Source organism: Cinclus cinclus, chromosome Z (assembly GCF_963662255.1).
Source record: "Cinclus cinclus chromosome Z, bCinCin1.1, whole genome shotgun sequence".
In the NCBI taxonomy this organism is placed as follows: domain Eukaryota; kingdom Metazoa; phylum Chordata; class Aves; order Passeriformes; family Cinclidae; genus Cinclus; species Cinclus cinclus.
In genome coordinates this window covers 18,601,134-18,738,330 of record NC_085084.1, presented here as the reverse complement: position 1 = coordinate 18,738,330, position 137,197 = coordinate 18,601,134, and positions in this window count along the sequence as shown.

The window sequence follows — 137,197 nt, the reverse complement described above, 5'->3', positions numbered from 1 at the left end:
TTCTGCCGCTGACCGGCGCTTTCTGGCTTCTCTCCCCAGAGTGCAAACATCTGATCCGCTGGTGTTTGTCCAAGCACCCCGCGGACAGGCCGTATCTGGAGCAGATCTTCAGGCACCCTTGGGTGCGGGGCGGGCGTTTCTGATGCCTTGCCGGAGCCTCTGCAGCACCCAGCGACCACGTCCCAGGCAGGAGCCAAACAATAAAACACCCACCAACCCACTGCGGGCTGTCCAGTCTGGTCCTTGTCAGCAGCTTCAGCTGAAGGGAGCTCATGGGAAAAGGGGGAGTCCCGGTGCTCCCTTCAGCCTTCTTTCTTTAGGCTTTCCAGCCTTTCCTTCGGCACAGTAACTTTGTGTCTTCCAGCACAGGCCCTCCTACATGGGAGGAGGGGCTTGAAGGGGCCAAGAAAGGCAACACTGAAACAACAGCTCTCCTTTCAAGGGCATGGGGCTGCTTGGTGACTCCCGAAGTGAGACAAGGCAGGGCTCTGTGTGCATCCCAAGGGCCAGCGGGTGGCAGGGGCCCACACCTTGCTCTGCTCCCAAAGCTGGGAGAAGGACCAGAAGCACCCAAACGTCAATTCCCCTTGGGCCCTGCTGAACTCTTCCTCTTTCTTTCCCTCCAATGGCCAGCAGGCAAATGCCAGGGGCCAGGGGCCTCGTGGCAGACCCTTCCTCCTCCTCCCCGGGGAGCCTCCTGACAGGAAGGGGGCGGCCCCCCAGAGCCCAGCACTCACCAGCTCAGCCCCCCCTAGAGCCAGGCCGCCGCCTGAGCCCCACGTGCCCTGGGCCAAGTGGGCTTCGGCGGCCGTCCCGGCCACAGCGACAACCGAAGCATCGAGCTTCACCCCTCTGACCGGAGGAAAAGGGCCAGCCAAACCTCAGCGCGGGGCACCAGGAGAGCAGACTTCAGGCTGCAAGTTCCCCCGGGGAAAATGGTTTTCAAGGTGCTGGGCTCCATCTGCGCTGCTCACTCTTTATTGCCTTCGTGTGTAACTCTGAACTTCGGATGAAGTTCTCTTCACAGTTTGGTTAGACAAAACATTCAGTCCTTTTCCAGCCTGACAAGCAAGGACGTCGTTGCAGCTTCAGGCCCAAAAGCGTAAACAAGGGCCAACTGAAGAAAGCAATGTGGCAGGAAGGAACTTCAGAACCTAAAGCTGAAATTGGACAATTCACCCCAATACTGAAAACGGACCCAAATTCATGAGAGTGAGAAAACCTGTGACCGGTCGTCCATCTTGCGTCCATCTAGGGTAGAGCCACGGCCGCACCCTTGTAGTGCCCAAGGTGGATCCTTTGAAGGCCTTTTAGTAAACACCTCCTTGATTCCTTGAACACTGGCCGGCCTCTGTTCCAGGCGGCCTCTCCTAAGCATCGCCTTCCCGCTGGAAACCATTGCATTGTAGCGAGGGACACTGCAAAGTCCTTGAAGAGGGCAAGCCCTGCTCAGCAGAAAGCAAACCACCCCTGTCTGATCCACAGCATTCCCATCCGACACGCGCAACACGTGCCAGCTCGTGGGAAGAAAGAAACCTTATCGCAGTCAAAACCACAGCGGTGGGGGCGCCATGTGCGCCCCTTGGCAAATGCTGGTTTATTTAGAGCAGAGGCACTGCAGAAGTCAGTGAGCTGCTAAGAAGAAACTCTTTGTGGCCTCGACAGCCAGCGCAGGAGAGCTGCCCAGAGAAAGAGGAACTTCAGCTCCCTCTGTCTCTGGAGGATGTGCTCAGGCACAGAGCGGCGGGTGTTTCCAGTTGGGGATGCTGCAGCGTCCTGCGAGCCGTGGCCTTGACGCTGCTGGCACCAGCACTCCTCCTGATGTGCCGCTTGCTCCAGGGAGGGACTCCTTGCAACGGGCTGAGCTGCCCTTCTTACTTGCAGGCTTCTTACTCGCCGCCTTTCTCCGGCCACCACGTGCATCTTCAGCCATGAGCCGGTTCTGCTGATCCCTGCGGCGGGTGGGGCTGTGACGGCACAAAGGGGGCGTGAGGCAGGGCTGTGATGTCCTGGCCCCAGCACTGTGACATCATCGTGCCGGCGCTATATAAGAGGGGCCGGCCCCCGCAGCTGCCAGTGCAGTCGCGATGGGACGTGCCGGAGCCATGGGTGACGGTGACGTGCTGATGATTGCACTTGTCCTGCTGCTGGCCGCTGTGGCTGCCTGCTGGGCCGTTGCCCACTGGCAACCACGTAGGCCTCGGTCCCGGACAGCAAAGAGGAGCAAGCGCCCCGGGGTCCGGCCCAGAGGCTCACGGAGGAAGCTGGGAGCCCCTGCGGCTCCCGGGTCCCGCAGGCCTCGGCCGACCCCCCGCAAGCGGCCATGTGCTCCCACGAGCCCCCCGGGCAGCCCCTGCAGCTGCGGCCCCTTGGTGGCAGTGGCCCAGGAGCTGCAGGTTCTCATGCGGCAGCTCTGGGGTCGCAGGGGGACCCGTGCGCCGCTCTACTCTGGGATGTGGCAGGCATTGTGGAAGGAGCTGGCGGAGCTGGTGAAGCGAGGCCACCTGCCCTGCTGTGGCTCCTTCGGCTCCTCAGGAAGCCTCCATCCCTTCCAGAGGCTTCTCTCCATCCCTGGCAGAGCCTCCAGCCCTGCAAGGGTGGCACACCAGCGGACACCCTCCACGCACGCAGGGACCTCAGGCTGTCAGAGACCCTCCATCTCCCAGCCAGGAGCCTCTGCTCTCTCTGACAGCCTCCATCCCTCGCAGAGGCTCAGGGAGACCTGTCAGCCTGCGGAAGGTGCAGAGCCAGTGGACAGGTCTCCAAGCTCCCTTGGACTGACGGGCACCAGCAACACGGGCCCAACCCTGACCGCTGACGTGGCCAGGGAAAGCCCAGGAGTCCTGATGGGAGCCCAGTCCGAGCCAGGGGAGCCTTCCCAGGAGCAGCTGGCCGAGCAGCAAGCGTCCTGGAGGCAAGAGTTGCCGGCCCACAGCAGCCGGGACGCTGTGCCGGTCGGGGCAGCCGGCAACAGCCCGAGCCTGGTGGTGGAGACGACCCTCGACACACCAAGGGGGTTCCTCCATCTCCAGGAAGCTGCCCCAGGACAGCCCTCGACCACCACCAAGGCCTCTCTAAGAGCAGGTGAGATTTGCCTGGGAGCTGTCTGAGGCTCCCGCGTGGCTCTTGAGGGGCATCCCCCGGCCAGGCCACGGCCCCTGATGCCAAAGGCTTCAGAGGCTTCAAAAACCCTTGTCTGCTTTGCAGCTGCCCCTGGGACGGCCCTGTGCAAAGCCTCGGGCTGTAGCCCCAGCCGCCCTGGGCAGCAGAGTGCCGCCCACGCCGCCGGGGACCGCGACTGTGCCGGCCTGCCCCGCTGCACGGCGGCTCCTGCAGCCGCCTCTGCGCACTGCTCTGCCCCAGCCGTGCCACTGCCCGGTGCGCAGCATGAAGCAGGTGAGAGCAAGGTGGCCCGCGGTGGTGCCGGCCCGCCTGACTCGCGGGTGTTTGTGGGGGGCCCTGGGCGCAAGGCTGACGGCTCTCTCTTGGACGCAGGCCAAAAGAAGCGGCTGCAGGATCTGTACCAGCTGGGCCCGCCGCTGGGGAGCGGCGGCTTCGGCACCGTTTTCTCGGGCATCTGCCTCTCGGATGGCAGCCGGGTGAGTGGCCGTGACGGCCGGGCGTGGGAGCAGGGGCAGAGCTGGGGAGGGCCAGGGCTTGAGCTCAGGCCCCCTCTCTCGATGCTTTGCAGGTGGCCATCAAACACGTGGCCCGGGAGAGCGTCCTGCAGTGGGATGTGCTGGTGCGTGAGCGGGGCCAGTGGGACGGGGCGGGGTTGCCAGGGGGGAGCCCGGAGCCCCGACACAGGCAGGCGGGGGATGGCGCGGGGGAGCGGGCGTGGGCTCAGCGTGCGGTCCGGGGCACGGTGGGCCTGGGCGTGCCAGAGACCGGTGGTGGGGCCGGCCAGCAGGCACCTCCCCAGCATGCCCTGGGGCTCGGCAGGAAGCCCAAGCACCAGGGAGGCTGCCCGGGGTGGGGGGCCCTGGGGCATCCCAGGCAGGGTCAGCGCAACCCTGTGCAGGGCAGCATCCGGCCTGCTGGAGACATTGTCTCCTCCTCACAGCCCGACGGCAGGCTTGTTCCAATGGAGATCGTGCTGATGGAGAAGGTGGGCTCTGGCTGCTGCTGCATCATCCAGCTCCTCGACTGGTTTGAGCTGCCTGACAGCTTCCTGCTGGTGATGGAGCGTCCGGAGCCATCGCAGGATCTCCTGCAGTTCCTGCGGGAGCAGGAGTTCCTGTGCGAGGAGATGGCGCGCTGGCTTTTCTGCCAGGTGCTGGAGGCCGTGCGGCACTGCACCGCCTGCGGCGTCCTGCACCGCGACATCAAGCCGGAGAACCTCCTCGTGGACCCAGAGAGCGGCGACCTGAAGCTCATCGACTTCGGTTGCGGCACCTTCCTCCAGGAGCGGGCCTTCACACGATTTGCCGGTGAGCCCGCAGCCCGAGCCCCGCTCCCGGTGCCGGGCACCGCACGGCCCCATTCCCTCCTGGGTCTTTGGCACGGGGCAGATGCTGTGCCCCAGGAGCCGGCTGCCGGCCCTGCCGACGGGGCGGAGGGGGGGGGGCACACTGCAAAAGCCGGGCCCCAGCCCCTCGGCTGGCCCGGCCCGCAAGGGGGTGGGCTGCTCCGCTGGCCTTCTTTGCCTTGCAGAAGGGTTTCTTGGCTTTGGCCAGTCGCTTGGGGGACGTGGGGTGGCCCCAGGGGGAGGTCGGGGCTGGCGGCGCAGCCCCTGCCCTCAGCCAGGAGGCTGGCGCCAGGCTCTGCAAGGCAGCGGCCTGCGCCTGGACAGTGCCGCCTTTCTCCCCTAGGAACACGAGCGTACAGCCCGCCCGAGTGGATCGCCCTCGGCTGCTACCAGGGCCGTTCGGCGACCATCTGGTCCCTGGGCGTGCTGCTGTACGAAATGGTCTGCGGGTGCCTCCCCTTCTGGGAAGACTTTGATATCGTGTCGGGGCAGCTCTTCTTCAAACACCCGATCTCTCCAGGTTGGTATCCGGCCTGGAGAAGGCAGGCCGCGGCAGGCTTCCCGGCATAGCCCTCGCGCAGCTGGGCGCAACGTCCACGCGCCCCGCAGGGCCGGCCGCAGGAGGCGGCCCGTGCCGACGGGGTCGGCGCGGCACGCGTGGCCCAAGGAGGCGGCGTTGTCCCGCCGTGCCGACGGGGTCGGCGCGGCACGCGTGGCCCAAGGAGGCGGCGTTGTCCCGCCGTGCCGCTCTCCCGCACGGGGCAGAGCGGGTCGGGTCCCGCGGGTGCCGGGGGCAGCCGGGCAGGGCCCTTCTGCCGCTGACCGGCGCTTTCTGGCTTCTCTCCCCAGAGTGCAAACATCTGATCCGCTGGTGTTTGTCCAAGCACCCCGCGGACAGGCCGCACCTGGAGCAGATCTTCAGGCACCCTTGGGTGCGGGGCGGGCGTTTCTGATGCCTTGCCGGAGCCTCTGCAGCACCCAGCGACCACGTCCCACGCAGGAGCCAAACAATAAAACACCCACCAACCCACTGCGGGCTGTCCAGTCTGGTCCTTGTCAGCAGCTTCAGCTGAAGGGAGCTCATGGGAAAAGGGGGAGTCCCGGTGCTCCCTTCAGCCTTCTTTCTTCAAGCTTTCCAGCCTTTCCTTCGGCACAGTAACTTTGTGTCTTCCAGCACAGGCCCTCCTACATGGGAGGAGGGGCTTGAAGGGGCCAAGAAAGGCAACACTGAAACAACAGCTCTCCTTTCAAGGGCATGGGGCTGCTTGGTGACTCCTGAAGTGAGACAAGGCAGGGCTCTGTGTGCATCCCAAGGGCCAGCGGGTGGCAGGGGCCCACACCTTGCTCTGCTCCCAAAGCTGGGAGAAGGACCAGAAGCACCCACACGTCAATTCCCCTTGGGCCCTGCTGAACTCTTCCTCTTTCTTTCCCTCCAATGGCCAGCAGGCAAATGCCAGGGGCCAGGGGCCTCGTGGCAGACCCTTCCTCCTCCTCCCCGGGGAGCCTCCTGACAGGAAGGGGGCGGCCCCCCAGAGCCCAGCACTCACCAGCTCAGCCCCCCCTAGAGCCAGGCCGCCGCCTGAGCCCCACGTGCCCTGGGCCAAGTGGGCTTCGGCGGCCGTCCCGGCCACAGCGACAACCGAAGCATCGAGCTTCACCCCTCTGACCGGAGGAAAAGGGCCAGCCAAACCTCAGCGCGGGGCACCAGGAGAGCAGACTTCAGGCTGCAAGTTCCCCCGGGGAAAATGGTTTTCAAGGTGCTGGGCTCCATCTGCGCTGCTCACTCTTTATTGCCTTCGTGTGTAACTCTGAACTTCGGATGAAGTTCTCTTCACAGTTTGGTTAGACAAAACATTCAGTCCTTTTCCAGCCTGACAAGCAAGGACGTCGTTGCAGCTTCAGGCCCAAAAGCGTAAACAAGGGCCAACTGAAGAAAGCAATGTGGCAGGAAGGAACTTCAGAACCTAAAGCTGAAATTGGACAATTCACCCCAATACTGAAAACGGACCCAAATTCATGAGAGTGAGAAAACCTGTGACCGGTCGTCCATCTTGCGTCCATCTAGGGTAGAGCCACGGCCGCACCCTTGTAGTGCCCAAGGTGGATCCTTTGAAGGCCTTTTAGTAAACACCTCCTTGATTCCTTGAACACTGGCCGGCCTCTGTTCCAGGCGGCCTCTCCTAAGCATCGCCTTCCCGCTGGAAACCATTGCATTGTAGCGAGGGACACTGCAAAGTCCTTGAAGAGGGCAAGCCCTGCTCAGCAGAAAGCAAACCACCCCTGTCTGATCCACAGCATTCCCATCCGACACGCGCAACACGTGCCAGCTCGTGGGAAGAAAGAAACCTTATCGCAGTCAAAACCACAGCGGTGGGGGCGCCATGTGCGCCCCTTGGCAAATGCTGGTTTATTTAGAGCAGAGGCACTGCAGAAGTCAGTGAGCTGCTAAGAAGAAACTCTTTGTGGCCTCGACAGCCAGCGCAGGAGAGCTGCCCAGAGAAAGAGGAACTTCAGCTCCCTCTGTCTCTGGAGGATGTGCTCAGGCACAGAGCGGCGGGTGTTTCCACTTGGGGATGCTGCAGCGTCCTGCGAGCCGTGGCCTTGACGCTGCTGGCACCAGCACTCCTCCTGATGTGCCGCTTGCTCCAGGGAGGGACTCCTTGCAACGGGCTGAGCTGCCCTTCTTACTTGCAGGCTTCTTACTCGCCGCCTTTCTCCGGCCACCACGTGCATCTTCAGCCATGAGCCGGTTCTGCTGATCCCTGCGGCGGGCGGGGCTGTGACGGCACAAAGGGGGCGTGAGGCAGGGCTGTGATGTCCTGGCCCCAGCACTGTGACATCACCGCGCCGGCGCTATATAAGAGGGGCCGGCCCCCGCAGCTGCCAGTGCAGTCGCGATGGGACGTGCCGGAGCCATGGGTGACGGTGACGTGCTGATGATTGCACTTGTCCTGCTGCTGGCCGCTGTGGCTGCCTGCTGGGCCGTTGCCCACTGGCAACCACGTAGGCCTCGGTCCCGGACAGCAAAGAGGAGCAAGCGCCCCGGGGTCCGGCCCAGAGGCTCACGGAGGAAGCTGGGAGCCCCTGCGGCTCCCGGGTCCCGCAGGCCTCGGCCGACCCCCCGCAAGCGGCCATGTGCTCCCGCAAGCCCCCCGGGCAGCCCCTGCAGCTGCGGCCCCTTGGTGGCAGTGGCCCAGGAGCTGCAGGTTCTCATGCGGCAGCTCTGGGGTCGCAGGGGGACCCGTGCGCCGCTCTACTCTGGGATGTGGCAGGCATTGTGGAAGGAGCTGGCGGAGCTGGTGAAGCGAGGCCACCTGCCCTGCTGTGGCTCCTTCGGCTCCTCAGGAAGCCTCCATCCCTTCCAGAGGCTTCTCTCCATCCCTGGCAGAGCCTCCAGCCCTGCAAGGGTGGCACACCAGCGGACACCCTCCACGCACGCAGGGACCTCAGGCTGTCAGAGACCCTCCATCTCCCAGCCAGGAGCCTCTGCTCTCTCTGACAGCCTCCATCCCTCGCAGAGGCTCAGGGAGACCTGTCAGCCTGCGGAAGGTGCAGAGCCAGTGGACAGGTCTCCAAGCTCCCTTGGACTGACGGGCATCAGCAACACGGGCCCAACCCTGACCGCTGACGTGGCCAGGGAAAGCCCAGCAGTCCTGATGGGAGCCCAGTCCGAGCCAGGGGAGCCTTCCCAGGAGCAGCTGGCCGAGCAGCAAGCCTCCTGGAGGCAAGAGTTGCCGGCCCACAGCAGCCGGGACGCTGTGCCGGTCGGGGCAGCCGGCAACAGCCCGAGCCTGGTGGTGGAGACGACCCTCGACACACCAAGGGGGTTCCTCCATCTCCAGGAAGCTGCCCCAGGACAGCCCTCGACCACCACCAAGGCCTCTCTAAGAGCAGGTGAGATTTGCCTGGGAGCTGTCTGAGGCTCCCGCGTGGCTCTTGAGGGGCATCCCCCGGCCAGGCCACGGCCCCTGATGCCAAAGGCTTCAGAGGCTTCAAAAACCCTTGTCTGCTTTGCAGCTGCTCCTGGGACGGCCCTGTGCAAAGCCTCGGGCTGTAGCCCCAGCCGCCCTGGGCAGCAGAGTGCCGCCCACGCCGCCGGGGACCGCGACGGTGCCGGCCTGCCCCGCTGCACGGCGGCTCCTGCAGCCGCCTCTGCGCACTGCTCTGCCCCAGCCGTGCCACTGCCCGGTGCGCAGCATGAAGCAGGTGAGAGCGAGGTGGCCCGCGGTGGTGCCGGCCCGCCTGACTCGCGGGTGTTTGTGGGGGGCCCTGGGCGCAAGGCTGACGGCTCTCTCTTGGACGCAGGCCAAAAGAAGCGGCTGCAGGATCTGTACCAGCTGGGCCCGCCGCTGGGGAGCGGCGGCTTCGGCACCGTTTTCTCGGGCATCTGCCTCTCGGATGGCAGCCGGGTGAGTGGCCGTGACGGCCGGGCGTGGGAGCAGGGGCAGAGCTGGGGAGGGCCAGGGCTTGAGCTCAGGCCCCCTCTCTCGATGCTTTGCAGGTGGCCATCAAACACGTGGCCCGGGAGAGCGTCCTGCAGTGGGATGTGCTGGTGCGTGAGCGGGGCCAGTGGGACGGGGCGGGGTGGGCAGGGGGGAGCCCGGAGCCCCGACACAGGCAGGCGGGGGATGGCGCGGGGGAGCGGGCGTGGGCTCAGCGTGCGGTCCGGGGCATGGTGGGCCTGGGCGTGCCAGAGACCGGTGGTGGGGCCGGCCAGCGGGCACCTCCCCAGCATGCCCTGGGGCTCGGCAGGAAGCCCAAGCACCAGGGAGGCTGCCCGGGGTGGGGGGCACTGGGGCATCCCAGGCAGGGTCAGCGCAGCCCTGTGCAGGGCAGCATCCGGCCTGCTGGAGACATTGTCTCCTCCTCACAGCCCGACGGCAGGCTTGTTCCAATGGAGATCGTGCTGATGGAGAAGGTGGGCTCTGGCTGCTGCTGCATCATCCAGCTCCTCGACTGGTTTGAGCTGCCTGACAGCTTCCTGCTGGTGATGGAGCGTCCGGAGCCATCGCAGGATCTCCTGCAGTTCCTGCGGGAGCAGGAGTTCCTGTGCGAGGAGATGGCGCGCTGGCTTTTCTGCCAGGTGCTGGAGGCCGTGCGGCACTGCACCGCCTGCGGCGTCCTGCACCGCGACATCAAGCCGGAGAACCTCCTCGTGGACCCAGAGAGCGGCGACCTGAAGCTCATCGACTTCGGTTGCGGCACCTTCCTCCAGGAGCGGGCCTTCACACGATTTGCCGGTGAGCCCGCAGCCCGAGCCCCGCTCCCGGTGCCGGGCACCGCACGGCCCCATTCCCTCCTGGGTCTTTGGCACGGGGCAGATGCTGTGCCCCAGGAGCCGGCTGCCGGCCCTGCCGACGGGGCGGAGGGGGGGGGGCACACTGCAAAAGCCGGGCCCCAGCCCCTCGGCTGGCCCGGCCCGCAAGGGGGTGGGCTGCTCCGCTGGCCTTCTTTGCCTTGCAGAAGGGTTTCTTGGCTTTGGCCAGTCGCTTGGGGGACGTGGGGTGGCCCCAGGGGGAGGTGGGGGCTGGCGGCGCAGCCCCTGCCCTCAGCCAGGAGGCTGGCGCCAGGCTCTGCAAGGCAGCGGCCTGCGCCTGGACAGCGCCGCCTTTCTCCCCTAGGAACACGAGCGTACAGCCCGCCCGAGTGGATCGCCCTCGGCTGCTACCAGGGCCGTTCGGCGACCATCTGGTCCCTGGGCGTGCTGCTGTACGAAATGGTCTGCGGGTGCCTCCCCTTCTGGGACGACTTTGATATCGTGTCGGGGCAGCTCTTCTTCAAACACCCGATCTCTCCAGGTTGGTATCCGGCCTGGAGAAGGCATGCCGCGGCAGGCGGCCCGCCGTGGCCCTCGCGCAGCTGGGCGTGACATCCACGCGCCCCGCAGGGCCGGCCGCAGGAGGCGGCCCGTGCCGACGGGGTCGGCGCGGCACGCGTGGCCCAAGGAGGCGGCGTTGTCCCGCCGTGCCGCTCTCCCGCACGGGGCAGAGCGGGTCGGGTCCCGCGGGTGCCGGGGGCAGCCGGGCAGGGCCCTTCTGCCACTGACCGGCGCTTTCTGGCTTCTCTCCCCAGAGTGCAAACATCTGATCCGCTGGTGTTTGTCCAAGCACCCCGCGGACAGGCCGCACCTGGAGCAGATCTTCAGGCACCCTTGGGTGCGGGGCGGGCGTTTCTGATGCCTTGCTGGAGCCTCTGCAGCACCCAGCGACCACGCCCCCGCAGGAGCCAAACAATAAAACACCCACCAACCCACTGCGGGCTGTCCAGTCTGGTCCTTGTCAGCAGCTTCAGCTGAAGGGAGCTCATGGGAAAAGGGGGAGTCCCGGTGCTCCCTTCAGCCTTCTTTCTTCAAGCTTTCCAGCCTTTCCTTCGGCACAGTAACTTTGTGTCTTCCAGCACAGGCCCTCCTACATGGGAGGAGGGGCTTGAAGGGGCCAAGAAAGGCAACACTGAAACAACAGCTCTCCTTTCAAGGGCATGGGGCTGCTTGGTGACTCCCGAAGTGAGACAAGGCAGGGCTCTGTGTGCATCCCAAGGGCCAGCGGGTGGCAGGGGCCCACACCTTGCTCTGCTCCCAAAGCTGGGAGAAGGACCAGAAGCACCCAAACGTCAATTCCCCTTGGGCCCTGCTGAACTCTTCCTCTTTCTTTCCCTCCAATGGCCAGCAGGCAAATGCCAGGGGCCAGGGGCCTCGTGGCAGACCCTTCCTCCTCCTCCCCGGGGAGCCTCCTGACAGGAAGGGGGCGGCCCCCCAGAGCCCAGCACTCACCAGCTCAGCCCCCCCTAGAGCCAGGCCGCCGCCTGAGCCCCACGTGCCCTGGGCCAAGTGGGCTTCGGCGGCCGTCCCGGCCACAGCGACAACCGAAGCATCGAGCTTCACCCCTCTGACCGGAGGAAAAGGGCCAGCCAAACCTCAGCGCGGGGCACCAGGAGAGCAGACTTCAGGCTGCAAGTTCCCCCGGGGAAAATGGTTTTCAAGGTGCTGGGCTCCATCTGCGCTGCTCACTCTTTATTGCCTTCGTGTGTAACTCTGAACTTCGGATGAAGTTCTCTTCACAGTTTGGTTAGACAAAACATTCAGTCCTTTTCCAGCCTGACAAGCAAGGACGTCGTTGCAGCTTCAGGCCCAAAAGCGTAAACAAGGGCCAACTGAAGAAAGCAATGTGGCAGGAAGGAACTTCAGAACCTAAAGCTGAAATTGGACAATTCACCCCAATACTGAAAACGGACCCAAATTCATGAGAGTGAGAAAACCTGTGACCGGTCGTCCATCTTGCGTCCATCTAGGGTAGAGCCACGGCCGCACCCTTGTAGTGCCCAAGGTGGATCCTTTGAAGGCCTTTTAGTAAACACCTCCTTGATTCCTTGAACACTGGCCGGCCTCTGTTCCAGACGGCCTCTCCTAAGCATCGCCTTCCCGCTGGAAACCATTGCATTGTAGCGAGGGACACTGCAAAGTCCTTGAAGAGGGCAAGCCCTGCTCAGCAGAAAGCAAACCACCCCTGTCTGATCCACAGCATTCCCATCCGACACGCGCAACACGTGCCAGCTCGTGGGAAGAAAGAAACCTTATCGCAGTCAAAACCACAGCGGTGGGGGCGCCATGTGCGCCCCTTGGCAAATGCTGGTTTATTTAGAGCAGAGGCACTGCAGAAGTCAGTGAGCTGCTAAGAAGAAACTCTTTGTGGCCTCGACAGCCAGCGCAGGAGAGCTGCCCAGAGAAAGAGGAACTTCAGCTCCCTCTGTCTCTGGAGGATGTGCTCAGGCACAGAGCGGCGGGTGTTTCCACTTGGGGATGCTGCAGCGTCCTGCGAGCCGTGGCCTTGACGCTGCTGGCACCAGCACTCCTCCTGATGTGCCGCTTGCTCCAGGGAGGGACTCCTTGCAACGGGCTGAGCTGCCCTTCTTACTTGCAGGCTTCTTACTCGCCGCCTTTCTCCGGCCACCACGTGCATCTTCAGCCATGAGCCGGTTCTGCTGATCCCTGCGGCGGGCGGGGCTGTGACGGCACAAAGGGGGCGTGAGGCAGGGCTGTGATGTCCTGGCCCCAGCACTGTGACATCACCGCGCCGGCGCTATATAAGAGGGGCCGGCCCCCGCAGCTGCCAGTGCAGTCGCGATGGGACGTGCCGGAGCCATGGGTGACGGTGACGTGCTGATGATTGCACTTGTCCTGCTGCTGGCCGCTGTGGCTGCCTGCTGGGCCGTTGCCCACTGGCAACCACGTAGGCCTCGGTCCCGGACAGCAAAGAGGAGCAAGCGCCCCGGGGTCCGGCCCAGAGGCTCACGGAGGAAGCTGGGAGCCCCTGCGGCTCCCGGGTCCCGCAGGCCTCGGCCGACCCCCCGCAAGCGGCCATGTGCTCCCGCGAGCCCCCCGGGCAGCCCCTGCAGCTGCGGCCCCTTGGTGGCAGTGGCCCAGGAGCTGCAGGTTCTCATGCGGCAGCTCTGGGGTCGCAGGGGGACCCGTGCGCCGCTCTACTCTGGGATGTGGCAGGCATTGTGGAAGGAGCTGGCGGAGCTGGTGAAGCGAGGCCACCTGCCCTGCTGTGGCTCCTTCGGCTCCTCAGGAAGCCTCCATCCCTTCCAGAGGCTTCTCTCCATCCCTGGCAGAGCCTCCAGCCCTGCAAGGGTGGCACACCAGCGGACACCCTCCACGCACGCAGGGACCTCAGGCTGTCAGAGACCCTCCATCTCCCAGCCAGGAGCCTCTGCTCTCTCTGACAGCCTCCATCCCTCGCAGAGGCTCAGGGAGACCTGTCAGCCTGCGGAAGGTGCAGAGCCAGTGGACAGGTCTCCAAGCTCCCTTGGACTGACGGGCATCAGCAACACGGGCCCAACCCTGACCGCTGACGTGGCCAGGGAAAGCCCAGCAGTCCTGATGGGAGCCCAGTCCGAGCCAGGGGAGCCTTCCCAGGAGCAGCTGGCCGAGCAGCAAGCGTCCTGGAGGCAAGAGTTGCCGGCCCACAGCAGCCGGGACGCTGTGCCGGTCGGGGCAGCCGGCAACAGCCCGAGCCTGGTGGTGGAGACGACCCTCGACACACCAAGGGGGTTCCTCCATCTCCAGGAAGCTGCCCCAGGACAGCCCTCGACCACCACCAAGGCCTCTCTAAGAGCAGGTGAGATTTGCCTGGGAGCTGTCTGAGGCTCCCGCGTGGCTCTTGAGGGGCATCCCCCGGCCAGGCCACGGCCCCTGATGCCAAAGGCTTCAGAGGCTTCAAAAACCCTTGTCTGCTTTGCAGCTGCTCCTGGGACGGCCCTGTGCAAAGCCTCGGGCTGTAGCCCCAGCCGCCCTGGGCAGCAGAGTGCCGCCCACGCCGCCGGGGACCGCGACGGTGCCGGCCTGCCCCGCTGCACGGCGGCTCCTGCAGCCGCCTCTGCGCACTGCTCTGCCCCAGCCGTGCCACTGCCCGGTGCGCAGCATGAAGCAGGTGAGAGCGAGGTGGCCCGCGGTGGTGCCGGCCCGCCTGACTCGCGGGTGTTTGTGGGGGGCCCTGGGCGCAAGGCTGACGGCTCTCTCTTGGACGCAGGCCAAAAGAAGCGGCTGCAGGATCTGTACCAGCTGGGCCCGCCGCTGGGGAGCGGCGGCTTCGGCACCGTTTTCTCGGGCATCTGCCTCTCGGATGGCAGCCGGGTGAGTGGCCGTGACGGCCGGGCGTGGGAGCAGGGGCAGAGCTGGGGAGGGCCAGGGCTTGAGCTCAGGCCCCCTCTCTCGATGCTTTGCAGGTGGCCATCAAACACGTGGCCCGGGAGAGCGTCCTGCAGTGGGATGTGCTGGTGCGTGAGCGGGGCCAGTGGGACGGGGCGGGGTGGGCAGGGGGGAGCCCGGAGCCCCGACACAGGCAGGCGGGGGATGGCGCGGGGGAGCGGGCGTGGGCTCAGCGTGCGGTCCGGGGCACGGTGGGCCTGGGCGTGCCAGAGACCGGTGGTGGGGCCGGCCAGCGGGCACCTCCCCAGCATGCCCTGGGGCTCGGCAGGAAGCCCAAGCACCAGGGAGGCTGCCCGGGGTGGGGGGCACTGGGGCATCCCAGGCAGGGTCAGCGCAGCCCTGTGCAGGGCAGCATCCGGCCTGCTGGAGACATTGTCTCCTCCTCACAGCCCGACGGCAGGCTTGTTCCAATGGAGATCGTGCTGATGGAGAAGGTGGGCTCTGGCTGCTGCTGCATCATCCAGCTCCTCGACTGGTTTGAGCTGCCTCACAGCTTCCTGCTGGTGATGGAGCGTCCGGAGCCATCGCAGGATCTCCTGCAGTTCCTGCGGGAGCAGGAGTTCCTGTGCGAGGAGATGGCGCGCTGGCTTTTCTGCCAGGTGCTGGAGGCCGTGCGGCACTGCACCGCCTGCGGCGTCCTGCACCGCGACATCAAGCCGGAGAACCTCCTCGTGGACCCAGAGAGCGGCGACCTGAAGCTCATCGACTTCGGTTGCGGCACCTTCCTCCAGGAGCGGGCCTTCACACGATTTGCCGGTGAGCCCGCAGCCCGAGCCCCGCTCCCGGTGCCGGGCACCGCACGGCCCCATTCCCTCCTGGGTCTTTGGCACGGGGCAGATGCTGTGCCCCAGGAGCCGGCTGCCGGCCCTGCCGACGGGGCGGGGGGGGGGGGGGGCACGCTGCAAAAGCCGGGCCCCAGCCCCTCGGCTGGCCCGGCCCGCAAGGGGGTGGGCTGCTCCGCTGGCCTTCTTTGCCTTGCAGAAGGGTTTCTTGGCTTTGGCCAGTCGCTTGGGGGACGTGGGGTGGCCCCAGGGGGAGGTCGGGGCTGGCGGCACAGCCCCTGCCCTCAGTCAGGAGGCTGGCGCCAGGCTCTGCAAGGCAGCGGCCTGCGCCTGGACAGCGCCGCCTTTCTCCCCTAGGAACACGAGCGTACAGCCCGCCCGAGTGGATCGCCCTCGGCTGCTACCAGGGCCGTTCGGCGACCATCTGGTCCCTGGGCGTGCTGCTGTACGAAATGGTCTGCGGGTGCCTCCCCTTCTGGGACGACTTTGATATCGTGTCGGGGCAGCTCTTCTTCAAACACCCGATCTCTCCAGGTTGGTATCCGGCCTGGAGAAGGCAGGCCGCGGCAGGCGGCCCAGCGTGGCCCTCGCGCAGCTGGGCGCAACGTCCACGCGCCCCGCAGGGCCGGCCGCAGGAGGCGGCCCGTGCCGACGGGGTCGGCGCGGCACGCGTGGCCCAAGGAGGCGGCGTTGTCCCGCCGTGCCGCTCTCCCGCACGGGGCAGAGCGGGTCGGGTCCCGCGGGTGCCGGGGGCAGCCGGGCAGGGCCCTTCTGCCGCTGACCGGCGCTTTCTGGCTTCTCTCCCCAGAGTGCAAACATCTGATCCGCTGGTGTTTGTCCAAGCACCCCGCGGACAGGCCGCACCTGGAGCAGATCTTCAGGCACCCTTGGGTGCGGGGCGGGCGTTTCTGATGCCTTGCCGGAGCCTCTGCAGCACCCAGCGACCACGTCCCACGCAGGAGCCAAACAATAAAACACCCACCAACCCACTGCGGGCTGTCCAGTCTGGTCCTTGTCAGCAGCTTCAGCTGAAGGGAGCTCATGGGAAAAGGGGGAGTCCCGGTGCTCCCTTCAGCCTTCTTTCTTCAAGCTTTCCAGCCTTTCCTTCGGCACAGTAACTTTGTGTCTTCCAGCACAGGCCCTCCTACATGGGAGGAGGGGCTTGAAGGGGCCAAGAAAGGCAACACTGAAACAACAGCTCTCCTTTCAAGGGCATGGGGCTGCTTGGTGACTCCCGAAGTGAGACAAGGCAGGGCTCTGTGTGCATCCCAAGGGCCAGCGGGTGGCAGGGGCCCACACCTTGCTCTGCTCCCAAAGCTGGGAGAAGGACCAGAAGCACCCAAACGTCAATTCCCCTTGGGCCCTGCTGAACTCTTCCTCTTTCTTTCCCTCCAATGGCCAGCAGGCAAATGCCAGGGGCCAGGGGCCTCGTGGCAGACCCTTCCTCCTCCTCCCCGGGGAGCCTCCTGACAGGAAGGGGGCGGCCCCCCAGAGCCCAGCACTCACCAGCTCAGCCCCCCCTAGAGCCAGGCCGCCGCCTGAGCCCCACGTGCCCTGGGCCAAGTGGGCTTCGGCGGCCGTCCCGGCCACAGCGACAACCGAAGCATCGAGCTTCACCCCTCTGACCGGAGGAAAAGGGCCAGCCAAACCTCAGCGCGGGGCACCAGGAGAGCAGACTTCAGGCTGCAAGTTCCCCCGGGGAAAATGGTTTTCAAGGTGCTGGGCTCCATCTGCGCTGCTCACTCTTTATTGCCTTCGTGTGTAACTCTGAACTTCGGATGAAGTTCTCTTCACAGTTTGGTTAGACAAAACATTCAGTCCTTTTCCAGCCTGACAAGCAAGGACGTCGTTGCAGCTTCAGGCCCAAAAGCGTAAACAAGGGCCAACTGAAGAAAGCAATGTGGCAGGAAGGAACTTCAGAACCTAAAGCTGAAATTGGACAATTCACCCCAATACTGAAAACGGACCCAAATTCATGAGAGTGAGAAAACCTGTGACCGGTCGTCCATCTTGCGTCCATCTAGGGTAGAGCCACGGCCGCACCCTTGTAGTGCCCAAGGTGGATCCTTTGAAGGCCTTTTAGTAAACACCTCCTTGATTCCTTGAACACTGGCCGGCCTCTGTTCCAGGCGGCCTCTCCTAAGCATCGCCTTCCCGCTGGAAACCATTGCATTGTAGCGAGGGACACTGCAAAGTCCTTGAAGAGGGCAAGCCCTGCTCAGCAGAAAGCAAACCACCCCTGTCTGATCCACAGCATTCCCATCCGACACGCGCAACACGTGCCAGCTCGTGGGAAGAAAGAAACCTTATCGCAGTCAAAACCACAGCGGTGGGGGCGCCATGTGCGCCCCTTGGCAAATGCTGGTTTATTTAGAGCAGAGGCACTGCAGAAGTCAGTGAGCTGCTAAGAAGAAACTCTTTGTGGCCTCGACAGCCAGCGCAGGAGAGCTGCCCAGAGAAAGAGGAACTTCAGCTCCCTCTGTCTCTGGAGGATGTGCTCAGGCACAGAGCGGCGGGTGTTTCCAGTTGGGGATGCTGCAGCGTCCTGCGAGCCGTGGCCTTGACGCTGCTGGCACCAGCACTCCTCCTGATGTGCCGCTTGCTCCAGGGAGGGACTCCTTGCAACGGGCTGAGCTGCCCTTCTTACTTGCAGGCTTCTTACTCGCCGCCTTTCTCCGGCCACCACGTGCATCTTCAGCCATGAGCCGGTTCTGCTGATCCCTGCGGCGGGCGGGGCTGTGACGGCACAAAGGGGGCGTGAGGCAGGGCTGTGATGTCCTGGCCCCAGCACTGTGACATCACCGCGCCGGCGCTATATAAGAGGGGCCGGCCCCCGCAGCTGCCAGTGCAGTCGCGATGGGACGTGCCGGAGCCATGGGTGACGGTGACGTGCTGATGATTGCACTTGTCCTGCTGCTGGCCGCTGTGGCTGCCTGCTGGGCCGTTGCCCACTGGCAACCACGTAGGCCTCGGTCCCGGACAGCAAAGAGGAGCAAGCGCCCCGGGGTCCGGCCCAGAGGCTCACGGAGGAAGCTGGGAGCCCCTGCGGCTCCCGGGTCCCGCAGGCCTCGGCCGACCCCCCGCAAGCGGCCATGTGCTCCCGCGAGCCCCCCGGGCAGCCCCTGCAGCTGCGGCCCCTTGGTGGCAGTGGCCCAGGAGCTGCAGGTTCTCATGCGGCAGCTCTGGGGTCGCAGGGGGACCCGTGCGCCGCTCTACTCTGGGATGTGGCAGGCATTGTGGAAGGAGCTGGCGGAGCTGGTGAAGCGAGGCCACCTGCCCTGCTGTGGCTCCTTCGGCTCCTCAGGAAGCCTCCATCCCTTCCAGAGGCTTCTCTCCATCCCTGGCAGAGCCTCCAGCCCTGCAAGGGTGGCACACCAGCGGACACCCTCCACGCACGCAGGGACCTCAGGCTGTCAGAGACCCTCCATCTCCCAGCCAGGAGCCTCTGCTCTCTCTGACAGCCTCCATCCCTCGCAGAGGCTCAGGGAGACCTGTCAGCCTGCGGAAGGTGCAGAGCCAGTGGACAGGTCTCCAAGCTCCCTTGGACTGACGGGCATCAGCAACACGGGCCCAACCCTGACCGCTGACGTGGCCAGGGAAAGCCCAGGAGTCCTGATGGGAGCCCAGTCCGAGCCAGGGGAGCCTTCCCAGGAGCAGCTGGCCGAGCAGCAAGCGTCCTGGAGGCAAGAGTTGCCGGCCCACAGCAGCCGGGACGCTGTGCCGGTCGGGGCAGCCGGCAACAGCCCGAGCCTGGTGGTGGAGACGACCCTCGACACACCAAGGGGGTTCCTCCATCTCCAGGAAGCTGCCCCAGGACAGCCCTCGACCACCACCAAGGCCTCTCTAAGAGCAGGTGAGATTTGCCTGGGAGCTGTCTGAGGCTCCCGCGTGGCTCTTGAGGGGCATCCCCCGGCCAGGCCACGGCCCCTGATGCCAAAGGCTTCAGAGGCTTCAAAAACCCTTGTCTGCTTTGCAGCTGCTCCTGGGACGGCCCTGTGCAAAGCCTCGGGCTGTAGCCCCAGCCGCCCTGGGCAGCAGAGTGCCGCCCACGCCGCCGGGGACCGCGACGGTGCCGGCCTGCCCCGCTGCACGGCGGCTCCTGCAGCCGCCTCTGCGCACTGCTCTGCCCCAGCCGTGCCACTGCCCGGTGCGCAGCATGAAGCAGGTGAGAGCGAGGTGGCCCGCGGTGGTGCCGGCCCGCCTGACTCGCGGGTGTTTGTGGGGGGCCCTGGGCGCAAGGCTGACGGCTCTCTCTTGGACGCAGGCCAAAAGAAGCGGCTGCAGGATCTCTACCAGCTGGGCCCGCCGCTGGGGAGCGGCGGCTTCGGCACCGTTTTCTCGGGCATCTGCCTCTCGGATGGCAGCCGGGTGAGTGGCCGTGACGGCCGGGCGTGGGAGCAGGGGCAGAGCTGGGGAGGGCCAGGGCTTGAGCTCAGGCCCCCTCTCTCGATGCTTTGCAGGTGGCCATCAAACACGTGGCCCGGGAGAGCGTCCTGCAGTGGGATGTGCTGGTGCGTGAGCGGGGCCAGTGGGACGGGGCGGGGTGGGCAGGGGGGAGCCCGGAGCCCCGACACAGGCAGGCGGGGGATGGCGCGGGGGAGCGGGCGTGGGCTCAGCGTGCGGTCCGGGGCACGGTGGGCCTGGGCGTGCCAGAGACCGGTGGTGGGGCCGGCCAGCGGGCACCTCCCCAGCATGCCCTGGGGCTCGGCAGGAAGCCCAAGCACCAGGGAGGCTGCCCGGGGTGGGGGGCCCTGGGGCATCCCAGGCAGGGTCAGCGCAGCCCTGTGCAGGGCAGCATCCGGCCTGCTGGAGACATTGTCTCCTCCTCACAGCCCGACGGCAGGCTTGTTCCAATGGAGATCGTGCTGATGGAGAAGGTGGGCTCTGGCTGCTGCTGCATCATCCAGCTCCTCGACTGGTTTGAGCTGCCTCACAGCTTCCTGCTGGTGATGGAGCGTCCGGAGCCATCGCAGGATCTCCTGCAGTTCCTGCGGGAGCAGGAGTTCCTGTGCGAGGAGATGGCGCGCTGGCTTTTCTGCCAGGTGCTGGAGGCCGTGCGGCACTGCACCGCCTGCGGCGTCCTGCACCGCGACATCAAGCCGGAGAACCTCCTCGTGGACCCAGAGAGCGGCGACCTGAAGCTCATCGACTTCGGTTGCGGCACCTTCCTCCAGGAGCGGGCCTTCACACGATTTGCCGGTGAGCCCGCAGCCCGAGCCCCGCTCCCGGTGCCGGGCACCGCACGGCCCCATTCCCTCCTGGGTCTTTGGCACGGGGCAGATGCTGTGCCCCAGGAGCCGGCTGCCGGCCCTGCCGACGGGGCGGGGGGGGGGGGGGGCACGCTGCAAAAGCCGGGCCCCAGCCCCTCGGCTGGCCCGGCCCGCAAGGGGGTGGGCTGCTCCGCTGGCCTTCTTTGCCTTGCAGAAGGGTTTCTTGGCTTTGGCCAGTCGCTTGGGGGACGTGGGGTGGCCCCAGGGGGAGGTCGGGGCTGGCGGCACAGCCCCTGCCCTCAGTCAGGAGGCTGGCGCCAGGCTCTGCAAGGCAGCGGCCTGCGCCTGGACAGCGCCGCCTTTCTCCCCTAGGAACACGAGCGTACAGCCCGCCCGAGTGGATCGCCCTCGGCTGCTACCAGGGCCGTTCGGCGACCATCTGGTCCCTGGGCGTGCTGCTGTACGAAATGGTCTGCGGGTGCCTCCCCTTCTGGGACGACTTTGATATCGTGTCGGGGCAGCTCTTCTTCAAACACCCGATCTCTCCAGGTTGGTATCCGGCCTGGAGAAGGCATGCCGCGGCAGGCGGCCCAGCGTGGCCCTCGCGCAGCTGGGCGCAACGTCCACGCGCCCCGCAGGGCCGGCCGCAGGAGGCGGCCCGTGCCGACGGGGTCGGCGCGGCACGCGTGGCCCAAGGAGGCGGCGTTGTCCCGCCGTGCCGCTCTCCCGCACGGGGCAGAGCGGGTCGGGTCCCGCGGGTGCCGGGGGCAGCCGGGCAGGGCCCTTCTGCCGCTGACCGGCGCTTTCTGGCTTCTCTCCCCAGAGTGCAAACATCTGATCCGCTGGTGTTTGTCCAAGCACCCCGCGGACAGGCCGCACCTGGAGCAGATCTTCAGGCACCCTTGGGTGCGGGGCGGGCGTTTCTGATGCCTTGCCGGAGCCTCTGCAGCACCCAGCGACCACGTCCCACGCAGGAGCCAAACAATAAAACACCCACCAACCCACTGCGGGCTGTCCAGTCTGGTCCTTGTCAGCAGCTTCAGCTGAAGGGAGCTCATGGGAAAAGGGGGAGTCCCGGTGCTCCCTTCAGCCTTCTTTCTTCAAGCTTTCCAGCCTTTCCTTCGGCACAGTAACTTTGTGTCTTCCAGCACAGGCCCTCCTACATGGGAGGAGGGGCTTGAAGGGGCCAAGAAAGGCAACACTGAAACAACAGCTTTCCTTTCAAGGGCATGGGGCTGCTTGGTGACTCCCGAAGTGAGACAAGGCAGGGCTCTGTGTGCATCCCAAGGGCCAGCGGGTGGCAGGGGCCCACACCTTGCTCTGCTCCCAAAGCTGGGAGAAGGACCAGAAGCACCCAAACGTCAATTCCCCTTGGGCCCTGCTGAACTCTTCCTCTTTCTTTCCCTCCAATGGCCAGCAGGCAAATGCCAGGGGCCAGGGGCCTCGTGGCAGACCCTTCCTCCTCCTCCCCGGGGAGCCTCCTGACAGGAAGGGGGCGGCCCCCCAGAGCCCAGCACTCACCAGCTCAGCCCCCCCTAGAGCCAGGCCGCCGCCTGAGCCCCACGTGCCCTGGGCCAAGTGGGCTTCGGCGGCCGTCCCGGCCACAGCGACAACCGAAGCATCGAGCTTCACCCCTCTGACCGGAGGAAAAGGGCCAGCCAAACCTCAGCGCGGGGCACCAGGAGAGCAGACTTCAGGCTGCAAGTTCCCCCGGGGAAAATGGTTTTCAAGGTGCTGGGCTCCATCTGCGCTGCTCACTCTTTATTGCCTTCGTGTGTAACTCTGAACTTCGGATGAAGTTCTCTTCACAGTTTGGTTAGACAAAACATTCAGTCCTTTTCCAGCCTGACAAGCAAGGACGTCGTTGCAGCTTCAGGCCCAAAAGCGTAAACAAGGGCCAACTGAAGAAAGCAATGTGGCAGGAAGGAACTTCAGAACCTAAAGCTAAAATTGGACAATTCACCCCAATACTGAAAACGGACCCAAATTCATGAGAGTGAGAAAACCTGTGACCGGTCGTCCATCTTACGTCCATCTAGGGTAGAGCCACGGCCGCACCCTTGTAGTGCCCAAGGTGGATCCTTTGAAGGCCTTTTAGTAAACACCTCCTTGATTCCTTGAACACTGGCCGGCCTCTGTTCCAGGCGGCCTCTCCTAAGCATCGCCTTCCCACTGGAAACCATTGCATTGTAGCGAGGGACACTGCAAAGTCCTTGAAGAGGGCAAGCCCTGCTCAGCAGAAAGCAAACCACCCCTGTCTGATCCACAGCATTCCCATCCGACACGCGCAACACGTGCCAGCTCGTGGGAAGAAAGAAACCTTATCGCAGTCAAAACCACAGCGGTGGGGGCGCCATGTGCGCCCCTTGGCAAATGCTGGTTTATTTAGAGCAGAGGCACTGCAGAAGTCAGTGAGCTGCTAAGAAGAAACTCTTTGTGGCCTCGACAGCCAGCGCAGGAGAGCTGCCCAGAGAAAGAGGAACTTCAGCTCCCTCTGTCTCTGGAGGATGTGCTCAGGCACAGAGCGGCGGGTGTTTCCAGTTGGGGATGCTGCAGCGTCCTGCGAGCCGTGGCCTTGACGCTGCTGGCACCAGCACTCCTCCTGATGTGCCGCTTGCTCCAGGGAGGGACTCCTTGCAACGGGCTGAGCTGCCCTTCTTACTTGCAGGCTTCTTACTCGCCGCCTTTCTCCGGCCACCACGTGCATCTTCAGCTATGAGCCGGTTCTGCTGATCCCTGCGGCGGGCGGGGCTGTGACGGCACAAAGGGGGCGTGAGGCAGGGCTGTGATGTCCTGGCCCCAGCACTGTGACATCACCGCGCCGGCGCTATATAAGAGGGGCCGGCCCCCGCAGCTGCCAGTGCAGTCGCGATGGGACGTGCCGGAGCCATGGGTGACGGTGACGTGCTGATGATTGCACTTGTCCTGCTGCTGGCCGCTGTGGCTGCCTGCTGGGCCGTTGCCCACTGGCAACCACGTAGGCCTCGGTCCCGGACAGCAAAGAGGAGCAAGCGCCCCGGGGTCCGGCCCAGAGGCTCACGGAGGAAGCTGGGAGCCCCTGCGGCTCCCGGGTCCCGCAGGCCTCGGCCGACCCCCCGCAAGCGGCCATGTGCTCCCGCGAGCCCCCCGGGCAGCCCCTGCAGCTGCGGCCCCTTGGTGGCAGTGGCCCAGGAGCTGCAGGTTCTCATGCGGCAGCTCTGGGGTCGCAGGGGGACCCGTGCGCCGCTCTACTCTGGGATGTGGCAGGCATTGTGGAAGGAGCTGGCGGAGCTGGTGAAGCGAGGCCACCTGCCCTGCTGTGGCTCCTTCGGCTCCTCAGGAAGCCTCCATCCCTTCCAGAGGCTTCTCTCCATCCCTGGCAGAGCCTCCAGCCCTGCAAGGGTGGCACACCAGCGGACACCCTCCACGCACGCAGGGACCTCAGGCTGTCAGAGACCCTCCATCTCCCAGCCAGGAGCCTCTGCTCTCTCTGACAGCCTCCATCCCTCGCAGAGGCTCAGGGAGACCTGTCAGCCTGCGGAAGGTGCAGAGCCAGTGGACAGGTCTCCAAGCTCCCTTGGACTGACGGGCATCAGCAACACGGGCCCAACCCTGACGGCTGACGTGGCCAGGGAAAGCCCAGGAGTCCTGATGGGAGCCCAGTCCGAGCCAGGGGAGCCTTCCCAGGAGCAGCTGGCCGAGCAGCAAGCGTCCTGGAGGCAAGAGTTGCCGGCCCACAGCAGCCGGGACGCTGTGCCGGTCGGGGCAGCCGGCAACAGCCCGAGCCTGGTGGTGGAGACGACCCTCGACACACCAAGGGGGTTCCTCCATCTCCAGGAAGCTGCCCCAGGACAGCCCTCGACCACCACCAAGGACTCTCTAAGAGCAGGTGAGATTTGCCTGGGAGCTGTCTGAGGCTCCCGCGTGGCTCTTGAGGGGCATCCCCCGGCCAGGCCACGGCCCCTGATGCCAAAGGCTTCAGAGGCTTCAAAAACCCTTGTCTGCTTTGCAGCTGCTCCTGGGACGGCCCTGTGCAAAGCCTCGGGCTGTAGCCCCAGCCGCCCTGGGCAGCAGAGTGCCGCCCACGCCGCCGGGGACCGCGACGGTGCCGGCCTGCCCCGCTGCACGGCGGCTCCTGCAGCCGCCTCTGTGCACTGCTCTGCCCCAGCCGTGCCACTGCCCGGTGCGCAGCATGAAGCAGGTGAGAGCGAGGTGGCCCGCGGTGGTGCCGGCCCGCCTGACTCGCGGGTGTTTGTGGGGGGCCCTGGGCGCAAGGCTGACGGCTCTCTCTTGGACGCAGGCCAAAAGAAGCGGCTGCAGGATCTCTACCAGCTGGGCCCGCCGCTGGGGAGCGGCGGCTTCGGCACCGTTTTCTCGGGCATCTGCCTCTCGGATGGCAGCCGGGTGAGTGGCCGTGACGGCCGGGCGTGGGAGCAGGGGCAGAGCTGGGGAGGGCCAGGGCTTGAGCTCAGGCCCCCTCTCTCGATGCTTTGCAGGTGGCCATCAAACACGTGGCCCGGGAGAGCGTCCTGCAGTGGGATGTGCTGGTGCGTGAGCGGGGCCAGTGGGACGGGGCGGGGTGGGCAGGGGGGAGCCCGGAGCCCCGACACAGGCAGGCGGGGGATGGCGCGGGGGAGCGGGCGTGGGCTCAGCGTGCGGTCCGGGGCACGGTGGGCCTGGGCGTGCCAGAGACCGGTGGTGGGGCCGGCCAGCGGGCACCTCCCCAGCATGCCCTGGGGCTCGGCAGGAAGCCCAAGCACCAGGGAGGCTGCCCGGGGTGGGGGGCACTGGGGCATCCCAGGCAGGGTCAGCGCAGCCCTGTGCAGGGCAGCATCCGGCCTGCTGGAGACATTGTCTCCTCCTCACAGCCCGACGGCAGGCTTGTTCCAATGGAGATCGTGCTGATGGAGAAGGTGGGCTCTGGCTGCTGCTGCATCATCCAGCTCCTCGACTGGTTTGAGCTGCCTCACAGCTTCCTGCTGGTGATGGAGCGTCCAGCGCCATCGCAGGATCTCCTGCAGTTCCTGCGGGAGCAGGAGTTCCTGTGCGAGGAGATGGCGCGCTGGCTTTTCCGCCAGGTGCTGGAGGCCGTGCGGCACTGCACCGCCTGCGGCGTCCTGCACCGCGACATCAAGCCGGAGAACCTCCTCGTGGACCCAGAGAGCGGCGACCTGAAGCTCATCGACTTCGGCTGCGGCACCTTCCTCCAGGAGCGGGCTTTCACACGATTTGCCGGTGAGCCCGCAGCCCGAGCCCCGCTCCCGGTGCCGGGCACCGCACGGCCCCATTCCTTCCTGGGTCTTTGGCACGGGGCAGATGCTGTGCCCCAGGAGCCGGCTGCCGGCCCTGCCGACGGAGCGGAGGGGGGGGGGCACGCTGCAAAAGCCGGGCCCCAGCCCCTCGGCTGGCCCGGCCCGCAAGGGGGTGGGCTGCTCCGCTGGCCTACTTTGCCTTGCAGAAGGGTTTCTTGGCTTTGGCCAGTCGCTTGGGGGACGTGGGGTGGCCCCAGGGGGAGGTCGGGGCTGGCGGCGCAGCCCCTGCCCTCAGTCAGGAGGCTGGCGCCAGGCTCTGCAAGGCAGCGGCCTGCGCCTGGACAGCGCCGCCTTTCTCTCCTAGGAACACGCGCGTACAGCCCGCCTGAGTGGATCGCCCTCGGCTGCTACCAGGGCCGTTCGGCGACCATCTGGTCCCTGGGCGTGCTGCTGTACGAAATGGTCTGCGGGTGCCTCCCCTTCTGGGATGACTTTGATATCGTGTCGGGGCAGCTCTTCTTCAAACACCCGATCTCTCCAGGTTGGTATCCGGCCTGGAGAAGGCAGGCCGCGGCAGGCGGCCCGGCGCGGTCCTCGCGCAGCTGGGCGTGACGTCCACGCGCCCCGCAGGGCCGGCCGCAGGAGGCGGCCCGTGCCGACGGGGTCGGCGCGGCACGCGTGGCCCAAGGAGGCGGCGTTGTCCCGCCGTGCCGCTCTCCCGCACGGGGCAGAGCGGGTCGGGTCCCGCGGGTGCCGGGGGCAGCCGGGCAGGGCCCTTCTGCCACTGACCGGCGCTTTCTGGCTTCTCTCCCCAGAGTGCAAACATCTGATCCGCTGGTGTTTGTCCAAGCATCCCGCGGACAGGCCGCACCTGGAGCAGATCTTCAGGCACCCTTGGGTGCGGGGCGGGCGTTTCTGATGCCTTGCCGGAGCCTCTGCAGCACCCAGCGACCACGTCCCACGCAGGAGCCAAACAATAAAACACCCACCAACCCACTGCGGGCTGTCCAGTCTGGTCCTTGTCAGCAGCTTCAGCTGAAGGGAGCTCATGGGAAAAGGGGGAGTCCCGGTGCTCCCTTCAGCCTTCTTTCTTCAAGCTTTCCAGCCTTTCCTTCGGCACAGTAACTTTGTGTCTTCCAGCACAGGCCCTCCTACATGGGAGGAGGGGCTTGAAGGGGCCAAGAAAGGCAACACTGAAACAACAGCTCTCCTTTCAAGGGCATGGGGCTGCTTGGTGACTCCCGAAGTGAGACAAGGCAGGGCTCTGTGTGCATCCCAAGGGCCAGCGGGTGGCAGGGGCCCACACCTTGCTCTGCTCCCAAAGCTGGGAGAAGGACCAGAAGCACCCAAACGTCAATTCCCCTTGGGCCCTGCTGAACTCTTCCTCTTTCTTTCCCTCCAATGGCCAGCAGGCAAATGCCAGGGGCCAGGGGCCTCGTGGCAGACCCTTCCTCCTCCTCCCCGGGGAGCCTCCTGACAGGAAGGGGGCGGCCCCCCAGAGCCCAGCACTCACCAGCTCAGCCCCCCCTAGAGCCAGGCCGCCGCCTGAGCCCCACGTGCCCTGGGCCAAGTGGGCTTCGGCGGCCGTCCCGGCCACAGCGACAACCGAAGCATCGAGCTTCACCCCTCTGACCGGAGGAAAAGGGCCAGCCAAACCTCAGCGCGGGGCACCAGGAGAGCAGACTTCAGGCTGCAAGTTCCCCCGGGGAAAATGGTTTTCAAGGTGCTGGGCTCCATCTGCGCTGCTCACTCTTTATTGCCTTCGTGTGTAACTCTGAACTTCGGATGAAGTTCTCTTCACAGTTTGGTTAGACAAAACATTCAGTCCTTTTCCAGCCTGACAAGCAAGGACGTCGTTGCAGCTTCAGGCCCAAAAGCGTAAACAAGGGCCAACTGAAGAAAGCAATGTGGCAGGAAGGAACTTCAGAACCTAAGGCTGAAATTGGACAATTCACCCCAATACTGAAAACGGACCCAAATTCATGAGAGTGAGAAAACCTGTGACCGGTCGTCCATCTTGCGTCCATCTAGGGTAGAGCCACGGCCGCACCCTTGTAGTGCCCAAGGTGGATCCTTTGAAGGCCTTTTAGTAAACACCTCCTTGATTCCTTGAACACTGCCCGGCCTCTGTTCCAGACGGCCTCTCCTAAGCATCGCCTTCCCGCTGGAAACCATTGCATTGTAGCGAGGGACACTGCAAAGTCCTTGAAGAGGGCAAGCCCTGCTCAGCAGAAAGCAAACCACCCCTGTCTGATCCACAGCATTCCCATCCGACACGCGCAACACGTGCCAGCTCGTGGGAAGAAAGAAACCTTATCGCAGTCAAAACCACAGCGGTGGGGGCGCCATGTGCGCCCCTTGGCAAATGCTGGTTTATTTAGAGCAGAGGCACTGCAGAAGTCAGTGAGCTGCTAAGAAGAAACTCTTTGTGGCCTCGACAGCCAGCGCAGGAGAGCTGCCCAGAGAAAGAGGAACTTCAGCTCCCTCTGTCTCTGGAGGATGTGCTCAGGCACAGAGCGGCGGGTGTTTCCACTTGGGGATGCTGCAGCGTCCTGCGAGCCGTGGCCTTGACGCTGCTGGCACCAGCACTCCTCCTGATGTGCCGCTTGCTCCAGGGAGGGACTCCTTGCAACGGGCTGAGCTGCCCTTCTTACTTGCAGGCTTCTTACTCGCCGCCTTTCTCCGGCCACCACGTGCATCTTCAGCTATGAGCCGGTTCTGCTGATCCCTGCGGCGGGCGGGGCTGTGACGGCACAAAGGGGGCGTGAGGCAGGGCTGTGATGTCCTGGCCCCAGCACTGTGACATCACCACGCCGGCGCTATATAAGAGGGGCCGGCCCCCGCAGCTGCCAGTGCAGTCGCGATGGGACGTGCCGGAGCCATGGGTGACGGTGACGTGCTGATGATTGCACTTGTCCTGCTGCTGGCCGCTGTGGCTGCCTGCTGGGCCGTTGCCCACTGGCAACCACGTAGGCCTCGGTCCCGGACAGCAAAGAGGAGCAAGCGCCCCGGGGTCCGGCCCAGAGGCTCACGGAGGAAGCTGGGAGCCCCTGCGGCTCCCGGGTCCCGCAGGCCTCGGCCGACCCCCCGCAAGCGGCCATGTGCTCCCGCGAGCCCCCCGGGCAGCCCCTGCAGCTGCGGCCCCTTGGTGGCAGTGGCCCAGGAGCTGCAGGTTCTCATGCGGCAGCTCTGGGGTCGCAGGGGGACCCGTGCGCCGCTCTACTCTGGGATGTGGCAGGCATTGTGGAAGGAGCTGGCGGAGCTGGTGAAGCGAGGCCACCTGCCCTGCTGTGGCTCCTTCGGCTCCTCAGGAAGCCTCCATCCCTTCCAGAGGCTTCTCTCCATCCCTGGCAGAGCCTCCAGCCCTGCAAGGGTGGCACACCAGCGGACACCCTCCACGCACGCAGGGACCTCAGGCTGTCAGAGACCCTCCATCTCCCAGCCAGGAGCCTCTGCTCTCTCTGACAGCCTCCATCCCTCGCAGAGGCTCAGGGAGACCTGTCAGCCTGCGGAAGGTGCAGAGCCAGTGGACAGGTCTCCAAGCTCCCTTGGACTGACGGGCATCAGCAACACGGGCCCAACCCTGACCGCTGACGTGGCCAGGGAAAGCCCAGCAGTCCTGATGGGAGCCCAGTCCGAGCCAGGGGAGCCTTCCCAGGAGCAGCTGGCCGAGCAGCAAGCGTCCTGGAGGCAAGAGTTGCCGGCCCACAGCAGCCGGGACGCTGTGCCGGTCGGGGCAGCCGGCAACAGCCCGAGCCTGGTGGTGGAGACGACCCTCGACACACCAAGGGGGTTCCTCCATCTCCAGGAAGCTGCCCCAGGACAGCCCTCGACCACCACCAAGGCCTCTCTAAGAGCAGGTGAGATTTGCCTGGGAGCTGTCTGAGGCTCCCGCGTGGCTCTTGAGGGGCATCCCCCGGCCAGGCCACGGCCCCTGATGCCAAAGGCTTCAGAGGCTTCAAAAACCCTTGTCTGCTTTGCAGCTGCTCCTGGGACGGCCCTGTGCAAAGCCTCGGGCTGTAGCCCCAGCCGCCCTGGGCAGCAGAGTGCCGCCCACGCCGCCGGGGACCGCGACGGTGCCGGCCTGCCCCGCTGCACGGCGGCTCCTGCAGCCGCCTCTGCGCACTGCTCTGCCCCAGCCGTGCCACTGCCCGGTGCGCAGCATGAAGCAGGTGAGAGCGAGGTGGCCCGCGGTGGTGCCGGCCCGCCTGACTCGCGGGTGTTTGTGGGGGGCCCTGGGCGCAAGGCTGACGGCTCTCTCTTGGACGCAGGCCAAAAGAAGCGGCTGCAGGATCTCTACCAGCTGGGCCCGCCGCTGGGGAGCGGCGGCTTCGGCACCGTTTTCTCGGGCATCTGCCTCTCGGATGGCAGCCGGGTGAGTGGCCGTGACGGCCGGGCGTGGGAGCAGGGGCAGAGCTGGGGAGGGCCAGGGCTTGAGCTCAGGCCCCCTCTCTCGATGCTTTGCAGGTGGCCATCAAACACGTGGCCCGGGAGAGCGTCCTGCAGTGGGATGTGCTGGTGCGTGAGCGGGGCCAGTGGGACGGGGCGGGGTGGGCAGGGGGGAGCCCGGAGTCCCGACACAGGCAGGCGGGGGATGGCGCGGGGGAGCGGGCGTGGGCTCAGCGTGCGGTCCGGGGCACGGTGGGCCTGGGCGTGCCAGAGACCGGTGGTGGGGCCGGCCAGCGGGCACCTCCCCAGCATGCCCTGGGGCTCGGCAGGAAGCCCAAGCACCAGGGAGGCTGCCCGGGGTGGGGGGCACTGGGGCATCCCAGGCAGGGTCAGCGCAGCCCTGTGCAGGGCAGCATCCGGCCTGCTGGAGACATTGTCTCCTCCTCACAGCCCGACGGCAGGCTTGTTCCAATGGAGATCGTGCTGATGGAGAAGGTGGGCTCTGGCTGCTGCTGCATCATCCAGCTCCTCGACTGGTTTGAGCTGCCTCACAGCTTCCTGCTGGTGATGGAGCGTCCGGAGCCATCGCAGGATCTCCTGCAGTTCCTGCGGGAGCAGGAGTTCCTGTGCGAGGAGATGGCGCGCTGGCTTTTCTGCCAGGTGCTGGAGGCCGTGCGGCACTGCACCGCCTGCGGCGTCCTGCACCGCGACATCAAGCCGGAGAACCTCCTCGTGGACCCAGAGAGCGGCGACCTGAAGCTCATCGACTTCGGTTGCGGCACCTTCCTCCAGGAGCGGGCCTTCACACGATTTGCCGGTGAGCCCGCAGCCCGAGCCCCGCTCCCGGTGCCGGGCACCGCACGGCCCCATTCCCTCCTGGGTCTTTGGCACGGGGCAGATGCTGTGCCCCAGGAGCCGGCTGCCGGCCCTGCCGACGGGGCGGGGGGGGGGGGGGCACGCTGCAAAAGCCGGGCCCCAGCCCCTCGGCTGGCCCGGCCCGCAAGGGGGTGGGCTGCTCCGCTGGCCTTCTTTGCCTTGCAGAAGGGTTTCTTGGCTTTGGCCAGTCGCTTGGGGGACGTGGGGTGGCCCCAGGGGGAGGTCGGGGCTGGCGGCACAGCCCCTGCCCTCAGTCAGGAGGCTGGCGCCAGGCTCTGCAAGGCAGCGGCCTGCGCCTGGACAGCGCCGCCTTTCTCCCCTAGGAACACGAGCGTACAGCCCGCCCGAGTGGATCGCCCTCGGCTGCTACCAGGGCCGTTCGGCGACCATCTGGTCCCTGGGCGTGCTGCTGTACGAAATGGTCTGCGGGTGCCTCCCCTTCTGGGACGACTTTGATATCGTGTCGGGGCAGCTCTTCTTCAAACACCCGATCTCTCCAGGTTGGTATCCGGCCTGGAGAAGGCAGGCCGCGGCAGGCGGCCCAGCGTGGCCCTCGCGCAGCTGGGCGCAACGTCCACGCGCCCCGCAGGGCCGGCCGCAGGAGGCGGCCCGTGCCGACGGGGTCGGCGCGGCACGCGTGGCCCAAGGAGGCGGCGTTGTCCCGCCGTGCCGCTCTCCCGCACGGGGCAGAGCGGGTCGGGTCCCGCGGGTGCCGGGGGCAGCCGGGCAGGGCCCTTCTGCCGCTGACCGGCGCTTTCTGGCTTCTCTCCCCAGAGTGCAAACATCTGATCCGCTGGTGTTTGTCCAAGCACCCCGCGGACAGGCCGCACCTGGAGCAGATCTTCAGGCACCCTTGGGTGCGGGGCGGGCGTTTCTGATGCCTTGCCGGAGCCTCTGCAGCACCCAGCGACCACGTCCCACGCAGGAGCCAAACAATAAAACACCCACCAACCCACTGCGGGCTGTCCAGTCTGGTCCTTGTCAGCAGCTTCAGCTGAAGGGAGCTCATGGGAAAAGGGGGAGTCCCGGTGCTCCCTTCAGCCTTCTTTCTTCAAGCTTTCCAGCCTTTCCTTCGGCACAGTAACTTTGTGTCTTCCAGCACAGGCCCTCCTACATGGGAGGAGGGGCTTGAAGGGGCCAAGAAAGGCAACACTGAAACAACAGCTCTCCTTTCAAGGGCATGGGGCTGCTTGGTGACTCCCGAAGTGAGACAAGGCAGGGCTCTGTGTGCATCCCAAGGGCCAGCGGGTGGCAGGGGCCCACACCTTGCTCTGCTCCCAAAGCTGGGAGAAGGACCAGAAGCACCCAAACGTCAATTCCCCTTGGGCCCTGCTGAACTCTTCCTCTTTCTTTCCCTCCAATGGCCAGCAGGCAAATGCCAGGGGCCAGGGGCCTCGTGGCAGACCCTTCCTCCTCCTCCCCGGGGAGCCTCCTGACAGGAAGGGGGCGGCCCCCCAGAGCCCAGCACTCACCAGCTCAGCCCCCCCTAGAGCCAGGCCGCCGCCTGAGCCCCACGTGCCCTGGGCCAAGTGGGCTTCGGCGGCCGTCCCGGCCACAGCGACAACCGAAGCATCGAGCTTCACCCCTCTGACCGGAGGAAAAGGGCCAGCCAAACCTCAGCGCGGGGCACCAGGAGAGCAGACTTCAGGCTGCAAGTTCCCCCGGGGAAAATGGTTTTCAAGGTGCTGGGCTCCATCTGCGCTGCTCACTCTTTATTGCCTTCGTGTGTAACTCTGAACTTCGGATGAAGTTCTCTTCACAGTTTGGTTAGACAAAACATTCAGTCCTTTTCCAGCCTGACAAGCAAGGACGTCGTTGCAGCTTCAGGCCCAAAAGCGTAAACAAGGGCCAACTGAAGAAAGCAATGTGGCAGGAAGGAACTTCAGAACCTAAGGCTGAAATTGGACAATTCACCCCAATACTGAAAACGGACCCAAATTCATGAGAGTGAGAAAACCTGTGACCGGTCGTCCATCTTGCGTCCATCTAGGGTAGAGCCACGGCCGCACCCTTGTAGTGCCCAAGGTGGATCCTTTGAAGGCCTTTTAGTAAACACCTCCTTGATTCCTTGAACACTGCCCGGCCTCTGTTCCAGACGGCCTCTCCTAAGCATCGCCTTCCCGCTGGAAACCATTGCATTGTAGCGAGGGACACTGCAAAGTCCTTGAAGAGGGCAAGCCCTGCTCAGCAGAAAGCAAACCACCCCTGTCTGATCCACAGCATTCCCATCCGACACGCGCAACACGTGCCAGCTCGTGGGAAGAAAGAAACCTTATCGCAGTCAAAACCACAGCGGTGGGGGCGCCATGTGCGCCCCTTGGCAAATGCTGGTTTATTTAGAGCAGAGGCACTGCAGAAGTCAGTGAGCTGCTAAGAAGAAACTCTTTGTGGCCTCGACAGCCAGCGCAGGAGAGCTGCCCAGAGAAAGAGGAACTTCAGCTCCCTCTGTCTCTGGAGGATGTGCTCAGGCACAGAGCGGCGGGTGTTTCCAGTTGGGGATGCTGCAGCGTCCTGCGAGCCGTGGCCTTGACGCTGCTGGCACCAGCACTCCTCCTGATGTGCCGCTTGCTCCAGGGAGGGACTCCTTGCAACGGGCTGAGCTGCCCTTCTTACTTGCAGGCTTCTTACTCGCCGCCTTTCTCCGGCCACCACGTGCATCTTCAGCCATGAGCCGGTTCTGCTGATCCCTGCGGCGGGCGGGGCTGTGACGGCACAAAGGGGGCGTGAGGCAGGGCTGTGATGTCCTGGCCCCAGCACTGTGACATCACCGCGCCGGCGCTATATAAGAGGGGCCGGCCCCCGCAGCTGCCAGTGCAGTCGCGATGGGACGTGCCGGAGCCATGGGTGACGGTGACGTGCTGATGATTGCACTTGTCCTGCTGCTGGCCGCTGTGGCTGCCTGCTGGGCCGTTGCCCACTGGCAACCACGTAGGCCTCGGTCCCGGACAGCAAAGAGGAGCAAGCGCCCCGGGGTCCGGCCCAGAGGCTCACGGAGGAAGCTGGGAGCCCCTGCGGCTCCCGGGTCCCGCAGGCCTCGGCCGACCCCCCGCAAGCGGCCATGTGCTCCCGCGAGCCCCCCGGGCAGCCCCTGCAGCTGCGGCCCCTTGGTGGCAGTGGCCCAGGAGCTGCAGGTTCTCATGCGGCAGCTCTGGGGTCGCAGGGGGACCCGTGCGCCGCTCTACTCTGGGATGTGGCAGGCATTGTGGAAGGAGCTGGCGGAGCTGGTGAAGCGAGGCCACCTGCCCTGCTGTGGCTCCTTCGGCTCCTCAGGAAGCCTCCATCCCTTCCAGAGGCTTCTCTCCATCCCTGGCAGAGCCTCCAGCCCTGCAAGGGTGGCACACCAGCGGACACCCTCCACGCACGCAGGGACCTCAGGCTGTCAGAGACCCTCCATCTCCCAGCCAGGAGCCTCTGCTCTCTCTGACAGCCTCCATCCCTCGCAGAGGCTCAGGGAGACCTGTCAGCCTGCGGAAGGTGCAGAGCCAGTGGACAGGTCTCCAAGCTCCCTTGGACTGACGGGCATCAGCAACACGGGCCCAACCCTGACCGCTGACGTGGCCAGGGAAAGCCCAGCAGTCCTGATGGGAGCCCAGTCCGAGCCAGGGGAGCCTTCCCAGGAGCAGCTGGCCGAGCAGCAAGCGTCCTGGAGGCAAGAGTTGCCGGCCCACAGCAGCCGGGACGCTGTGCCGGTCGGGGCAGCCGGCAACAGCCCGAGCCTGGTGGTGGAGACGACCCTCGACACACCAAGGGGGTTCCTCCATCTCCAGGAAACTGCCCCAGGACAGCCCTCGACCACCACCAAGGCCTCTCTAAGAGCAGGTGAGATTTGCCTGGGAGCTGTCTGAGGCTCCCGCGTGGCTCTTGAGGGGCATCCCCCGGCCAGGCCACGGCCCCTGATGCCAAAGGCTTCAGAGGCTTCAAAAACCCTTGTCTGCTTTGCAGCTGCTCCTGGGACGGCCCTGTGCAAAGCCTCGGGCTGTAGCCCCAGCCGCCCTGGGCAGCAGAGTGCCGCCCACGCCGCCGGGGACCGCGACGGTGCCGGCCTGCCCCGCTGCACGGCGGCTCCTGCAGCCGCCTCTGCGCACTGCTCTGCCCCAGCCGTGCCACTGCCCGGTGCGCAGCATGAAGCAGGTGAGAGCGAGGTGGCCCGCGGTGGTGCCGGCCCGCCTGACTCGCGGGTGTTTGTGGGGGGCCCTGGGCGCAAGGCTGACGGCTCTCTCTTGGACGCAGGCCAAAAGAAGCGGCTGCAGGATCTCTACCAGCTGGGCCCGCCGCTGGGGAGCGGCGGCTTCGGCACCGTTTTCTCGGGCATCTGCCTCTCGGATGGCAGCCGGGTGAGTGGCCGTGACGGCCGGGCGTGGGAGCAGGGGCAGAGCTGGGGAGGGCCAGGGCTTGAGCTCAGGCCCCCTCTCTCGATGCTTTGCAGGTGGCCATCAAACACGTGGCCCGGGAGAGCGTCCTGCAGTGGGATGTGCTGGTGCGTGAGCGGGGCCAGTGGGACGGGGCGGGGTGGGCAGGGGGGAGCCCGGAGCCCCGACACAGGCAGGCGGGGGATGGCGCGGGGGAGCGGGCGTGGGCTCAGCGTGCGGTCCGGGGCACGGTGGGCCTGGGCGTGCCAGAGACCGGTGGTGGGGCCGGCCAGCGGGCACCTCCCCAGCATGCCCTGGGGCTCGGCAGGAAGCCCAAGCACCAGGGAGGCTGCCCGGGGTGGGGGGCACTGGGGCATCCCAGGCAGGGTCAGCGCAGCCCTGTGCAGGGCAGCATCCGGCCTGCTGGAGACATTGTCTCCTCCTCACAGCCCGACGGCAGGCTTGTTCCAATGGAGATCGTGCTGATGGAGAAGGTGGGCTCTGGCTGCTGCTGCATCATCCAGCTCCTCGACTGGTTTGAGCTGCCTCACAGCTTCCTGCTGGTGATGGAGCGTCCGGAGCCATCGCAGGATCTCCTGCAGTTCCTGCGGGAGCAGGAGTTCCTGTGCGAGGAGATGGCGCGCTGGCTTTTCTGCCAGGTGCTGGAGGCCGTGCGGCACTGCACCGCCTGCGGCGTCCTGCACCGCGACATCAAGCCGGAGAACCTCCTCGTGGACCCAGAGAGCGGCGACCTGAAGCTCATCGACTTCGGTTGCGGCACCTTCCTCCAGGAGCGGGCCTTCACACGATTTGCCGGTGAGCCCGCAGCCCGAGCCCCGCTCCCGGTGCCGGGCACCGCACGGCCCCATTCCCTCCTGGGTCTTTGGCACGGGGCAGATGCTGTGCCCCAGGAGCCGGCTGCCGGCCCTGCCGACGGGGCGGGGGGGGGGGGGGGCACGCTGCAAAAGCCGGGCCCCAGCCCCTCGGCTGGCCCGGCCCGCAAGGGGGTGGGCTGCTCCGCTGGCCTTCTTTGCCTTGCAGAAGGGTTTCTTGGCTTTGGCCAGTCGCTTGGGGGACGTGGGGTGGCCCCAGGGGGAGGTCGGGGCTGGCGGCACAGCCCCTGCCCTCAGTCAGGAGGCTGGCGCCAGGCTCTGCAAGGCAGCGGCCTGCGCCTGGACAGCGCCGCCTTTCTCCCCTAGGAACACGAGCGTACAGCCCGCCCGAGTGGATCGCCCTCGGCTGCTACCAGGGCCGTTCGGCGACCATCTGGTCCCTGGGCGTGCTGCTGTACGAAATGGTCTGCGGGTGCCTCCCCTTCTGGGACGACTTTGATATCGTGTCGGGGCAGCTCTTCTTCAAACACCCGATCTCTCCAGGTTGGTATCCGGCCTGGAGAAGGCAGGCCGCGGCAGGCGGCCCAGCGTGGCCCTCGCGCAGCTGGGCGCAACGTCCACGCGCCCCGCAGGGCCGGCCGCAGGAGGCGGCCCGTGCCGACGGGGTCGGCGCGGCACGCGTGGCCCAAGGAGGCGGCGTTGTCCCGCCGTGCCGCTCTCCCGCACGGGGCAGAGCGGGTCGGGTCCCGCGGGTGCCGGGGGCAGCCGGGCAGGGCCCTTCTGCCGCTGACCGGCGCTTTCTGGCTTCTCTCCCCAGAGTGCAAACATCTGATCCGCTGGTGTTTGTCCAAGCACCCCGCGGACAGGCCGCACCTGGAGCAGATCTTCAGGCACCCTTGGGTGCGGGGCGGGCGTTTCTGATGCCTTGCCGGAGCCTCTGCAGCACCCAGCGACCACGTCCCACGCAGGAGCCAAACAATAAAACACCCACCAACCCACTGCGGGCTGTCCAGTCTGGTCCTTGTCAGCAGCTTCAGCTGAAGGGAGCTCATGGGAAAAGGGGGAGTCCCGGTGCTCCCTTCAGCCTTCTTTCTTCAAGCTTTCCAGCCTTTCCTTCGGCACAGTAACTTTGTGTCTTCCAGCACAGGCCCTCCTACATGGGAGGAGGGGCTTGAAGGGGCCAAGAAAGGCAACACTGAAACAACAGCTCTCCTTTCAAGGGCATGGGGCTGCTTGGTGACTCCCCAAGTGAGACAAGGCAGGGCTCTGTGTGCATCCCAAGGGCCAGCGGGTGGCAGGGGCCCACACCTTGCTCTGCTCCCAAAGCTGGGAGAAGGACCAGAAGCACCCAAACGTCAATTCCCCTTGGGCCCTGCTGAACTCTTCCTCTTTCTTTCCCTCCAATGGCCAGCAGGCAAATGCCAGGGGCCAGGGGCCTCGTGGCAGACCCTTCCTCCTCCTCCCCGGGGAGCCTCCTGACAGGAAGGGGGCGGCCCCCCAGAGCCCAGCACTCACCAGCTCAGCCCCCCCTAGAGCCAGGCCGCCGCCTGAGCCCCACGTGCCCTGGGCCAAGTGGGCTTCGGCGGCCGTCCCGGCCACAGCGACAACCGAAGCATCGAGCTTCACCCCTCTGACCGGAGGAAAAGGGCCAGCCAAACCTCAGCGCGGGGCACCAGGAGAGCAGACTTCAGGCTGCAAGTTCCCCCGGGGAAAATGGTTTTCAAGGTGCTGGGCTCCATCTGCGCTGCTCACTCTTTATTGCCTTCGTGTGTAACTCTGAACTTCGGATGAAGTTCTCTTCACAGTTTGGTTAGACAAAACATTCAGTCCTTTTCCAGCCTGACAAGCAAGGACGTCGTTGCAGCTTCAGGCCCAAAAGCGTAAACAAGGGCCAACTGAAGAAAGCAATGTGGCAGGAAGGAACTTCAGAACCTAAGGCTGAAATTGGACAATTCACCCCAATACTGAAAACGGACCCAAATTCATGAGAGTGAGAAAACCTGTGACCGGTCGTCCATCTTGCGTCCATCTAGGGTAGAGCCACGGCCGCACCCTTGTAGTGCCCAAGGTGGATCCTTTGAAGGCCTTTTAGTAAACACCTCCTTGATTCCTTGAACACTGCCCGGCCTCTGTTCCAGACGGCCTCTCCTAAGCATCGCCTTCCCGCTGGAAACCATTGCATTGTAGCGAGGGACACTGCAAAGTCCTTGAAGAGGGCAAGCCCTGCTCAGCAGAAAGCAAACCACCCCTGTCTGATCCACAGCATTCCCATCCGACACGCGCAACACGTGCCAGCTCGTGGGAAGAAAGAAACCTTATCGCAGTCAAAACCACAGCGGTGGGGGCGCCATGTGCGCCCCTTGGCAAATGCTGGTTTATTTAGAGCAGAGGCACTGCAGAAGTCAGTGAGCTGCTAAGAAGAAACTCTTTGTGGCCTCGACAGCCAGCGCAGGAGAGCTGCCCAGAGAAAGAGGAACTTCAGCTCCCTCTGTCTCTGGAGGATGTGCTCAGGCACAGAGCGGCGGGTGTTTCCAGTTGGGGATGCTGCAGCGTCCTGCGAGCCGTGGCCTTGACGCTGCTGGCACCAGCACTCCTCCTGATGTGCCGCTTGCTCCAGGGAGGGACTCCTTGCAACGGGCTGAGCTGCCCTTCTTACTTGCAGGCTTCTTACTCGCCGCCTTTCTCCGGCCACCACGTGCATCTTCAGCCATGAGCCGGTTCTGCTGATCCCTGCGGCGGGCGGGGCTGTGACGGCACAAAGGGGGCGTGAGGCAGGGCTGTGATGTCCTGGCCCCAGCACTGTGACATCACCGCGCCGGCGCTATATAAGAGGGGCCGGCCCCCGCAGCTGCCAGTGCAGTCGCGATGGGACGTGCCGGAGCCATGGGTGACGGTGACGTGCTGATGATTGCACTTGTCCTGCTGCTGGCCGCTGTGGCTGCCTGCTGGGCCGTTGCCCACTGGCAACCACGTAGGCCTCGGTCCCGGACAGCAAAGAGGAGCAAGCGCCCCGGGGTCCGGCCCAGAGGCTCACGGAGGAAGCTGGGAGCCCCTGCGGCTCCCGGGTCCCGCAGGCCTCGGCCGACCCCCCGCAAGCGGCCATGTGCTCCCGCGAGCCCCCCGGGCAGCCCCTGCAGCTGCGGCCCCTTGGTGGCAGTGGCCCAGGAGCTGCAGGTTCTCATGCGGCAGCTCTGGGGTCGCAGGGGGACCCGTGCGCCGCTCTACTCTGGGATGTGGCAGGCATTGTGGAAGGAGCTGGCGGAGCTGGTGAAGCGAGGCCACCTGCCCTGCTGTGGCTCCTTCGGCTCCTCAGGAAGCCTCCATCCCTTCCAGAGGCTTCTCTCCATCCCTGGCAGAGCCTCCAGCCCTGCAAGGGTGGCACACCAGCGGACACCCTCCACGCACGCAGGGACCTCAGGCTGTCAGAGACCCTCCATCTCCCAGCCAGGAGCCTCTGCTCTCTCTGACAGCCTCCATCCCTCGCAGAGGCTCAGGGAGACCTGTCAGCCTGCGGAAGGTGCAGAGCCAGTGGACAGGTCTCCAAGCTCCCTTGGACTGACGGGCATCAGCAACACGGGCCCAACCCTGACCGCTGACGTGGCCAGGGAAAGCCCAGGAGTCCTGATGGGAGCCCAGTCCGAGCCAGGGGAGCCTTCCCAGGAGCAGCTGGCCGAGCAGCAAGCGTCCTGGAGGCAAGAGTTGCCGGCCCACAGCAGCCGGGACGCTGTGCCGGTCGGGGCAGCCGGCAACAGCCCGAGCCTGGTGGTGGAGACGACCCTCGACACACCAAGGGGGTTCCTCCATCTCCAGGAAACTGCCCCAGGACAGCCCTCGACCACCACCAAGGCCTCTCTAAGAGCAGGTGAGATTTGCCTGGGAGCTGTCTGAGGCTCCCGCGTGGCTCTTGAGGGGCATCCCCCGGCCAGGCCACGGCCCCTGATGCCAAAGGCTTCAGAGGCTTCAAAAACCCTTGTCTGCTTTGCAGCTGCTCCTGGGACGGCCCTGTGCAAAGCCTCGGGCTGTAGCCCCAGCCGCCCTGGGCAGCAGAGTGCCGCCCACGCCGCCGGGGACCGCGACGGTGCCGGCCTGCCCCGCTGCACGGCGGCTCCTGCAGCCGCCTCTGCGCACTGCTCTGCCCCAGCCGTGCCACTGCCCGGTGCGCAGCATGAAGCAGGTGAGAGCGAGGTGGCCCGCGGTGGTGCCGGCCCGCCTGACTCGCGGGTGTTTGTGGGGGGCCCTGGGCGCAAGGCTGACGGCTCTCTCTTGGACGCAGGCCAAAAGAAGCGGCTGCAGGATCTCTACCAGCTGGGCCCGCCGCTGGGGAGCGGCGGCTTCGGCACCGTTTTCTCGGGCATCTGCCTCTCGGATGGCAGCCGGGTGAGTGGCCGTGACGGCCGGGCGTGGGAGCAGGGGCAGAGCTGGGGAGGGCCAGGGCTTGAGCTCAGGCCCCCTCTCTCGATGCTTTGCAGGTGGCCATCAAACACGTGGCCCGGGAGAGCGTCCTGCAGTGGGATGTGCTGGTGCGTGAGCGGGGCCAGTGGGACGGGGCGGGGTGGGCAGGGGGGAGCCCGGAGCCCCGACACAGGCAGGCGGGGGATGGCGCGGGGGAGCGGGCGTGGGCTCAGCGTGCGGTCCGGGGCACGGTGGGCCTGGGCGTGCCAGAGACCGGTGGTGGGGCCGGCCAGCGGGCACCTCCCCAGCATGCCCTGGGGCTCGGCAGGAAGCCCAAGCACCAGGGAGGCTGCCCGGGGTGGGGGGCACTGGGGCATCCCAGGCAGGGTCAGCGCAGCCCTGTGCAGGGCAGCATCCGGCCTGCTGGAGACATTGTCTCCTCCTCACAGCCCGACGGCAGGCTTGTTCCAATGGAGATCGTGCTGATGGAGAAGGTGGGCTCTGGCTGCTGCTGCATCATCCAGCTCCTCGACTGGTTTGAGCTGCCTCACAGCTTCCTGCTGGTGATGGAGCGTCCGGAGCCATCGCAGGATCTCCTGCAGTTCCTGCGGGAGCAGGAGTTCCTGTGCGAGGAGATGGCGCGCTGGCTTTTCTGCCAGGTGCTGGAGGCCGTGCGGCACTGCACCGCCTGCGGCGTCCTGCACCGCGACATCAAGCCGGAGAACCTCCTCGTGGACCCAGAGAGCGGCGACCTGAAGCTCATCGACTTCGGTTGCGGCACCTTCCTCCAGGAGCGGGCCTTCACACGATTTGCCGGTGAGCCCGCAGCCCGAGCCCCGCTCCCGGTGCCGGGCACCGCACGGCCCCATTCCCTCCTGGGTCTTTGGCACGGGGCAGATGCTGTGCCCCAGGAGCCGGCTGCCGGCCCTGCCGACGGGGCGGGGGGGGGGGGGGCACGCTGCAAAAGCCGGGCCCCAGCCCCTCGGCTGGCCCGGCCCGCAAGGGGGTGGGCTGCTCCGCTGGCCTTCTTTGCCTTGCAGAAGGGTTTCTTGGCTTTGGCCAGTCGCTTGGGGGACGTGGGGTGGCCCCAGGGGGAGGTCGGGGCTGGCGGCACAGCCCCTGCCCTCAGTCAGGAGGCTGGCGCCAGGCTCTGCAAGGCAGCGGCCTGCGCCTGGACAGCGCCGCCTTTCTCCCCTAGGAACACGAGCGTACAGCCCGCCCGAGTGGATCGCCCTCGGCTGCTACCAGGGCCGTTCGGCGACCATCTGGTCCCTGGGCGTGCTGCTGTACGAAATGGTCTGCGGGTGCCTCCCCTTCTGGGACGACTTTGATATCGTGTCGGGGCAGCTCTTCTTCAAACACCCGATCTCTCCAGGTTGGTATCCGGCCTGGAGAAGGCAGGCCGCGGCAGGCGGCCCAGCGTGGCCCTCGCGCAGCTGGGCGCAACGTCCACGCGCCCCGCAGGGCCGGCCGCAGGAGGCGGCCCGTGCCGACGGGGTCGGCGCGGCACGCGTGGCCCAAGGAGGCGGCGTTGTCCCGCCGTGCCGCTCTCCCGCACGGGGCAGAGCGGGTCGGGTCCCGCGGGTGCCGGGGGCAGCCGGGCAGGGCCCTTCTGCCGCTGACCGGCGCTTTCTGGCTTCTCTCCCCAGAGTGCAAACATCTGATCCGCTGGTGTTTGTCCAAGCACCCCGCGGACAGGCCGCACCTGGAGCAGATCTTCAGGCACCCTTGGGTGCGGGGCGGGCGTTTCTGATGCCTTGCCGGAGCCTCTGCAGCACCCAGCGACCACGTCCCACGCAGGAGCCAAACAATAAAACACCCACCAACCCACTGCGGGCTGTCCAGTCTGGTCCTTGTCAGCAGCTTCAGCTGAAGGGAGCTCATGGGAAAAGGGGGAGTCCCGGTGCTCCCTTCAGCCTTCTTTCTTCAAGCTTTCCAGCCTTTCCTTCGGCACAGTAACTTTGTGTCTTCCAGCACAGGCCCTCCTACATGGGAGGAGGGGCTTGAAGGGGCCAAGAAAGGCAACACTGAAACAACAGCTCTCCTTTCAAGGGCATGGGGCTGCTTGGTGACTCCCGAAGTGAGACAAGGCAGGGCTCTGTGTGCATCCCAAGGGCCAGCGGGTGGCAGGGGCCCACACCTTGCTCTGCTCCCAAAGCTGGGAGAAGGACCAGAAGCACCCAAACGTCAATTCCCCTTGGGCCCTGCTGAACTCTTCCTCTTTCTTTCCCTCCAATGGCCAGCAGGCAAATGCCAGGGGCCAGGGGCCTCGTGGCAGACCCTTCCTCCTCCTCCCCGGGGAGCCTCCTGACAGGAAGGGGGCGGCCCCCCAGAGCCCAGCACTCACCAGCTCAGCCCCCCCTAGAGCCAGGCCGCCGCCTGAGCCCCACGTGCCCTGGGCCAAGTGGGCTTCGGCGGCCGTCCCGGCCACAGCGACAACCGAAGCATCGAGCTTCACCCCTCTGACCGGAGGAAAAGGGCCAGCCAAACCTCAGCGCGGGGCACCAGGAGAGCAGACTTCAGGCTGCAAGTTCCCCCGGGGAAAATGGTTTTCAAGGTGCTGGGCTCCATCTGCGCTGCTCACTCTTTATTGCCTTCGTGTGTAACTCTGAACTTCGGATGAAGTTCTCTTCACAGTTTGGTTAGACAAAACATTCAGTCCTTTTCCAGCCTGACAAGCAAGGACGTCGTTGCAGCTTCAGGCCCAAAAGCGTAAACAAGGGCCAACTGAAGAAAGCAATGTGGCAGGAAGGAACTTCAGAACCTAAGGCTGAAATTGGACAATTCACCCCAATACTGAAAACGGACCCAAATTCATGAGAGTGAGAAAACCTGTGACCGGTCGTCCATCTTGCGTCCATCTAGGGTAGAGCCACGGCCGCACCCTTGTAGTGCCCAAGGTGGATCCTTTGAAGGCCTTTTAGTAAACACCTCCTTGATTCCTTGAACACTGGCCGGCCTCTGTTCCAGGCGGCCTCTCCTAAGCATCGCCTTCCCGCTGGAAACCATTGCATTGTAGCGAGGGACACTGCAAAGTCCTTGAAGAGGGCAAGCCCTGCTCAGCAGAAAGCAAACCACCCCTGTCTGATCCACAGCATTCCCATCCGACACGCGCAACACGTGCCAGCTCGTGGGAAGAAAGAAACCTTATCGCAGTCAAAACCACAGCGGTGGGGGCGCCATGTGCGCCCCTTGGCAAATGCTGGTTTATTTAGAGCAGAGGCACTGCAGAAGTCAGTGAGCTGCTAAGAAGAAACTCTTTGTGGCCTCGACAGCCAGCGCAGGAGAGCTGCCCAGAGAAAGAGGAACTTCAGCTCCCTCTGTCTCTGGAGGATGTGCTCAGGCACAGAGCGGCGGGTGTTTCCAGTTGGGGATGCTGCAGCGTCCTGCGAGCCGTGGCCTTGACGCTGCTGGCACCAGCACTCCTCCTGATGTGCCGCTTGCTCCAGGGAGGGACTCCTTGCAACGGGCTGAGCTGCCCTTCTTACTTGCAGGCTTCTTACTCGCCGCCTTTCTCCGGCCACCACGTGCATCTTCAGCCATGAGCCGGTTCTGCTGATCCCTGCGGCGGGCGGGGCTGTGACGGCACAAAGGGGGCGTGAGGCAGGGCTGTGATGTCCTGGCCCCAGCACTGTGACATCACCGCGCCGGCGCTATATAAGAGGGGCCGGCCCCCGCAGCTGCCAGTGCAGTCGCGATGGGACGTGCCGGAGCCATGGGTGACGGTGACGTGCTGATGATTGCACTTGTCCTGCTGCTGGCCGCTGTGGCTGCCTGCTGGGCCGTTGCCCACTGGCAACCACGTAGGCCTCGGTCCCGGACAGCAAAGAGGAGCAAGCGCCCCGGGGTCCGGCCCAGAGGCTCACGGAGGAAGCTGGGAGCCCCTGCGGCTCCCGGGTCCCGCAGGCCTCGGCCGACCCCCCGCAAGCGGCCATGTGCTCCCGCGAGCCCCCCGGGCAGCCCCTGCAGCTGCGGCCCCTTGGTGGCAGTGGCCCAGGAGCTGCAGGTTCTCATGCGGCAGCTCTGGGGTCGCAGGGGGACCCGTGCGCCGCTCTACTCTGGGATGTGGCAGGCATTGTGGAAGGAGCTGGCGGAGCTGGTGAAGCGAGGCCACCTGCCCTGCTGTGGCTCCTTCGGCTCCTCAGGAAGCCTCCATCCCTTCCAGAGGCTTCTCTCCATCCCTGGCAGAGCCTCCAGCCCTGCAAGGGTGGCACACCAGCGGACACCCTCCACGCACGCAGGGACCTCAGGCTGTCAGAGACCCTCCATCTCCCAGCCAGGAGCCTCTGCTCTCTCTGACAGCCTCCATCCCTCGCAGAGGCTCAGGGAGACCTGTCAGCCTGCGGAAGGTGCAGAGCCAGTGGACAGGTCTCCAAGCTCCCTTGGACTGACGGGCATCAGCAACACGGGCCCAACCCTGACCGCTGACGTGGCCAGGGAAAGCCCAGCAGTCCTGATGGGAGCCCAGTCCGAGCCAGGGGAGCCTTCCCAGGAGCAGCTGGCCGAGCAGCAAGCGTCCTGGAGGCAAGAGTTGCCGGCCCACAGCAGCCGGGACGCTGTGCCGGTCGGGGCAGCCGGCAACAGCCCGAGCCTGGTGGTGGAGACGACCCTCGACACACCAAGGGGGTTCCTCCATCTCCAGGAAACTGCCCCAGGACAGCCCTCGACCACCACCAAGGCCTCTCTAAGAGCAGGTGAGATTTGCCTGGGAGCTGTCTGAGGCTCCCGCGTGGCTCTTGAGGGGCATCCCCCGGCCAGGCCACGGCCCCTGATGCCAAAGGCTTCAGAGGCTTCAAAAACCCTTGTCTGCTTTGCAGCTGCTCCTGGGACGGCCCTGTGCAAAGCCTCGGGCTGTAGCCCCAGCCGCCCTGGGCAGCAGAGTGCCGCCCACGCCGCCGGGGACCGCGACGGTGCCGGCCTGCCCCGCTGCACGGCGGCTCCTGCAGCCGCCTCTGCGCACTGCTCTGCCCCAGCCGTGCCACTGCCCGGTGCGCAGCATGAAGCAGGTGAGAGCGAGGTGGCCCGCGGTGGTGCCGGCCCGCCTGACTCGCGGGTGTTTGTGGGGGGCCCTGGGCGCAAGGCTGACGGCTCTCTCTTGGACGCAGGCCAAAAGAAGCGGCTGCAGGATCTCTACCAGCTGGGCCCGCCGCTGGGGAGCGGCGGCTTCGGCACCGTTTTCTCGGGCATCTGCCTCTCGGATGGCAGCCGGGTGAGTGGCCGTGACGGCCGGGCGTGGGAGCAGGGGCAGAGCTGGGGAGGGCCAGGGCTTGAGCTCAGGCCCCCTCTCTCGATGCTTTGCAGGTGGCCATCAAACACGTGGCCCGGGAGAGCGTCCTGCAGTGGGATGTGCTGGTGCGTGAGCGGGGCCAGTGGGACGGGGCGGGGTGGGCAGGGGGGAGCCCGGAGCCCCGACACAGGCAGGCGGGGGATGGCGCGGGGGAGCGGGCGTGGGCTCAGCGTGCGGTCCGGGGCACGGTGGGCCTGGGCGTGCCAGAGACCGGTGGTGGGGCCGGCCAGCGGGCACCTCCCCAGCATGCCCTGGGGCTCGGCAGGAAGCCCAAGCACCAGGGAGGCTGCCCGGGGTGGGGGGCACTGGGGCATCCCAGGCAGGGTCAGCGCAGCCCTGTGCAGGGCAGCATCCGGCCTGCTGGAGACATTGTCTCCTCCTCACAGCCCGACGGCAGGCTTGTTCCAATGGAGATCGTGCTGATGGAGAAGGTGGGCTCTGGCTGCTGCTGCATCATCCAGCTCCTCGACTGGTTTGAGCTGCCTCACAGCTTCCTGCTGGTGATGGAGCGTCCGGAGCCATCGCAGGATCTCCTGCAGTTCCTGCGGGAGCAGGAGTTCCTGTGCGAGGAGATGGCGCGCTGGCTTTTCTGCCAGGTGCTGGAGGCCGTGCGGCACTGCACCGCCTGCGGCGTCCTGCACCGCGACATCAAGCCGGAGAACCTCCTCGTGGACCCAGAGAGCGGCGACCTGAAGCTCATCGACTTCGGTTGCGGCACCTTCCTCCAGGAGCGGGCCTTCACACGATTTGCCGGTGAGCCCGCAGCCCGAGCCCCGCTCCCGGTGCCGGGCACCGCACGGCCCCATTCCCTCCTGGGTCTTTGGCACGGGGCAGATGCTGTGCCCCAGGAGCCGGCTGCCGGCCCTGCCGACGGGGCGGGGGGGGGGGGGGCACGCTGCAAAAGCCGGGCCCCAGCCCCTCGGCTGGCCCGGCCCGCAAGGGGGTGGGCTGCTCCGCTGGCCTTCTTTGCCTTGCAGAAGGGTTTCTTGGCTTTGGCCAGTCGCTTGGGGGACGTGGGGTGGCCCCAGGGGGAGGTCGGGGCTGGCGGCACAGCCCCTGCCCTCAGTCAGGAGGCTGGCGCCAGGCTCTGCAAGGCAGCGGCCTGCGCCTGGACAGCGCCGCCTTTCTCCCCTAGGAACACGAGCGTACAGCCCGCCCGAGTGGATCGCCCTCGGCTGCTACCAGGGCCGTTCGGCGACCATCTGGTCCCTGGGCGTGCTGCTGTACGAAATGGTCTGCGGGTGCCTCCCCTTCTGGGACGACTTTGATATCGTGTCGGGGCAGCTCTTCTTCAAACACCCGATCTCTCCAGGTTGGTATCCGGCCTGGAGAAGGCAGGCCGCGGCAGGCGGCCCAGCGTGGCCCTCGCGCAGCTGGGCGCAACGTCCACGCGCCCCGCAGGGCCGGCCGCAGGAGGCGGCCCGTGCCGACGGGGTCGGCGCGGCACGCGTGGCCCAAGGAGGCGGCGTTGTCCCGCCGTGCCGCTCTCCCGCACGGGGCAGAGCGGGTCGGGTCCCGCGGGTGCCGGGGGCAGCCGGGCAGGGCCCTTCTGCCGCTGACCGGCGCTTTCTGGCTTCTCTCCCCAGAGTGCAAACATCTGATCCGCTGGTGTTTGTCCAAGCACCCCGCGGACAGGCCGCACCTGGAGCAGATCTTCAGGCACCCTTGGGTGCGGGGCGGGCGTTTCTGATGCCTTGCCGGAGCCTCTGCAGCACCCAGCGACCACGTCCCACGCAGGAGCCAAACAATAAAACACCCACCAACCCACTGCGGGCTGTCCAGTCTGGTCCTTGTCAGCAGCTTCAGCTGAAGGGAGCTCATGGGAAAAGGGGGAGTCCCGGTGCTCCCTTCAGCCTTCTTTCTTCAAGCTTTCCAGCCTTTCCTTCGGCACAGTAACTTTGTGTCTTCCAGCACAGGCCCTCCTACATGGGAGGAGGGGCTTGAAGGGGCCAAGAAAGGCAACACTGAAACAACAGCTCTCCTTTCAAGGGCATGGGGCTGCTTGGTGACTCCCGAAGTGAGACAAGGCAGGGCTCTGTGTGCATCCCAAGGGCCAGCGGGTGGCAGGGGCCCACACCTTGCTCTGCTCCCAAAGCTGGGAGAAGGACCAGAAGCACCCAAACGTCAATTCCCCTTGGGCCCTGCTGAACTCTTCCTCTTTCTTTCCCTCCAATGGCCAGCAGGCAAATGCCAGGGGCCAGGGGCCTCGTGGCAGACCCTTCCTCCTCCTCCCCGGGGAGCCTCCTGACAGGAAGGGGGCGGCCCCCCAGAGCCCAGCACTCACCAGCTCAGCCCCCCCTAGAGCCAGGCCGCCGCCTGAGCCCCACGTGCCCTGGGCCAAGTGGGCTTCGGCGGCCGTCCCGGCCACAGCGACAACCGAAGCATCGAGCTTCACCCCTCTGACCGGAGGAAAAGGGCCAGCCAAACCTCAGCGCGGGGCACCAGGAGAGCAGACTTCAGGCTGCAAGTTCCCCCGGGGAAAATGGTTTTCAAGGTGCTGGGCTCCATCTGCGCTGCTCACTCTTTATTGCCTTCGTGTGTAACTCTGAACTTCGGATGAAGTTCTCTTCACAGTTTGGTTAGACAAAACATTCAGTCCTTTTCCAGCCTGACAAGCAAGGACGTCGTTGCAGCTTCAGGCCCAAAAGCGTAAACAAGGGCCAACTGAAGAAAGCAATGTGGCAGGAAGGAACTTCAGAACCTAAGGCTGAAATTGGACAATTCACCCCAATACTGAAAACGGACCCAAATTCATGAGAGTGAGAAAACCTGTGACCGGTCGTCCATCTTGCGTCCATCTAGGGTAGAGCCACGGCCGCACCCTTGTAGTGCCCAAGGTGGATCCTTTGAAGGCCTTTTAGTAAACACCTCCTTGATTCCTTGAACACTGCCCGGCCTCTGTTCCAGACGGCCTCTCCTAAGCATCGCCTTCCCGCTGGAAACCATTGCATTGTAGCGAGGGACACTGCAAAGTCCTTGAAGAGGGCAAGCCCTGCTCAGCAGAAAGCAAACCACCCCTGTCTGATCCACAGCATTCCCATCCGACACGCGCAACACGTGCCAGCTCGTGGGAAGAAAGAAACCTTATCGCAGTCAAAACCACAGCGGTGGGGGCGCCATGTGCGCCCCTTGGCAAATGCTGGTTTATTTAGAGCAGAGGCACTGCAGAAGTCAGTGAGCTGCTAAGAAGAAACTCTTTGTGGCCTCGACAGCCAGCGCAGGAGAGCTGCCCAGAGAAAGAGGAACTTCAGCTCCCTCTGTCTCTGGAGGATGTGCTCAGGCACAGAGCGGCGGGTGTTTCCACTTGGGGATGCTGCAGCGTCCTGCGAGCCGTGGCCTTGACGCTGCTGGCACCAGCACTCCTCCTGATGTGCCGCTTGCTCCAGGGAGGGACTCCTTGCAACGGGCTGAGCTGCCCTTCTTACTTGCAGGCTTCTTACTCGCCGCCTTTCTCCGGCCACCACGTGCATCTTCAGCCATGAGCCGGTTCTGCTGATCCCTGTGGCGGGCGGGGCTGTGACGGCACAAAGGGGGCGTGAGGCAGGGCTGTGATGTCCTGGCCCCAGCACTGTGACATCACCGCGCCGGCGCTATATAAGAGGGGCCGGCCCCCGCAGCTGCCAGTGCAGTCGCGATGGGACGTGCCGGAGCCATGGGTGACGGTGACGTGCTGATGATTGCACTTGTCCTGCTGCTGGCCGCTGTGGCTGCCTGCTGGGCCGTTGCCCACTGGCAACCACGTAGGCCTCGGTCCCGGACAGCAAAGAGGAGCAAGCGCCCCGGGGTCCGGCCCAGAGGCTCACGGAGGAAGCTGGGAGCCCCTGCGGCTCCCGGGTCCCGCAGGCCTCGGCCGACCCCCCGCAAGCGGCCATGTGCTCCCGCGAGCCCCCCGGGCAGCCCCTGCAGCTGCGGCCCCTTGGTGGCAGTGGCCCAGGAGCTGCAGGTTCTCATGCGGCAGCTCTGGGGTCGCAGGGGGACCCGTGCGCCGCTCTACTCTGGGATGTGGCAGGCATTGTGGAAGGAGCTGGCGGAGCTGGTGAAGCGAGGCCACCTGCCCTGCTGTGGCTCCTTCGGCTCCTCAGGAAGCCTCCATCCCTTCCAGAGGCTTCTCTCCATCCCTGGCAGAGCCTCCAGCCCTGCAAGGGTGGCACACCAGCGGACACCCTCCACGCACGCAGGGACCTCAGGCTGTCAGAGACCCTCCATCTCCCAGCCAGGAGCCTCTGCTCTCTCTGACAGCCTCCATCCCTCGCAGAGGCTCAGGGAGACCTGTCAGCCTGCGGAAGGTGCAGAGCCAGTGGACAGGTCTCCAAGCTCCCTTGGACTGACGGGCATCAGCAACACGGGCCCAACCCTGACCGCTGACGTGGCCAGGGAAAGCCCAGCAGTCCTGATGGGAGCCCAGTCCGAGCCAGGGGAGCCTTCCCAGGAGCAGCTGGCCGAGCAGCAAGCGTCCTGGAGGCAAGAGTTGCCGGCCCACAGCAGCCGGGACGCTGTGCCGGTCGGGGCAGCCGGCAACAGCCCGAGCCTGGTGGTGGAGACGACCCTCGACACACCAAGGGGGTTCCTCCATCTCCAGGAAGCTGCCCCAGGACAGCCCTCGACCACCACCAAGGCCTCTCTAAGAGCAGGTGAGATTTGCCTGGGAGCTGTCTGAGGCTCCCGCGTGGCTCTTGAGGGGCATCCCCCGGCCAGGCCACGGCCCCTGATGCCAAAGGCTTCAGAGGCTTCAAAAACCCTTGTCTGCTTTGCAGCTGCTCCTGGGACGGCCCTGTGCAAAGCCTCGGGCTGTAGCCCCAGCCGCCCTGGGCAGCAGAGTGCCGCCCACGCCGCCGGGGACCGCGACGGTGCCGGCCTGCCCCGCTGCACGGCGGCTCCTGCAGCCGCCTCTGCGCACTGCTCTGCCCCAGCCGTGCCACTGCCCGGTGCGCAGCATGAAGCAGGTGAGAGCGAGGTGGCCCGCGGTGGTGCCGGCCCGCCTGACTCGCGGGTGTTTGTGGGGGGCCCTGGGCGCAAGGCTGACGGCTCTCTCTTGGACGCAGGCCAAAAGAAGCGGCTGCAGGATCTCTACCAGCTGGGCCCGCCGCTGGGGAGCGGCGGCTTCGGCACCGTTTTCTCGGGCATCTGCCTCTCGGATGGCAGCCGGGTGAGTGGCCGTGACGGCCGGGCGTGGGAGCAGGGGCAGAGCTGGGGAGGGCCAGGGCTTGAGCTCAGGCCCCCTCTCTCGATGCTTTGCAGGTGGCCATCAAACACGTGGCCCGGGAGAGCGTCCTGCAGTGGGATGTGCTGGTGCGTGAGCGGGGCCAGTGGGACGGGGCGGGGTGGGCAGGGGGGAGCCCGGAGCCCCGACACAGGCAGGCGGGGGATGGCGCGGGGGAGCGGGCGTGGGCTCAGCGTGCGGTCCGGGGCACAGTGGGCCTGGGCTTGCCAGAGACCGGTGGTGGGGCCGGCCAGCCGGCACCTCCCCAGCATGCCCTGGGGCTCGGCAGGAAGCCCAAGCACCAGGGAGGCTGCCCGGGGTGGGGGGCACTGGGGCATCCCAGGCAGGGTCAGCGCAGCCCTGTGCAGGGCAGCATGCGGCCTGCTGGAGACATTGTCTCCTCCTCACAGCCCGACGGCAGGCTTGTTCCAATGGAGATCGTGCTGATGGAGAAGGTGGGCTCTGGCTGCTGCTGCATCATCCAGCTCCTCGACTGGTTTGAGCTGCCTCACAGCTTCCTGCTGGTGATGGAGCGTCCGGAGCCATCGCAGGATCTCCTGCAGTTCCTGCGGGAGCAGGAGTTCCTGTGCGAGGAGATGGCGCGCTGGCTTTTCTGCCAGGTGCTGGAGGCCGTGCGGCACTGCACCGCCTGCGGCGTCCTGCACCGCGACATCAAGCCGGAGAACCTCCTCGTGGACCCAGAGAGCGGCGACCTGAAGCTCATCGACTTCGGTTGCGGCACCTTCCTCCAGGAGCGGGCCTTCACACGATTTGCCGGTGAGCCCGCAGCCCGAGCCCCGCTCCCGGTGCCGGGCACCGCACGGCCCCATTCCCTCCTGGGTCTTTGGCACGGGGCAGATGCTGTGCCCCAGGAGCCGGCTGCCGGCCCTGCCGACGGGGCGGGTGGGGGGGGGGCACACTGCAAAAGCCGGGCCCCAGCCCCTCGGCTGGCCCGGCCCGCAAGGGGGTGGGCTGCTCCGCTGGCCTTCTTTGCCTTGCAGAAGGGTTTCTTGGCTTTGGCCAGTCGCTTGGGGGACGTGGGGTGGCCCCAGGGGGAGGTCGGGGCTCGCGGCACAGCCCCTGCCCTCAGTCAGGAGGCTGGCGCCAGGCTCTGCAAGGCAGCGGCCTGCGCCTGGACAGCGCCGCCTTTCTCCCCTAGGAACACGCGCGTACAGCCCGCCCGAGTGGATCGCCCTCGGCTGCTACCAGGGCCGTTCGGCGACCATCTGGTCCCTGGGCGTGCTGCTGTACGAAATGGTCTGCGGGTGCCTCCCCTTCTGGGACGACTTTGATATCGTGTCGGGGCAGCTCTTCTTCAAACACCCGATCTCTCCAGGTTGGTATCCGGCCTGGAGAAGGCAGGCCGCGGCAGGCGGCCCGGCGTGGCCCTCGCGCAGCTGGGCGCGACGTCCACGCGCCCCGCAGGGCCGGCCGCAGGAGGCGGCCCGTGCCGACGGGGTCGGTGCGGCACGCGTGGCCCAAGGAGGCGGCGTTGTCCCGCCGTGCCGCTCTCCCGCACGGGGCAGAGCGGGTCGGGTCCCGCGGGTGCCGGGGGCAGCCGGGCAGGGCCCTTCTGCCGCTGACCGGCGCTTTCTGGCTTCTCTCCCCAGAGTGCAAACATCTGATCCGCTGGTGTTTGTCCAAGCACCCCGCGGACAGGCCGCACCTGGAGCAGATCTTCAGGCACCCTTGGGTGCGGGGCGGGCGTTTCTGATGCCTTGCCGGAGCCTCTGCAGCACCCAGCGACCACGTCCCACGCAGGAGCCAAACAATAAAACACCCACCAACCCACTGCGGGCTGTCCAGTCTGGTCCTTGTCAGCAGCTTCAGCTGAAGGGAGCTCATGGGAAAAGGGGGAGTCCCGGTGCTCCCTTCAGCCTTCTTTCTTCAAGCTTTCCAGCCTTTCCTTCGGCACAGTAACTTTGTGTCTTCCAGCACAGGCCCTCCTACATGGGAGGAGGGGCTTGAAGGGGCCAAGAAAGGCAACACTGAAACAACAGCTCTCCTTTCAAGGGCATGGGGCTGCTTGGTGACTCCCGAAGTGAGACAAGGCAGGGCTCTGTGTGCATCCCAAGGGCCAGCGGGTGGCAGGGGCCCACACCTTGCTCTGCTCCCAAAGCTGGGAGAAGGACCAGAAGCACCCAAACGTCAATTCCCGTTGGGCCCTGCTGAACTCTTCCTCTTTCTTTCCCTCCAATGGCCAGCAGGCAAATGCCAGGGGCCAGGGGCCTCGTGGCAGACCCTTCCTCCTCCTCCCCGGGGAGCCTCCTGACAGGAAGGGGGCGGCCCCCCAGAGCCCAGCACTCACCAGCTCAGCCCCCCCTAGAGCCAGGCCGCCGCCTGAGCCCCACGTGCCCTGGGCCAAGTGGGCTTCGGCGGCCGTCCCGGCCACAGCGACAACCGAAGCATCGAGCTTCACCCCTCTGACCGGAGGAAAAGGGCCAGCCAAACCTCAGCGCGGGGCACCAGGAGAGCAGACTTCAGGCTGCAAGTTCCCCCGGGGAAAATGGTTTTCAAGGTGCTGGGCTCCATCTGCGCTGCTCACTCTTTATTGCCTTCGTGTGTAACTCTGAACTTCGGATGAAGTTCTCTTCACAGTTTGGTTAGACAAAACATTCAGTCCTTTTCCAGCCTGACAAGCAAGGACGTCGTTGCAGCTTCAGGCCCAAAAGCGTAAACAAGGGCCAACTGAAGAAAGCAATGTGGCAGGAAGGAACTTCAGAACCTAAAGCTGAAATTGGACAATTCACCCCAATACTGAAAACGGACCCAAATTCATGAGAGTGAGAAAACCTGTGACCGGTCGTCCATCTTGCGTCCATCTAGGGTAGAGCCACGGCCGCACCCTTGTAGTGCCCAAGGTGGATCCTTTGAAGGCCTTTTAGTAAACACCTCCTTGATTCCTTGAACACTGCCCGGCCTCTGTTCCAGGCGGCCTCTCCTAAGCATCGCCTTCCCGCTGGAAACCATTGCATTGTAGCGAGGGACACTGCAAAGTCCTTGAAGAGGGCAAGCCCTGCTCAGCAGAAAGCAAACCACCCCTGTCTGATCCACAGCATTCCCATCCGACACGCGCAACACGTGCCAGCTCGTGGGAAGAAAGAAACCTTATCGCAGTCAAAACCACAGCGGTGGGGGCGCCATGTGCGCCCCTTGGCAAATGCTGGTTTATTTAGAGCAGAGGCACTGCAGAAGTCAGTGAGCTGCTAAGAAGAAACTCTTTGTGGCCTCGACAGCCAGCGCAGGAGAGCTGCCCAGAGAAAGAGGAACTTCAGCTCCCTCTGTCTCTGGAGGATGTGCTCAGGCACAGAGCGGCGGGTGTTTCCACTTGGGGATGCTGCAGCGTCCTGCGAGCCGTGGCCTTGACGCTGCTGGCACCAGCACTCCTCCTGATGTGCCGCTTGCTCCAGGGAGGGACTCCTTGCAACGGGCTGAGCTGCCCTTCTTACTTGCAGGCTTCTTACTCGCCGCCTTTCTCCGGCCACCACGTGCATCTTCAGCCATGAGCCGGTTCTGCTGATCCCTGCGGCGGGCGGGGCTGTGACGGCACAAAGGGGGCGTGAGGCAGGGCTGTGATGTCCTGGCCCCAGCACTGTGACATCACCGCGCCGGCGCTATATAAGAGGGGCCGGCCCCCGCAGCTGCCAGTGCAGTCGCGATGGGACGTGCCGGAGCCATGGGTGACGGTGACGTGCTGATGATTGCACTTGTCCTGCTGCTGGCCGCTGTGGCTGCCTGCTGGGCCGTTGCCCACTGGCAACCACGTAGGCCTCGGTCCCGGACAGCAAAGAGGAGCAAGCGCCCCGGGGTCCGGCCCAGAGGCTCACGGAGGAAGCTGGGAGCCCCTGCGGCTCCCGGGTCCCGCAGGCCTCGGCCGACCCCCCGCAAGCGGCCATGTGCTCCCGCGAGCCCCCCGGGCAGCCCCTGCAGCTGCGGCCCCTTGGTGGCAGTGGCCCAGGAGCTGCAGGTTCTCATGCGGCAGCTCTGGGGTCGCAGGGGGACCCGTGCGCCGCTCTACTCTGGGATGTGGCAGGCATTGTGGAAGGAGCTGGCGGAGCTGGTGAAGCGAGGCCACCTGCCCTGCTGTGGCTCCTTCGGCTCCTCAGGAAGCCTCCATCCCTTCCAGAGGCTTCTCTCCATCCCTGGCAGAGCCTCCAGCCCTGCAAGGGTGGCACACCAGCGGACACCCTCCACGCACGCAGGGACCTCAGGCTGTCAGAGACCCTCCATCTCCCAGCCAGGAGCCTCTGCTCTCTCTGACAGCCTCCATCCCTCGCAGAGGCTCAGGGAGACCTGTCAGCCTGCGGAAGGTGCAGAGCCAGTGGACAGGTCTCCAAGCTCCCTTGGACTGACGGGCATCAGCAACACGGGCCCAACCCTGACCGCTGACGTGGCCAGGGAAAGCCCAGCAGTCCTGATGGGAGCCCAGTCCGAGCCAGGGGAGCCTTCCCAGGAGCAGCTGGCCGAGCAGCAAGCGTCCTGGAGGCAAGAGTTGCCGGCCCACAGCAGCCGGGACGCTGTGCCGGTCGGGGCAGCCGGCAACAGCCCGAGCCTGGTGGTGGAGACGACCCTCGACACACCAAGGGGGTTCCTCCATCTCCAGGAAACTGCCCCAGGACAGCCCTCGACCACCACCAAGGCCTCTCTAAGAGCAGGTGAGATTTGCCTGGGAGCTGTCTGAGGCTCCCGCGTGGCTCTTGAGGGGCATCCCCCGGCCAGGCCACGGCCCCTGATGCCAAAGGCTTCAGAGGCTTCAAAAACCCTTGTCTGCTTTGCAGCTGCTCCTGGGACGGCCCTGTGCAAAGCCTCGGGCTGTAGCCCCAGCCGCCCTGGGCAGCAGAGTGCCGCCCACGCCGCCGGGGACCGCGACGGTGCCGGCCTGCCCCGCTGCACGGCGGCTCCTGCAGCCGCCTCTGCGCACTGCTCTGCCCCAGCCGTGCCACTGCCCGGTGCGCAGCATGAAGCAGGTGAGAGCGAGGTGGCCCGCGGTGGTGCCGGCCCGCCTGACTCGCGGGTGTTTGTGGGGGGCCCTGGGCGCAAGGCTGACGGCTCTCTCTTGGACGCAGGCCAAAAGAAGCGGCTGCAGGATCTGTACCAGCTGGGCCCGCCGCTGGGGAGCGGCGGCTTCGGCACCGTTTTCTCGGGCATCTGCCTCTCGGATGGCAGCCGGGTGAGTGGCCGTGACGGCCGGGCGTGGGAGCAGGGGCAGAGCTGGGGAGGGCCAGGGCTTGAGCTCAGGCCCCCTCTCTCGATGCTTTGCAGGTGGCCATCAAACACGTGGCCCGGGAGAGCGTCCTGCAGTGGGATGTGCTGGTGCGTGAGCGGGGCCAGTGGGACGGGGCGGGGTGGGCAGGGGGGAGCCCGGAGCCCCGACACAGGCAGGCGGGGGATGGCGCGGGGGAGCGGGCGTGGGCTCAGCGTGCGGTCCGGGGCACGGTGGGCCTGGGCGTGCCAGAGACCGGTGGTGGGGCCGGCCAGCGGGCACCTCCCCAGCATGCCCTGGGGCTCGGCAGGAAGCCCAAGCACCAGGGAGGCTGCCCGGGGTGGGGGGCCCTGGGGCATCCCAGGCAGGGTCAGCGCAGCCCTGTGCAGGGCAGCATCCGGCCTGCTGGAGACATTGTCTCCTCCTCACAGCCCGACGGCAGGCTTGTTCCAATGGAGATCGTGCTGATGGAGAAGGTGGGCTCTGGCTGCTGCTGCATCATCCAGCTCCTCGACTGGTTTGAGCTGCCTCACAGCTTCCTGCTGGTGATGGAGCGTCCGGAGCCATCGCAGGATCTCCTGCAGTTCCTGCGGGAGCAGGAGTTCCTGTGCGAGGAGATGGCGCGCTGGCTTTTCTGCCAGGTGCTGGAGGCCGTGCGGCACTGCACCGCCTGCGGCGTCCTGCACCGCGACATCAAGCCGGAGAACCTCCTCGTGGACCCAGAGAGCGGCGACCTGAAGCTCATCGACTTCGGTTGCGGCACCTTCCTCCAGGAGCGGGCCTTCACACGATTTGCCGGTGAGCCCGCAGCCCGAGCCCCGCTCCCGGTGCCGGGCACCGCACGGCCCCATTCCCTCCTGGGTCTTTGGCACGGGGCAGATGCTGTGCCCCAGGAGCCGGCTGCCGGCCCTGCCGACGGGGCGGGGGGGGGGGGGGCACGCTGCAAAAGCCGGGCCCCAGCCCCTCGGCTGGCCCGGCCCGCAAGGGGGTGGGCTGCTCCGCTGGCCTTCTTTGCCTTGCAGAAGGGTTTCTTGGCTTTGGCCAGTCGCTTGGGGGACGTGGGGTGGCCCCAGGGGGAGGTCGGGGCTGGCGGCACAGCCCCTGCCCTCAGTCAGGAGGCTGGCGCCAGGCTCTGCAAGGCAGCGGCCTGCGCCTGGACAGCGCCGCCTTTCTCCCCTAGGAACACGAGCGTACAGCCCGCCCGAGTGGATCGCCCTCGGCTGCTACCAGGGCCGTTCGGCGACCATCTGGTCCCTGGGCGTGCTGCTGTACGAAATGGTCTGCGGGTGCCTCCCCTTCTGGGACGACTTTGATATCGTGTCGGGGCAGCTCTTCTTCAAACACCCGATCTCTCCAGGTTGGTATCCGGCCTGGAGAAGGCAGGCCGCGGCAGGCGGCCCGGCGTGGCCCTCGCGCAGCTGGGCGCAACGTCCACGCGCCCCGCAGGGCCGGCCGCAGGAGGCGGCCCATGCCGACGGGGTCGGCGCGGCACGCGTGGCCCAAGGAGGCGGCGTTGTCCCGCCGTGCCGCTCTCCCGCACGGGGCAGAGCGGGTCGGGTCCCGCGGGTGCCGGGGGCAGCCGGGCAGGGCCCTTCTGCCGCTGACCGGCGCTTTCTGGCTTCTCTCCCCAGAGTGCAAACATCTGATCCGCTGGTGTTTGTCCAAGCACCCCGCGGACAGGCCGCACCTGGAGCAGATCTTCAGGCACCCTTGGGTGCGGGGCGGGCGTTTCTGATGCCTTGCCGGAGCCTCTGCAGCACCCAGCGATCACGTCCCACGCAGGAGCCAAACAATAAAACACCCACCAACCCACTGCGGGCTGTCCAGTCTGGTCCTTGTCAGCAGCTTCAGCTGAAGGGAGCTCATGGGAAAAGGGGGAGTCCCGGTGCTCCCTTCAGCCTTCTTTCTTCAAGCTTTCCAGCCTTTCCTTCGGCACAGTAACTTTGTGTCTTCCAGCACAGGCCCTCCTACATGGGAGGAGGGGCTTGAAGGGGCCAAGAAAGGCAACACTGAAACAACAGCTCTCCTTTCAAGGGCATGGGGCTGCTTGGTGACTCCCGAAGTGAGACAAGGCAGGGCTCTGTGTGCATCCCAAGGGCCAGCGGGTGGCAGGGGCCCACACCTTGCTCTGCTCCCAAAGCTGGGAGAAGGACCAGAAGCACCCAAACGTCAATTCCCCTTGGGCCCTGCTGAACTCTTCCTCTTTCTTTCCCTCCAATGGCCAGCAGGCAAATGCCAGGGGCCAGGGGCCTCGTGGCAGACCCTTCCTCCTCCTCCCCGGGGAGCCTCCTGACAGGAAGGGGGCGGCCCCCCAGAGCCCAGCACTCACCAGCTCAGCCCCCCCTAGAGCCAGGCCGCCGCCTGAGCCCCACGTGCCCTGGGCCAAGTGGGCTTCGGCGGCCGTCCCGGCCACAGCGACAACCGAAGCATCGAGCTTCACCCCTCTGACCGGAGGAAAAGGGCCAGCCAAACCTCAGCGCGGGGCACCAGGAGAGCAGACTTCAGGCTGCAAGTTCCCCCGGGGAAAATGGTTTTCAAGGTGCTGGGCTCCATCTGCGCTGCTCACTCTTTATTGCCTTCGTGTGTAACTCTGAACTTCGGATGAAGTTCTCTTCACAGTTTGGTTAGACAAAACATTCAGTCCTTTTCCAGCCTGACAAGCAAGGACGTCGTTGCAGCTTCAGGCCCAAAAGCGTAAACAAGGGCCAACTGAAGAAAGCAATGTGGCAGGAAGGAACTTCAGAACCTAAAGCTGAAATTGGACAATTCACCCCAATACTGAAAACGGACCCAAATTCATGAGAGTGAGAAAACCTGTGACCGGTCGTCCATCTTGCGTCCATCTAGGGTAGAGCCACGGCCGCACCCTTGTAGTGCCCAAGGTGGATCCTTTGAAGGCCTTTTAGTAAACACCTCCTTGATTCCTTGAACACTGGCCGGCCTCTGTTCCAGACGGCCTCTCCTAAGCATCGCCTTCCCGCTGGAAACCATTGCATTGTAGCGAGGGACACTGCAAAGTCCTTGAAGAGGGCAAGCCCTGCTCAGCAGAAAGCAAACCACCCCTGTCTGATCCACAGCATTCCCATCCGACACGCGCAACACGTGCCAGCTCGTGGGAAGAAAGAAACCTTATCGCAGTCAAAACCACAGCGGTGGGGGCGCCATGTGCGCCCCTTGGCAAATGCTGGTTTATTTAGAGCAGAGGCACTGCAGAAGTCAGTGAGCTGCTAAGAAGAAACTCTTTGTGGCCTCGACAGCCAGCGCAGGAGAGCTGCCCAGAGAAAGAGGAACTTCAGCTCCCTCTGTCTCTGGAGGATGTGCTCAGGCACAGAGCGGCGGGTGTTTCCACTTGGGGATGCTGCAGCGTCCTGCGAGCCGTGGCCTTGACGCTGCTGGCACCAGCACTCCTCCTGATGTGCCGCTTGCTCCAGGGAGGGACTCCTTGCAACGGGCTGAGCTGCCCTTCTTACTTGCAGGCTTCTTACTCGCCGCCTTTCTCCGGCCACCACGTGCATCTTCAGCCATGAGCCGGTTCTGCTGATCCCTGCGGCGGGCGGGGCTGTGACGGCACAAAGGGGGCGTGAGGCAGGGCTGTGATGTCCTGGCCCCAGCACTGTGACATCACCGCGCCGGCGCTATATAAGAGGGGCCGGCCCCCGCAGCTGCCAGTGCAGTCGCGATGGGACGTGCCGGAGCCATGGGTGACGGTGACGTGCTGATGATTGCACTTGTCCTGCTGCTGGCCGCTGTGGCTGCCTGCTGGGCCGTTGCCCACTGGCAACCACGTAGGCCTCGGTCCCGGACAGCAAAGAGGAGCAAGCGCCCCGGGGTCCGGCCCAGAGGCTCACGGAGGAAGCTGGGAGCCCCTGCGGCTCCCGGGTCCCGCAGGCCTCGGCCGACCCCCCGCAAGCGGCCATGTGCTCCCGCGAGCCCCCCGGGCAGCCCCTGCAGCTGCGGCCCCTTGGTGGCAGTGGCCCAGGAGCTGCAGGTTCTCATGCGGCAGCTCTGGGGTCGCAGGGGGACCCGTGCGCCGCTCTACTCTGGGATGTGGCAGGCATTGTGGAAGGAGCTGGCGGAGCTGGTGAAGCGAGGCCACCTGCCCTGCTGTGGCTCCTTCGGCTCCTCAGGAAGCCTCCATCCCTTCCAGAGGCTTCTCTCCATCCCTGGCAGAGCCTCCAGCCCTGCAAGGGTGGCACACCAGCGGACACCCTCCACGCACGCAGGGACCTCAGGCTGTCAGAGACCCTCCATCTCCCAGCCAGGAGCCTCTGCTCTCTCTGACAGCCTCCATCCCTCGCAGAGGCTCAGGGAGACCTGTCAGCCTGCGGAAGGTGCAGAGCCAGTGGACAGGTCTCCAAGCTCCCTTGGACTGACGGGCATCAGCAACACGGGCCCAACCCTGACCGCTGACGTGGCCAGGGAAAGCCCAGCAGTCCTGATGGGAGCCCAGTCCGAGCCAGGGGAGCCTTCCCAGGAGCAGCTGGCCGAGCAGCAAGCGTCCTGGAGGCAAGAGTTGCCGGCCCACAGCAGCCGGGACGCTGTGCCGGTCGGGGCAGCCGGCAACAGCCCGAGCCTGGTGGTGGAGACGACCCTCGACACACCAAGGGGGTTCCTCCATCTCCAGGAAGCTGCCCCAGGACAGCCCTCGACCACCACCAAGGACTCTCTAAGAGCAGGTGAGATTTGCCTGGGAGCTGTCTGAGGCTCCCGCGTGGCTCTTGAGGGGCATCCCCCGGCCAGGCCATGGCCCCTGATGCCAAAGGCTTCAGAGGCTTCAAAAACCCTTGTCTGCTTTGCAGCTGCTCCTGGGACGGCCCTGTGCAAAGCCTCGGGCTGTAGCCCCAGCCGCCCTGGGCAGCAGAGTGCCGCCCACGCCGCCGGGGACCGCGACGGTGCCGGCCTGCCCCGCTGCACGGCGGCTCCTGCAGCCGCCTCTGCGCACTGCTCTGCCCCAGCCGTGCCACTGCCCGGTGCGCAGCATGAAGCAGGTGAGAGCGAGGTGGCCCGCGGTGGTGCCGGCCCGCCTGACTCGCGGGTGTTTGTGGGGGGCCCTGGGCGCAAGGCTGACGGCTCTCTCTTGGACGCAGGCCAAAAGAAGCGGCTGCAGGATCTCTACCAGCTGGGCCCGCCGCTGGGGAGCGGCGGCTTCGGCACCGTTTTCTCGGGCATCTGCCTCTCGGATGGCAGCCGGGTGAGTGGCCGTGACGGCCGGGCGTGGGAGCAGGGGCAGAGCTGGGGAGGGCCAGGGCTTGAGCTCAGGCCCCCTCTCTCGATGCTTTGCAGGTGGCCATCAAACACGTGGCCCGGGAGAGCGTCCTGCAGTGGGATGTGCTGGTGCGTGAGCGGGGCCAGTGGGACGGGGCGGGGTGGGCAGGGGGGAGCCCGGAGCCCCGACACAGGCAGGCGGGGGATGGCGCGGGGGAGCGGGCGTGGGCTCAGCGTGCGGTCCGGGGCACGGTGGGCCTGGGCGTGCCAGAGACCGGTGGTGGGGCCGGCCAGCGGGCACCTCCCCAGCATGCCCTGGGGCTCGGCAGGAAGCCCAAGCACCAGGGAGGCTGCCCGGGGTGGGGGGCACTGGGGCATCCCAGGCAGGGTCAGCGCAGCCCTGTGCAGGGCAGCATCCGGCCTGCTGGAGACATTGTCTCCTCCTCACAGCCCGACGGCAGGCTTGTTCCAATGGAGATCGTGCTGATGGAGAAGGTGGGCTCTGGCTGCTGCTGCATCATCCAGCTCCTCGACTGGTTTGAGCTGCCTCACAGCTTCCTGCTGGTGATGGAGCGTCCAGCGCCATCGCAGGATCTCCTGCAGTTCCTGCGGGAGCAGGAGTTCCTGTGCGAGGAGATGGCGCGCTGGCTTTTCCGCCAGGTGCTGGAGGCCGTGCGGCACTGCACCGCCTGCGGCGTCCTGCACCGCGACATCAAGCCGGAGAACCTCCTCGTGGACCCAGAGAGCGGCGACCTGAAGCTCATCGACTTCGGTTGCGGCACCTTCCTCCAGGAGCGGGCCTTCACACGATTTGCCGGTGAGCCCGCAGCCCGAGCCCCGCTCCCGGTGCCGGGCACCGCACGGCCCCATTCCCTCCTGGGTCTTTGGCACGGGGCAGATGCTGTGCCCCAGGAGCCGGCTGCCGGCCCTGCCGACGGGGCGGGTGGGGGGGGGGCACACTGCAAAAGCCGGGCCCCAGCCCCTCGGCTGGCCCGGCCCGCAAGGGGGTGGGCTGCTCCGCTGGCCTTCTTTGCCTTGCAGAAGGGTTTCTTGGCTTTGGCCAGTCGCTTGGGGGACGTGGGGTGGCCCCAGGGGGAGGTCGGGGCTCGCGGCACAGCCCCTGCCCTCAGTCAGGAGGCTGGCGCCAGGCTCTGCAAGGCAGCGGCCTGCGCCTGGACAGCGCCGCCTTTCTCCCCTAGGAACACGCGCGTACAGCCCGCCCGAGTGGATCGCCCTCGGCTGCTACCAGGGCCGTTCGGCGACCATCTGGTCCCTGGGCGTGCTGCTGTACGAAATGGTCTGCGGGTGCCTCCCCTTCTGGGACGACTTTGATATCGTGTCGGGGCAGCTCTTCTTCAAACACCCGATCTCTCCAGGTTGGTATCCGGCCTGGAGAAGGCAGGCCGCGGCAGGCGGCCCGGCGTGGCCCTCGCGCAGCTGGGCGCGACGTCCACGCGCCCCGCAGGGCCGGCCGCAGGAGGCAGCCCGTGCCGACGGGGTCGGTGCGGCACGCGTGGCCCAAGGAGGCGGCGTTGTCCCGCCGTGCCGCTCTCCCGCACGGGGCAGAGCGGGTCGGGTCCCGCGGGTGCCGGGGGCAGCCGGGCAGGGCCCTTCTGCCGCTGACCGGCGCTTTCTGGCTTCTCTCCCCAGAGTGCAAACATCTGATCCGCTGGTGTTTGTCCAAGCACCCCGCGGACAGGCCGCACCTGGAGCAGATCTTCAGGCACCCTTGGGTGCGGGGCGGGCGTTTCTGATGCCTTGCCGGAGCCTCTGCAGCACCCAGCGACCACGTCCCACGCAGGAGCCAAACAATAAAACACCCACCAACCCACTGCGGGCTGTCCAGTCTGGTCCTTGTCAGCAGCTTCAGCTGAAGGGAGCTCATGGGAAAAGGGGGAGTCCCGGTGCTCCCTTCAGCCTTCTTTCTTCAAGCTTTCCAGCCTTTCCTTCGGCACAGTAACTTTGTGTCTTCCAGCACAGGCCCTCCTACATGGGAGGAGGGGCTTGAAGGGGCCAAGAAAGGCAACACTGAAACAACAGCTCTCCTTTCAAGGGCATGGGGCTGCTTGGTGACTCCCGAAGTGAGACAAGGCAGGGCTCTGTGTGCATCCCAAGGGCCAGCGGGTGGCAGGGGCCCACACCTTGCTCTGCTCCCAAAGCTGGGAGAAGGACCAGAAGCACCCAAACGTCAATTCCCCTTGGGCCCTGCTGAACTCTTCCTCTTTCTTTCCCTCCAATGGCCAGCAGGCAAATGCCAGGGGCCAGGGGCCTCGTGGCAGACCCTTCCTCCTCCTCCCCGGGGAGCCTCCTGACAGGAAGGGGGCGGCCCCCCAGAGCCCAGCACTCACCAGCTCAGCCCCCCCTAGAGCCAGGCCGCCGCCTGAGCCCCACGTGCCCTGGGCCAAGTGGGCTTCGGCGGCCGTCCCGGCCACAGCGACAACCGAAGCATCGAGCTTCACCCCTCTGACCGGAGGAAAAGGGCCAGCCAAACCTCAGCGCGGGGCACCAGGAGAGCAGACTTCAGGCTGCAAGTTCCCCCGGGGAAAATGGTTTTCAAGGTGCTGGGCTCCATCTGCGCTGCTCACTCTTTAGTGCCTTCGTGTGTAACTCTGAACTTCGGATGAAGTTCTCTTCACAGTTTGGTTAGACAAAACATTCAGTCCTTTTCCAGCCTGACAAGCAAGGACGTCGTTGCAGCTTCAGGCCCAAAAGCGTAAACAAGGGCCAACTGAAGAAAGCAATGTGGCAGGAAGGAACTTCAGAACCTAAAGCTAAAATTGGACAATTCACCCCAATACTGAAAACGGACCCAAATTCATGAGAGTGAGAAAACCTGTGACCGGTCGTCCATCTTACGTCCATCTAGGGTAGAGCCACGGCCGCACCCTTGTAGTGCCCAAGGTGGATCCTTTGAAGGCCTTTTAGTAAACACCTCCTTGATTCCTTGAACACTGGCCGGCCTCTGTTCCAGGCGGCCTCTCCTAAGCATCGCCTTCCCACTGGAAACCATTGCATTGTAGCGAGGGACACTGCAAAGTCCTTGAAGAGGGCAAGCCCTGCTCAGCAGAAAGCAAACCACCCCTGTCTGATCCACAGCATTCCCATCCGACACGCGCAACACGTGCCAGCTCGTGGGAAGAAAGAAACCTTATCGCAGTCAAAACCACAGCGGTGGGGGCGCCATGTGCGCCCCTTGGCAAATGCTGGTTTATTTAGAGCAGAGGCACTGCAGAAGTCAGTGAGCTGCTAAGAAGAAACTCTTTGTGGCCTCGACAGCCAGCGCAGGAGAGCTGCCCAGAGAAAGAGGAACTTCAGCTCCCTCTGTCTCTGGAGGATGTGCTCAGGCACAGAGCGGCGGGTGTTTCCAGTTGGGGATGCTGCAGCGTCCTGCGAGCCGTGGCCTTGACGCTGCTGGCACCAGCACTCCTCCTGATGTGCCGCTTGCTCCAGGGAGGGACTCCTTGCAACGGGCTGAGCTGCCCTTCTTACTTGCAGGCTTCTTACTCGCCGCCTTTCTCCGGCCACCACGTGCATCTTCAGCTATGAGCCGGTTCTGCTGATCCCTGCGGCGGGCGGGGCTGTGACGGCACAAAGGGGGCGTGAGGCAGGGCTGTGATGTCCTGGCCCCAGCACTGTGACATCACCGCGCCGGCGCTATATAAGAGGGGCCGGCCCCCGCAGCTGCCAGTGCAGTCGCGATGGGACATGCCGGAGCCATGGGTGACGGTGACGTGCTGATGATTGCACTTGTCCTGCTGCTGGCCGCTGTGGCTGCCTGCTGGGCCGTTGCCCACTGGCAACCACGTAGGCCTCGGTCCCGGACAGCAAAGAGGAGCAAGCGCCCCGGGGTCCGGCCCAGAGGCTCACGGAGGAAGCTGGGAGCCCCTGCGGCTCCCGGGTCCCGCAGGCCTCGGCCGACCCCCCGCAAGCGGCCATGTGCTCCCGCGAGCCCCCCGGGCAGCCCCTGCAGCTGCGGCCCCTTGGTGGCAGTGGCCCAGGAGCTGCAGGTTCTCATGCGGCAGCTCTGGGGTCGCAGGGGGACCCGTGCGCCGCTCTACTCTGGGATGTGGCAGGCATTGTGGAAGGAGCTGGCGGAGCTGGTGAAGCGAGGCCACCTGCCCTGCTGTGGCTCCTTCGGCTCCTCAGGAAGCCTCCATCCCTTCCAGAGGCTTCTCTCCATCCCTGGCAGAGCCTCCAGCCCTGCAAGGGTGGCACACCAGCGGACACCCTCCACGCACGCAGGGACCTCAGGCTGTCAGAGACCCTCCATCTCCCAGCCAGGAGCCTCTGCTCTCTCTGACAGCCTCCATCCCTCGCAGAGGCTCAGGGAGACCTGTCAGCCTGCGGAAGGTGCAGAGCCAGTGGACAGGTCTCCAAGCTCCCTTGGACTGACGGGCATCAGCAACACGGGCCCAACCCTGACCGCTGACGTGGCCAGGGAAAGCCCAGCAGTCCTGATGGGAGCCCAGTCCGAGCCAGGGGAGCCTTCCCAGGAGCAGCTGGCCGAGCAGCAAGCGTCCTGGAGGCAAGAGTTGCCGGCCCACAGCAGCCGGGACGCTGTGCCGGTCGGGGCAGCCGGCAACAGCCCGAGCCTGGTGGTGGAGACGACCCTCGACACACCAAGGGGGTTCCTCCATCTCCAGGAAGCTGCCCCAGGACAGCCCTCGACCACCACCAAGGACTCTCTAAGAGCAGGTGAGATTTGCCTGGGAGCTGTCTGAGGCTCCCGCGTGGCTCTTGAGGGGCATCCCCCGGCCAGGCCACGGCCCCTGATGCCAAAGGCTTCAGAGGCTTCAAAAACCCTTGTCTGCTTTGCAGCTGCTCCTGGGACGGCCCTGTGCAAAGCCTTGGGCTGTAGCCCCAGCCGCCATGGGCAGCAGAGTGCCGCCCACGCCGCCGGGGACCGCGACGGTGCCGGCCTGCCCCGCTGCACGGCGGCTCCTGCAGCCGCCTCTGCGCACTGCTCTGCCCCAGCCGTGCCACTGCCCGGTGCGCAGCATGAAGCAGGTGAGAGCGAGGTGGCCCGCGGTGGTGCCGGCCCGCCTGACTCGCGGGTGTTTGTGGGGGGCCCTGGGCGCAAGGCTGACGGCTCTCTCTTGGACGCAGGCCAAAAGAAGCGGCTGCAGGATCTCTACCAGCTGGGCCCGCCGCTGGGGAGCGGCGGCTTCGGCACCGTTTTCTCGGGCATCTGCCTCTCGGATGGCAGCCGGGTGAGTGGCCGTGACGGCCGGGCGTGGGAGCAGGGGCAGAGCTGGGGAGGGCCAGGGCTTGAGCTCAGGCCCCCTCTCTCGATGCTTTGCAGGTGGCCATCAAACACGTGGCCCGGGAGAGCGTCCTGCAGTGGGATGTGCTGGTGCGTGAGCGGGGCCAGTGGGACGGGGCGGGGTGGGCAGGGGGGAGCCCGGAGCCCCGACACAGGCAGGCGGGGGATGGCGCGGGGGAGCGGGCGTGGGCTCAGCGTGCGGTCCGGGGCACGGTGGGCCTGGGCGTGCCAGAGACCGGTGGTGGGGCCGGCCAGCGGGCACCTCCCCAGCATGCCCTGGGGCTCGGCAGGAAGCCCAAGCACCAGGGAGGCTGCCCGGGGTGGGGGGCACTGGGGCATCCCAGGCAGGGTCAGCGCAGCCCTGTGCAGGGCAGCATCCGGCCTGCTGGAGACATTGTCTCCTCCTCACAGCCCGACGGCAGGCTTGTTCCAATGGAGATCGTGCTGATGGAGAAGGTGGGCTCTGGCTGCTGCTGCATCATCCAGCTCCTCGACTGGTTTGAGCTGCCTCACAGCTTCCTGCTGGTGATGGAGCGTCCAGCGCCATCGCAGGATCTCCTGCAGTTCCTGCGGGAGCAGGAGTTCCTGTGCGAGGAGATGGCGCGCTGGCTTTTCCGCCAGGTGCTGGAGGCCGTGCGGCACTGCACCGCCTGCGGCGTCCTGCACCGCGACATCAAGCCGGAGAACCTCCTCGTGGACCCAGAGAGCGGCGACCTGAAGCTCATCGACTTCGGTTGCGGCACCTTCCTCCAGGAGCGGGCTTTCACACGATTTGCCGGTGAGCCCGCAGCCCGAGCCCCGCTCCCGGTGCCGGGCACCGCACGGCCCCATTCCTTCCTGGGTCTTTGGCACGGGGCAGATGCTGTGCCCCAGGAGCCGGCTGCCGGCCCTGCCGACGGAGCGGAGGGGGGGGGGCACGCTGCAAAAGCCGGGCCCCAGCCCCTCGGCTGGCCCGGCCCGCAAGGGGGTGGGCTGCTCCGCTGGCCTACTTTGCCTTGCAGAAGGGTTTCTTGGCTTTGGCCAGTCGCTTGGGGGACGTGGGGTGGCCCCAGGGGGAGGTCGGGGCTGGCGGCGCAGCCCCTGCCCTCAGCCAGGAGGCTGGCGCCAGGCTCTGCAAGGCAGCGGCCTGCGCCTGGACAGCGCCGCCTTTCTCTCCTAGGAACACGCGCGTACAGCCCGCCTGAGTGGATCGCCCTCGGCTGCTACCAGGGCCGTTCGGCGACCATCTGGTCCCTGGGCGTGCTGCTGTACGAAATGGTCTGCGGGTGCCTCCCTTTCTGGGACGACTTTGATATCGTGTCGGGGCAGCTCTTCTTCAAACACCCGATCTCTCCAGGTTGGTATCCGGCCTGGAGAAGGCAGGCCGCGGCAGGCGGCCCAGCGTGGCCCTCGCGCAGCTGGGCGCAACGTCCACGCGCCCCGCAGGGCCGGCCGCAGGAGGCGGCCCGTGCTGACGGGGTCGGCGCGGCACGTGTGGCCCAAGGAGGCGGCGTTGTCCCGCCGTGCCGCTCTCCCGCACGGGGCAGAGCGGGTCGGGTCCCGCGGGTGCCGGGGGCAGCCGGGCAGGGCCCTTCTGCCGCTGACCGGCGCTTTCTGGCTTCTCTCCCCAGAGTGCAAACATCTGATCCGCTGGTGTTTGTCCAAGCACCCCGCGGACAGGCCGCACCTGGAGCAGATCTTCAGGCACCCTTGGGTGCGGGGCGGGCGTTTCTGATGCCTTGCCGGAGCCTCTGCAGCACCCAGCGACCACGTCCCACGCAGGAGCCAAACAATAAAACACCCACCAACCCACTGCGGGCTGTCCAGTCTGGTCCTTGTCAGCAGCTTCAGCTGAAGGGAGCTCATGGGAAAAGGGGGAGTCCCGGTGCTCCCTTCAGCCTTCTTTCTTCAAGCTTTCCAGCCTTTCCTTCGGCACAGTAACTTTGTGTCTTCCAGCACAGGCCCTCCTACATGGGAGGAGGGGCTTGAAGGGGCCAAGAAAGGCAACACTGAAACAACAGCTCTCCTTTCAAGGGCATGGGGCTGCTTGGTGACTCCCCAAGTGAGACAAGGCAGGGCTCTGTGTGCATCCCAAGGGCCAGCGGGTGGCAGGGGCCCACACCTTGCTCTGCTCCCAAAGCTGGGAGAAGGACCAGAAGCACCCAAACGTCAATTCCCCTTGGGCCCTGCTGAACTCTTCCTCTTTCTTTCCCTCCAATGGCCAGCAGGCAAATGCCAGGGGCCAGGGGCCTCGTGGCAGACCCTTCCTCCTCCTCCCCGGGGAGCCTCCTGACAGGAAGGGGGCGGCCCCCCAGAGCCCAGCACTCACCAGCTCAGCCCCCCCTAGAGCCAGGCCGCCGCCTGAGCCCCACGTGCCCTGGGCCAAGTGGGCTTCGGCGGCCGTCCCGGCCACAGCGACAACCGAAGCATCGAGCTTCACCCCTCTGACCGGAGGAAAAGGGCCAGCCAAACCTCAGCGCGGGGCACCAGGAGAGCAGACTTCAGGCTGCAAGTTCCCCCGGGGAAAATGGTTTTCAAGGTGCTGGGCTCCATCTGCGCTGCTCACTCTTTAGTGCCTTCGTGTGTAACTCTGAACTTCGGATGAAGTTCTCTTCACAGTTTGGTTAGACAAAACATTCAGTCCTTTTCCAGCCTGACAAGCAAGGACGTCGTTGCAGCTTCAGGCCCAAAAGCGTAAACAAGGGCCAACTGAAGAAAGCAATGTGGCAGGAAGGAACTTCAGAACCTAAAGCTAAAATTGGACAATTCACCCCAATACTGAAAACGGACCCAAATTCATGAGAGTGAGAAAACCTGTGACCGGTCGTCCATCTTACGTCCATCTAGGGTAGAGCCACGGCCGCACCCTTGTAGTGCCCAAGGTGGATCCTTTGAAGGCCTTTTAGTAAACACCTCCTTGATTCCTTGAACACTGGCCGGCCTCTGTTCCAGGCGGCCTCTCCTAAGCATCGCCTTCCCACTGGAAACCATTGCATTGTAGCGAGGGACACTGCAAAGTCCTTGAAGAGGGCAAGCCCTGCTCAGCAGAAAGCAAACCACCCCTGTCTGATCCACAGCATTCCCATCCGACACGCGCAACACGTGCCAGCTCGTGGGAAGAAAGAAACCTTATCGCAGTCAAAACCACAGCGGTGGGGGCGCCATGTGCGCCCCTTGGCAAATGCTGGTTTATTTAGAGCAGAGGCACTGCAGAAGTCAGTGAGCTGCTAAGAAGAAACTCTTTGTGGCCTCGACAGCCAGCGCAGGAGAGCTGCCCAGAGAAAGAGGAACTTCAGCTCCCTCTGTCTCTGGAGGATGTGCTCAGGCACAGAGCGGCGGGTGTTTCCAGTTGGGGATGCTGCAGCGTCCTGCGAGCCGTGGCCTTGACGCTGCTGGCACCAGCACTCCTCCTGATGTGCCGCTTGCTCCAGGGAGGGACTCCTTGCAACGGGCTGAGCTGCCCTTCTTACTTGCAGGCTTCTTACTCGCCGCCTTTCTCCGGCCACCACGTGCATCTTCAGCTATGAGCCGGTTCTGCTGATCCCTGCGGCGGGCGGGGCTGTGACGGCACAAAGGGGGCGTGAGGCAGGGCTGTGATGTCCTGGCCCCAGCACTGTGACATCACCGCGCCGGCGCTATATAAGAGGGGCCGGCCCCCGCAGCTGCCAGTGCAGTCGCGATGGGACGTGCCGGAGCCATGGGTGACGGTGACGTGCTGATGATTGCACTTGTCCTGCTGCTGGCCGCTGTGGCTGCCTGCTGGGCCGTTGCCCACTGGCAACCACGTAGGCCTCGGTCCCGGACAGCAAAGAGGAGCAAGCGCCCCGGGGTCCGGCCCAGAGGCTCACGGAGGAAGCTGGGAGCCCCTGCGGCTCCCGGGTCCCGCAGGCCTCGGCCGACCCCCCGCAAGCGGCCATGTGCTCCCGCGAGCCCCCCGGGCAGCCCCTGCAGCTGCGGCCCCTTGGTGGCAGTGGCCCAGGAGCTGCAGGTTCTCATGCGGCAGCTCTGGGGTCGCAGGGGGACCCGTGCGCCGCTCTACTCTGGGATGTGGCAGGCATTGTGGAAGGAGCTGGCGGAGCTGGTGAAGCGAGGCCACCTGCCCTGCTGTGGCTCCTTCGGCTCCTCAGGAAGCCTCCATCCCTTCCAGAGGCTTCTCTCCATCCCTGGCAGAGCCTCCAGCCCTGCAAGGGTGGCACACCAGCGGACACCCTCCACGCACGCAGGGACCTCAGGCTGTCAGAGACCCTCCATCTCCCAGCCAGGAGCCTCTGCTCTCTCTGACAGCCTCCATCCCTCGCAGAGGCTCAGGGAGACCTGTCAGCCTGCGGAAGGTGCAGAGCCAGTGGACAGGTCTCCAAGCTCCCTTGGACTGACGGGCATCAGCAACACGGGCCCAACCCTGACCGCTGACGTGGCCAGGGAAAGCCCAGCAGTCCTGATGGGAGCCCAGTCCGAGCCAGGGGAGCCTTCCCAGGAGCAGCTGGCCGAGCAGCAAGCGTCCTGGAGGCAAGAGTTGCCGGCCCACAGCAGCCGGGACGCTGTGCCGGTCGGGGCAGCCGGCAACAGCCCGAGCCTGGTGGTGGAGACGACCCTCGACACACCAAGGGGGTTCCTCCATCTCCAGGAAGCTGCCCCAGGACAGCCCTCGACCACCACCAAGGACTCTCTAAGAGCAGGTGAGATTTGCCTGGGAGCTGTCTGAGGCTCCCGCGTGGCTCTTGAGGGGCATCCCCCGGCCAGGCCACGGCCCCTGATGCCAAAGGCTTCAGAGGCTTCAAAAACCCTTGTCTGCTTTGCAGCTGCTCCTGGGACGGCCCTGTGCAAAGCCTCGGGCTGTAGCCCCAGCCGCCCTGGGCAGCAGAGTGCCGCCCACGCCGCCGGGGACCGCGACGGTGCCGGCCTGCCCCGCTGCACGGCGGCTCCTGCAGCCGCCTCTGCGCACTGCTCTGCCCCAGCCGTGCCACTGCCCGGTGCGCAGCATGAAGCAGGTGAGAGCGAGGTGGCCCGCGGTGGTGCCGGCCCGCCTGACTCGCGGGTGTTTGTGGGGGGCCCTGGGCGCAAGGCTGACGGCTCTCTCTTGGACGCAGGCCAAAAGAAGCGGCTGCAGGATCTCTACCAGCTGGGCCCGCCGCTGGGGAGCGGCGGCTTCGGCACCGTTTTCTCGGGCATCTGCCTCTCGGATGGCAGCCGGGTGAGTGGCCGTGACGGCCGGGCGTGGGAGCAGGGGCAGAGCTGGGGAGGGCCAGGGCTTGAGCTCAGGCCCCCTCTCTCGATGCTTTGCAGGTGGCCATCAAACACGTGGCCCGGGAGAGCGTCCTGCAGTGGGATGTGCTGGTGCGTGAGCGGGGCCAGTGGGACGGGGCGGGGTGGGCAGGGGGGAGCCCGGAGCCCCGACACAGGCAGGCGGGGGATGGCGCGGGGGAGCGGGCGTGGGCTCAGCGTGCGGTCCGGGGCACGGTGGGCCTGGGCGTGCCAGAGACCGGTGGTGGGGCCGGCCAGCGGGCACCTCCCCAGCATGCCCTGGGGCTCGGCAGGAAGCCCAAGCACCAGGGAGGCTGCCCGGGGTGGGGGGCACTGGGGCATCCCAGGCAGGGTCAGCGCAGCCCTGTGCAGGGCAGCATCCGGCCTGCTGGAGACATTGTCTCCTCCTCACAGCCCGACGGCAGGCTTGTTCCAATGGAGATCGTGCTGATGGAGAAGGTGGGCTCTGGCTGCTGCTGCATCATCCAGCTCCTCGACTGGTTTGAGCTGCCTCACAGCTTCCTGCTGGTGATGGAGCGTCCAGCGCCATCGCAGGATCTCCTGCAGTTCCTGCGGGAGCAGGAGTTCCTGTGCGAGGAGATGGCGCGCTGGCTTTTCCGCCAGGTGCTGGAGGCCGTGCGGCACTGCACCGCCTGCGGCGTCCTGCACCGCGACATCAAGCCGGAGAACCTCCTCGTGGACCCAGAGAGCGGCGACCTGAAGCTCATCGACTTCGGTTGCGGCACCTTCCTCCAGGAGCGGGCTTTCACACGATTTGCCGGTGAGCCCGCAGCCCGAGCCCCGCTCCCGGTGCCGGGCACCGCACGGCCCCATTCCTTCCTGGGTCTTTGGCACGGGGCAGATGCTGTGCCCCAGGAGCCGGCTGCCGGCCCTGCCGACGGAGCGGAGGGGGGGGGGCACGCTGCAAAAGCCGGGCCCCAGCCCCTCGGCTGGCCCGGCCCGCAAGGGGGTGGGCTGCTCCGCTGGCCTACTTTGCCTTGCAGAAGGGTTTCTTGGCTTTGGCCAGTCGCTTGGGGGACGTGGGGTGGCCCCAGGGGGAGGTCGGGGCTGGCGGCGCAGCCCCTGCCCTCAGCCAGGAGGCTGGCGCCAGGCTCTGCAAGGCAGCGGCCTGCGCCTGGACAGCGCCGCCTTTCTCTCCTAGGAACACGCGCGTACAGCCCGCCTGAGTGGATCGCCCTCGGCTGCTACCAGGGCCGTTCGGCGACCATCTGGTCCCTGGGCGTGCTGCTGTACGAAATGGTCTGCGGGTGCCTCCCTTTCTGGGACGACTTTGATATCGTGTCGGGGCAGCTCTTCTTCAAACACCCGATCTCTCCAGGTTGGTATCCGGCCTGGAGAAGGCAGGCCGCGGCAGGCGGCCCAGCGTGGCCCTCGCGCAGCTGGGCGCAACGTCCACGCGCCCCGCAGGGCCGGCCGCAGGAGGCGGCCCGTGCTGACGGGGTCGGCGCGGCACGTGTGGCCCAAGGAGGCGGCGTTGTCCCGCCGTGCCGCTCTCCCGCACGGGGCAGAGCGGGTCGGGTCCCGCGGGTGCCGGGGGCAGCCGGGCAGGGCCCTTCTGCCGCTGACCGGCGCTTTCTGGCTTCTCTCCCCAGAGTGCAAACATCTGATCCGCTGGTGTTTGTCCAAGCACCCCGCGGACAGGCCGCACCTGGAGCAGATCTTCAGGCACCCTTGGGTGCGGGGCGGGCGTTTCTGATGCCTTGCCGGAGCCTCTGCAGCACCCAGCGACCACGTCCCACGCAGGAGCCAAACAATAAAACACCCACCAACCCACTGCGGGCTGTCCAGTCTGGTCCTTGTCAGCAGCTTCAGCTGAAGGGAGCTCATGGGAAAAGGGGGAGTCCCGGTGCTCCCTTCAGCCTTCTTTCTTCAAGCTTTCCAGCCTTTCCTTCGGCACAGTAACTTTGTGTCTTCCAGCACAGGCCCTCCTACATGGGAGGAGGGGCTTGAAGGGGCCAAGAAAGGCAACACTGAAACAACAGCTCTCCTTTCAAGGGCATGGGGCTGCTTGGTGACTCCCGAAGTGAGACAAGGCAGGGCTCTGTGTGCATCCCAAGGGCCAGCGGGTGGCAGGGGCCCACACCTTGCTCTGCTCCCAAAGCTGGGAGAAGGACCAGAAGCACCCAAACGTCAATTCCCCTTGGGCCCTGCTGAACTCTTCCTCTTTCTTTCCCTCCAATGGCCAGCAGGCAAATGCCAGGGGCCAGGGGCCTCGTGGCAGACCCTTCCTCCTCCTCCCCGGGGAGCCTCCTGACAGGAAGGGGGCGGCCCCCCAGAGCCCAGCACTCACCAGCTCAGCCCCCCCTAGAGCCAGGCCGCCGCCTGAGCCCCACGTGCCCTGGGCCAAGTGGGCTTCGGCGGCCGTCCCGGCCACAGCGACAACCGAAGCATCGAGCTTCACCCCTCTGACCGGAGGAAAAGGGCCAGCCAAACCTCAGCGCGGGGCACCAGGAGAGCAGACTTCAGGCTGCAAGTTCCCCCGGGGAAAATGGTTTTCAAGGTGCTGGGCTCCATCTGCGCTGCTCACTCTTTATTGCCTTCGTGTGTAACTCTGAACTTCGGATGAAGTTCTCTTCACAGTTTGGTTAGACAAAACATTCAGTCCTTTTCCAGCCTGACAAGCAAGGACGTCGTTGCAGCTTCAGGCCCAAAAGCGTAAACAAGGGCCAACTGAAGAAAGCAATGTGGCAGGAAGGAACTTCAGAACCTAAGGCTGAAATTGGACAATTCACCCCAATACTGAAAACGGACCCAAATTCATGAGAGTGAGAAAACCTGTGACCGGTCGTCCATCTTGCGTCCATCTAGGGTAGAGCCACGGCCGCACCCTTGTAGTGCCCAAGGTGGATCCTTTGAAGGCCTTTTAGTAAACACCTCCTTGATTCCTTGAACACTGCCCGGCCTCTGTTCCAGACGGCCTCTCCTAAGCATCGCCTTCCCGCTGGAAACCATTGCATTGTAGCGAGGGACACTGCAAAGTCCTTGAAGAGGGCAAGCCCTGCTCAGCAGAAAGCAAACCACCCCGTCTGATCCACAGCATTCCCATCCGACACGCGCAACACGTGCCAGCTCGTGGGAAGAAAGAAACCTTATCGCAGTCAAAACCACAGCGGTGGGGGCGCCATGTGCGCCCCTTGGCAAATGCTGGTTTATTTAGAGCAGAGGCACTGCAGAAGTCAGTGAGCTGCTAAGAAGAAACTCTTTGTGGCCTCGACAGCCAGCGCAGGAGAGCTGCCCAGAGAAAGAGGAACTTCAGCTCCCTCTGTCTCTGGAGGATGTGCTCAGGCACAGAGCGGCGGGTGTTTCCACTTGGGGATGCTGCAGCGTCCTGCGAGCCGTGGCCTTGACGCTGCTGGCACCAGCACTCCTCCTGATGTGCCGCTTGCTCCAGGGAGGGACTCCTTGCAACGGGCTGAGCTGCCCTTCTTACTTGCAGGCTTCTTACTCGCCGCCTTTCTCCGGCCACCACGTGCATCTTCAGCTATGAGCCGGTTCTGCTGATCCCTGCGGCGGGCGGGGCTGTGACGGCACAAAGGGGGCGTGAGGCAGGGCTGTGATGTCCTGGCCCCAGCACTGTGACATCACCACGCCGGCGCTATATAAGAGGGGCCGGCCCCCGCAGCTGCCAGTGCAGTCGCGATGGGACGTGCCGGAGCCATGGGTGACGGTGACGTGCTGATGATTGCACTTGTCCTGCTGCTGGCCGCTGTGGCTGCCTGCTGGGCCGTTGCCCACTGGCAACCACGTAGGCCTCGGTCCCGGACAGCAAAGAGGAGCAAGCGCCCCGGGGTCCGGCCCAGAGGCTCACGGAGGAAGCTGGGAGCCCCTGCGGCTCCCGGGTCCCGCAGGCCTCGGCCGACCCCCCGCAAGCGGCCATGTGCTCCCGCGAGCCCCCCGGGCAGCCCCTGCAGCTGCGGCCCCTTGGTGGCAGTGGCCCAGGAGCTGCAGGTTCTCATGCGGCAGCTCTGGGGTCGCAGGGGGACCCGTGCGCCGCTCTACTCTGGGATGTGGCAGGCATTGTGGAAGGAGCTGGCGGAGCTGGTGAAGCGAGGCCACCTGCCCTGCTGTGGCTCCTTCGGCTCCTCAGGAAGCCTCCATCCCTTCCAGAGGCTTCTCTCCATCCCTGGCAGAGCCTCCAGCCCTGCAAGGGTGGCACACCAGCGGACACCCTCCACGCACGCAGGGACCTCAGGCTGTCAGAGACCCTCCATCTCCCAGCCAGGAGCCTCTGCTCTCTCTGACAGCCTCCATCCCTCGCAGAGGCTCAGGGAGACCTGTCAGCCTGCGGAAGGTGCAGAGCCAGTGGACAGGTCTCCAAGCTCCCTTGGACTGACGGGCATCAGCAACACGGGCCCAACCCTGACCGCTGACGTGGCCAGGGAAAGCCCAGCAGTCCTGATGGGAGCCCAGTCCGAGCCAGGGGAGCCTTCCCAGGAGCAGCTGGCCGAGCAGCAAGCGTCCTGGAGGCAAGAGTTGCCGGCCCACAGCAGCCGGGACGCTGTGCCGGTCGGGGCAGCCGGCAACAGCCCGAGCCTGGTGGTGGAGACGACCCTCGACACACCAAGGGGGTTCCTCCATCTCCAGGAAGCTGCCCCAGGACAGCCCTCGACCACCACCAAGGCCTCTCTAAGAGCAGGTGAGATTTGCCTGGGAGCTGTCTGAGGCTCCCGCGTGGCTCTTGAGGGGCATCCCCCGGCCAGGCCACGGCCCCTGATGCCAAAGGCTTCAGAGGCTTCAAAAACCCTTGTCTGCTTTGCAGCTGCTCCTGGGACGGCCCTGTGCAAAGCCTCGGGCTGTAGCCCCAGCCGCCCTGGGCAGCAGAGTGCCGCCCACGCCGCCGGGGACCGCGACGGTGCCGGCCTGCCCCGCTGCACGGCGGCTCCTGCAGCCGCCTCTGCGCACTGCTCTGCCCCAGCCGTGCCACTGCCCGGTGCGCAGCATGAAGCAGGTGAGAGCGAGGTGGCCCGCGGTGGTGCCGGCCCGCCTGACTCGCGGGTGTTTGTGGGGGGCCCTGGGCGCAAGGCTGACGGCTCTCTCTTGGACGCAGGCCAAAAGAAGCGGCTGCAGGATCTGTACCAGCTGGGCCCGCCGCTGGGGAGCGGCGGCTTCGGCACCGTTTTCTCGGGCATCTGCCTCTCGGATGGCAGCCGGGTGAGTGGCCGTGACGGCCGGGCGTGGGAGCAGGGGCAGAGCTGGGGAGGGCCAGGGCTTGAGCTCAGGCCCCCTCTCTCGATGCTTTGCAGGTGGCCATCAAACACGTGGCCCGGGAGAGCGTCCTGCAGTGGGATGTGCTGGTGCGTGAGCGGGGCCAGTGGGACGGGGCGGGGTGGGCAGGGGGGAGCCCGGAGCCCCGACACAGGCAGGCGGGGGATGGCGCGGGGGAGCGGGCGTGGGCTCAGCGTGCGGTCCGGGGCACGGTGGGCCTGGGCGTGCCAGAGACCGGTGGTGGGGCCGGCCAGCGGGCACCTCCCCAGCATGCCCTGGGGCTCGGCAGGAAGCCCAAGCACCAGGGAGGCTGCCCGGGGTGGGGGGCACTGGGGCATCCCAGGCAGGGTCAGCGCAGCCCTGTGCAGGGCAGCATCCGGCCTGCTGGAGACATTGTCTCCTCCTCACAGCCCGATGGCAGGCTTGTTCCAATGGAGATCGTGCTGATGGAGAAGGTGGGCTCTGGCTGCTGCTGCATCATCCAGCTCCTCGACTGGTTTGAGCTGCCTCACAGCTTCCTGCTGGTGATGGAGCGTCCGGAGCCATCGCAGGATCTCCTGCAGTTCCTGCGGGAGCAGGAGTTCCTGTGCGAGGAGATGGCGCGCTGGCTTTTCTGCCAGGTGCTGGAGGCCGTGCGGCACTGCACCGCCTGCGGCGTCCTGCACCGCGACATCAAGCCGGAGAACCTCCTCGTGGACCCAGAGAGCGGCGACCTGAAGCTCATCGACTTCGGTTGCGGCACCTTCCTCCAGGAGCGGGCCTTCACACGATTTGCCGGTGAGCCCGCAGCCCGAGCCCCGCTCCCGGTGCCGGGCACCGCACGGCCCCATTCCCTCCTGGGTCTTTGGCACGGGGCAGATGCTGTGCCCCAGGAGCCGGCTGCCGGCCCTGCCGACGGAGCGGAGGGGGGGGGGCACGCTGCAAAAGCCGGGCCCCAGCCCCTCGGCTGGCCCGGCCCGCAAGGGGGTGGGCTGCTCCGCTGGCCTTCTTTGCCTTGCAGAAGGGTTTCTTGGCTTTGGCCAGTCGCTTGGGGGACGTGGGGTGGCCCCAGGGGGAGGTCGGGGCTGGCGGCACAGCCCCTGCCCTCAGTCAGGAGGCTGGCGCCAGGCTCTGCAAGGCAGCGGCCTGCGCCTGGACAGCGCCGCCTTTCTCCCCTAGGAACACGAGCGTACAGCCCACCCGAGTGGATCGCCCTCGGCTGCTACCAGGGCCGTTCGGCGACCATCTGGTCCCTGGGCGTGCTGCTGTACGAAATGGTCTGCGGGTGCCTCCCCTTCTGGGACGACTTTGATATCGTGTCGGGGCAGCTCTTCTTCAAACACCCGATCTCTCCAGGTTGGTATCCGGCCTGGAGAAGGCAGGCCGCGGCAGGCGGCCCGGCGTGGCCCTCGCGCAGCTGGGCGCGACGTCCACGCGCCCCGCAGGGCCGGCCGCAGGAGGCGGCCCGTGCCGACGGGGTCGGCGCGGCACGCGTGGCCCAAGGAGGCGGCGTTGTCCCGCCGTGCCGCTCTCCCGCACGGGGCAGAGCGGGTCGGGTCCCGCGGGTGCCGGGGGCAGCCGGGCAGGGCCCTTCTGCCGCTGACCGGCGCTTTCTGGCTTCTCTCCCCAGAGTGCAAACATCTGATCCGCTGGTGTTTGTCCAAGCACCCCGCGGACAGGCCGCACCTGGAGCAGATCTTCAGGCACCCTTGGGTGCGGGGCGGGCGTTTCTGATGCCTTGCCGGAGCCTCTGCAGCACCCAGCGACCACGTCCCACGCAGGAGCCAAACAATAAAACACCCACCAACCCACTGCGGGCTGTCCAGTCTGGTCCTTGTCAGCAGCTTCAGCTGAAGGGAGCTCATGGGAAAAGGGGGAGTCCCGGTGCTCCCTTCAGCCTTCTTTCTTCAAGCTTTCCAGCCTTTCCTTCGGCACAGTAACTTTGTGTCTTCCAGCACAGGCCCTCCTACATGGGAGGAGGGGCTTGAAGGGGCCAAGAAAGGCAACACTGAAACAACAGCTCTCCTTTCAAGGGCATGGGGCTGCTTGGTGACTCCCGAAGTGAGACAAGGCAGGGCTCTGTGTGCATCCCAAGGGCCAGCGGGTGGCAGGGGCCCACACCTTGCTCTGCTCCCAAAGCTGGGAGAAGGACCAGAAGCACCCAAACGTCAATTCCCCTTGGGCCCTGCTGAACTCTTCCTCTTTCTTTCCCTCCAATGGCCAGCAGGCAAATGCCAGGGGCCAGGGGCCTCGTGGCAGACCCTTCCTCCTCCTCCCCGGGGAGCCTCCTGACAGGAAGGGGGCGGCCCCCCAGAGCCCAGCACTCACCAGCTCAGCCCCCCCTAGAGCCAGGCCGCCGCCTGAGCCCCACGTGCCCTGGGCCAAGTGGGCTTCGGCGGCCGTCCCGGCCACAGCGACAACCGAAGCATCGAGCTTCACCCCTCTGACCGGAGGAAAAGGGCCAGCCAAACCTCAGCGCGGGGCACCAGGAGAGCAGACTTCAGGCTGCAAGTTCCCCCGGGGAAAATGGTTTTCAAGGTGCTGGGCTCCATCTGCGCTGCTCACTCTTTATTGCCTTCGTGTGTAACTCTGAACTTCGGATGAAGTTCTCTTCACAGTTTGGTTAGACAAAACATTCAGTCCTTTTCCAGCCTGACAAGCAAGGACGTCGTTGCAGCTTCAGGCCCAAAAGCGTAAACAAGGGCCAACTGAAGAAAGCAATGTGGCAGGAAGGAACTTCAGAACCTAAAGCTGAAATTGGACAATTCACCCCAATACTGAAAACGGACCCAAATTCATGAGAGTGAGAAAACCTGTGACCGGTCGTCCATCTTGCGTCCATCTAGGGTAGAGCCACGGCCGCACCCTTGTAGTGCCCAAGGTGGATCCTTTGAAGGCCTTTTAGTAAACACCTCCTTGATTCCTTGAACACTGCCCGGCCTCTGTTCCAGACGGCCTCTCCTAAGCATCGCCTTCCCGCTGGAAACCATTGCATTGTAGCGAGGGACACTGCAAAGTCCTTGAAGAGGGCAAGCCCTGCTCAGCAGAAAGCAAACCACCCCTGTCTGATCCACAGCATTCCCATCCGACACGCGCAACACGTGCCAGCTCGTGGGAAGAAAGAAACCTTATCGCAGTCAAAACCACAGCGGTGGGGGCGCCATGTGCGCCCCTTGGCAAATGCTGGTTTATTTAGAGCAGAGGCACTGCAGAAGTCAGTGAGCTGCTAAGAAGAAACTCTTTGTGGCCTCGACAGCCAGCGCAGGAGAGCTGCCCAGAGAAAGAGGAACTTCAGCTCCCTCTGTCTCTGGAGGATGTGCTCAGGCACAGAGCGGCGGGTGTTTCCACTTGGGGATGCTGCAGCGTCCTGCGAGCCGTGGCCTTGACGCTGCTGGCACCAGCACTCCTCCTGATGTGCCGCTTGCTCCAGGGAGGGACTCCTTGCAACGGGCTGAGCTGCCCTTCTTACTTGCAGGCTTCTTACTCGCCGCCTTTCTCCGGCCACCACGTGCATCTTCAGCCATGAGCCGGTTCTGCTGATCCCTGCGGCGGGCGGGGCTGTGACGGCACAAAGGGGGCGTGAGGCAGGGCTGTGATGTCCTGGCCCCAGCACTGTGACATCACCGCGCCGGCGCTATATAAGAGGGGCCGGCCCCCGCAGCTGCCAGTGCAGTCGCGATGGGACGTGCCGGAGCCATGGGTGACGGTGACGTGCTGATGATTGCACTTGTCCTGCTGCTGGCCGCTGTGGCTGCCTGCTGGGCCGTTGCCCACTGGCAACCACGTAGGCCTCGGTCCCGGACAGCAAAGAGGAGCAAGCGCCCCGGGGTCCGGCCCAGAGGCTCACGGAGGAAGCTGGGAGCCCCTGCGGCTCCCGGGTCCCGCAGGCCTCGGCCGACCCCCCGCAAGCGGCCATGTGCTCCCGCGAGCCCCCCGGGCAGCCCCTGCAGCTGCGGCCCCTTGGTGGCAGTGGCCCAGGAGCTGCAGGTTCTCATGCGGCAGCTCTGGGGTCGCAGGGGGACCCGTGCGCCGCTCTACTCTGGGATGTGGCAGGCATTGTGGAAGGAGCTGGCGGAGCTGGTGAAGCGAGGCCACCTGCCCTGCTGTGGCTCCTTCGGCTCCTCAGGAAGCCTCCATCCCTTCCAGAGGCTTCTCTCCATCCCTGGCAGAGCCTCCAGCCCTGCAAGGGTGGCACACCAGCGGACACCCTCCACGCACGCAGGGACCTCAGGCTGTCAGAGACCCTCCATCTCCCAGCCAGGAGCCTCTGCTCTCTCTGACAGCCTCCATCCCTCGCAGAGGCTCAGGGAGACCTGTCAGCCTGCGGAAGGTGCAGAGCCAGTGGACAGGTCTCCAAGCTCCCTTGGACTGACGGGCATCAGCAACACGGGCCCAACCCTGACCGCTGACGTGGCCAGGGAAAGCCCAGCAGTCCTGATGGGAGCCCAGTCCGAGCCAGGGGAGCCTTCCCAGGAGCAGCTGGCCGAGCAGCAAGCGTCCTGGAGGCAAGAGTTGCCGGCCCACAGCAGCCGGGACGCTGTGCCGGTCGGGGCAGCCGGCAACAGCCCGAGCCTGGTGGTGGAGACGACCCTCGACACACCAAGGGGGTTCCTCCATCTCCAGGAAACTGCCCCAGGACAGCCCTCGACCACCACCAAGGCCTCTCTAAGAGCAGGTGAGATTTGCCTGGGAGCTGTCTGAGGCTCCCGCGTGGCTCTTGAGGGGCATCCCCCGGCCAGGCCACGGCCCCTGATGCCAAAGGCTTCAGAGGCTTCAAAAACCCTTGTCTGCTTTGCAGCTGCTCCTGGGACGGCCCTGTGCAAAGCCTCGGGCTGTAGCCCCAGCCGCCCTGGGCAGCAGAGTGCCGCCCACGCCGCCGGGGACCGCGACGGTGCCGGCCTGCCCCGCTGCACGGCGGCTCCTGCAGCCGCCTCTGCGCACTGCTCTGCCCCAGCCGTGCCACTGCCCGGTGCGCAGCATGAAGCAGGTGAGAGCGAGGTGGCCCGCGGTGGTGCCGGCCCGCCTGACTCGCGGGTGTTTGTGGGGGGCCCTGGGCGCAAGGCTGACGGCTCTCTCTTGGACGCAGGCCAAAAGAAGCGGCTGCAGGATCTGTACCAGCTGGGCCCGCCGCTGGGGAGCGGCGGCTTCGGCACCGTTTTCTCGGGCATCTGCCTCTCGGATGGCAGCCGGGTGAGTGGCCGTGACGGCCGGGCGTGGGAGCAGGGGCAGAGCTGGGGAGGGCCAGGGCTTGAGCTCAGGCCCCCTCTCTCGATGCTTTGCAGGTGGCCATCAAACACGTGGCCCGGGAGAGCGTCCTGCAGTGGGATGTGCTGGTGCGTGAGCGGGGCCAGTGGGACGGGGCGGGGTGGGCAGGGGGGAGCCCGGAGCCCCGACACAGGCAGGCGGGGGATGGCGCGGGGGAGCGGGCGTGGGCTCAGCGTGCGGTCCGGGGCACGGTGGGCCTGGGCGTGCCAGAGACCGGTGGTGGGGCCGGCCAGCGGGCACCTCCCCAGCATGCCCTGGGGCTCGGCAGGAAGCCCAAGCACCAGGGAGGCTGCCCGGGGTGGGGGGCACTGGGGCATCCCAGGCAGGGTCAGCGCAGCCCTGTGCAGGGCAGCATCCGGCCTGCTGGAGACATTGTCTCCTCCTCACAGCCCGACGGCAGGCTTGTTCCAATGGAGATCGTGCTGATGGAGAAGGTGGGCTCTGGCTGCTGCTGCATCATCCAGCTCCTCGACTGGTTTGAGCTGCCTCACAGCTTCCTGCTGGTGATGGAGCGTCCGGAGCCATCGCAGGATCTCCTGCAGTTCCTGCGGGAGCAGGAGTTCCTGTGCGAGGAGATGGCGCGCTGGCTTTTCTGCCAGGTGCTGGAGGCCGTGCGGCACTGCACCGCCTGCGGCGTCCTGCACCGCGACATCAAGCCGGAGAACCTCCTCGTGGACCCAGAGAGCGGCGACCTGAAGCTCATCGACTTCGGTTGCGGCACCTTCCTCCAGGAGCGGGCCTTCACACGATTTGCCGGTGAGCCCGCAGCCCGAGCCCCGCTCCCGGTGCCGGGCACCGCACGGCCCCATTCCCTCCTGGGTCTTTGGCACGGGGCAGATGCTGTGCCCCAGGAGCCGGCTGCCGGCCCTGCCGACGGGGCGGGGGGGGGGGGGGCACGCTGCAAAAGCCGGGCCCCAGCCCCTCGGCTGGCCCGGCCCGCAAGGGGGTGGGCTGCTCCGCTGGCCTTCTTTGCCTTGCAGAAGGGTTTCTTGGCTTTGGCCAGTCGCTTGGGGGACGTGGGGTGGCCCCAGGGGGAGGTCGGGGCTGGCGGCACAGCCCCTGCCCTCAGTCAGGAGGCTGGCGCCAGGCTCTGCAAGGCAGCGGCCTGCGCCTGGACAGCGCCGCCTTTCTCCCCTAGGAACACGAGCGTACAGCCCGCCCGAGTGGATCGCCCTCGGCTGCTACCAGGGCCGTTCGGCGACCATCTGGTCCCTGGGCGTGCTGCTGTACGAAATGGTCTGCGGGTGCCTCCCCTTCTGGGACGACTTTGATATCGTGTCGGGGCAGCTCTTCTTCAAACACCCGATCTCTCCAGGTTGGTATCCGGCCTGGAGAAGGCAGGCCGCGGCAGGCGGCCCGGCGCGGTCCTCGCGCAGCTGGGCGTGACATCCACGCGCCCCGCAGGGCCGGCCGCAGGAGGCGGCCCGTGCCGACGGGGTCGGCGCGGCACGCGTGGCCCAAGGAGGCGGCGTTGTCCCGCCGTGCCGCTCTCCCGCACGGGGCAGAGCGGGTCGGGTCCCGCGGGTGCCGGGGGCAGCCGGGCAGGGCCCTTCTGCCGCTGACCGGCGCTTTCTGGCTTCTCTCCCCAGAGTGCAAACATCTGATCCGCTGGTGTTTGTCCAAGCACCCCGCGGACAGGCCGCACCTGGAGCAGATCTTCAGGCACCCTTGGGTGCGGGGCGGGCGTTTCTGATGCCTTGCCGGAGCCTCTGCAGCACCCAGCGACCACGTCCCACGCAGGAGCCAAACAATAAAACACCCACCAACCCACTGCGGGCTGTCCAGTCTGGTCCTTGTCAGCAGCTTCAGCTGAAGGGAGCTCATGGGAAAAGGGGGAGTCCCGGTGCTCCCTTCAGCCTTCTTTCTTCAAGCTTTCCAGCCTTTCCTTCGGCACAGTAACTTTGTGTCTTCCAGCACAGGCCCTCCTACATGGGAGGAGGGGCTTGAAGGGGCCAAGAAAGGCAACACTGATACAACAGCTCTCCTTTCAAGGGCATGGGGCTGCTTGGTGACTCCCGAAGTGAGACAAGGCAGGGCTCTGTGTGCATCCCAAGGGCCAGCGGGTGGCAGGGGCCCACACCTTGCTCTGCTCCCAAAGCTGGGAGAAGGACCAGAAGCACCCAAACGTCAATTCCCCTTGGGCCCTGCTGAACTCTTCCTCTTTCTTTCCCTCCAATGGCCAGCAGGCAAATGCCAGGGGCCAGGGGCCTCGTGGCAGACCCTTCCTCCTCCTCCCCGGGGAGCCTCCTGACAGGAAGGGGGCGGCCCCCCAGAGCCCAGCACTCACCAGCTCAGCCCCCCCTAGAGCCAGGCCGCCGCCTGAGCCCCACGTGCCCTGGGCCAAGTGGGCTTCGGCGGCCGTCCCGGCCACAGCGACAACCGAAGCATCGAGCTTCACCCCTCTGACCGGAGGAAAAGGGCCAGCCAAACCTCAGCGCGGGGCACCAGGAGAGCAGACTTCAGGCTGCAAGTTCCCCCGGGGAAAATGGTTTTCAAGGTGCTGGGCTCCATCTGCGCTGCTCACTCTTTATTGCCTTCGTGTGTAACTCTGAACTTCGGATGAAGTTCTCTTCACAGTTTGGTTAGACAAAACATTCAGTCCTTTTCCAGCCTGACAAGCAAGGACGTCGTTGCAGCTTCAGGCCCAAAAGCGTAAACAAGGGCCAACTGAAGAAAGCAATGTGGCAGGAAGGAACTTCAGAACCTAAAGCTGAAATTGGACAATTCACCCCAATACTGAAAACGGACCCAAATTCATGAGAGTGAGAAAACCTGTGACCGGTCGTCCATCTTGCGTCCATCTAGGGTAGAGCCACGGCCGCACCCTTGTAGTGCCCAAGGTGGATCCTTTGAAGGCCTTTTAGTAAACACCTCCTTGATTCCTTGAACACTGCCCGGCCTCTGTTCCAGACGGCCTCTCCTAAGCATCGCCTTCCCGCTGGAAACCATTGCATTGTAGCGAGGGACACTGCAAAGTCCTTGAAGAGGGCAAGCCCTGCTCAGCAGAAAGCAAACCACCCCTGTCTGATCCACAGCATTCCCATCCGACACGCGCAACACGTGCCAGCTCGTGGGAAGAAAGAAACCTTATCGCAGTCAAAACCACAGCGGTGGGGGCGCCATGTGCGCCCCTTGGCAAATGCTGGTTTATTTAGAGCAGAGGCACTGCAGAAGTCAGTGAGCTGCTAAGAAGAAACTCTTTGTGGCCTCGACAGCCAGCGCAGGAGAGCTGCCCAGAGAAAGAGGAACTTCAGCTCCCTCTGTCTCTGGAGGATGTGCTCAGGCACAGAGCGGCGGGTGTTTCCACTTGGGGATGCTGCAGCGTCCTGCGAGCCGTGGCCTTGACGCTGCTGGCACCAGCACTCCTCCTGATGTGCCGCTTGCTCCAGGGAGGGACTCCTTGCAACGGGCTGAGCTGCCCTTCTTACTTGCAGGCTTCTTACTCGCCGCCTTTCTCCGGCCACCACGTGCATCTTCAGCCATGAGCCGGTTCTGCTGATCCCTGCGGCGGGCGGGGCTGTGACGGCACAAAGGGGGCGTGAGGCAGGGCTGTGATGTCCTGGCCCCAGCACTGTGACATCACCGCGCCGGCGCTATATAAGAGGGGCCGGCCCCCGCAGCTGCCAGTGCAGTCGCGATGGGACGTGCCGGAGCCATGGGTGACGGTGACGTGCTGATGATTGCACTTGTCCTGCTGCTGGCCGCTGTGGCTGCCTGCTGGGCCGTTGCCCACTGGCAACCACGTAGGCCTCGGTCCCGGACAGCAAAGAGGAGCAAGCGCCCCGGGGTCCGGCCCAGAGGCTCACGGAGGAAGCTGGGAGCCCCTGCGGCTCCCGGGTCCCGCAGGCCTCGGCCGACCCCCCGCAAGCGGCCATGTGCTCCCGCGAGCCCCCCGGGCAGCCCCTGCAGCTGCGGCCCCTTGGTGGCAGTGGCCCAGGAGCTGCAGGTTCTCATGCGGCAGCTCTGGGGTCGCAGGGGGACCCGTGCGCCGCTCTACTCTGGGATGTGGCAGGCATTGTGGAAGGAGCTGGCGGAGCTGGTGAAGCGAGGCCACCTGCCCTGCTGTGGCTCCTTCGGCTCCTCAGGAAGCCTCCATCCCTTCCAGAGGCTTCTCTCCATCCCTGGCAGAGCCTCCAGCCCTGCAAGGGTGGCACACCAGCGGACACCCTCCACGCACGCAGGGACCTCAGGCTGTCAGAGACCCTCCATCTCCCAGCCAGGAGCCTCTGCTCTCTCTGACAGCCTCCATCCCTCGCAGAGGCTCAGGGAGACCTGTCAGCCTGCGGAAGGTGCAGAGCCAGTGGACAGGTCTCCAAGCTCCCTTGGACTGACGGGCATCAGCAACACGGGCCCAACCCTGACCGCTGACGTGGCCAGGGAAAGCCCAGCAGTCCTGATGGGAGCCCAGTCCGAGCCAGGGGAGCCTTCCCAGGAGCAGCTGGCCGAGCAGCAAGCGTCCTGGAGGCAAGAGTTGCCGGCCCACAGCAGCCGGGACGCTGTGCCGGTCGGGGCAGCCGGCAACAGCCCGAGCCTGGTGGTGGAGACGACCCTCGACACACCAAGGGGGTTCCTCCATCTCCAGGAAACTGCCCCAGGACAGCCCTCGACCACCACCAAGGCCTCTCTAAGAGCAGGTGAGATTTGCCTGGGAGCTGTCTGAGGCTCCCGCGTGGCTCTTGAGGGGCATCCCCCGGCCAGGCCACGGCCCCTGATGCCAAAGGCTTCAGAGGCTTCAAAAACCCTTGTCTGCTTTGCAGCTGCTCCTGGGACGGCCCTGTGCAAAGCCTCGGGCTGTAGCCCCAGCCGCCCTGGGCAGCAGAGTGCCGCCCACGCCGCCGGGGACCGCGACGGTGCCGGCCTGCCCCGCTGCACGGCGGCTCCTGCAGCCGCCTCTGCGCACTGCTCTGCCCCAGCCGTGCCACTGCCCGGTGCGCAGCATGAAGCAGGTGAGAGCGAGGTGGCCCGCGGTGGTGCCGGCCCGCCTGACTCGCGGGTGTTTGTGGGGGGCCCTGGGCGCAAGGCTGACGGCTCTCTCTTGGACGCAGGCCAAAAGAAGCGGCTGCAGGATCTCTACCAGCTGGGCCCGCCGCTGGGGAGCGGCGGCTTCGGCACCGTTTTCTCGGGCATCTGCCTCTCGGATGGCAGCCGGGTGAGTGGCCGTGACGGCCGGGCGTGGGAGCAGGGGCAGAGCTGGGGAGGGCCAGGGCTTGAGCTCAGGCCCCCTCTCTCGATGCTTTGCAGGTGGCCATCAAACACGTGGCCCGGGAGAGCGTCCTGCAGTGGGATGTGCTGGTGCGTGAGCGGGGCCAGTGGGACGGGGCGGGGTGGGCAGGGGGGAGCCCGGAGCCCCGACACAGGCAGGCGGGGGATGGCGCGGGGGAGCGGGCGTGGGCTCAGCGTGCGGTCCGGGGCACAGTGGGCCTGGGCTTGCCAGAGACCGGTGGTGGGGCCGGCCAGCCGGCACCTCCCCAGCATGCCCTGGGGCTCGGCAGGAAGCCCAAGCACCAGGGAGGCTGCCCGGGGTGGGGGGCACTGGGGCATCCCAGGCAGGGTCAGCGCAGCCCTGTGCAGGGCAGCATGCGGCCTGCTGGAGACATTGTCTCCTCCTCACAGCCCGACGGCAGGCTTGTTCCAATGGAGATCGTGCTGATGGAGAAGGTAGGCTCTGGCTGCTGCTGCATCATCCAGCTCCTCGACTGGTTTGAGCTGCCTCACAGCTTCCTGCTGGTGATGGAGCGTCCGGAGCCATCGCAGGATCTCCTGCAGTTCCTGCGGGAGCAGGAGTTCCTGTGCGAGGAGATGGCGCGCTGGCTTTTCCGCCAGGTGCTGGAGGCCGTGCGGCACTGCACCGCCTGCGGCGTCCTGCACCGCGACATCAAGCCGGAGAACCTCCTCGTGGACCCAGAGAGCGGCGACCTGAAGCTCATCGACTTCGGTTGCGGCACCTTCCTCCAGGAGCGGGCCTTCACACGATTTGCCGGTGAGCCCGCAGCCCGAGCCCCGCTCCCGGTGCCGGGCACCGCACGGCCCCATTCCCTCCTGGGTCTTTGGCACGGGGCAGATGCTGTGCCCCAGGAGCCGGCTGCCGGCCCTGCCGACGGGGCGGGTGGGGGGGGGGCACGCTGCAAAAGCCGGGCCCCAGCCCCTCGGCTGGCCCGGCCCGCAAGGGGGTGGGCTGCTCCGCTGGCCTTCTTTGCCTTGCAGAAGGGTTTCTTGGCTTTGGCCAGTCGCTTGGGGGACGTGGGGTGGCCCCAGGGGGAGGTCGGGGCTCGCGGCACAGCCCCTGCCCTCAGTCAGGAGGCTGGCGCCAGGCTCTGCAAGGCAGCGGCCTGCGCCTGGACAGCGCCGCCTTTCTCCCCTAGGAACACGCGCGTACAGCCCGCCCGAGTGGATCGCCCTCGGCTGCTACCAGGGCCGTTCGGCGACCATCTGGTCCCTGGGCGTGCTGCTGTACGAAATGGTCTGCGGGTGCCTCCCCTTCTGGGACGACTTTGATATCGTGTCGGGGCAGCTCTTCTTCAAACACCCGATCTCTCCAGGTTGGTATCCGGCCTGGAGAAGGCAGGCCGCGGCAGGCGGCCCGGCATGGCCCTCGCGCAGCTGGGCGCGACGTCCACGCGCCCCGCAGGGCCGGCCGCAGGAGGCGGCCCGTGCCGACGGGGTCGGTGCGGCACGCGTGGCCCAAGGAGGCGGCGTTGTCCCGCCGTGCCGCTCTCCCGCACGGGGCAGAGCGGGTCGGGTCCCGCGGGTGCCGGGGGCAGCCGGGCAGGGCCCTTCTGCCGCTGACCGGCGCTTTCTGGCTTCTCTCCCCAGAGTGCAAACATCTGATCCGCTGGTGTTTGTCCAAGCACCCCGCGGACAGGCCGCACCTGGAGCAGATCTTCAGGCACCCTTGGGTGCGGGGCGGGCGTTTCTGATGCCTTGCCGGAGCCTCTGCAGCACCCAGCGACCACGTCCCACGCAGGAGCCAAACAATAAAACACCCACCAACCCACTGCGGGCTGTCCAGTCTGGTCCTTGTCAGCAGCTTCAGCTGAAGGGAGCTCATGGGAAAAGGGGGAGTCCCGGTGCTCCCTTCAGCCTTCTTTCTTCAAGCTTTCCAGCCTTTCCTTCGGCACAGTAACTTTGTGTCTTCCAGCACAGGCCCTCCTACATGGGAGGAGGGGCTTGAAGGGGCCAAGAAAGGCAACACTGAAACAACAGCTCTCCTTTCAAGGGCATGGGGCTGCTTGGTGACTCCCGAAGTGAGACAAGGCAGGGCTCTGTGTGCATCCCAAGGGCCAGCGGGTGGCAGGGGCCCACACCTTGCTCTGCTCCCAAAGCTGGGAGAAGGACCAGAAGCACCCAAACGTCAATTCCCCTTGGGCCCTGCTGAACTCTTCCTCTTTCTTTCCCTCCAATGGCCAGCAGGCAAATGCCAGGGGCCAGGGGCCTCGTGGCAGACCCTTCCTCCTCCTCCCCGGGGAGCCTCCTGACAGGAAGGGGGCGGCCCCCCAGAGCCCAGCACTCACCAGCTCAGCCCCCCCTAGAGCCAGGCCGCCGCCTGAGCCCCACGTGCCCTGGGCCAAGTGGGCTTCGGCGGCCGTCCCGGCCACAGCGACAACCGAAGCATCGAGCTTCACCCCTCTGACCGGAGGAAAAGGGCCAGCCAAACCTCAGCGCGGGGCACCAGGAGAGCAGACTTCAGGCTGCAAGTTCCCCCGGGGAAAATGGTTTTCAAGGTGCTGGGCTCCATCTGCGCTGCTCACTCTTTAGTGCCTTCGTGTGTAACTCTGAACTTCGGATGAAGTTCTCTTCACAGTTTGGTTAGACAAAACATTCAGTCCTTTTCCAGCCTGACAAGCAAGGACGTCGTTGCAGCTTCAGGCCCAAAAGCGTAAACAAGGGCCAACTGAAGAAAGCAATGTGGCAGGAAGGAACTTCAGAACCTAAAGCTGAAATTGGACAATTCACCCCAATACTGAAAACGGACCCAAATTCATGAGAGTGAGAAAACCTGTGACCGGTCGTCCATCTTACGTCCATCTAGGGTAGAGCCACGGCCGCACCCTTGTAGTGCCCAAGGTGGATCCTTTGAAGGCCTTTTAGTAAACACCTCCTTGATTCCTTGAACACTGGCCGGCCTCTGTTCCAGGCGGCCTCTCCTAAGCATCGCCTTCCCACTGGAAACCATTGCATTGTAGCGAGGGACACTGCAAAGTCCTTGAAGAGGGCAAGCCCTGCTCAGCAGAAAGCAAACCACCCCTGTCTGATCCACAGCATTCCCATCCGACACGCGCAACACGTGCCAGCTCGTGGGAAGAAAGAAACCTTATCGCAGTCAAAACCACAGCGGTGGGGGCGCCATGTGCGCCCCTTGGCAAATGCTGGTTTATTTAGAGCAGAGGCACTGCAGAAGTCAGTGAGCTGCTAAGAAGAAACTCTTTGTGGCCTCGACAGCCAGCGCAGGAGAGCTGCCCAGAGAAAGAGGAACTTCAGCTCCCTCTGTCTCTGGAGGATGTGCTCAGGCACAGAGCGGCGGGTGTTTCCACTTGGGGATGCTGCAGCGTCCTGCGAGCCGTGGCCTTGACGCTGCTGGCACCAGCACTCCTCCTGATGTGCCGCTTGCTCCAGGGAGGGACTCCTTGCAACGGGCTGAGCTGCCCTTCTTACTTGCAGGCTTCTTACTCGCCGCCTTTCTCCGGCCACCACGTGCATCTTCAGCCATGAGCCGGTTCTGCTGATCCCTGCGGCGGGCGGGGCTGTGACGGCACAAAGGGGGCGTGAGGCAGGGCTGTGATGTCCTGGCCCCAGCACTGTGACATCACCGCGCCGGCGCTATATAAGAGGGGCCGGCCCCCGCAGCTGCCAGTGCAGTCGCGATGGGACGTGCCGGAGCCATGGGTGACGGTGACGTGCTGATGATTGCACTTGTCCTGCTGCTGGCCGCTGTGGCTGCCTGCTGGGCCGTTGCCCACTGGCAACCACGTAGGCCTCGGTCCCGGACAGCAAAGAGGAGCAAGCGCCCCGGGGTCCGGCCCAGAGGCTCACGGAGGAAGCTGGGAGCCCCTGCGGCTCCCGGGTCCCGCAGGCCTCGGCCGACCCCCCGCAAGCGGCCATGTGCTCCCGCGAGCCCCCCGGGCAGCCCCTGCAGCTGCGGCCCCTTGGTGGCAGTGGCCCAGGAGCTGCAGGTTCTCATGCGGCAGCTCTGGGGTCGCAGGGGGACCCGTGCGCCGCTCTACTCTGGGATGTGGCAGGCATTGTGGAAGGAGCTGGCGGAGCTGGTGAAGCGAGGCCACCTGCCCTGCTGTGGCTCCTTCGGCTCCTCAGGAAGCCTCCATCCCTTCCAGAGGCTTCTCTCCATCCCTGGCAGAGCCTCCAGCCCTGCAAGGGTGGCACACCAGCGGACACCCTCCACGCACGCAGGGACCTCAGGCTGTCAGAGACCCTCCATCTCCCAGCCAGGAGCCTCTGCTCTCTCTGACAGCCTCCATCCCTCGCAGAGGCTCAGGGAGACCTGTCAGCCTGCGGAAGGTGCAGAGCCAGTGGACAGGTCTCCAAGCTCCCTTGGACTGACGGGCATCAGCAACACGGGCCCAACCCTGACCGCTGACGTGGCCAGGGAAAGCCCAGCAGTCCTGATGGGAGCCCAGTCCGAGCCAGGGGAGCCTTCCCAGGAGCAGCTGGCCGAGCAGCAAGCGTCCTGGAGGCAAGAGTTGCCGGCCCACAGCAGCCGGGACGCTGTGCCGGTCGGGGCAGCCGGCAACAGCCCGAGCCTGGTGGTGGAGACGACCCTCGACACACCAAGGGGGTTCCTCCATCTCCAGGAAGCTGCCCCAGGACAGCCCTCGACCACCACCAAGGCCTCTCTAAGAGCAGGTGAGATTTGCCTGGGAGCTGTCTGAGGCTCCCGCGTGGCTCTTGAGGGGCATCCCCCGGCCAGGCCACGGCCCCTGATGCCAAAGGCTTCAGAGGCTTCAAAAACCCTTGTCTGCTTTGCAGCTGCTCCTGGGACGGCCCTGTGCAAAGCCTCGGGCTGTAGCCCCAGCCGCCCTGGGCAGCAGAGTGCCGCCCACGCCGCCGGGGACCGCGACGGTGCCGGCCTGCCCCGCTGCACGGCGGCTCCTGCAGCCGCCTCTGTGCACTGCTCTGCCCCAGCCGTGCCACTGCCCGGTGCGCAGCATGAAGCAGGTGAGAGCGAGGTGGCCCGCGGTGGTGCCGGCCCGCCTGACTCGCGGGTGTTTGTGGGGGGCCCTGGGCGCAAGGCTGACGGCTCTCTCTTGGACGCAGGCCAAAAGAAGCGGCTGCAGGATCTGTACCAGCTGGGCCCGCCGCTGGGGAGCGGCGGCTTCGGCACCGTTTTCTCGGGCATCTGCCTCTCGGATGGCAGCCGGGTGAGTGGCCGTGACGGCCGGGCGTGGGAGCAGGGGCAGAGCTGGGGAGGGCCAGGGCTTGAGCTCAGGCCCCCTCTCTCGATGCTTTGCAGGTGGCCATCAAACACGTGGCCCGGGAGAGCGTCCTGCAGTGGGATGTGCTGGTGCGTGAGCGGGGCCAGTGGGACGGGGCGGGGTGGGCAGGGGGGAGCCCGGAGCCCCGACACAGGCAGGCGGGGGATGGCGCGGGGGAGCGGGCGTGGGCTCAGCGTGCGGTCCGGGGCACGGTGGGCCTGGGCGTGCCAGAGACCGGTGGTGGGGCCGGCCAGCGGGCACCTCCCCAGCATGCCCTGGGGCTCGGCAGGAAGCCCAAGCACCAGGGAGGCTGCCCGGGGTGGGGGGCACTGGGGCATCCCAGGCAGGGTCAGCGCAGCCCTGTGCAGGGCAGCATCCGGCCTGCTGGAGACATTGTCTCCTCCTCACAGCCCGACGGCAGGCTTGTTCCAATGGAGATCGTGCTGATGGAGAAGGTGGGCTCTGGCTGCTGCTGCATCATCCAGCTCCTCGACTGGTTTGAGCTGCCTCACAGCTTCCTGCTGGTGATGGAGCGTCCAGCGCCATCGCAGGATCTCCTGCAGTTCCTGCGGGAGCAGGAGTTCCTGTGCGAGGAGATGGCGCGCTGGCTTTTCCGCCAGGTGCTGGAGGCCGTGCGGCACTGCACCGCCTGCGGCGTCCTGCACCGCGACATCAAGCCGGAGAACCTCCTCGTGGACCCAGAGAGCGGCGACCTGAAGCTCATCGACTTCGGTTGCGGCACCTTCCTCCAGGAGCGGGCCTTCACACGATTTGCCGGTGAGCCCGCAGCCCGAGCCCCGCTCCCGGTGCCGGGCACCACACGGCCCCATTCCTTCCTGGGTCTTTGGCACGGGGCAGATGCTGTGCCCCAGGAGCCGGCTGCCGGCCCTGCCGACGGAGCGGAGGGGGGGGGGCACGCTGCAAAAGCCGGGCCCCAGCCCCTCGGCTGGCCCGGCCCGCAAGGGGGTGGGCTGCTCCGCTGGCCTACTTTGCCTTGCAGAAGGGTTTCTTGGCTTTGGCCAGTCGCTTGGGGGACGTGGGGTGGCCCCAGGGGGAGGTCGGGGCTGGCGGCGCAGCCCCTGCCCTCAGCCAGGAGGCTGGCGCCAGGCTCTGCAAGGCAGCGGCCTGCGCCTGGACAGCGCCGCCTTTCTCCCCTAGGAACACGCGCGTACAGCCCGCCTGAGTGGATCGCCCTCGGCTGCTACCAGGGCCGTTCGGCGACCATCTGGTCCCTGGGCGTGCTGCTGTACGAAATGGTCTGCGGGTGCCTCCCCTTCTGGGACGACTTTGATATCGTGTCGGGGCAGCTCTTCTTCAAACACCCGATCTCTCCAGGTTGGTATCCGGCCTCGAGAAGGCAGGCCGCGGCAGGCGGCCCGGCGCGGTCCTCGCGCAGCTGGGCGTGACATCCACGCGCCCCGCAGGGCCGGCCGCAGGAGGCGGCCCGTGCAGACGGGGTCGGCGCGGCACGTGCGGCCCAAGGAGGCGGCGTTGTCCTGCCGTGCCGCTCTCCCGCACGGGGCAGAGCGGGTCGGGTCCCGCGGGTGCCGGGGGCAGCCGGGCAGGGCCCTTCTGCCGCTGACCGGCGCTTTCTGGCTTCTCTCCCCAGAGTGCAAACATCTGATCCGCTGGTGTTTGTCCAAGCACCCCGCGGACAGGCCGCACCTGGAGCAGATCTTCAGGCACCCTTGGGTGCGGGGCGGGCGTTTCTGATGCCTTGCCGGAGCCTCTGCAGCACCCAGCGACCACGTCCCACGCAGGAGCCAAACAATAAAACACCCACCAACCCACTGCGGGCTGTCCAGTCTGGTCCTTGTCAGCAGCTTCAGCTGAAGGGAGCTCATGGGAAAAGGGGGAGTCCCGGTGCTCCCTTCAGCCTTCTTTCTTCAAGCTTTCCAGCCTTTCCTTCGGCACAGTAACTTTGTGTCTTCCAGCACAGGCCCTCCTACATGGGAGGAGGGGCTTGAAGGGGCCAAGAAAGGCAACACTGAAACAACAGCTCTCCTTTCAAGGGCATGGGGCTGCTTGGTGACTCCCGAAGTGAGACAAGGCAGGGCTCTGTGTGCATCCCAAGGGCCAGCGGGTGGCAGGGGCCCACACCTTGCTCTGCTCCCAAAGCTGGGAGAAGGACCAGAAGCACCCAAACGTCAATTCCCGTTGGGCCCTGCTGAACTCTTCCTCTTTCTTTCCCTCCAATGGCCAGCAGGCAAATGCCAGGGGCCAGGGGCCTCGTGGCAGACCCTTCCTCCTCCTCCCCGGGGAGCCTCCTGACAGGAAGGGGGCGGCCCCCCAGAGCCCAGCACTCACCAGCTCAGCCCCCCCTAGAGCCAGGCCGCCGCCTGAGCCCCACGTGCCCTGGGCCAAGTGGGCTTCGGCGGCCGTCCCGGCCACAGCGACAACCGAAGCATCGAGCTTCACCCCTCTGACCGGAGGAAAAGGGCCAGCCAAACCTCAGCGCGGGGCACCAGGAGAGCAGACTTCAGGCTGCAAGTTCCCCCGGGGAAAATGGTTTTCAAGGTGCTGGGCTCCATCTGCGCTGCTCACTCTTTAGTGCCTTCGTGTGTAACTCTGAACTTCGGATGAAGTTCTCTTCACAGTTTGGTTAGACAAAACATTCAGTCCTTTTCCAGCCTGACAAGCAAGGACGTCGTTGCAGCTTCAGGCCCAAAAGCGTAAACAAGGGCCAACTGAAGAAAGCAATGTGGCAGGAAGGAACTTCAGAACCTAAAGCTGAAATTGGACAATTCACCCCAATACTGAAAACGGACCCAAATTCATGAGAGTGAGAAAACCTGTGACCGGTCGTCCATCTTGCGTCCATCTAGGGTAGAGCCACGGCCGCACCCTTGTAGTGCCCAAGGTGGATCCTTTGAAGGCCTTTTAGTAAACACCTCCTTGATTCCTTGAACACTGGCCGGCCTCAGTTCCAGACGGCCTCTCCTAAGCATCGCCTTCCCGCTGGAAACCATTGCATTGTAGCGAGGGACACTGCAAAGTCCTTGAAGAGGGCAAGCCCTGCTCAGCAGAAAGCAAACCACCCCTGTCTGATCCACAGCATTCCCATCCGACACGCGCAACACGTGCCAGCTCGTGGGAAGAAAGAAACCTTATCGCAGTCAAAACCACAGCGGTGGGGGCGCCATGTGCGCCCCTTGGCAAATGCTGGTTTATTTAGAGCAGAGGCACTGCAGAAGTCAGTGAGCTGCTAAGAAGAAACTCTTTGTGGCCTCGACAGCCAGCGCAGGAGAGCTGCCCAGAGAAAGAGGAACTTCAGCTCCCTCTGTCTCTGGAGGATGTGCTCAGGCACAGAGCGGCGGGTGTTTCCAGTTGGGGATGCTGCAGCGTCCTGCGAGCCGTGGCCTTGACGCTGCTGGCACCAGCACTCCTCCTGATGTGCCGCTTGCTCCAGGGAGGGACTCCTTGCAACGGGCTGAGCTGCCCTTCTTACTTGCAGGCTTCTTACTCGCCGCCTTTCTCCGGCCACCACGTGCATCTTCAGCCATGAGCCGGTTCTGCTGATCCCTGCGGCGGGCGGGGCTGTGACGGCACAAAGGGGGCGTGAGGCAGGGCTGTGATGTCCTGGCCCCAGCACTGTGACATCACCGCGCCGGCGCTATATAAGAGGGGCCGGCCCCCGCAGCTGCCAGTGCAGTCGCGATGGGACGTGCCGGAGCCATGGGTGACGGTGACGTGCTGATGATTGCACTTGTCCTGCTGCTGGCCGCTGTGGCTGCCTGCTGGGCCGTTGCCCACTGGCAACCACGTAGGCCTCGGTCCCGGACAGCAAAGAGGAGCAAGCGCCCCGGGGTCCGGCCCAGAGGCTCACGGAGGAAGCTGGGAGCCCCTGCGGCTCCCGGGTCCCGCAGGCCTCGGCCGACCCCCCGCAAGCGGCCATGTGCTCCCGCGAGCCCCCCGGGCAGCCCCTGCAGCTGCGGCCCCTTGGTGGCAGTGGCCCAGGAGCTGCAGGTTCTCATGCGGCAGCTCTGGGGTCGCAGGGGGACCCGTGCGCCGCTCTACTCTGGGATGTGGCAGGCATTGTGGAAGGAGCTGGCGGAGCTGGTGAAGCGAGGCCACCTGCCCTGCTGTGGCTCCTTCGGCTCCTCAGGAAGCCTCCATCCCTTCCAGAGGCTTCTCTCCATCCCTGGCAGAGCCTCCAGCCCTGCAAGGGTGGCACACCAGCGGACACCCTCCACGCACGCAGGGACCTCAGGCTGTCAGAGACCCTCCATCTCCCAGCCAGGAGCCTCTGCTCTCTCTGACAGCCTCCATCCCTCGCAGAGGCTCAGGGAGACCTGTCAGCCTGCGGAAGGTGCAGAGCCAGTGGACAGGTCTCCAAGCTCCCTTGGACTGACGGGCATCAGCAACACGGGCCCAACCCTGACCGCTGACGTGGCCAGGGAAAGCCCAGCAGTCCTGATGGGAGCCCAGTCCGAGCCAGGGGAGCCTTCCCAGGAGCAGCTGGCCGAGCAGCAAGCGTCCTGGAGGCAAGAGTTGCCGGCCCACAGCAGCCGGGACGCTGTGCCGGTCGGGGCAGCCGGCAACAGCCCGAGCCTGGTGGTGGAGACGACCCTCGACACACCAAGGGGGTTCCTCCATCTCCAGGAAGCTGCCCCAGGACAGCCCTCGACCACCACCAAGGCCTCTCTAAGAGCAGGTGAGATTTGCCTGGGAGCTGTCTGAGGCTCCCGCGTGGCTCTTGAGGGGCATCCCCCGGCCAGGCCACGGCCCCTGATGCCAAAGGCTTCAGAGGCTTCAAAAACCCTTGTCTGCTTTGCAGCTGCTCCTGGGACGGCCCTGTGCAAAGCCTCGGGCTGTAGCCCCAGCCGCCCTGGGCAGCAGAGTGCCGCCCACGCCGCCGGGGACCGCGACGGTGCCGGCCTGCCCCGCTGCACGGCGGCTCCTGCAGCCGCCTCTGTGCACTGCTCTGCCCCAGCCGTGCCACTGCCCGGTGCGCAGCATGAAGCAGGTGAGAGCGAGGTGGCCCGCGGTGGTGCCGGCCCGCCTGACTCGCGGGTGTTTGTGGGGGGCCCTGGGCGCAAGGCTGACGGCTCTCTCTTGGACGCAGGCCAAAAGAAGCGGCTGCAGGATCTGTACCAGCTGGGCCCGCCGCTGGGGAGCGGCGGCTTCGGCACCGTTTTCTCGGGCATCTGCCTCTCGGATGGCAGCCGGGTGAGTGGCCGTGACGGCCGGGCGTGGGAGCAGGGGCAGAGCTGGGGAGGGCCAGGGCTTGAGCTCAGGCCCCCTCTCTCGATGCTTTGCAGGTGGCCATCAAACACGTGGCCCGGGAGAGCGTCCTGCAGTGGGATGTGCTGGTGCGTGAGCGGGGCCAGTGGGACGGGGCGGGGTGGGCAGGGGGGAGCCCGGAGCCCCGACACAGGCAGGCGGGGGATGGCGCGGGGGAGCGGGCGTGGGCTCAGCGTGCGGTCCGGGGCACGGTGGGCCTGGGCGTGCCAGAGACCGGTGGTGGGGCCGGCCAGCGGGCACCTCCCCAGCATGCCCTGGGGCTCGGCAGGAAGCCCAAGCACCAGGGAGGCTGCCCGGGGTGGGGGGCACTGGGGCATCCCAGGCAGGGTCAGCGCAGCCCTGTGCAGGGCAGCATCCGGCCTGCTGGAGACATTGTCTCCTCCTCACAGCCCGACGGCAGGCTTGTTCCAATGGAGATCGTGCTGATGGAGAAGGTGGGCTCTGGCTGCTGCTGCATCATCCAGCTCCTCGACTGGTTTGAGCTGCCTCACAGCTTCCTGCTGGTGATGGAGCGTCCAGCGCCATCGCAGGATCTCCTGCAGTTCCTGCGGGAGCAGGAGTTCCTGTGCGAGGAGATGGCGCGCTGGCTTTTCCGCCAGGTGCTGGAGGCCGTGCGGCACTGCACCGCCTGCGGCGTCCTGCACCGCGACATCAAGCCGGAGAACCTCCTCGTGGACCCAGAGAGCGGCGACCTGAAGCTCATCGACTTCGGTTGCGGCACCTTCCTCCAGGAGCGGGCCTTCACACGATTTGCCGGTGAGCCCGCAGCCCGAGCCCCGCTCCCGGTGCCGGGCACCGCACGGCCCCATTCCTTCCTGGGTCTTTGGCACGGGGCAGATGCTGTGCCCCAGGAGCCGGCTGCCGGCCCTGCCGACGGAGCGGAGGGGGGGGGGCACGCTGCAAAAGCCGGGCCCCAGCCCCTCGGCTGGCCCGGCCCGCAAGGGGGTGGGCTGCTCCGCTGGCCTACTTTGCCTTGCAGAAGGGTTTCTTGGCTTTGGCCAGTCGCTTGGGGGACGTGGGGTGGCCCCAGGGGGAGGTCGGGGCTGGCGGCGCAGCCCCTGCCCTCAGCCAGGAGGCTGGCGCCAGGCTCTGCAAGGCAGCGGCCTGCGCCTGGACAGCGCCGCCTTTCTCCCCTAGGAACACGCGCGTACAGCCCGCCTGAGTGGATCGCCCTCGGCTGCTACCAGGGCCGTTCGGCGACCATCTGGTCCCTGGGCGTGCTGCTGTACGAAATGGTCTGCGGGTGCCTCCCCTTCTGGGACGACTTTGATATCGTGTCGGGGCAGCTCTTCTTCAAACACCCGATCTCTCCAGGTTGGTATCCGGCCTCGAGAAGGCAGGCCGCGGCAGGCGGCCCGGCGCGGTCCTCGCGCAGCTGGGCGTGACATCCACGCGCCCCGCAGGGCCGGCCGCAGGAGGCGGCCCGTGCAGACGGGGTCGGCGCGGCACGTGCGGCCCAAGGAGGCGGCGTTGTCCTGCCGTGCCGCTCTCCCGCACGGGGCAGAGCGGGTCGGGTCCCGCGGGTGCCGGGGGCAGCCGGGCAGGGCCCTTCTGCCGCTGACCGGCGCTTTCTGGCTTCTCTCCCCAGAGTGCAAACATCTGATCCGCTGGTGTTTGTCCAAGCACCCCGCGGACAGGCCGCACCTGGAGCAGATCTTCAGGCACCCTTGGGTGCGGGGCGGGCGTTTCTGATGCCTTGCCGGAGCCTCTGCAGCACCCAGCGACCACGTCCCACGCAGGAGCCAAACAATAAAACACCCACCAACCCACTGCGGGCTGTCCAGTCTGGTCCTTGTCAGCAGCTTCAGCTGAAGGGAGCTCATGGGAAAAGGGGGAGTCCCGGTGCTCCCTTCAGCCTTCTTTCTTCAAGCTTTCCAGCCTTTCCTTCGGCACAGTAACTTTGTGTCTTCCAGCACAGGCCCTCCTACATGGGAGGAGGGGCTTGAAGGGGCCAAGAAAGGCAACACTGAAACAACAGCTCTCCTTTCAAGGGCATGGGGCTGCTTGGTGACTCCCGAAGTGAGACAAGGCAGGGCTCTGTGTGCATCCCAAGGGCCAGCGGGTGGCAGGGGCCCACACCTTGCTCTGCTCCCAAAGCTGGGAGAAGGACCAGAAGCACCCAAACGTCAATTCCCCTTGGGCCCTGCTGAACTCTTCCTCTTTCTTTCCCTCCAATGGCCAGCAGGCAAATGCCAGGGGCCAGGGGCCTCGTGGCAGACCCTTCCTCCTCCTCCCCGGGGAGCCTCCTGACAGGAAGGGGGCGGCCCCCCAGAGCCCAGCACTCACCAGCTCAGCCCCCCCTAGAGCCAGGCCGCCGCCTGAGCCCCACGTGCCCTGGGCCAAGTGGGCTTCGGCGGCCGTCCCGGCCACAGCGACAACCGAAGCATCGAGCTTCACCCCTCTGACCGGAGGAAAAGGGCCAGCCAAACCTCAGCGCGGGGCACCAGGAGAGCAGACTTCAGGCTGCAAGTTCCCCCGGGGAAAATGGTTTTCAAGGTGCTGGGCTCCATCTGCGCTGCTCACTCTTTAGTGCCTTCGTGTGTAACTCTGAACTTCGGATGAAGTTCTCTTCACAGTTTGGTTAGACAAAACATTCAGTCCTTTTCCAGCCTGACAAGCAAGGACGTCGTTGCAGCTTCAGGCCCAAAAGCGTAAACAAGGGCCAACTGAAGAAAGCAATGTGGCAGGAAGGAACTTCAGAACCTAAAGCTGAAATTGGACAATTCACCCCAATACTGAAAACGGACCCAAATTCATGAGAGTGAGAAAACCTGTGACCGGTCGTCCATCTTGCGTCCATCTAGGGTAGAGCCACGGCCGCACCCTTGTAGTGCCCAAGGTGGATCCTTTGAAGGCCTTTTAGTAAACACCTCCTTGATTCCTTGAACACTGGCCGGCCTCAGTTCCAGACGGCCTCTCCTAAGCATCGCCTTCCCGCTGGAAACCATTGCATTGTAGCGAGGGACACTGCAAAGTCCTTGAAGAGGGCAAGCCCTGCTCAGCAGAAAGCAAACCACCCCTGTCTGATCCACAGCATTCCCATCCGACACGCGCAACACGTGCCAGCTCGTGGGAAGAAAGAAACCTTATCGCAGTCAAAACCACAGCGGTGGGGGCGCCATGTGCGCCCCTTGGCAAATGCTGGTTTATTTAGAGCAGAGGCACTGCAGAAGTCAGTGAGCTGCTAAGAAGAAACTCTTTGTGGCCTCGACAGCCAGCGCAGGAGAGCTGCCCAGAGAAAGAGGAACTTCAGCTCCCTCTGTCTCTGGAGGATGTGCTCAGGCACAGAGCGGCGGGTGTTTCCACTTGGGGATGCTGCAGCGTCCTGCGAGCCGTGGCCTTGACGCTGCTGGCACCAGCACTCCTCCTGATGTGCCGCTTGCTCCAGGGAGGGACTCCTTGCAACGGGCTGAGCTGCCCTTCTTACTTGCAGGCTTCTTACTCGCCGCCTTTCTCCGGCCACCACGTGCATCTTCAGCCATGAGCCGGTTCTGCTGATCCCTGCGGCGGGCGGGGCTGTGACGGCACAAAGGGGGCGTGAGGCAGGGCTGTGATGTCCTGGCCCCAGCACTGTGACATCACCGCGCCGGCGCTATATAAGAGGGGCCGGCCCCCGCAGCTGCCAGTGCAGTCGCGATGGGACGTGCCGGAGCCATGGGTGACGGTGACGTGCTGATGATTGCACTTGTCCTGCTGCTGGCCGCTGTGGCTGCCTGCTGGGCCGTTGCCCACTGGCAACCACGTAGGCCTCGGTCCCGGACAGCAAAGAGGAGCAAGCGCCCCGGGGTCCGGCCCAGAGGCTCACGGAGGAAGCTGGGAGCCCCTGCGGCTCCCGGGTCCCGCAGGCCTCGGCCGACCCCCCGCAAGCGGCCATGTGCTCCCGCGAGCCCCCCGGGCAGCCCCTGCAGCTGCGGCCCCTTGGTGGCAGTGGCCCAGGAGCTGCAGGTTCTCATGCGGCAGCTCTGGGGTCGCAGGGGGACCCGTGCGCCGCTCTACTCTGGGATGTGGCAGGCATTGTGGAAGGAGCTGGCGGAGCTGGTGAAGCGAGGCCACCTGCCCTGCTGTGGCTCCTTCGGCTCCTCAGGAAGCCTCCATCCCTTCCAGAGGCTTCTCTCCATCCCTGGCAGAGCCTCCAGCCCTGCAAGGGTGGCACACCAGCGGACACCCTCCACGCACGCAGGGACCTCAGGCTGTCAGAGACCCTCCATCTCCCAGCCAGGAGCCTCTGCTCTCTCTGACAGCCTCCATCCCTCGCAGAGGCTCAGGGAGACCTGTCAGCCTGCGGAAGGTGCAGAGCCAGTGGACAGGTCTCCAAGCTCCCTTGGACTGACGGGCATCAGCAACACGGGCCCAACCCTGACCGCTGACGTGGCCAGGGAAAGCCCAGCAGTCCTGATGGGAGCCCAGTCCGAGCCAGGGGAGCCTTCCCAGGAGCAGCTGGCCGAGCAGCAAGCGTCCTGGAGGCAAGAGTTGCCGGCCCACAGCAGCCGGGACGCTGTGCCGGTCGGGGCAGCCGGCAACAGCCCGAGCCTGGTGGTGGAGACGACCCTCGACACACCAAGGGGGTTCCTCCATCTCCAGGAAGCTGCCCCAGGACAGCCCTCGACCACCACCAAGGCCTCTCTAAGAGCAGGTGAGATTTGCCTGGGAGCTGTCTGAGGCTCCCGCGTGGCTCTTGAGGGGCATCCCCCGGCCAGGCCACGGCCCCTGATGCCAAAGGCTTCAGAGGCTTCAAAAACCCTTGTCTGCTTTGCAGCTGCTCCTGGGACGGCCCTGTGCAAAGCCTCGGGCTGTAGCCCCAGCCGCCCTGGGCAGCAGAGTGCCGCCCACGCCGCCGGGGACCGCGACGGTGCCGGCCTGCCCCGCTGCACGGCGGCTCCTGCAGCCGCCTCTGCGCACTGCTCTGCCCCAGCCGTGCCACTGCCCGGTGCGCAGCATGAAGCAGGTGAGAGCGAGGTGGCCCGCGGTGGTGCCGGCCCGCCTGACTCGCGGGTGTTTGTGGGGGGCCCTGGGCGCAAGGCTGACGGCTCTCTCTTGGACGCAGGCCAAAAGAAGCGGCTGCAGGATCTGTACCAGCTGGGCCCGCCGCTGGGGAGCGGCGGCTTCGGCACCGTTTTCTCGGGCATCTGCCTCTCGGATGGCAGCCGGGTGAGTGGCCGTGACGGCCGGGCGTGGGAGCAGGGGCAGAGCTGGGGAGGGCCAGGGCTTGAGCTCAGGCCCCCTCTCTCGATGCTTTGCAGGTGGCCATCAAACACGTGGCCCGGGAGAGCGTCCTGCAGTGGGATGTGCTGGTGCGTGAGCGGGGCCAGTGGGACGGGGCGGGGTTGCCAGGGGGGAGCCCGGAGCCCCGACACAGGCAGGCGGGGGATGGCGCGGGGGAGCGGGCGTGGGCTCAGCGTGCGGTCCGGGGCACGGTGGGCCTGGGCGTGCCAGAGACCGGTGGTGGGGCCGGCCAGCGGGCACCTCCCCAGCATCCCCTGGGGCTCGGCAGGAAGCCCAAGCACCAGGGAGGCTGCCCGGGGTGGGGGGCCCTGGGGCATCCCAGGCAGGGTCAGCGCAGCCCTGTGCAGGGCAGCATCCGGCCTGCTGGAGACATTGTCTCCTCCTCACAGCCCGACGGCAGGCTTGTTCCAATGGAGATCGTGCTGATGGAGAAGGTGGGCTCTGGCTGCTGCTGCATCATCCAGCTCCTCGACTGGTTTGAGCTGCCTCACAGCTTCCTGCTGGTGATGGAGCGTCCGGAGCCATCGCAGGATCTCCTGCAGTTCCTGCGGGAGCAGGAGTTCCTGTGCGAGGAGATGGCGCGCTGGCTTTTCTGCCAGGTGCTGGAGGCCGTGCGGCACTGCACCGCCTGCGGCGTCCTGCACCGCGACATCAAGCCGGAGAACCTCCTCGTGGACCCAGAGAGCGGCGACCTGAAGCTCATCGACTTCGGTTGCGGCACCTTCCTCCAGGAGCGGGCCTTCACACGATTTGCCGGTGAGCCCGCAGCCCGAGCCCCGCTCCCGGTGCCGGGCACCGCACGGCCCCATTCCCTCCTGGGTCTTTGGCACGGGGCAGATGCTGTGCCCCAGGAGCCGGCTGCCGGCCCTGCCGACGGGGCGGGGGGGGGGGGGGGCACGCTGCAAAAGCCGGGCCCCAGCCCCTCGGCTGGCCCGGCCCGCAAGGGGGTGGGCTGCTCCGCTGGCCTTCTTTGCCTTGCAGAAGGGTTTCTTGGCTTTGGCCAGTCGCTTGGGGGACGTGGGGTGGCCCCAGGGGGAGGTCGGGGCTGGCGGCGCAGCCCCTGCCCTCAGTCAGGAGGCTGGCGCCAGGCTCTGCAAGGCAGCGGCCTGCGCCTGGACAGCGCCGCCTTTCTCCCCTAGGAACACGAGCGTACAGCCCGCCCGAGTGGATCGCCCTCGGCTGCTACCAGGGCCGTTCGGCGACCATCTGGTCCCTGGGCGTGCTGCTGTACGAAATGGTCTGCGGGTGCCTCCCCTTCTGGGACGACTTTGATATCGTGTCGGGGCAGCTCTTCTTCAAACACCCGATCTCTCCAGGTTGGTATCCGGCCTGGAGAAGGCAGGCCGCGGCAGGCGGCCCAGCGTGGCCCTCGCGCAGCTGGGCGCAACGTCCACGCGCCCCGCAGGGCCGGCCGCAGGAGGCGGCCCGTGCCGACGGGGTCGGCGCGGCACGCGTGGCCCAAGGAGGCAGCGTTGTCCCGCCGTGCCGCTCTCCCGCACGGGGCAGAGCGGGTCGGGTCCCGCGGGTGCCGGGGGCAGCCGGGCAGGGCCCTTCTGCCGCTGACCGGCGCTTTCTGGCTTCTCTCCCCAGAGTGCAAACATCTGATCCGCTGGTGTTTGTCCAAGCACCCCGCGGACAGGCCGCACCTGGAGCAGATCTTCAGGCACCCTTGGGTGCGGGGCGGGCGTTTCTGATGCCTTGCCGGAGCCTCTGCAGCACCCAGCGACCACGTCCCATGCAGGAGCCAAACAATAAAACACCCACCAACCCACTGCGGGCTGTCCAGTCTGGTCCTTGTCAGCAGCTTCAGCTGAAGGGAGCTCATGGGAAAAGGGGGAGTCCCGGTGCTCCCTTCAGCCTTCTTTCTTCAAGCTTTCCAGCCTTTCCTTCGGCACAGTAACTTTGTGTCTTCCAGCACAGGCCCTCCTACATGGGAGGAGGGGCTTGAAGGGGCCAAGAAAGGCAACACTGAAACAACAGCTCTCCTTTCAAGGGCATGGGGCTGCTTGGTGACTCCCGAAGTGAGACAAGGCAGGGCTCTGTGTGCATCCCAAGGGCCAGCGGGTGGCAGGGGCCCACACCTTGCTCTGCTCCCAAAGCTGGGAGAAGGACCAGAAGCACCCAAACGTCAATTCCCCTTGGGCCCTGCTGAACTCTTCCTCTTTCTTTCCCTCCAATGGCCAGCAGGCAAATGCCAGGGGCCAGGGGCCTCGTGGCAGACCCTTCCTCCTCCTCCCCGGGGAGCCTCCTGACAGGAAGGGGGCGGCCCCCCAGAGCCCAGCACTCACCAGCTCAGCCCCCCCTAGAGCCAGGCCGCCGCCTGAGCCCCACGTGCCCTGGGCCAAGTGGGCTTCGGCGGCCGTCCCGGCCACAGCGACAACCGAAGCATCGAGCTTCACCCCTCTGACCGGAGGAAAAGGGCCAGCCAAACCTCAGCGCGGGGCACCAGGAGAGCAGACTTCAGGCTGCAAGTTCCCCCGGGGAAAATGGTTTTCAAGGTGCTGGGCTCCATCTGCGCTGCTCACTCTTTAGTGCCTTCGTGTGTAACTCTGAACTTCGGATGAAGTTCTCTTCACAGTTTGGTTAGACAAAACATTCAGTCCTTTTCCAGCCTGACAAGCAAGGACGTCGTTGCAGCTTCAGGCCCAAAAGCGTAAACAAGGGCCAACTGAAGAAAGCAATGTGGCAGGAAGGAACTTCAGAACCTAAAGCTGAAATTGGACAATTCACCCCAATACTGAAAACGGACCCAAATTCATGAGAGTGAGAAAACCTGTGACCGGTCGTCCATCTTGCGTCCATCTAGGGTAGAGCCACGGCCGCACCCTTGTAGTGCCCAAGGTGGATCCTTTGAAGGCCTTTTAGTAAACACCTCCTTGATTCCTTGAACACTGGCCGGCCTCTGTTCCAGACGGCCTCTCCTAAGCATCGCCTTCCCGCTGGAAACCATTGCATTGTAGCGAGGGACACTGCAAAGTCCTTGAAGAGGGCAAGCCCTGCTCAGCAGAAAGCAAACCACCCCTGTCTGATCCACAGCATTCCCATCCGACACGCGCAACACGTGCCAGCTCGTGGGAAGAAAGAAACCTTATCGCAGTCAAAACCACAGCGGTGGGGGCGCCATGTGCGCCCCTTGGCAAATGCTGGTTTATTTAGAGCAGAGGCACTGCAGAAGTCAGTGAGCTGCTAAGAAGAAACTCTTTGTGGCCTCGACAGCCAGCGCAGGAGAGCTGCCCAGAGAAAGAGGAACTTCAGCTCCCTCTGTCTCTGGAGGATGTGCTCAGGCACAGAGCGGCGGGTGTTTCCAGTTGGGGATGCTGCAGCGTCCTGCGAGCCGTGGCCTTGACGCTGCTGGCACCAGCACTCCTCCTGATGTGCCGCTTGCTCCAGGGAGGGACTCCTTGCAACGGGCTGAGCTGCCCTTCTTACTTGCAGGCTTCTTACTCGCCGCCTTTCTCCGGCCACCACGTGCATCTTCAGCCATGAGCCGGTTCTGCTGATCCCTGCGGCGGGCGGGGCTGTGACGGCACAAAGGGGGCGTGAGGCAGGGCTGTGATGTCCTGGCCCCAGCACTGTGACATCACCGCGCCGGCGCTATATAAGAGGGGCCGGCCCCCGCAGCTGCCAGTGCAGTCGCGATGGGACGTGCCGGAGCCATGGGTGACGGTGACGTGCTGATGATTGCACTTGTCCTGCTGCTGGCCGCTGTGGCTGCCTGCTGGGCCGTTGCCCACTGGCAACCACGTAGGCCTCGGTCCCGGACAGCAAAGAGGAGCAAGCGCCCCGGGGTCCGGCCCAGAGGCTCACGGAGGAAGCTGGGAGCCCCTGCGGCTCCCGGGTCCCGCAGGCCTCGGCCGACCCCCCGCAAGCGGCCATGTGCTCCCGCGAGCCCCCCGGGCAGCCCCTGCAGCTGCGGCCCCTTGGTGGCAGTGGCCCAGGAGCTGCAGGTTCTCATGCGGCAGCTCTGGGGTCGCAGGGGGACCCGTGCGCCGCTCTACTCTGGGATGTGGCAGGCATTGTGGAAGGAGCTGGCGGAGCTGGTGAAGCGAGGCCACCTGCCCTGCTGTGGCTCCTTCGGCTCCTCAGGAAGCCTCCATCCCTTCCAGAGGCTTCTCTCCATCCCTGGCAGAGCCTCCAGCCCTGCAAGGGTGGCACACCAGCGGACACCCTCCACGCACGCAGGGACCTCAGGCTGTCAGAGACCCTCCATCTCCCAGCCAGGAGCCTCTGCTCTCTCTGACAGCCTCCATCCCTCGCAGAGGCTCAGGGAGACCTGTCAGCCTGCGGAAGGTGCAGAGCCAGTGGACAGGTCTCCAAGCTCCCTTGGACTGACGGGCATCAGCAACACGGGCCCAACCCTGACCGCTGACGTGGCCAGGGAAAGCCCAGGAGTCCTGATGGGAGCCCAGTCCGAGCCAGGGGAGCCTTCCCAGGAGCAGCTGGCCGAGCAGCAAGCGTCCTGGAGGCAAGAGTTGCCGGCCCACAGCAGCCGGGACGCTGTGCCGGTCGGGGCAGCCGGCAACAGCCCGAGCCTGGTGGTGGAGACGACCCTCGACACACCAAGGGGGTTCCTCCATCTCCAGGAAGCTGCCCCAGGACAGCCCTCGACCACCACCAAGGCCTCTCTAAGAGCAGGTGAGATTTGCCTGGGAGCTGTCTGAGTCTCCCGCGTGGCTCTTGAGGGGCATCCCCCGGCCAGGCCACGGCCCCTGATGCCAAAGGCTTCAGAGGCTTCAAAAACCCTTGTCTGCTTTGCAGCTGCTCCTGGGACGGCCCTGTGCAAAGCCTCGGGCTGTAGCCCCAGCCGCCCTGGGCAGCAGAGTGCCGCCCACGCCGCCGGGGACCGCGACGGTGCCGGCCTGCCCCGCTGCACGGCGGCTCCTGCAGCCGCCTCTGCGCACTGCTCTGCCCCAGCCGTGCCACTGCCCGGTGCGCAGCATGAAGCAGGTGAGAGCGAGGTGGCCCGCGGTGGTGCCGGCCCGCCTGACTCGCGGGTGTTTGTGGGGGGCCCTGGGCGCAAGGCTGACGGCTCTCTCTTGGACGCAGGCTAAAAGAAGCGGCTGCAGGATCTGTACCAGCTGGGCCCGCCGCTGGGGAGCGGCGGCTTCGGCACCGTTTTCTCGGGCATCTGCCTCTCGGATGGCAGCCGGGTGAGTGGCCGTGACGGCCGGGCGTGGGAGCAGGGGCAGAGCTGGGGAGGGCCAGGGCTTGAGCTCAGGCCCCCTCTCTCGATGCTTTGCAGGTGGCCATCAAACACGTGGCCCGGGAGAGCGTCCTGCAGTGGGATGTGCTGGTGCGTGAGCGGGGCCAGTGGGACGGGGCGGGGTTGCCAGGGGGGAGCCCGGAGCCCCGACACAGGCAGGCGGGGGATGGCGCGGGGGAGCGGGCGTGGGCTCAGCGTGCGGTCCGGGGCACGGTGGGCCTGGGCGTGCCAGAGACCGGTGGTGGGGCCGGCCAGCGGGCACCTCCCCAGCATCCCCTGGGGCTCGGCAGGAAGCCCAAGCACCAGGGAGGCTGCCCGGGGTGGGGGGCCCTGGGGCATCCCAGGCAGGGTCAGCGCAGCCCTGTGCAGGGCAGCATCCGGCCTGCTGGAGACATTGTCTCCTCCTCACAGCCCGACGGCAGGCTTGTTCCAATGGAGATCGTGCTGATGGAGAAGGTGGGCTCTGGCTGCTGCTGCATCATCCAGCTCCTCGACTGGTTTGAGCTGCCTCACAGCTTCCTGCTGGTGATGGAGCGTCCGGAGCCATCGCAGGATCTCCTGCAGTTCCTGCGGGAGCAGGAGTTCCTGTGCGAGGAGATGGCGCGCTGGCTTTTCTGCCAGGTGCTGGAGGCCGTGCGGCACTGCACCGCCTGCGGCGTCCTGCACCGCGACATCAAGCCGGAGAACCTCCTCGTGGACCCAGAGAGCGGCGACCTGAAGCTCATCGACTTCGGTTGCGGCACCTTCCTCCAGGAGCGGGCCTTCACACGATTTGCCGGTGAGCCCGCAGCCCGAGCCCCGCTCCCGGTGCCGGGCACCGCACGGCCCCATTCCCTCCTGGGTCTTTGGCACGGGGCAGATGCTGTGCCCCAGGAGCTGGCTGCCGGCCCTGCCGACGGGGCGGGGGGGGGGGGGGGCACGCTGCAAAAGCCGGGCCCCAGCCCCTCGGCTGGCCCGGCCCGCAAGGGGGTGGGCTGCTCCGCTGGCCTTCTTTGCCTTGCAGAAGGGTTTCTTGGCTTTGGCCAGTCGCTTGGGGGACGTGGGGTGGCCCCAGGGGGAGGTCGGGGCTGGCGGCGCAGCCCCTGCCCTCAGCCAGGAGGCTGGCGCCAGGCTCTGCAAGGCAGCGGCCTGCGCCTGGACAGCGCCGCCTTTCTCCCCTAGGAACACGAGCGTACAGCCCGCCCGAGTGGATCGCCCTCGGCTGCTACCAGGGCCGTTCGGCGACCATCTGGTCCCTGGGCGTGCTGCTGTACGAAATGGTCTGCGGGTGCCTCCCCTTCTGGGACGACTTTGATATCGTGTCGGGGCAGCTCTTCTTCAAACACCCGATCTCTCCAGGTTGGTATCCGGCCTGGAGAAGGCAGGCCGCGGCAGGCGGCCCAGCGTGGCCCTCGCGCAGCTGGGCGCAACGTCCACGCGCCCCGCAGGGCCGGCCGCAGGAGGCGGCCCGTGCCGACGGGGTCGGCGCGGCACGCGTGGCCCAAGGAGGCGGCGTTGTCCCGCCGTGCCGCTCTCCCGCACGGGGCAGAGCGGGTCGGGTCCCGCGGGTGCCGGGGGCAGCCGGGCAGGGCCCTTCTGCCGCTGACCGGCGCTTTCTGGCTTCTCTCCCCAGAGTGCAAACATCTGATCCGCTGGTGTTTGTCCAAGCACCCCGCGGACAGGCCGCACCTGGAGCAGATCTTCAGGCACCCTTGGGTGCGGGGCGGGCGTTTCTGATGCCTTGCCGGAGCCTCTGCAGCACCCAGCGACCACGTCCCATGCAGGAGCCAAACAATAAAACACCCACCAACCCACTGCGGGCTGTCCAGTCTGGTCCTTGTCAGCAGCTTCAGCTGAAGGGAGCTCATGGGAAAAGGGGGAGTCCCGGTGCTCCCTTCAGCCTTCTTTCTTCAAGCTTTCCAGCCTTTCCTTCGGCACAGTAACTTTGTGTCTTCCAGCACAGGCCCTCCTACATGGGAGGAGGGGCTTGAAGGGGCCAAGAAAGGCAACACTGAAACAACAGCTCTCCTTTCAAGGGCATGGGGCTGCTTGGTGACTCCCGAAGTGAGACAAGGCAGGGCTCTGTGTGCATCCCAAGGGCCAGCGGGTGGCAGGGGCCCACACCTTGCTCTGCTCCCAAAGCTGGGAGAAGGACCAGAAGCACCCAAACGTCAATTCCCCTTGGGCCCTGCTGAACTCTTCCTCTTTCTTTCCCTCCAATGGCCAGCAGGCAAATGCCAGGGGCCAGGGGCCTCGTGGCAGACCCTTCCTCCTCCTCCCCGGGGAGCCTCCTGACAGGAAGGGGGCGGCCCCCCAGAGCCCAGCACTCACCAGCTCAGCCCCCCCTAGAGCCAGGCCGCCGCCTGAGCCCCACGTGCCCTGGGCCAAGTGGGCTTCGGCGGCCGTCCCGGCCACAGCGACAACCGAAGCATCGAGCTTCACCCCTCTGACCGGAGGAAAAGGGCCAGCCAAACCTCAGCGCGGGGCACCAGGAGAGCAGACTTCAGGCTGCAAGTTCCCCCGGGGAAAATGGTTTTCAAGGTGCTGGGCTCCATCTGCGCTGCTCACTCTTTAGTGCCTTCGTGTGTAACTCTGAACTTCGGATGAAGTTCTCTTCACAGTTTGGTTAGACAAAACATTCAGTCCTTTTCCAGCCTGACAAGCAAGGACGTCATTGCAGCTTCAGGCCCAAAAGCGTAAACAAGGGCCAACTGAAGAAAGCAATGTGGCAGGAAGGAACTTCAGAACCTAAAGCTGAAATTGGACAATTCACCCCAATACTGAAAACGGACCCAAATTCATGAGAGTGAGAAAACCTGTGACCGGTCGTCCATCTTGCGTCCATCTAGGGTAGAGCCACGGCCGCACCCTTGTAGTGCCCAAGGTGGATCCTTTGAAGGCCTTTTAGTAAACACCTCCTTGATTCCTTGAACACTGGCCGGCCTCTGTTCCAGGCGGCCTCTCCTAAGCATCGCCTTCCCGCTGGAAACCATTGCATTGTAGCGAGGGACACTGCAAAGTCCTTGAAGAGGGCAAGCCCTGCTCAGCAGAAAGCAAACCACCCCTGTCTGATCCACAGCATTCCCATCCGACACGCGCAACACGTGCCAGCTCGTGGGAAGAAAGAAACCTTATCGCAGTCAAAACCACAGCGGTGGGGGCGCCATGTGCGCCCCTTGGCAAATGCTGGTTTATTTAGAGCAGAGGCACTGCAGAAGTCAGTGAGCTGCTAAGAAGAAACTCTTTGTGGCCTCGACAGCCAGCGCAGGAGAGCTGCCCAGAGAAAGAGGAACTTCAGCTCCCTCTGTCTCTGGAGGATGTGCTCAGGCACAGAGCGGCGGGTGTTTCCACTTGGGGATGCTGCAGCGTCCTGCGAGCCGTGGCCTTGACGCTGCTGGCACCAGCACTCCTCCTGATGTGCCGCTTGCTCCAGGGAGGGACTCCTTGCAACGGGCTGAGCTGCCCTTCTTACTTGCAGGCTTCTTACTCGCCGCCTTTCTCCGGCCACCACGTGCATCTTCAGCCATGAGCCGGTTCTGCTGATCCCTGCGGCGGGCGGGGCTGTGACGGCACAAAGGGGGCGTGAGGCAGGGCTGTGATGTCCTGGCCCCAGCACTGTGACATCACCGCGCCGGCGCTATATAAGAGGGGCCGGCCCCCGCAGCTGCCAGTGCAGTCGCGATGGGACGTGCCGGAGCCATGGGTGACGGTGACGTGCTGATGATTGCACTTGTCCTGCTGCTGGCCGCTGTGGCTGCCTGCTGGGCCGTTGCCCACTGGCAACCACGTAGGCCTCGGTCCCGGACAGCAAAGAGGAGCAAGCGCCCCGGGGTCCGGCCCAGAGGCTCACGGAGGAAGCTGGGAGCCCCTGCGGCTCCCGGGTCCCGCAGGCCTCGGCCGACCCCCCGCAAGCGGCCATGTGCTCCCGCGAGCCCCCCGGGCAGCCCCTGCAGCTGCGGCCCCTTGGTGGCAGTGGCCCAGGAGCTGCAGGTTCTCATGCGGCAGCTCTGGGGTCGCAGGGGGACCCGTGCGCCGCTCTACTCTGGGATGTGGCAGGCATTGTGGAAGGAGCTGGCGGAGCTGGTGAAGCGAGGCCACCTGCCCTGCTGTGGCTCCTTCGGCTCCTCAGGAAGCCTCCATCCCTTCCAGAGGCTTCTCTCCATCCCTGGCAGAGCCTCCAGCCCTGCAAGGGTGGCACACCAGCGGACACCCTCCACGCACGCAGGGACCTCAGGCTGTCAGAGACCCTCCATCTCCCAGCCAGGAGCCTCTGCTCTCTCTGACAGCCTCCATCCCTCGCAGAGGCTCAGGGAGACCTGTCAGCCTGCGGAAGGTGCAGAGCCAGTGGACAGGTCTCCAAGCTCCCTTGGACTGACGGGCATCAGCAACACGGGCCCAACCCTGACCGCTGACGTGGCCAGGGAAAGCCCAGCAGTCCTGATGGGAGCCCAGTCCGAGCCAGGGGAGCCTTCCCAGGAGCAGCTGGCCGAGCAGCAAGCGTCCTGGAGGCAAGAGTTGCCGGCCCACAGCAGCCGGGACGCTGTGCCGGTCGGGGCAGCCGGCAACAGCCCGAGCCTGGTGGTGGAGACGACCCTCGACACACCAAGGGGGTTCCTCCATCTCCAGGAAGCTGCCCCAGGACAGCCCTCGACCACCACCAAGGCCTCTCTAAGAGCAGGTGAGATTTGCCTGGGAGCTGTCTGAGTCTCCCGCGTGGCTCTTGAGGGGCATCCCCCGGCCAGGCCACGGCCCCTGATGCCAAAGGCTTCAGAGGCTTCAAAAACCCTTGTCTGCTTTGCAGCTGCTCCTGGGACGGCCCTGTGCAAAGCCTCGGGCTGTAGCCCCAGCCGCCCTGGGCAGCAGAGTGCCGCCCACGCCGCCGGGGACCGCGACGGTGCCGGCCTGCCCCGCTGCACGGCGGCTCCTGCAGCCGCCTCTGCGCACTGCTCTGCCCCAGCCGTGCCACTGCCCGGTGCGCAGCATGAAGCAGGTGAGAGCGAGGTGGCCCGCGGTGGTGCCGGCCCGCCTGACTCGCGGGTGTTTGTGGGGGGCCCTGGGCGCAAGGCTGACGGCTCTCTCTTGGACGCAGGCCAAAAGAAGCGGCTGCAGGATCTGTACCAGCTGGGCCCGCCGCTGGGGAGCGGCGGCTTCGGCACCGTTTTCTCGGGCATCTGCCTCTCGGATGGCAGCCGGGTGAGTGGCCGTGACGGCCGGGCGTGGGAGCAGGGGCAGAGCTGGGGAGGGCCAGGGCTTGAGCTCAGGCCCCCTCTCTCGATGCTTTGCAGGTGGCCATCAAACACGTGGCCCGGGAGAGCGTCCTGCAGTGGGATGTGCTGGTGCGTGAGCGGGGCCAGTGGGACGGGGCGGGGTGGGCAGGGGGGAGCCCGGAGCCCCGACACAGGCAGGCGGGGGATGGAGCGGGGGAGCGGGCGTGGGCTCAGCGTGCGGTCCGGGGCACGGTGGGCCTGGGCGTGCCAGAGACCGGTCGTGGGGCCGGGCAGCGGGCACCTCCCCAGCATGCCCTGGGGCTCGGCAGGAAGCCCAAGCACCAGGGAGGCTGCCCGGGGTGGGGGGCCCTGGGGCATCCCAGGCAGGGTCAGCGCAGCCCTGTGCAGGGCAGCATCCGGCCTGCTGGAGACATTGTCTCCTCCTCACAGCCCGACGGCAGGCTTGTTCCAATGGAGATCGTGCTGATGGAGAAGGTGGGCTCTGGCTGCTGCTGCATCATCCAGCTCCTCGACTGGTTTGAGCTGCCTCACAGCTTCCTGCTGGTGATGGAGCGTCCGGAGCCATCGCAGGATCTCCTGCAGTTCCTGCGGGAGCAGGAGTTCCTGTGCGAGGAGATGGCGCGCTGGCTTTTCTGCCAGGTGCTGGAGGCCGTGCGGCACTGCACTGCCTGCGGCGTCCTGCACCGCGACATCAAGCCGGAGAACCTCCTCGTGGACCCAGAGAGCGGCGACCTGAAGCTCATCGACTTCGGTTGCGGCACCTTCCTCCAGGAGCGGGCCTTCACACGATTTGCCGGTGAGCCCGCAGCCCGAGCCCCGCTCCCGGTGCCGGGCACCGCACGGCCCCATTCCCTCCTGGGTCTTTGGCACGGGGCAGATGCTGTGCCCCAGGAGCCGGCTGCCGGCCCTGCCGACGGGGCGGGGGGGGGGGGGGGCACGCTGCAAAAGCCGGGCCCCAGCCCCTCGGCTGGCCCGGCCCGCAAGGGGGTGGGCTGCTCCGCTGGCCTTCTTTGCCTTGCAGAAGGGTTTCTTGGCTTTGGCCAGTCGCTTGGGGGACGTGGGGTGGCCCCAGGGGGAGGTCGGGGCTGGCGGCGCAGCCCCTGCCCTCAGTCAGGAGGCTGGCGCCAGGCTCTGCAAGGCAGCGGCCTGCGCCTGGACAGCGCCGCCTTTCTCCCCTAGGAACACGAGCGTACAGCCCGCCCGAGTGGATCGCCCTCGGCTGCTACCAGGGCCGTTCGGCGACCATCTGGTCCCTGGGCGTGCTGCTGTACGAAATGGTCTGCGGGTGCCTCCCCTTCTGGGACGACTTTGATATCGTGTCGGGGCAGCTCTTCTTCAAACACCCGATCTCTCCAGGTTGGTATCCAGCCTCGAAAAGGCAGGCCGCGGCAGGCGGCCCAGCGTGGCCCTCGCGCAGCTGGGCGCGACGTCCACGCGCCCCGCAGGGCCGGCCGCAGGAGGCGGCCCGTGCCGACGGGGTCGGCGCGGCACGCGTGGCCCAAGGAGGCGGCGTTGTCCCGCCGTGCCGCTCTCCCGCACGGGGCAGAGCGGGTCGGGTCCCGCGGGTGCCGGGGGCAGCCGGGCAGGGCCCTTCTGCCGCTGACCGGCGCTTTCTGGCTTCTCTCCCCAGAGTGCAAACATCTGATCCGCTGGTGTTTGTCCAAGCACCCCGCGGACAGGCCGCACCTGGAGCAGATCTTCAGGCACCCTTGGGTGCGGGGCGGGCGTTTCTGATGCCTTGCCGGAGCCTCTGCAGCACCCAGCGACCACGTCCCACGCAGGAGCCAAACAATAAAACACCCACCAACCCACTGCGGGCTGTCCAGTCTGGTCCTTGTCAGCAGCTTCAGCTGAAGGGAGCTCATGGGAAAAGGGGGAGTCCCGGTGCTCCCTTCAGCCTTCTTTCTTCAAGCTTTCCAGCCTTTCCTTCGGCACAGTAACTTTGTGTCTTCCAGCACAGGCCCTCCTACATGGGAGGAGGGGCTTGAAGGGGCCAAGAAAGGCAACACTGAAACAACAGCTCTCCTTTCAAGGGCATGGGGCTGCTTGGTGACTCCCGAAGTGAGACAAGGCAGGGCTCTGTGTGCATCCCAAGGGCCAGCGGGTGGCAGGGGCCCACACCTTGCTCTGCTCCCAAAGCTGGGAGAAGGACCAGAAGCACCCAAACGTCAATTCCCCTTGGGCCCTGCTGAACTCTTCCTCTTTCTTTCCCTCCAATGGCCAGCAGGCAAATGCCAGGGGCCAGGGGCCTCGTGGCAGACCCTTCCTCCTCCTCCCCGGGGAGCCTCCTGACAGGAAGGGGGCGGCCCCCCAGAGCCCAGCACTCACCAGCTCAGCCCCCCCTAGAGCCAGGCCGCCGCCTGAGCCCCACGTGCCCTGGGCCAAGTGGGCTTCGGCGGCCGTCCCGGCCACAGCGACAACCGAAGCATCGAGCTTCACCCCTCTGACCGGAGGAAAAGGGCCAGCCAAACCTCAGCGCGGGGCACCAGGAGAGCAGACTTCAGGCTGCAAGTTCCCCCGGGGAAAATGGTTTTCAAGGTGCTGGGCTCCATCTGCGCTGCTCACTCTTTAGTGCCTTCGTGTGTAACTCTGAACTTCGGATGAAGTTCTCTTCACAGTTTGGTTAGACAAAACATTCAGTCCTTTTCCAGCCTGACAAGCAAGGACGTCGTTGCAGCTTCAGGCCCAAAAGCGTAAACAAGGGCCAACTGAAGAAAGCAATGTGGCAGGAAGGAACTTCAGAACCTAAAGCTGAAATTGGACAATTCACCCCAATACTGAAAACGGACCCAAATTCATGAGAGTGAGAAAACCTGTGACCGGTCGTCCATCTTGCGTCCATCTAGGGTAGAGCCACGGCCGCACCCTTGTAGTGCCCAAGGTGGATCCTTTGAAGGCCTTTTAGTAAACACCTCCTTGATTCCTTGAACACTGCCCGGCCTCTGTTCCAGACGGCCTCTCCTAAGCATCGCCTTCCCGCTGGAAACCATTGCATTGTAGCGAGGGACACTGCAAAGTCCTTGAAGAGGGCAAGCCCTGCTCAGCAGAAAGCAAACCACCCCTGTCTGATCCACAGCATTCCCATCCGACACGCGCAACACGTGCCAGCTCGTGGGAAGAAAGAAACCTTATCGCAGTCAAAACCACAGCGGTGGGGGCGCCATGTGCGCCCCTTGGCAAATGCTGGTTTATTTAGAGCAGAGGCACTGCAGAAGTCAGTGAGCTGCTAAGAAGAAACTCTTTGTGGCCTCGACAGCCAGCGCAGGAGAGCTGCCCAGAGAAAGAGGAACTTCAGCTCCCTCTGTCTCTGGAGGATGTGCTCAGGCACAGAGCGGCGGGTGTTTCCACTTGGGGATGCTGCAGCGTCCTGCGAGCCGTGGCCTTGACGCTGCTGGCACCAGCACTCCTCCTGATGTGCCGCTTGCTCCAGGGAGGGACTCCTTGCAACGGGCTGAGCTGCCCTTCTTACTTGCAGGCTTCTTACTCGCCGCCTTTCTCCGGCCACCACGTGCATCTTCAGCCATGAGCCGGTTCTGCTGATCCCTGCGGCGGGCGGGGCTGTGACGGCACAAAGGGGGCGTGAGGCAGGGCTGTGATGTCCTGGCCCCAGCACTGTGACATCACCGCGCCGGCGCTATATAAGAGGGGCCGGCCCCCGCAGCTGCCAGTGCAGTCGCGATGGGACGTGCCGGAGCCATGGGTGACGGTGACGTGCTGATGATTGCACTTGTCCTGCTGCTGGCCGCTGTGGCTGCCTGCTGGGCCGTTGCCCACTGGCAACCACGTAGGCCTCGGTCCCGGACAGCAAAGAGGAGCAAGCGCCCCGGGGTCCGGCCCAGAGGCTCACGGAGGAAGCTGGGAGCCCCTGCGGCTCCCGGGTCCCGCAGGCCTCGGCCGACCCCCCGCAAGCGGCCATGTGCTCCCGCGAGCCCCCCGGGCAGCCCCTGCAGCTGCGGCCCCTTGGTGGCAGTGGCCCAGGAGCTGCAGGTTCTCATGCGGCAGCTCTGGGGTCGCAGGGGGACCCGTGCGCCGCTCTACTCTGGGATGTGGCAGGCATTGTGGAAGGAGCTGGCGGAGCTGGTGAAGCGAGGCCACCTGCCCTGCTGTGGCTCCTTCGGCTCCTCAGGAAGCCTCCATCCCTTCCAGAGGCTTCTCTCCATCCCTGGCAGAGCCTCCAGCCCTGCAAGGGTGGCACACCAGCGGACACCCTCCACGCACGCAGGGACCTCAGGCTGTCAGAGACCCTCCATCTCCCAGCCAGGAGCCTCTGCTCTCTCTGACAGCCTCCATCCCTCGCAGAGGCTCAGTGAGACCTGTCAGCCTGCGGAAGGTGCAGAGCCAGTGGACAGGTCTCCAAGCTCCCTTGGACTGACGGGCATCAGCAACACGGGCCCAACCCTGACCGCTGACGTGGCCAGGGAAAGCCCAGCAGTCCTGATGGGAGCCCAGTCCGAGCCAGGGGAGCCTTCCCAGGAGCAGCTGGCCGAGCAGCAAGCCTCCTGGAGGCAAGAGTTGCCGGCCCACAGCAGCCGGGACGCTGTGCCGGTCGGGGCAGCCGGCAACAGCCCGAGCCTGGTGGTGGAGACGACCCTCGACACACCAAGGGGGTTCCTCCATCTCCAGGAAGCTGCCCCAGGACAGCCCTCGACCACCACCAAGGCCTCTCTAAGAGCAGGTGAGATTTGCCTGGGAGCTGTCTGAGGCTCCCGCGTGGCTCTTGAGGGGCATCCCCCGGCCAGGCCACGGCCCCTGATGCCAAAGGCTTCAGAGGCTTCAAAAACCCTTGTCTGCTTTGCAGCTGCTCCTGGGACGGCCCTGTGCAAAGCCTCGGGCTGTAGCCCCAGCCGCCCTGGGCAGCAGAGTGCCGCCCACGCCGCCGGGGACCGCGACGGTGCCGGCCTGCCCCGCTGCACGGCGGCTCCTGCAGCCGCCTCTGCGCACTGCTCTGCCCCAGCCGTGCCACTGCCCGGTGCGCAGCATGAAGCAGGTGAGAGCGAGGTGGCCCGCGGTGGTGCCGGCCCGCCTGACTCGCGGGTGTTTGTGGGGGGCCCTGGGCGCAAGGCTGACGGCTCTCTCTTGGACGCAGGCTAAAAGAAGCGGCTGCAGGATCTGTACCAGCTGGGCCCGCCGCTGGGGAGCGGCGGCTTCGGCACCGTTTTCTCGGGCATCTGCCTCTCGGATGGCAGCCGGGTGAGTGGCCGTGACGGCCGGGCGTGGGAGCAGGGGCAGAGCTGGGGAGGGCCAGGGCTTGAGCTCAGGCCCCCTCTCTCGATGCTTTGCAGGTGGCCATCAAACACGTGGCCCGGGAGAGCGTCCTGCAGTGGGATGTGCTGGTGCGTGAGCGGGGCCAGTGGGACGGGGCGGGGTTGCCAGGGGGGAGCCCGGAGCCCCGACACAGGCAGGCGGGGGATGGCGCGGGGGAGCGGGCGTGGGCTCAGCGTGCGGTCCGGGGCACGGTGGGCCTGGGCGTGCCAGAGACCGGTGGTGGGGCCGGCCAGCGGGCACCTCCCCAGCATCCCCTGGGGCTCGGCAGGAAGCCCAAGCACCAGGGAGGCTGCCCGGGGTGGGGGGCCCTGGGGCATCCCAGGCAGGGTCAGCGCAGCCCTGTGCAGGGCAGCATCCGGCCTGCTGGAGACATTGTCTCCTCCTCACAGCCCGACGGCAGGCTTGTTCCAATGGAGATCGTGCTGATGGAGAAGGTGGGCTCTGGCTGCTGCTGCATCATCCAGCTCCTCGACTGGTTTGAGCTGCCTCACAGCTTCCTGCTGGTGATGGAGCGTCCGGAGCCATCGCAGGATCTCCTGCAGTTCCTGCGGGAGCAGGAGTTCCTGTGCGAGGAGATGGCGCGCTGGCTTTTCTGCCAGGTGCTGGAGGCCGTGCGGCACTGCACCGCCTGCGGCGTCCTGCACCGCGACATCAAGCCGGAGAACCTCCTCGTGGACCCAGAGAGCGGCGACCTGAAGCTCATCGACTTCGGTTGCGGCACCTTCCTCCAGGAGCGGGCCTTCACACGATTTGCCGGTGAGCCCGCAGCCCGAGCCCCGCTCCCGGTGCCGGGCACCGCACGGCCCCATTCCCTCCTGGGTCTTTGGCACGGGGCAGATGCTGTGCCCCAGGAGCCGGCTGCCGGCCCTGCCGACGGGGCGGGGGGGGGGGGGGGGGGGCACGCTGCAAAAGCCGGGCCCCAGCCCCTCGGCTGGCCCGGCCCGCAAGGGGGTGGGCTGCTCCGCTGGCCTTCTTTGCCTTGCAGAAGGGTTTCTTGGCTTTGGCCAGTCGCTTGGGGGACGTGGGGTGGCCCCAGGGGGAGGTCGGGGCTCGCGGCACAGCCCCTGCCCTCAGCCAGGAGGCTGGCGCCAGGCTCTGCAAGGCAGCGGCCTGCGCCTGGACAGCGCCGCCTTTCTCCCCTAGGAACACGAGCGTACAGCCCGCCCGAGTGGATCGCCCTCGGCTGCTACCAGGGCCGTTCGGCGACCATCTGGTCCCTGGGCGTGCTGCTGTACGAAATGGTCTGCGGGTGCCTCCCCTTCTGGGACGACTTTGATATCGTGTCGGGGCAGCTCTTCTTCAAACACCCGATCTCTCCAGGTTGGTATCCGGCCTGGAGAAGGCAGGCCGCGGCAGGCGGCCCGGCGTGGCCCTCGCGCAGCTGGGCGCAACGTCCACGCGCCCTGCAGGGCCGGCCGCAGGAGGCGGCCCGTGCCGACGGGGTCGGCGCGGCACGCGTGGCCCAAGGAGGCGGCGTTGTCCCGCCGTGCCGCTCTCCCGCACGGGGCAGAGCGGGTCGGGTCCCGCGGGTGCCGGGGGCAGCCGGGCAGGGCCCTTCTGCCGCTGACCGGCGCTTTCTGGCTTCTCTCCCCAGAGTGCAAACATCTGATCCGCTGGTGTTTGTCCAAGCACCCCGCGGACAGGCCGCACCTGGAGCAGATCTTCAGGCACCCTTGGGTGCGGGGCGGGCGTTTCTGATGCCTTGCCGGAGCCTCTGCAGCACCCAGCGACCACGTCCCACGCAGGAGCCAAACAATAAAACACCCACCAACCCACTGCGGGCTGTCCAGTCTGGTCCTTGTCAGCAGCTTCAGCTGAAGGGAGCTCATGGGAAAAGGGGGAGTCCCGGTGCTCCCTTCAGCCTTCTTTCTTCAAGCTTTCCAGCCTTTCCTTCGGCACAGTAACTTTGTGTCTTCCAGCACAGGCCCTCCTACATGGGAGGAGGGGCTTGAAGGGGCCAAGAAAGGCAACACTGAAACAACAGCTCTCCTTTCAAGGGCATGGGGCTGCTTGGTGACTCCCGAAGTGAGACAAGGCAGGGCTCTGTGTGCATCCCAAGGGCCAGCGGGTGGCAGGGGCCCACACCTTGCTCTGCTCCCAAAGCTGGGAGAAGGACCAGAAGCACCCAAACGTCAATTCCCCTTGGGCCCTGCTGAACTCTTCCTCTTTCTTTCCCTCCAATGGCCAGCAGGCAAATGCCAGGGGCCAGGGGCCTCGTGGCAGACCCTTCCTCCTCCTCCCCGGGGAGCCTCCTGACAGGAAGGGGGCGGCCCCCCAGAGCCCAGCACTCACCAGCTCAGCCCCCCCTAGAGCCAGGCCGCCGCCTGAGCCCCACGTGCCCTGGGCCAAGTGGGCTTCGGCGGCCGTCCCGGCCACAGCGACAACCGAAGCATCGAGCTTCACCCCTCTGACCGGAGGAAAAGGGCCAGCCAAACCTCAGCGCGGGGCACCAGGAGAGCAGACTTCAGGCTGCAAGTTCCCCCGGGGAAAATGGTTTTCAAGGTGCTGGGCTCCATCTGCGCTGCTCACTCTTTAGTGCCTTCGTGTGTAACTCTGAACTTCGGATGAAGTTCTCTTCACAGTTTGGTTAGACAAAACATTCAGTCCTTTTCCAGCCTGACAAGCAAGGACGTCGTTGCAGCTTCAGGCCCAAAAGCGTAAACAAGGGCCAACTGAAGAAAGCAATGTGGCAGGAAGGAACTTCAGAACCTAAAGCTGAAATTGGACAATTCACCCCAATACTGAAAACGGACCCAAATTCATGAGAGTGAGAAAACCTGTGACCGGTCGTCCATCTTGCGTCCATCTAGGGTAGAGCCACGGCCGCACCCTTGTAGTGCCCAAGGTGGATCCTTTGAAGGCCTTTTAGTAAACACCTCCTTGATTCCTTGAACACTGCCCGGCCTCTGTTCCAGACGGCCTCTCCTAAGCATCGCCTTCCCGCTGGAAACCATTGCATTGTAGCGAGGGACACTGCAAAGTCCTTGAAGAGGGCAAGCCCTGCTCAGCAGAAAGCAAACCACCCCTGTCTGATCCACAGCATTCCCATCCGACACGCGCAACACGTGCCAGCTCGTGGGAAGAAAGAAACCTTATCGCAGTCAAAACCACAGCGGTGGGGGCGCCATGTGCGCCCCTTGGCAAATGCTGGTTTATTTAGAGCAGAGGCACTGCAGAAGTCAGTGAGCTGCTAAGAAGAAACTCTTTGTGGCCTCGACAGCCAGCGCAGGAGAGCTGCCCAGAGAAAGAGGAACTTCAGCTCCCTCTGTCTCTGGAGGATGTGCTCAGGCACAGAGCGGCGGGTGTTTCCAGTTGGGGATGCTGCAGCGTCCTGCGAGCCGTGGCCTTGACGCTGCTGGCACCAGCACTCCTCCTGATGTGCCGCTTGCTCCAGGGAGGGACTCCTTGCAACGGGCTGAGCTGCCCTTCTTACTTGCAGGCTTCTTACTCGCCGCCTTTCTCCGGCCACCACGTGCATCTTCAGCTATGAGCCGGTTCTGCTGATCCCTGCGGCGGGCGGGGCTGTGACGGCACAAAGGGGGCGTGAGGCAGGGCTGTGATGTCCTGGCCCCAGCACTGTGACATCACCACGCCGGCGCTATATAAGAGGGGCCGGCCCCCGCAGCTGCCAGTGCAGTCGCGATGGGACGTGCCGGAGCCATGGGTGACGGTGACGTGCTGATGATTGCACTTGTCCTGCTGCTGGCCGCTGTGGCTGCCTGCTGGGCCGTTGCCCACTGGCAACCACGTAGGCCTCGGTCCCGGACAGCAAAGAGGAGCAAGCGCCCCGGGGTCCGGCCCAGAGGCTCACGGAGGAAGCTGGGAGCCCCTGCGGCTCCCGGGTCCCGCAGGCCTCGGCCGACCCCCCGCAAGCGGCCATGTGCTCCCGCGAGCCCCCCGGGCAGCCCCTGCAGCTGCGGCCCCTTGGTGGCAGTGGCCCAGGAGCTGCAGGTTCTCATGCGGCAGCTCTGGGGTCGCAGGGGGACCCGTGCGCCGCTCTACTCTGGGATGTGGCAGGCATTGTGGAAGGAGCTGGCGGAGCTGGTGAAGCGAGGCCACCTGCCCTGCTGTGGCTCCTTCGGCTCCTCAGGAAGCCTCCATCCCTTCCAGAGGCTTCTCTCCATCCCTGGCAGAGCCTCCAGCCCTGCAAGGGTGGCACACCAGCGGACACCCTCCACGCACGCAGGGACCTCAGGCTGTCAGAGACCCTCCATCTCCCAGCCAGGAGCCTCTGCTCTCTCTGACAGCCTCCATCCCTCGCAGAGGCTCAGGGAGACCTGTCAGCCTGCGGAAGGTGCAGAGCCAGTGGACAGGTCTCCAAGCTCCCTTGGACTGACGGGCATCAGCAACACGGGCCCAACCCTGACCGCTGACGTGGCCAGGGAAAGCCCAGCAGTCCTGATGGGAGCCCAGTCCGAGCCAGGGGAGCCTTCCCAGGAGCAGCTGGCCGAGCAGCAAGCGTCCTGGAGGCAAGAGTTGCCGGCCCACAGCAGCCGGGACGCTGTGCCGGTCGGGGCAGCCGGCAACAGCCCGAGCCTGGTGGTGGAGACGACCCTCGACACACCAAGGGGGTTCCTCCATCTCCAGGAAGCTGCCCCAGGACAGCCCTCGACCACCACCAAGGCCTCTCTAAGAGCAGGTGAGATTTGCCTGGGAGCTGTCTGAGGCTCCCGCGTGGCTCTTGAGGGGCATCCCCCGGCCAGGCCACGGCCCCTGATGCCAAAGGCTTCAGAGGCTTCAAAAACCCTTGTCTGCTTTGCAGCTGCTCCTGGGACGGCCCTGTGCAAAGCCTCGGGCTGTAGCCCCAGCCGCCCTGGGCAGCAGAGTGCCGCCCACGCCGCCGGGGACCGCGACGGTGCCGGCCTGCCCCGCTGCACGGCGGCTCCTGCAGCCGCCTCTGCGCACTGCTCTGCCCCAGCCGTGCCACTGCCCGGTGCGCAGCATGAAGCAGGTGAGAGCGAGGTGGCCCGCGGTGGTGCCGGCCCGCCTGACTCGCGGGTGTTTGTGGGGGGCCCTGGGCGCAAGGCTGACGGCTCTCTCTTGGACGCAGGCCAAAAGAAGCGGCTGCAGGATCTGTACCAGCTGGGCCCGCCGCTGGGGAGCGGCGGCTTCGGCACCGTTTTCTCGGGCATCTGCCTCTCGGATGGCAGCCGGGTGAGTGGCCGTGACGGCCGGGCGTGGGAGCAGGGGCAGAGCTGGGGAGGGCCAGGGCTTGAGCTCAGGCCCCCTCTCTCGATGCTTTGCAGGTGGCCATCAAACACGTGGCCCGGGAGAGCGTCCTGCAGTGGGATGTGCTGGTGCGTGAGCGGGGCCAGTGGGACGGGGCGGGGTGGGCAGGGGGGAGCCCGGAGCCCCGACACAGGCAGGCGGGGGATGGCGCGGGGGAGCGGGCGTGGGCTCAGCGTGCGGTCCGGGGCACGGTGGGCCTGGGCGTGCCAGAGACCGGTGGTGGGGCCGGCCAGCGGGCACCTCCCCAGCATGCCCTGGGGCTCGGCAGGAAGCCCAAGCACCAGGGAGGCTGCCCGGGGTGGGGGGCACTGGGGCATCCCAGGCAGGGTCAGCGCAGCCCTGTGCAGGGCAGCATCCGGCCTGCTGGAGACATTGTCTCCTCCTCACAGCCCGACGGCAGGCTTGTTCCAATGGAGATCGTGCTGATGGAGAAGGTGGGCTCTGGCTGCTGCTGCATCATCCAGCTCCTCGACTGGTTTGAGCTGCCTCACAGCTTCCTGCTGGTGATGGAGCGTCCGGAGCCATCGCAGGATCTCCTGCAGTTCCTGCGGGAGCAGGAGTTCCTGTGCGAGGAGATGGCGCGCTGGCTTTTCCGCCAGGTGCTGGAGGCCGTGCGGCACTGCACCGCCTGCGGCGTCCTGCACCGCGACATCAAGCCGGAGAACCTCCTCGTGGACCCAGAGAGCGGCGACCTGAAGCTCATCAACTTCGGTTGCGGCACCTTCCTCCAGGAGCGGGCCTTCACACGATTTGCCGGTGAGCCCGCAGCCCGAGCCCCGCTCCCGGTGCCGGGCACCGCACGGCCCCATTCCCTCCTGGGTCTTTGGCACGGGGCAGATGCTGTGCCCCAGGAGCCGGCTGCCGGCCCTGCCGACGGGGCGGGGGGGGGGGGGGGGGCACGCTGCAAAAGCCGGGCCCCAGCCCCTCGGCTGGCCCGGCCCGCAAGGGGGTGGGCTGCTCCGCTGGCCTTCTTTGCCTTGCAGAAGGGTTTCTTGGCTTTGGCCAGTCGCTTGGGGGACGTGGGGTGGCCCCAGGGGGAGGTCGGGGCTGGCGGCGCAGCCCCTGCCCTCAGTCAGGAGGCTGGCGCCAGGCTCTGCAAGGCAGCGGCCTGCGCCTGGACAGCGCCGCCTTTCTCCCCTAGGAACACGCGCGTACAGCCCGCCCGAGTGGATCGCCCTCGGCTGCTACCAGGGCCGTTCGGCGACCATCTGGTCCCTGGGCGTGCTGCTGTACGAAATGGTCTGCGGGTGCCTCCCCTTCTGGGACGACTTTGATATCGTGTCGGGGCAGCTCTTCTTCAAACACCCGATCTCTCCAGGTTGGTATCCGGCCTGGAGAAGGCAGGCCGCGGCAGGCGGCCCGGCGTGGCCCTCGCGCAGCTGGGCGCGACGTCCACGCGCCCCGCAGGGCCGGCCGCAGGAGGCGGCCCGTGCCGACGGGGTCGGCGCGGCACGCGTGGCCCAAGGAGGCGGCGTTGTCCCGCCGTGCCGCTCTCCCGCACGGGGCAGAGCGGGTCGGGTCCCGCGGGTGCCGGGGGCAGCCGGGCAGGGCCCTTCTGCCGCTGACCGGCGCTTTCTGGCTTCTCTCCCCAGAGTGCAAACATCTGATCCGCTGGTGTTTGTCCAAGCACCCCGCGGACAGGCCGCACCTGGAGCAGATCTTCAGGCACCCTTGGGTGCGGGGCGGGCGTTTCTGATGCCTTGCCGGAGCCTCTGCAGCACCCAGCGACCACGTCCCACGCAGGAGCCAAACAATAAAACACCCACCAACCCACTGCGGGCTGTCCAGTCTGGTCCTTGTCAGCAGCTTCAGCTGAAGGGAGCTCATGGGAAAAGGGGGAGTCCCGGTGCTCCCTTCAGCCTTCTTTCTTCAAGCTTTCCAGCCTTTCCTTCGGCACAGTAACTTTGTGTCTTCCAGCACAGGCCCTCCTACATGGGAGGAGGGGCTTGAAGGGGCCAAGAAAGGCAACACTGAAACAACAGCTCTCCTTTCAAGGGCATGGGGCTGCTTGGTGACTCCCGAAGTGAGACAAGGCAGGGCTCTGTGTGCATCCCAAGGGCCAGCGGGTGGCAGGGGCCCACACCTTGCTCTGCTCCCAAAGCTGGGAGAAGGACCAGAAGCACCCAAACGTCAATTCCCCTTGGGCCCTGCTGAACTCTTCCTCTTTCTTTCCCTCCAATGGCCAGCAGGCAAATGCCAGGGGCCAGGGGCCTCGTGGCAGACCCTTCCTCCTCCTCCCCGGGGAGCCTCCTGACAGGAAGGGGGCGGCCCCCCAGAGCCCAGCACTCACCAGCTCAGCCCCCCCTAGAGCCAGGCCGCCGCCTGAGCCCCACGTGCCCTGGGCCAAGTGGGCTTCGGCGGCCGTCCCGGCCACAGCGACAACCGAAGCATCGAGCTTCACCCCTCTGACCGGAGGAAAAGGGCCAGCCAAACCTCAGCGCGGGGCACCAGGAGAGCAGACTTCAGGCTGCAAGTTCCCCCGGGGAAAATGGTTTTCAAGGTGCTGGGCTCCATCTGCGCTGCTCACTCTTTAGTGCCTTCGTGTGTAACTCTGAACTTCGGATGAAGTTCTCTTCACAGTTTGGTTAGACAAAACATTCAGTCCTTTTCCAGCCTGACAAGCAAGGACGTCGTTGCAGCTTCAGGCCCAAAAGCGTAAACAAGGGCCAACTGAAGAAAGCAATGTGGCAGGAAGGAACTTCAGAACCTAAAGCTGAAATTGGACAATTCACCCCAATACTGAAAACGGACCCAAATTCATGAGAGTGAGAAAACCTGTGACCGGTCGTCCATCTTGCGTCCATCTAGGGTAGAGCCACGGCCGCACCCTTGTAGTGCCCAAGGTGGATCCTTTGAAGGCCTTTTAGTAAACACCTCCTTGATTCCTTGAACACTGGCCGGCCTCTGTTCCAGACGGCCTCTCCTAAGCATCGCCTTCCCGCTGGAAACCATTGCATTGTAGCGAGGGACACTGCAAAGTCCTTGAAGAGGGCAAGCCCTGCTCAGCAGAAAGCAAACCACCCCTGTCTGATCCACAGCATTCCCATCCGACACGCGCAACACGTGCCAGCTCGTGGGAAGAAAGAAACCTTATCGCAGTCAAAACCACAGCGGTGGGGGCGCCATGTGCGCCCCTTGGCAAATGCTGGTTTATTTAGAGCAGAGGCACTGCAGAAGTCAGTGAGCTGCTAAGAAGAAACTCTTTGTGGCCTCGACAGCCAGCGCAGGAGAGCTGCCCAGAGAAAGAGGAACTTCAGCTCCCTCTGTCTCTGGAGGATGTGCTCAGGCACAGAGCGGCGGGTGTTTCCACTTGGGGATGCTGCAGCGTCCTGCGAGCCGTGGCCTTGACGCTGCTGGCACCAGCACTCCTCCTGATGTGCCGCTTGCTCCAGGGAGGGACTCCTTGCAACGGGCTGAGCTGCCCTTCTTACTTGCAGGCTTCTTACTCGCCGCCTTTCTCCGGCCACCACGTGCATCTTCAGCCATGAGCCGGTTCTGCTGATCCCTGCGGCGGGCGGGGCTGTGACGGCACAAAGGGGGCGTGAGGCAGGGCTGTGATGTCCTGGCCCCAGCACTGTGACATCACCGCGCCGGCGCTATATAAGAGGGGCCGGCCCCCGCAGCTGCCAGTGCAGTCGCGATGGGACGTGCCGGAGCCATGGGTGACGGTGACGTGCTGATGATTGCACTTGTCCTGCTGCTGGCCGCTGTGGCTGCCTGCTGGGCCGTTGCCCACTGGCAACCACGTAGGCCTCGGTCCCGGACAGCAAAGAGGAGCAAGCGCCCCGGGGTCCGGCCCAGAGGCTCACGGAGGAAGCTGGGAGCCCCTGCGGCTCCCGGGTCCCGCAGGCCTCGGCCGACCCCCCGCAAGCGGCCATGTGCTCCCGCGAGCCCCCCGGGCAGCCCCTGCAGCTGCGGCCCCTTGGTGGCAGTGGCCCAGGAGCTGCAGGTTCTCATGCGGCAGCTCTGGGGTCGCAGGGGGACCCGTGCGCCGCTCTACTCTGGGATGTGGCAGGCATTGTGGAAGGAGCTGGCGGAGCTGGTGAAGCGAGGCCACCTGCCCTGCTGTGGCTCCTTCGGCTCCTCAGGAAGCCTCCATCCCTTCCAGAGGCTTCTCTCCATCCCTGGCAGAGCCTCCAGCCCTGCAAGGGTGGCACACCAGCGGACACCCTCCACGCACGCAGGGACCTCAGGCTGTCAGAGACCCTCCATCTCCCAGCCAGGAGCCTCTGCTCTCTCTGACAGCCTCCATCCCTCGCAGAGGCTCAGGGAGACCTGTCAGCCTGCGGAAGGTGCAGAGCCAGTGGACAGGTCTCCAAGCTCCCTTGGACTGACGGGCATCAGCAACACGGGCCCAACCCTGACCGCTGACGTGGCCAGGGAAAGCCCAGGAGTCCTGATGGGAGCCCAGTCCGAGCCAGGGGAGCCTTCCCAGGAGCAGCTGGCCGAGCAGCAAGCGTCCTGGAGGCAAGAGTTGCCGGCCCACAGCAGCCGGGACGCTGTGCCGGTCGGGGCAGCCGGCAACAGCCCGAGCCTGGTGGTGGAGACGACCCTCGACACACCAAGGGGGTTCCTCCATCTCCAGGAAGCTGCCCCAGGACAGCCCTCGACCACCACCAAGGCCTCTCTAAGAGCAGGTGAGATTTGCCTGGGAGCTGTCTGAGGCTCCCGCGTGGCTCTTGAGGGGCATCCCCCGGCCAGGCCACGGCCCCTGATGCCAAAGGCTTCAGAGGCTTCAAAAACCCTTGTCTGCTTTGCAGCTGCTCCTGGGACGGCCCTGTGCAAAGCCTCGGGCTGTAGCCCCAGCCGCCCTGGGCAGCAGAGTGCCGCCCACGCCGCCGGGGACCGCGACGGTGCCGGCCTGCCCCGCTGCACGGCGGCTCCTGCAGCCGCCTCTGCGCACTGCTCTGCCCCAGCCGTGCCACTGCCCGGTGCGCAGCATGAAGCAGGTGAGAGCGAGGTGGCCCGCGGTGGTGCCGGCCCGCCTGACTCGCGGGTGTTTGTGGGGGGCCCTGGGCGCAAGGCTGACGGCTCTCTCTTGGACGCAGGCCAAAAGAAGCGGCTGCAGGATCTCTACCAGCTGGGCCCGCCGCTGGGGAGCGGCGGCTTCGGCACCGTTTTCTCGGGCATCTGCCTCTCGGATGGCAGCCGGGTGAGTGGCCGTGACGGCCGGGCGTGGGAGCAGGGGCAGAGCTGGGGAGGGCCAGGGCTTGAGCTCAGGCCCCCTCTCTCGATGCTTTGCAGGTGGCCATCAAACACGTGGCCCGGGAGAGCGTCCTGCAGTGGGATGTGCTGGTGCGTAAGCGGGGCCAGTGGGACGGGGCGGGGTGGGCAGGGGGGAGCCCGGAGCCCCGACACAGGCAGGCGGGGGATGGCGCGGGGGAGCGGGCGTGGGCTCAGCGTGCGGTCCGGGGCACGGTGGGCCTGGGCGTGCCAGAGACCGGTGGTGGGGCCGGCCAGCGGGCACCTCCCCAGCATGCCCTGGGGCTCGGCAGGAAGCCCAAGCACCAGGGAGGCTGCCCGGGGTGGGGGGCCCTGGGGCATCCCAGGCAGGGTCAGCGCAGCCCTGTGCAGGGCAGCATCCGGCCTGCTGGAGACATTGTCTCCTCCTCACAGCCCGACGGCAGGCTTGTTCCAATGGAGATCGTGCTGATGGAGAAGGTGGGCTCTGGCTGCTGCTGCATCATCCAGCTCCTCGACTGGTTTGAGCTGCCTCACAGCTTCCTGCTGGTGATGGAGCGTCCGGAGCCATCGCAGGATCTCCTGCAGTTCCTGCGGGAGCAGGAGTTCCTGTGCGAGGAGATGGCGCGCTGGCTTTTCTGCCAGGTGCTGGAGGCCGTGCGGCACTGCACCGCCTGCGGCGTCCTGCACCGCGACATCAAGCCGGAGAACCTCCTCGTGGACCCAGAGAGCGGCGACCTGAAGCTCATCGACTTCGGTTGCGGCACCTTCCTCCAGGAGCGGGCCTTCACACGATTTGCCGGTGAGCCCGCAGCCCGAGCCCCGCTCCCGGTGCCGGGCACCGCACGGCCCCATTCCCTCCTGGGTCTTTGGCACGGGGCAGATGCTGTGCCCCAGGAGCCGGCTGCCGGCCCTGCCGACGGGGCGGGGGGGGGGGGCACGCTGCAAAAGCCGGGCCCCAGCCCCTCGGCTGGCCCGGCCCGCAAGGGGGTGGGCTGCTCCGCTGGCCTTCTTTGCCTTGCAGAAGGGTTTCTTGGCTTTGGCCAGTCGCTTGGGGGACGTGGGGTGGCCCCAGGGGGAGGTCGGGGCTGGCGGCGCAGCCCCTGCCCTCAGTCAGGAGGCTGGCGCCAGGCTCTGCAAGGCAGCGGCCTGCGCCTGGACAGCGCCGCCTTTCTCCCCTAGGAACACGAGCGTACAGCCCGCCCGAGTGGATCGCCCTCGGCTGCTACCAGGGCCGTTCGGCGACCATCTGGTCCCTGGGCGTGCTGCTGTACGAAATGGTCTGCGGGTGCCTCCCCTTCTGGGACGACTTTGATATCGTGTCGGGGCAGCTCTTCTTCAAACACCCGATCTCTCCAGGTTGGTATCCGGCCTGGAGAAGGCAGGCCGCGGCAGGCGGCCCGGCGTGGCCCTCGCGCAGCTGGGCGCGACGTCCACGCGCCCCGCAGGGCCGGCCGCAGGAGGCGGCCCGTGCCGACGGGGTCGGCGCGGCACGCGTGGCCCAAGGAGGCGGCGTTGTCCCGCCGTGCCGCTCTCCCGCACGGGGCAGAGCGGGTCGGGTCCCGCGGGTGCCGGGGGCAGCCGGGCAGGGCCCTTCTGCCGCTGACCGGCGCTTTCTGGCTTCTCTCCCCAGAGTGCAAACATCTGATCCGCTGGTGTTTGTCCAAGCACCCCGCGGACAGGCCGCACCTGGAGCAGATCTTCAGGCACCCTTGGGTGCGGGGCGGGCGTTTCTGATGCCTTGCCGGAGCCTCTGCAGCACCCAGCGACCACGTCCCACGCAGGAGCCAAACAATAAAACACCCACCAACCCACTGCGGGCTGTCCAGTCTGGTCCTTGTCAGCAGCTTCAGCTGAAGGGAGCTCATGGGAAAAGGGGGAGTCCCGGTGCTCCCTTCAGCCTTCTTTCTTCAAGCTTTCCAGCCTTTCCTTCGGCACAGTAACTTTGTGTCTTCCAGCACAGGCCCTCCTACATGGGAGGAGGGGCTTGAAGGGGCCAAGAAAGGCAACACTGAAACAACAGCTCTCCTTTCAAGGGCATGGGGCTGCTTGGTGACTCCCGAAGTGAGACAAGGCAGGGCTCTGTGTGCATCCCAAGGGCCAGCGGGTGGCAGGGGCCCACACCTTGCTCTGCTCCCAAAGCTGGGAGAAGGACCAGAAGCACCCAAACGTCAATTCCCGTTGGGCCCTGCTGAACTCTTCCTCTTTCTTTCCCTCCAATGGCCAGCAGGCAAATGCCAGGGGCCAGGGGCCTCGTGGCAGACCCTTCCTCCTCCTCCCCGGGGAGCCTCCTGACAGGAAGGGGGCGGCCCCCCAGAGCCCAGCACTCACCAGCTCAGCCCCCCCTAGAGCCAGGCCGCCGCCTGAGCCCCACGTGCCCTGGGCCAAGTGGGCTTCGGCGGCCGTCCCGGCCACAGCGACAACCGAAGCATCGAGCTTCACCCCTCTGACCGGAGGAAAAGGGCCAGCCAAACCTCAGCGCGGGGCACCAGGAGAGCAGACTTCAGGCTGCAAGTTCCCCCGGGGAAAATGGTTTTCAAGGTGCTGGGCTCCATCTGCGCTGCTCACTCTTTAGTGCCTTCGTGTGTAACTCTGAACTTCGGATGAAGTTCTCTTCACAGTTTGGTTAGACAAAACATTCAGTCCTTTTCCAGCCTGACAAGCAAGGACGTCGTTGCAGCTTCAGGCCCAAAAGCGTAAACAAGGGCCAACTGAAGAAAGCAATGTGGCAGGAAGGAACTTCAGAACCTAAAGCTGAAATTGGACAATTCACCCCAATACTGAAAACGGACCCAAATTCATGAGAGTGAGAAAACCTGTGACCGGTCGTCCATCTTGCGTCCATCTAGGGTAGAGCCACGGCCGCACCCTTGTAGTGCCCAAGGTGGATCCTTTGAAGGCCTTTTAGTAAACACCTCCTTGATTCCTTGAACACTGGCCGGCCTCTGTTCCAGACGGCCTCTCCTAAGCATCGCCTTCCCGCTGGAAACCATTGCATTGTAGCGAGGGACACTGCAAAGTCCTTGAAGAGGGCAAGCCCTGCTCAGCAGAAAGCAAACCACCCCTGTCTGATCCACAGCATTCCCATCCGACACGCGCAACACGTGCCAGCTCGTGGGAAGAAAGAAACCTTATCGCAGTCAAAACCACAGCGGTGGGGGCGCCATGTGCGCCCCTTGGCAAATGCTGGTTTATTTAGAGCAGAGGCACTGCAGAAGTCAGTGAGCTGCTAAGAAGAAACTCTTTGTGGCCTCGACAGCCAGCGCAGGAGAGCTGCCCAGAGAAAGAGGAACTTCAGCTCCCTCTGTCTCTGGAGGATGTGCTCAGGCACAGAGCGGCGGGTGTTTCCAGTTGGGGATGCTGCAGCGTCCTGCGAGCCGTGGCCTTGACGCTGCTGGCACCAGCACTCCTCCTGATGTGCCGCTTGCTCCAGGGAGGGACTCCTTGCAACGGGCTGAGCTGCCCTTCTTACTTGCAGGCTTCTTACTCGCCGCCTTTCTCCGGCCACCACGTGCATCTTCAGCTATGAGCCGGTTCTGCTGATCCCTGCGGCGGGCGGGGCTGTGACGGCACAAAGGGGGCGTGAGGCAGGGCTGTGATGTCCTGGCCCCAGCACTGTGACATCACCGCGCCGGCGCTATATAAGAGGGGCCGGCCCCCGCAGCTGCCAGTGCAGTCACGATGGGACGTGCCGGAGCCATGGGTGACGGTGACGTGCTGATGATTGCACTTGTCCTGCTGCTGGCCGCTGTGGCTGCCTGCTGGGCCGTTGCCCACTGGCAACCACGTAGGCCTCGGTCCCGGACAGCAAAGAGGAGCAAGCGCCCCGGGGTCCGGCCCAGAGGCTCACGGAGGAAGCTGGGAGCCCCTGCGGCTCCCGGGTCCCGCAGGCCTCGGCCGACCCCCCGCAAGCGGCCATGTGCTCCCGCGAGCCCCCCGGGCAGCCCCTGCAGCTGCGGCCCCTTGGTGGCAGCGGCCCAGGAGCTGCAGGTTCTCATGCGGCAGCTCTGGGGTCGCAGGGGGACCCGTGCGCCGCTCTACTCTGGGATGTGGCAGGCATTGTGGAAGGAGCTGGCGGAGCTGGTGAAGCGAGGCCACCTGCCCTGCTGTGGCTCCTTCGGCTCCTCAGGAAGCCTCCATCCCTTCCAGAGGCTTCTCTCCATCCCTGGCAGAGCCTCCAGCCCTGCAAGGGTGGCACACCAGCGGACACCCTCCACGCACGCAGGGACCTCAGGCTGTCAGAGACCCTCCATCTCCCAGCCAGGAGCCTCTGCTCTCTCTGACAGCCTCCATCCCTCGCAGAGGCTCAGGGAGACCTGTCAGCCTGCGGAAGGTGCAGAGCCAGTGGACAGGTCTCCAAGCTCCCTTGGACTGACGGGCATCAGCAACACGGGCCCAACCCTGACCGCTGACGTGGCCAGGGAAAGCCCAGGAGTCCTGATGGGAGCCCAGTCCGAGCCAGGGGAGCCTTCCCAGGAGCAGCTGGCCGAGCAGCAAGCGTCCTGGAGGCAAGAGTTGCCGGCCCACAGCAGCCGGGACGCTGTGCCGGTCGGGGCAGCCGGCAACAGCCCGAGCCTGGTGGTGGAGACGACCCTCGACACACCAAGGGGGTTCCTCCATCTCCAGGAAGCTGCCCCAGGACAGCCCTCGACCACCACCAAGGCCTCTCTAAGAGCAGGTGAGATTTGCCTGGGAGCTGTCTGAGGCTCCCGCGTGGCTCTTGAGGGGCATCCCCCGGCCAGGCCACGGCCCCTGATGCCAAAGGCTTCAGAGGCTTCAAAAACCCTTGTCTGCTTTGCAGCTGCTCCTGGGACGGCCCTGTGCAAAGCCTCGGGCTGTAGCCCCAGCCGCCCTGGGCAGCAGAGTGCCGCCCACGCCGCCGGGGACCGCGACGGTGCCGGCCTGCCCCGCTGCACGGCGGCTCCTGCAGCCGCCTCTGCGCACTGCTCTGCCCCAGCCGTGCCACTGCCCGGTGCGCAGCATGAAGCAGGTGAGAGCGAGGTGGCCCGCGGTGGTGCCGGCCCGCCTGACTCGCGGGTGTTTGTGGGGGGCCCTGGGCGCAAGGCTGACGGCTCTCTCTTGGACGCAGGCCAAAAGAAGCGGCTGCAGGATCTCTACCAGCTGGGCCCGCCGCTGGGGAGCGGCGGCTTCGGCACCGTTTTCTCGGGCATCTGCCTCTCGGATGGCAGCCGGGTGAGTGGCCGTGACGGCCGGGCGTGGGAGCAGGGGCAGAGCTGGGGAGGGCCAGGGCTTGAGCTCAGGCCCCCTCTCTCGATGCTTTGCAGGTGGCCATCAAACACGTGGCCCGGGAGAGCGTCCTGCAGTGGGATGTGCTGGTGCGTGAGCGGGGCCAGTGGGACGGGGCGGGGTGGGCAGGGGGGAGCCCGGAGCCCCGACACAGGCAGGCGGGGGATGGCGCGGGGGAGCGGGCGTGGGCTCAGCGTGCGGTCCGGGGCACGGTGGGCCTGGGCGTGCCAGAGACCGGTGGTGGGGCCGGCCAGCGGGCACCTCCCCAGCATGCCCTGGGGCTCGGCAGGAAGCCCAAGCACCAGGGAGGCTGCCCGGGGTGGGGGGCCCTGGGGCATCCCAGGCAGGGTCAGCGCAGCCCTGTGCAGGGCAGCATCCGGCCTGCTGGAGACATTGTCTCCTCCTCACAGCCCGACGGCAGGCTTGTTCCAATGGAGATCGTGCTGATGGAGAAGGTGGGCTCTGGCTGCTGCTGCATCATCCAGCTCCTCGAGTGGTTTGAGCTGCCTCACAGCTTCCTGCTGGTGATGGAGCGTCCGGAGCCATCGCAGGATCTCCTGCAGTTCCTGCGGGAGCAGGAGTTCCTGTGCGAGGAGATGGTGCGCTGGCTTTTCTGCCAGGTGCTGGAGGCCGTGCGGCACTGCACCGCCTGCGGCGTCCTGCACCGCGACATCAAGCCGGAGAACCTCCTCGTGGACCCAGAGAGCGGCGACCTGAAGCTCATCGACTTCGGTTGCGGCACCTTCCTCCAGGAGCGGGCCTTCACACGATTTGCCGGTGAGCCCGCAGCCCGAGCCCCGCTCCCGGTGCCGGGCACCGCACGGCCCCATTCCCTCCTGGGTCTTTGGCACGGGGCAGATGCTGTGCCCCAGGAGCCGGCTGCCGGCCCTGCCGACGGGGCGGAGGGGGGGGGGGGGCACGCTGCAAAAGCCGGGCCCCAGCCCCTCAGCTGGCCCGGCCCGCAAGGGGGTGGGCTGCTCCGCTGGCCTTCTTTGCCTTGCAGAAGGGTTTCTTGGCTTTGGCCAGTCGCTTGGGGGACGTGGGGTGGCCCCAGGGGGAGGTCGGGGCTGGCGGCGCAGCCCCTGCCCTCAGTCAGGAGGCTGGCGCCAGGCTCTGCAAGGCAGCGGCCTGCGCCTGGACAGCACCGCCTTTCTCCCCTAGGAACACGAGCGTACAGCCCGCCCGAGTGGATCGCCCTCGGCTGCTACCAGGGCCGTTCGGCGACCATCTGGTCCCTGGGCGTGCTGCTGTACGAAATGGTCTGCGGGTGCCTCCCCTTCTGGGACGACTTTGATATCGTGTCGGGGCAGCTCTTCTTCAAACACCCGATCTCTCCAGGTTGGTATCCGGCCTCGAAAAGGCAGGCCGCGGCAGGCGGCCCAGCGTGGCCCTCGCGCAGCTGGGCGCGACGTCCACGCGCCCCGCAGGGCCAGCCGCAGGAGGCGGCCCGTGCCGACGGGGTCGGCGCGGCACGCGTGGCCCAAGGAGGCGGCGTTGTCCCGCCGTGCCGCTCTCCCGCACGGGGCAGAGCGGGTCGGGTCCCGCGGGTGCCGGGGGCAGCCGGGCAGGGCCCTTCTGCCGCTGACCGGCGCTTTCTGGCTTCTCTCCCCAGAGTGCAAACATCTGATCCGCTGGTGTTTGTCCAAGCACCCCGCGGACAGGCCGCACCTGGAGCAGATCTTCAGGCACCCTTGGGTGCGGGGCGGGCGTTTCTGATGCCTTGCCGGAGCCTCTGCAGCACCCAGCGACCACGTCCCACGCAGGAGCCAAACAATAAAACACCCACCAACCCACTGCGGGCTGTCCAGTCTGGTCCTTGTCAGCAGCTTCAGCTGAAGGGAGCTCATGGGAAAAGGGGGAGTCCCGGTGCTCCCTTCAGCCTTCTTTCTTCAAGCTTTCCAGCCTTTCCTTCGGCACAGTAACTTTGTGTCTTCCAGCACAGGCCCTCCTACATGGGAGGAGGGGCTTGAAGGGGCCAAGAAAGGCAACACTGAAACAACAGCTCTCCTTTCAAGGGCATGGGGCTGCTTGGTGACTCCCGAAGTGAGACAAGGCAGGGCTCTGTGTGCATCCCAAGGGCCAGCGGGTGGCAGGGGCCCACACCTTGCTCTGCTCCCAAAGCTGGGAGAAGGACCAGAAGCACCCAAACGTCAATTCCCCTTGGGCCCTGCTGAACTCTTCCTCTTTCTTTCCCTCCAATGGCCAGCAGGCAAATGCCAGGGGCCAGGGGCCTCGTGGCAGACCCTTCCTCCTCCTCCCCGGGGAGCCTCCTGACAGGAAGGGGGCGGCCCCCCAGAGCCCAGCACTCACCAGCTCAGCCCCCCCTAGAGCCAGGCCGCCGCCTGAGCCCCACGTGCCCTGGGCCAAGTGGGCTTCGGCGGCCGTCCCGGCCACAGCGACAACCGAAGCATCGAGCTTCACCCCTCTGACCGGAGGAAAAGGGCCAGCCAAACCTCAGCGCGGGGCACCAGGAGAGCAGACTTCAGGCTGCAAGTTCCCCCGGGGAAAATGGTTTTCAAGGTGCTGGGCTCCATCTGCGCTGCTCACTCTTTAGTGCCTTCGTGTGTAACTCTGAACTTCGGATGAAGTTCTCTTCACAGTTTGGTTAGACAAAACATTCAGTCCTTTTCCAGCCTGACAAGCAAGGACGTCGTTGCAGCTTCAGGCCCAAAAGCGTAAACAAGGGCCAACTGAAGAAAGCAATGTGGCAGGAAGGAACTTCAGAACCTAAAGCTGAAATTGGACAATTCACCCCAATACTGAAAACGGACCCAAATTCATGAGAGTGAGAAAACCTGTGACCGGTCGTCCATCTTGCGTCCATCTAGGGTAGAGCCACGGCCGCACCCTTGTAGTGCCCAAGGTGGATCCTTTGAAGGCCTTTTAG